Here is a 144179-nt window from a genome sequence, read left to right as displayed (position 1 = left end):
CTGAATGCAATAACAAAGTAAACCTAAGTACAAAACAACAAACCGTGACGCAGGAGGAACAAACACACTCACAAAATATAATCACCCACAAGGACAGGTGGGACAAACATCAACTTAAATATGATCTCCAATTAGAGACAACAACAACCGGCTGCCTCTAATTGGAGGTCATGCCAAACAAAACCCAATATAGAAATATACAACTAGAAATTGAACATAGACATACAAAAACCAGATAAACACCCCCTGACCACTCTACCATAGAAAATACCAACTTTCTATGGTCAGGACGTGACACATATGATGTGAAATGCATCATACCGGCTGAATTTCTTAATTATTAAAGTTATATACAGTAAGTGGCGACCCGTCATTCTGGGCACCTGTTTTGAGACGCACATTTTTAGCAAAACATTTTTTTGGGGGTGGTACTTACCTGTTTTGCATGTTATTTTGGCTAGAGGTCGACCGATTATGATTTTTCAACGCCGATGCTGATTAATCGGCCGATTTTTTTACATTTATTTGTAATAATTACAATTACAACAATACTGAATGAACACTTATTTTAACCTAATATAATACATCAATAAAATCAGTTTAGACTCAAATAAATAATGAAACATGTTCAATTCGGTTTAAATAATGCAAAAACAAAGTGTTGGAGAAGAAAGTAAAAGTGCAATATGTGCCATGTAAGAAAGCTAACATTTAAGTTCCTTGCTCAGAACATGAGAACATATGAAAGCTGGTGGTTCCTTTTAACATGAGTCTTCAATATTCCCAGGTAAGAAGTTTTAGGTTGTACTTATTATAGGAATTATAGGACTATTTCTCTCTATACGATTTGTATTTCATATACCTTTGACTATTGGATGTTCTTATAGGCACTTTAGTATTGCCAGTGTAACAGTATAGCTTCCGTCCCTCTCCTCGCTCCTACCTGGACTCGAACGAGGAACACATCGACAACAGCCACCCTCGAAGCAGCGTTACCCATGCAGAGCAAGGGGAACAACTACTCCAAGTCTCAGAGCGAGTGACGTTTGAAACGCTATTAGCGCGCACCCCGCTAACTAGCTAGCCATTTCACATCGGTTACACCAGCCTAATCTCGGGAGTTGATAGGCTTGAAGTCATAAACAGCGCAATGCTTGAAGCATTGCGAAGAGCTGCTTGCAAACGCACGAAAGTGCTGTTTGAATGAATGCTTACGAGCATGCTGGTGCCTACCATCGCTCAGTCAGACTGCTCTATCAAATCATAGACTTAATTATAACATAATAACACACAGAAATATGAGCCTTTGGTCATTAAAGTGGTCGAATCCGGAAACTATCATTTCGAACAGTTCTGTCGGTGCAAACCACACAACAGAAACAACTACCCACAAAACCCCAAAGGAAAACAGGCTGCCTAAGTATGATTCCTAATCAGAGACGACAATAGACAGCTGCCTCTGATTAGGAACCCTACTCGGCCCAAAACAAAGAAATACAAAAACATAGAAAAAGGAAAATAGAACGCCCACCCAATGTAACACCCTGGCCTAACCAAAATAAAGAACAAAAACCCCTCTCTATGGCCAGGGCGTTACAGCTGTCAATGAAGCGCAATTTGTGCCGCGGCCTAAACAACTGTGAACTCGGAACTGCGGAAACTTGGCTTCAGTTAGTTCAAGGCAACTGGGAATTCTGTAAAAAACTAGCTCTGACTGGGAAATACAGTGGCTTGCGAAAGTATTCACCCCCCTTGGCATTTTTCCTATTTGTTGCCTTACATCCTGGAATTAACATAAATGTTGGGGGGGTTTGTATCATTTGATTTACACAACATGCCTACGTCTTTCAAGATGCAAATACAGTGGCTTGCGAAAGTATTCACTCCCCTTGGCATTTTTCCTATTTTGTTGCCTTACGACCTGGAATTAAAATATATTTTTTTGGGGGGGGGGGGTTTGTATAATTTCATTTACACACCATGCCTACCACTTTCAAGATGCAATATATGTTTTATTGTGAAACAAACAAACTTGAGTGTGCATAACTATTCACCTTTTGCGGCAATTACAGCTGCAAGTCTTTTGGGGTATGTCTCTATAAGCTTGGCACATCTAGCCACTGGGATTTTTTCCCATTCTTCAAGGCAAAACTGCTCCAGCTCCTTCAAGTTGGATTGGTTCTGCTGGTGTACAGAAATATTTAAGTCATACCACAGATTCTCAATTGGATTGAGGTCTGGGCTTGACTAGGCCATTCCACGACATTTAAATGTTTCCCCTTAAATCACTCAAGTGTTGCTTTAGTAGTATGCTTAGTGTCATTTTTCTGCTGGAAGGTGAACCTCCGTCCTAGTCTCAAATCTCTGGAAGAATGAAACAGGTTTCCATCAAGACTTTCCCTGTCTTTAGCGCCATCCATCATTCCTTCAATTCTGACCAGTTTCCCAGTCCCTGCCAATGAAAAACATCCACAAAAGCATAATGCTGCCACCACCACGCTTCACTGTGGTGATGGTGTTCTCGGGGTGATGAGAGGTGTTAGGTTTGCGCCAGTCATAGCATTTTCCTTGATGGCCAAAAAGCTAAATTTTAGTCTCATCTGACCAGAGTACCTTCTTCCATATGTTTGGGGAGTCTCCCACATGCCTTTCGGCAAACACCAAACGTGTTTGCTTATTTATTTTTTTAGCAAAGGATTTTTCTTGGCTACTCTTCCGTAAAGCCCAGCTCTGTGGAGTGTACGCCTTAAAGTGGTCGAATGGACAGATACTCCAATCTCAGCTGTGGAGCTTTGCAGCTCCTTCAGGGTTATCTTTGGTCTCTTTGTTGCCTCTCTGATTAATGCCCTCCTTGACTGGTCCATGAGATTTAGTGAGCCGCCCTCTCATGGCAGGTTTGTTGTGGTGCCATATTTTTTCAATTTTTTAAATGGATTGAACAATGCTCCTTGAGATGTTCAATTATTATTTATTTTTTTATAACCCAACCCTGATCTGTACTTCTCCACAACTTTGTCCCTGACCTGTTTGGAGAGGTCCTTGGTCTTAGTGGTGTTGCAGACTCTGGGGCCTTTCAGAACAGGTGTACATGTATATATACTGAGATCATGTGACAGATCATGCGACACTTATATTGCACACAGGTGGCCTTTATTTAACTAATTATGTGACTTCTGATGGCAATTGGTTGCACCAGATCTTATTTAGGGGCTTCATAGCAAAGGGGGTGAATACATATACCCACCACTTTTTAAAAACATTTTTTACATTTTTTTATTCATTTTTTAAACAAGTAATTTTTTTAATTTCACTTCAATTTGGACAATTTTATATATGTCCATTACATGAAATCCAAATAAAAATAAATTTAAATTACAGGTTGTAATGCAACAAAATAGGAAAAACGCCAAGGGGAGATGAATACTTTCGCAAGGCACTGTATGTTTTGAACAGGCATCCAACTCGGAATTGTAAGTCAGGAACTCGGCCCTCTTACTAGAGCTACAGTACGACCTTAACCTCTCTGCGCGGTACACACTAGTCAACAGCCAGTGAAATAGCAGGGCGGCAAATTCAAAACAACAAAAATCTCATAATTCAAATTATATCCCATTTTAAAGATACACTTCTTGTTAATCCAACCACATTGTCCGATTTCAAAAAGGCTTTACGGCAAAAGCACAACATTAGATTATGTTAGGACAGCGCCGAGACAAGAAAAAACACAAAGCCATTTTCCAAGCAAGGAGAGGCGTCACAAAAAACAGAAATACAGCTAAAATGAATCACTAACCTTTGACGATCTTCATCAGATGACACTCCCAGGACTCAATGTTACACAATACATGTATGTTTTGTTCGATAAAGTTCATATTTATATCCAAAAAACCCATTTTACATTGGCACGTGATGTTCAGAAACGTTTTGCCTCCCAAAATTTCCGGTGAATGAGCACATCAATTTACAGAAATACTCATCATAAAAGTTGATAAAATTTACAACAGTTATTGAAATAATTATAGATACACTTCTCAAAATAGCTTTACGGCGAAAGCACATTGTTCTCAATTCTGAGTACAGAGCTCAGCCATCAAAGCAAGCTATACAGTTACCCACCAAGTTCTGGAGTCAACAAAACTCAGAAATAGTATTATAAATCTTCACTTACCTTTGCTGATCTTCGTCGGAATGCACTCCCAGGACTCCCACTTCCACAAGAAATGTTCGTTTTGTTCAATAAACTCCATATTTATGTCCAAATACTTCCTTTTGTTCGCGCGTTCAGATCACTATCCAAAGGAAAAATGTGCGAGCGCAAAACCAGAGACGAAAAGTCAAAAAGTTCCATTACCGTTTGTAGAAACATGTCAAACGATGTTTAAAATCAATCCTTAGGGTCTTTTTATCATAAATATTCGATAATATTCCAACCGGACAATAGCGTATTCATTACAGAGGAAAAAGAAGGTGACGGCACGCCTGCGTGACCACGCAGTAAACAACTCATTGTTCTTAGGCAGTCCACAGCTCTTATTCTCTCCCCAATAACAGTAGAAGCATGAAACATGGTTCTAAAGACTGTTGACATCTAGTGGAAGCCTTAGGAAGTGCAAAATGACCCCACAGACACTGTAGTTTGGAAAGGCAATCACTTGAAAAACTACAAACTACTTCCTGGTTGGATTTTCTCTCAGGGTTTTGCTTGCCATATGAGTTCTGTTATACTCACAGATATCATTCAAACAGTTTTAGAAACTTCAGAGTGTTTTCTATCCAAATCTATTAATAATATGCATATCCTACCTTCTGGGCCCGAGTAGCAGGCAGTTTAATTTGGGCATGTTATTCATCTGAATTTCCGAATACTGCCCCGTCACCAAGAAGTTAAGATCAATGACGTCATCATGATTTAACCTTAATTTCCCAGTTGTCTTGAAAGCATCAGAAATCCAGATAATGCAAGACTTTGATGAAAAAAAAATTGCCTCGAAGGTCCGCCGTGCCACCTTCCTGTTCAAGTGAGCACAGCAAAACAAGTTGAGTCCAAATATGTCTTGTATGCTGCTACATAAATTATGTAATATGCCAGGGAAATATCCTGTAGCTAAGAAAGTAATACTAAGTGTATGTTGTGTAGTAAACTGTTAGTAGCTGTGCCTCACCCTAATAATTTGGTCTATGTACCCCTCTTAATTTCGCCTACTTTTCTGACATGTAGCATATAACCTGTTTTTAGAGAAATGTAATCATCATATTTTGTATTAGCTGTCAGTGTCTGCTTATATGCCCGCTTTACTTATCCTACGGTACTGACTTGGTGTACAGGGAGAACACTGCAAGAACGGCCCATGTTCTGAATTCCATCACTGTACATTTCAAAAGTGGTAAACAAATAGTGAAATTGACTATGTCCGTCCTAGCTCGCTCATTAATGTCTTCATCGAAATTACGGATTGCATCTTATCCTCGTCGTCCCCTTATGCCATAGTTTGTACATCTCAATTGTCATTAGAAACCACATTTGTTTAACATATCAGCTATGTTTTTTTAAAGGCTGTAAATGAGGCTGAATTAGCTGTTTCGCTGCCAGACAAGGCTCCGCTGATAGCCAGGTGTAGCAGTGGTAAGATGTTGGGACTGCTGTTGGGACAGCTTTATGTAGGCCCAAACAGTTTGTGGGCACCGTTTGTCACCATTATAGTGCAATTAATGTATTGTTTAGTGTTGTGTTGTGTAGTGGCTTTGCTGGCATGCATCCCACAAGTATTAATTTTTTTGCCCCACCAAGATTTACATGCTAAAATCGCCATTGTGTACAGTTATATATTACAGTTATATATTATTATATTTTGAAAGTTATATACAGTGTTTTCATACCCCTTGACTTTTTCCACATTTTGTTGTGTTACAGCCTTAATTTAAACTTCTAAATAAAATTTTTATTTTGTGTGACAGACCTACACACACACAACACCCCATAATGCCCAAGTGGAATTATGTTTCGGGAAATTTGACAAATTAATTAAAATTAAAAGCTGAAACATCTTGAGTCAATAAGTATTCAAAAATGTTGTTATGGCAAGCCTAAATATGTTAAAGAGTAAAAATGTGCTTAACAAGTCACATAGTAAGTTGCATGGACTTACTCTGTGTGCAGTAATAGTGTTTAACATGATTTTTGAATGACTACCTCGTCTCTGTACCCCACACATACAATTATATGTAAGATCCCTCAGTCGAGCAGTGAATTTCAAGCACAGATTCAACCACAAAGACCAAGGAGGTGTTCCAAAGCCTCATAAAGAAGGGCACCAATTAGTAGATGGGTACAAATAAAAAAAACAGACAATGAATATCCCTTTGAGCATGGTGAAGTTATTAATTACACTTTGGATGGTGTATCAATACACCCAGTCACTACCAAGAAGAATAGAGCTAAGCACAGGCAAAATCCTAGAGGAAAACCTGGTTCAGTCTGCTATCCAACAGACACTGGGAGACAAATTCATCTTTCAGCAGGACAATAACCTAAAACACAAGTCCAAATATACAGTACATTGCTTACCAACAAAATATTGAATGTACCTGAGTGGCCTAGTTTCAATTTTGACTTAAATCGACTTGAAAATCTTGGACAAGCCTTGAAAATAGCTGTCTAGCAATGATCACCAACCAACTTGACAGAGCTTGAAGAATTTTAAAAAGAATAATGTGCAAATATGGTACAATCCAGGTGTGTAAAGCTCTTGGAGACTTACCCAGAAAGACTCACAGCTGTAATCTCTGCAAAAGGTGATTCTAACATGTATTGACTAAGAGTTGAGAATACTTATGTAAATGATATATTTTGAAAACATGTCGTTATTGGTTATTGTGTGTAGATGGGTGAAAAACTAATAAAATATACACGTTGAATTCAGGCTGTAACACAACAACATGTGGAATAAGTTGAGGGGTATTATTACATTCTGTGAAGGCACTGGATATTGAAAACATGATTCCTGACATACAAAACATTATGTTAACAATGGACTAATGAAACAAATACCCAAATATAGTTTTTGGGTGGAGTTTTCCTGTAACATGTCGATGTATCTCTCACTCCAGGCCAGGGTTACTTTCTGTTTGCTCACTGGCTGTAATGATGTGACTGAGCGAGGCCTAATGGTCAGTGAGTCAGTCAGGAGGCAGGGCCGGGTTGGCTAGCCTGATAGGGGGAGCTATACTACCCCGTTCCAGCACCAGGCTCTGTGGCTAGGTCCTGGGTGCTAGGGCACTAAGTGAGGGCCCAGGGCTCCCTAAGTGGGTACTAGTCAAGCTGTTGCCCATTTGATTTGGAATACCACAGCCCATTGGAGCACAGAGTTTGCAGCACCCCGCGGTGTTCTGTGATCCACAGCCAGGAATGACCAAATGCTCCGGTTCTGAAAATGATTGGAGTCAGCCGCTTGGCATCAGAAGAGCTCAGCAACACCAGCTACTGTTTAGTGTCATAATGCATCAACGTCTCTCTCACAAGACCCAACTTTGCAAACATGTTGGTCAACTATATAAGATAACTTCTTACAGCGAGAAATGTCAACTGAAAAAACAGGACATGTTCAGTATGTGGAACTAGGATTTGATGACATCAGAACTGTCCTCTAACTTAGGATCAGATATACACTGGGGGAAAAAGTGTATACAGTGGGGGAAAAAGTATTTGATCCCCTGCTGATTTTGTACGTTTGCCCACTGACAAAGAAAGGATCAGTCTATAATTTTAATGGTAGGTTTATTTGAACAGTGAGAGACAGAATAACAACAAAAATATCCAGAAAAACGCATGTCAAAAATGTTATAAATTGATTTGCATTTTGAGTTTGAGTTTATTTTATTTTTACAGGGACAGTGCACATTAATCAACGTTTCAGTAAAAGTGCCGGTTTTAGCCAGCCGGCTAATTTTCAACCGCAGTCCCTGGGCAGGTTATTAAAAACAATTACAATATAGACAATCATAGAACAGTGAGCACACGCAGAGTAACATAGGACAAGCAAGATGTAGCATACAGACAGAGCAACATAGGACAAGCAAGATGTAGCATACAGACAGAGCAACATAGAACAAAAAGCAACAAGACAAAATCCATAAAAACAACAAAGTGTTTCCACACCTCACAAGCTACAGACAACATGGAAAGCGGCAATACACAGCTAGGGATTATGTTCACAAATCTGATTGACCTTTAGCCATGTCTTCATGCATTTTGTGAAAGTGTGATATGTGGTGCAGTTATGTGTGTCTGATGGCAGTGTATTCCAGACATGGGACGCTCTCACAGAGAAAGCGGATTTACTAAAGGTGCTTTTCCTTAAGGGAACTATACAGTCACCTCTCATGGCAGACCTTGTGGATCTCCTGCCATATGTTTGGATTTTCTGTTTAACAAAAGTACTGAGTGGAGGGGGAGCTAGGCCATTTAGGATCTTGAATACAAGACATTGGTGTATTGCACCAGATTTTCCCAACTCAGGAGCTCATGCTTTCTGAGGATGTAACAGTGATGATGGCTATTGGGCTTCCTATCGAGCACTTTGAGAGCCTGTTTGTAGACAGACTGAATAGGTTTTAATGTTGTATAGCAAGCTTGGGTCCAACTAGTCAAGCAGTATGTTAAGTGGGGGAGTATCATCGATTTGAAGTACAGTCTTGCTACCTCTGTGGTCAAACAATTTCGTATAAATCGGAAATTAGCTAGGTTGAATTTGGTTATTTGAATTACCTTTTTCACATGCTTTTTAAAAGAGAGGTTGGAATCAAGTATGATTCCAAAGTACTTAAAATCAGATACCACCTGGAGCTTCTCCCCTGACACATAGACATCTGGCTCAGTAGCATCTGTTGCCCTCTTTGTGAAGAACATGCAAACAGTTTTTTTCACATTGAGATGCAAACACGAGTCACTGAGCCACTTTGTAACCTGGACCATTACAGTAGTGAGTTCTTGTGCAGCTTGTTGTTTGCTCTTTGCATGCACATATATCACTGCATCATCTGCATACATTTGAACTTCAGACCCAGTGCAGACGGAAGGCAGATCATTAATGTACAGGCTGAACAAGAGGGGCCCCAGTATTGACCCTTGGGGCACGCCCACATCATAGCTAAGAGTGGGCGACAGCTCATTGCTCACTCTGACGCACTGAGTTCTGCCTTCAAGGTATGATTTCATCCATCTCAAGGCATCGGGGGAAAAGTTGAACTTGGACAATTTTGTGATGAGGGAAATAAGTATTTGACCCCCTCTCAATCAGAAAGATTTCTCGCTCCCAGGTGTCTTTTATACAGGTAACGAGCTGAGATTAGGAGCACACTCTTAAAGGGAGTGCTCCTCACCGCAGCTTGTTACCTGTAAAAAAGACACCTGTCCACAGAAGCAATCAATCAATCAGATTCCAAACTCTCCACCATGGCCAAGACCAAAGAGCTCTCCAAGGAAGTCAGGGACAAGATTGTAGACCAACACAAGGCTGGAATGGGCTACAAGACCATCGCCAAGCAGCTTGGTGAGAAGGTGACAACATTTGATGCAATTTTTCACAAATGGAAGAAATACAATAGAACTGTCAATATCCCTCGACCTGGGGCTCCATGCAAGATCTCACCTTGTGGAGTTGCAATGATCATGAGAACGGTGAGGAATCAGCCCAGAACTACACAGGAGGATCTTGTCAATGATCTCAAGGCAGCTGGGACCATAGTCACCAAGAAAACAATTGGTAACACACTACGCCGTGAAGGACTGAAATCCTGCAGCGCCCGCAAGGTCCCCCTGCTTAAGAATACATATACAGGCCCGTCTGAAGTCTGCCAATGAACATCTGAATGACTCAGAGGACAACTGGTGAAAGTGTTGTGGTCAGAAGAGACCAAAATGGAGCTCTTTGACATCAACTCAACTCGCCGTGTTTGGAGGAGGAGGAATGCTGCCTATGACCCCAAGAACACCATCTCCACCGTGAAACATGGAGGTGGAAACATTATGCTTTGGGGGTGTTTTTCTGCTAAGGGGACAGGACAACTTCACCGCATCAAAGGGACGATGGACGGGGCCATGTACCGTCAAATCTTGGGTGAGAACCTCCTTCCTTCAGCCAGGGCATTGAAAATGTGTCGTGGATGGGTATTCCAGCATGACAATGACCCAAAACACATGGCCAAGGCAATAAAGGAGTGGCTCAAGAAGAAGCACATTAAGGTCCTGGAGTGGCCTAGCCAGTCTCCAGGACCTTAATCCCATAGAAAATCTGTGGAGGGAGCTGAAGGTGCGAGTTGCCAAACGTCAGCCTCGAAACCTTAATGACTTGGAGAAGATCTGCAAAGAGGAGTGGGACAAAATCCCTCCTGAGATGTGTGCAAACCTGGTGGCCAAATACAAGAAACGTCTGACCTCTGTGATTGCCAACAAGGGTTTTGCCACCAAGTACTAAGTCATGTTTTGCAGAGGGGTCAAATACTTATTTCCCTCATTAAAATGCAAATCATAACATTTTTGAGATGCGTTTTTCGGGATTAATTTGATGTTATTCTGTCTCTCACTGTTCAAATAAACCTACTATTAAAATTATAGACTGATCATTTCTTTGAAAGTGGGCAAACGTACAAAATCAGCAGGGGATCAAATACTTTTTCCGCCACTATAAAACATTAAGAACACCTGCTCTTTCTATGACATAGACTGACCAGGTGAAAATTACAATTCCTTATTGATGTCACTTGTTATATCCACTTCAGTCAGTGTAGATGAAGGGGAGGAGACAGGTTAAAGAAGGATTTTTAAGCCTTGAGACAATTGAGACATGGATTGTGTATGTGTGTCATTCAGAGGGTGAATTGGCAAGACAAAATATTTAAGTGCCTTTAAACAGGGTATGGTAGTAGTTGCCAGGCACACTGGTTTGTGTCAAGAACTGCAATGCTGCTGTTTTTTTTAACGCTCAGTAGTTTACCGTGTGTATGAAGAATGGTCCACCACCCATAGGGCATCCAGACAATTTGACACAACTGTGGGAAGCATTGAAGTCAACATGGGCCAGCATCCCTGTGGAACACTTTCGACACCTTGTAGAGTCCATGCCCCGACGATTTGAGGCTGTTCTGAGGGTAAAAAGAGGGCTGCAATTCAATATTAGAAAGCTGTTCCTAATGTTTTGTATACTCAGTGTATATATTATACAGACCTATATGTTTGAATGAGGAATAGAATCAGTGTTCAAAATGCACATTAGGCCTGATGTTCCTATACATCCCAAAATAGAGCAAATGAACAATGTGTGATAATAGAAGCTATTTAGCAGTGCTCAGTGCACAACAGACTGCATGTTCCCAAACAAATTCAATCACAAACTCACTCACTCATTCAATGACTTACCTAACTCTAAAAACTGTAAATACTTTTCACAACAACATACTCTATTGCAATTACATTGTATCTAGCAAAGGTATATGTTCATTTATTTAATTGTACTAGTTGCAATTCACTACTCTCATTCATGCATGTATATTTATGTCAAATGAGCTCTACAAAGAAATGCTGATGCTAAGAATAACAGTAGAAAGATGAATGCTGGTTTGGTGTGGCACTGCCAACTGGGGAATATACAGTATGTGGCATGCAAGGAATGTGGTCTAATGACACTGTTTACTCAGCTCAGGGAAGACTAAAGTATCAAAACACAGGCTATACAGTAAACCTTGTATGTTTTAACACATTTATTCAGGTGCTGGTGTGTCAATTGCACTCCATTCACACATATCCTTTAATCTAACACATCTCCCCTCCTCTCTGAGAGAGAAATTTCAAAAGCAACCGTCTGTAGCCTGGCGTTTGCTCTGTGCATTATCTCGCTCTCATCTTCGCTCCTCTCTGCTGGGGGCTGTCATCTCCGCTCCTCTCTGTCCTGGGGGCCCTCATCTCCGCTCCTATCCCTTTTCTCTATTTTTTTTTACCCTCCCTCCCTTTTTTCTTTAACTAAACTGGCTCTGGCTCCCTCCATCTGGTCCCTCTTCCTTCAGCAGCCCTGCACCTGTTCACACCTCCTCTCCTGTTGGACTGCATTGAACATTTCCTCCGCTGCCAGGGCTCTTTTGGCACAGGCAACCTCTCTGTCATTCAATCCATCTGTCAGAAGTGAACTTTGTTTACCGTCAGTTTCTGCTTTTCTTCATCAAGGAGCGGCAAAGCCCCCTCAAGGTCATGGGCAGAGTGAAATGTAGTCGCCACCAATTTAACAAAAACTCCCCTGATTCAGGACAGCTACAACCACAACCCACGGACGGAGTGTACATTCTTTTACAGAAAAATATTTCACTACTCTGCAAACTTAAAAAAACATTTTTTTCCGCTGTTGTAAAGTTAAACAAATCTGAACAGCTTAAAGGGAGAACGAATATCATTGTCTTCTAAGCAGAGAGATCGTTTCGGTATGGACATCTGTGGTCACAAAGAAACACATATGTCATAGTGTTGATGACCTCACGCATAAGTCTGTTTTTTTTTCTATTTTGATATCTGTAATTTACATTAATTCATTACCTCATCTAATGAAAATGCATTTAACCGTATATCCTTCATCATATGTTATTTATTTTCGTTAGGGTTAAGTTAGAAAATATACTGAACAAAAATATAAACGCAACATGCAACAATTTCAAAGATTTTACTGAGTTACAGTACATAAAAAAAATCTGTCAATTGAAATCAATTAATTATACCCTTATCTATGGATTTCACATGACTTGGAATATAGATATGCATCTGTTGGTTACAGATACCTTAAAAAAAGGTAGAGGTGTGGATCAGAAAACCAGTCAGTATCTGGTGTGACCCCCATTTGCCTCTTGCAGAGTGACACATCACCTTCACATCGAGTTGATTAAGCTGTTGATTGTGGCCTGTGGAATGTTGTCCCACTCCTCTTCAATGGCTATGTGAAGTTCCTGGATATTGGCGGGAACTGGAATACCCTTTCGTACACGTTGATCCAGAGCATCCCAAACATGCTTAATAGGTGACATGTCTGGTGAGTATGCAGGCCATGGAAGAACTGGGACATCAAAGAATTGTGTACAGTACCTTGCAACATGGGGCCGTGCATTATCATGCTGAAACATGAGTGATGGAGGCAGACGAATGGAACGACAATGGACCTCAGGATCTCTTCACGGTATCTATATGCATTAAAATTGCCATTGATAAAATGCAATTGTGTTCGTTGTCCATAGCTATGCTTGCCCATACCATAACCCCACTGCCACCATGGGGCACTCTGTTCACAACGTTGACATCAGCAAACTGCTCGTCCACATGACTCCATACACGTGGTCTGCGGTTGTGAGGTCGGTTGGACGTACTGATAAATTCTCTAAAACATAGTTGGAGGTGGCTTATGGAAGAGAAATTAACATTCAATTCTCTGGCAAAAGCTCTGGTGGACATTCTTGCATTCAGTATGCCAATTGCACGCTCCCTCAAAACTTGAGACATCTGCCGCATTGTGTTGTGTGACAAAACTGCACATTTTTAGAGTGGCCTTTTATTGTCCCCGGCACAAGGTGCACCTGAGTAAAGATCGGCTTCTTGATATGCCACACCTGTCAAGTGGATGAATTATCTTGGCAAAGGAAAAATGTTCACTAAAAGGGATGTAAACACATTTGTTCACAAAATATGAGAGAAATAAGCTTTTTGTGCGTATGGAAAATGTCTTGGATCTTTTATTTCAGCTCATGAAACATGGGACTAACACTTTAGATGTTGCGTTTATATATTTTTTCAGTGTATTAGGATTGCCATGTGGGTTATGTAAAACCACAACCAATGCCCTGTGGGTTATGTAAAACCACAACTAATGCCATGTAGGTTATGTAAAACCACAACTAATGCCATGTGGGTTATGTAAAACCACAACCAATGCCATGTAGGTTATGTAAAACCACAACTAATGCCATGTAGGTTATGTAAAACCACAACCAATGTCATGTAGGTTATGTAAAACCACAACTAATGACCTATGGGTTATGTAAAGCCACAACTGAAGCCCTATGGGTTATGTAAAACCACAACTATTGTACTCCATCTATACAAATATCAAATTTCATTCACTGAAATGGCACGACATGATTGGTACAATAGCCACATGTCATTATGAGTCAGAAATAAAATTAAGAAAAGAGAGAGAGGAAGCTAACCATAACCCTAAGCTAATGAGTGACAGATTGCAGCAGCAATACCTAAGACAGAAGTAATATAGAGTTTCTCTGTGAAACAAGCTTGTGACAACACCTGAACTGTGGCACACACCGTCATATGATGCCCTGTGGGGAGCCCAGCCAGGCCAGGAGAGAGAGGGAGAGATTGAAGGCAAGAGTGGTTCAGTCCCCCTGGATAAAAGCACCGGCCACTGGGCCACAGGACTGAGAGAGCCACTGATGCTGCCTGCCACAGACAGGCAGACAGACAGACAGACTGACAGAGAGACAGGCAGAGAGACAGACAGCAGTGCTATGTGTAGTCACAAAGACACACAGATGATACCTCTCGGACTCTGTCTTTCAAATACACACACACTCTCCGCTTTTCATCTTTCAACACCTTCTCTGTCTCTCACACACATGCACACACACACGCACGCGTATGCCCACACACACACACACACACACACACAGACACACACACACACACACACCAAAAACAGCAGGTGCACATACACATTCCAGCATACTTTGAGGCCATTGTGTGACATACTGACACTCTCACAGATCTGAAATGGCAGAATATATTTTATGAGGCATTTCAATCGTGGGGCTAGAGTCTAACCTTTAGACGCACACTAACAACAAAATAATTGAAGTAATTTAAATCATTTTACAAAATAAGTGTATACTAGCTGAATTCATACTAAATGTAGAAGGCTACAGTATATAAAAAGAGAGAATAGCTGCACCTGTAACAACCCAGCCTCTGTCTACCTGCACCACATGATAGAAGAAAGACCATGACCATGGAGGAAATGAATTAAAATGTGTGCCTGTATCTTGGGGAGAGAAGGAGGTAAGCAGGGATGGCAACCCAACTTCCAGAAACAGTAAGTAGGGCAGTTGGCCCGAGTGGGAACAGTTGCACCCAACAGAATTGCCTCCATTTTGCCTGAGGACACTCAGCGTTCTACTCTGTACCACCCGACAACATGGAGAGATAGAGAGATGGGACAGGGACTGTTGCCCTATCTACTGAGGAAGAGTGGTACTGTTCATTGATACTTTGTCACTAGAAAACTACAGAAGTTCGGTCAAAAGAAAGTCTGAGCCTGAATGGAGTTGACCTGCCACAAAATGGGTCCTGCAAATGTTTTTTAAATGTTGAATGAATTAAAGTAAGTATGGGTAAGTCAGCACCAATTTCAAGACATTGTGTGTTTATTACAATATATGTTTTCTAGATACATCCCACTCTGAAATGTAAGATAAGGTTGTGGTTTGTAATCAGCATCTTCAGTCCTTTAGATCGGCATTACCAGCTCAATTCTGAATGAACAGCTAATTATTCTGTGATTAAAAAAAACACTGTAAAAAAGCATTGTCAGCAAACCCCACAAAATACCATTATCAATATACCAATATACTCCACCTGCATTACTTGACTAGTGCATAACAAGTAAAACAACAGAAGGAACATTCAAATGTTAATCTATTTCTATGTGGTTATAGCACCTATATGCAGACCTGACTCAATATCTGATGTCCTCTGTACCTTCCTCGACAAGGTAAAAAAGAAACAAAGTAAGAGAAAGAGAGAGAAAGAGAGGGAGAAAGAGAGAGAGGGAGGACATTCTCTGGAGCAGGTTGGTATTTGTACCTTGCCACGTGAGAGGGCCAGGCTGGCCGAGGCGCTGAGGAACAGTGGCAGGGAGAGGGGCACCCAACAGAGAGGCGAGAAGACATGGCATGTTCTCATCCCAGGCCAATGCGCACACCACTGTCAACATCATGACACTCTGCAGTTCCCCTACACACTCCTGCCTGGCTGCCAGCCTTCCCAGCTGCCCTATCCATTACTGTCTGATTAGTTCTGCTAAGCAGCCCCTCCCCTGCCAGCCTTGACACCATCTGCTCCTGAACAAGATGGCTGCTGCCCAGCTCCCACTCAGTCCCCGCCCTCCTACCTGGCAGCACCGGCGCCTGCACTTACCCCAAAGTGTTAACACAGGTTCTCTCGGCTGGCAACGGGCACAGTGGACAGGATTTCATTGCTACTACTTTGACAAGATCGAGGCCTGTGAGCCACTGGCTCTTTTATCCTGCCTCTGATTGTGCAACCACCTCCCACTGACTTGGTTTGCAGCAGTTTGGTTCTCCACAGAAATCTCCCTTTGGCATCGAGCTGCACCTGTTCACTATTTAATTCATTTTCATATTCCCACCCTTTCAGGGCCTGTTTTCCCCTCTCCATACTAACAGAAGAGAGATAAAGAGAAATAGAGAGGAAGAGAGAAAAGAGAGAGGGTGAAAGAAAGAAAAAACAATGTGAGAGAGAGAGAAAAAAAAGAGAGAGAGGGCAGAGCAACATGTCATGTTTAATGGAATTCTGAGTTCAAATGCTAAACTTTTGATCACAGGCACAGTGGTGGGTCGCGGCTTTGTTTCTGTAGCCTAAATGGTTCCTGTTAATGTAGGGGTGGAAGGTCACACCAAGGAGAGATGGGGCTTCTCAGATAGTTCATAGTGTAGCCAAGGTGTCTGTGTCACATCAACTGGAAAATAAGATAACTGAATATCCTTCAATGTCTGTGTGGGTTCAAATCTCTGTATGGTATTATTCAAATCAAAATCCAGTGTCATGTGTCACATGCACCGAATACAAACCCTTAACCAACAATGCCGCTAACCACCCCCCGCTATTTTCAAAGTTCGGGTTTGGATTAGTTGGAAACTGCAAAGAAGATTTTAATCTATTCATAGACGTTAATGAACCATCAATACTGTATCCGTAATGTGGGAGATGAACGTGAATGAATTTGCAAAAGCAAATTGAATTGATTAATAAAATGATTCATCATACCTGGATAGGCTATCTGGGAATTAAACTTTAGGTATGTTCGACAACTTAACTTTTAAATTGAATGAGACAGTCACACCCTGATCTGTTTCACCTGTCTTTGTGATTGTCTCCACCCCCCTCCAGGTGTCACCCATCTCCCCATTATCACTTGTGTAATTATTCCTGTGTTTTCTGTTTGTCTGCCAGTTCGTCTTGTTTGTTCGAGTCAACCAGCGTTTTGTGTCTCAGCTCCTGTTTTTTCCCAGTCTCTCTTTTCCTGTCCTCCCGGTTTTGACCCTTACCTGTCCTGACTCTGAGCCCACCTGCCTGACCACTCTGCCTGTCCCTGACCCTGCCTGCCGATCTGTACCTCTGCCGCCCTCTGGATTACCGACCTCTGCCTACCCTGACCCTGAGCCTGCCTGCCTGCCGACCTGTACCCTTGCCCCCAGACTCTGGATTATCGACCCCTGCCTGCCTTGACCTGTTTTTTTGCCTGCCCCTGTTGGTACAATAAACATTGTTACTTCGACAGTCTGCATCTGGGTCTTACCTTGGTTCTGATAGTATGAACTGATCCAGCAGACCCGGACCAGCTGTGCAACACCATCTCCACCCAGGGAGCCACCATCGGTATGTACGAGTAATTGCTTCGTGGCCTTGTGGAGGGGGGTCCAAACATTGGCTAAACGCCATGACCGGGCGTTGGGGGCGTTGGACAGTTTGCTGGAGCAATTCCACAGGTTGTCTGGGAGGCATCCTACCACGGTGGTAACCCCACAGCCCCTCAGCGGCTAGCAGCGCTGTCTCATCGGTCACTCCACCTTCTCGGGAACCCCGCTTACCACCTCTGGAACGCTTCAGTGGAAAGCCAAGCACCTGTACCTGTTGGGCGTTCCTAGCTCAGTGTGCCCTCGTCTTCGAGCTTCAGCCCTCCTCCTTCCCCTCGGATCGCTCCAAGATAGCCTATCTCATCAGTCTGCATCTGGGTCTTACCTTGGTTCTGATAGAGACGATGATATCCAATCAATTGAGATTGGTTGGATTATCATAAACATTGCGTTGGGCTAAAGGTGCTATTTAAACTACTACTAAAACTCTACTACTGGTTTAGAGTACATTCACCATCAGGTTCACAAATCCCTAAGGCCGAAGCCACATGGGATTCCCGCGAAGGCGTGACTTCCGTCAGTACCTGGTAGTACCCAATGAGCTTTGCAAAATAACATTTTACTGATTAATCAATGTTAATGATAAATCAAACCTGTATAGGCTATTTGGGATTTAAACTTGAATTAACCTGGAAGCGTAGCTCTATCAAGGTTAATGTGGAAAAGTTTAAATTGTCTCATTTCATTGAAAGAACCTGAAAAGGTATGTTCAACAATTTAACTTATTAAATTGAATGAGACGATGATATCCAATCAATTGAGATTGGCTGGATATCATAATTAACCACTTGATATAAACGTGACACACGTTGGGTGTCACAAATAATTCTTGAAATAAAAGGGGGTCGCTGATCGCAGGAAGCTGAAGTCAAACGGAAGTACAAAGGGCGGGACTTCTGTCGCCCAAGACGGAGGAATTTCAAAGTGACACAGGAATGGTTGCTCTCCCTTTGTTAGCTTACATTTACGTCATTTAGCAGACGCTCTTATCCAGAGCGACTTACAAATTGGTGCATTCACCTTATGATATCCAGTGGAACAACCACTTTACAATAGCAAATCTATATCTTTTTTGGGGGGGAGGGTGGGGGGGGGGGGTTAGAAGGATTACTTAATCCTATCCCAGGTATTCCTTAAAGAGGTGGGGTTTCAGGTGTCTCCGGAAGGTGGTGATTGACTCATAAACTGTAGCATCTTGTGCAATCTAATCCTACTTTGTACACTTTCAAGCATAACATAGGATCCCTTTAAACAAGGGAATGGTTTTACTAATAATGTCTTACGATCAAACCCTTTTCGTCATTATTTTTGCGATGTTTTAACCGGAACGTTAAAAACAACGGAATACACAGTGGTCTCCTCACGCTACTGAAAACGACAGGGACAGAGAATTATTGCTTGGTCAAGCTAATATATCCTCAAATTTGAATCGGCTGGCCCTATGTCCTCGCTTGAGAAATGAATAATGACCGAGACACGGGAGACAGAAATAGCACCTTTGGCCCAATGCATCTATTTGTCAAATTTCTATAATTAGCTGGATCGTGTCCTAGCACTAAAAAGGTCATCTAACCCAACACTGACTATGTCAGAGAAACAAGATGGAGGGAGCCTCCTTGTATTGTTCAAACGTCAACAAATCCTGTCTACCAACTGTGGCTCAGTTGGTAGAGCATGGTGATTGCAACGCCAGGGTTGTGGGTTCGATTCCCACGGGGGGCCAGTACAGAAAAAAAATAAAAAATGTATGAAATTAAATGTATGTATGCATTCACTACTGTAAGTTGCTATGGATAAGAGCATCTGCTAAATGACTAAAATGTAATGTACAACTCCCATGTTGTATAATCTGGGTGCATAATACTTTCCAATTTTATATAGACTGAATCAAAGTAAATGCCTCATTCTATCTTAGACACCTAGCAAGGGGCACCATGTGTTGATCGAATGGGCCCTACCTAAATTATTAATTTAGGTTCATAAATTGCTTCAATTATTTATTTACTAACTAACTTAATCAATCAATCACAGAATTACATAATCAAACACAATTTGTTCATACATGGGTTACTACATGATAAAGAAAAAGCCCCATCGGACGAAACCGATATGACGGCTTGGTAGACAAAGGAAAGCGGGTGGGGACCGCTCAAGAGTGGGAGACTCATAGCTGATAACTACACTCATAGAAATTGCTAATACTTTGAATATGAACAACCGCTCATTCGAAAAGAAATTGCAATTTACATATTTACGAGTGTATGTCTTGTTGTCTCTCTCTGTGGTCACCTGTCCATCTGTTCTTTAAATACCCATGGACCATTCCCACATTCTCAAATATATAAATATTGGTTAATTATCAAAACTTTTGATTGTCCAAGTGTCTCTCTGTGTTCTACAGTTTACATTCCAAACTCGAACACTACAGAGCATAGAGGCAGCGTATTTTACGACTGCCATAAAACAGCCGACTTCCCGCTCTCCCCCCTCTACGGGAGAGAGCACACTGTAGAGCGGACCCACTGTAACCTGATCCTTCAGATCGTCACAGTAGAGTTATGACACTACACTGTTTGTATTCGGCCATATTCCCAGTCACCTTGCCATGGTTAAATGTGGATGTTCGCGCTTTCAGTTTTGCACGAATGCTGCCATCTATCCACGGTTTCTGATTTGGGTAGGTTTTAATAGTCACAGTGGGTACAATATCTCCTATATACTTCCTGATGAACTCAGTCACCGTATCCATGTATTCGTCAATGTTACTCTCAGAAGTTACCCAGAACATATTCCAGTCCACGTGATCAAAACGGTCTTGAAGCATGGATTCCTATTGGTCAGACAAGCGTTGAATAGACCTTAGCAGGGGTATTTCCTGTTTGAGTTTCTGCCTGTAAGAAAGGAGGAGCAAAATGTAGTCGTGATCAGATTTTCCAAAGGGAGGGTGCGGGAGGGCCTTGTTGGCATTTTGAAAAGTTGAGTAGCAGTGGTCAACTGTTTTACCAGCTCGAGTACTACAGTCAATGGGTTGGTAGAACTTCGGTAGTGTTTTCCTTAAATTTGCTTTGTTAAAATCTCCAGCTACAATAAATGCGGCTTCAGGATATCTGGTTTCCAGTTTGCATAAAGTCCAGTGTAGTTCTTTGAGGGCCGTCGGGGTATCGGCTTGATGGGGAATATACACGGCTGTGACTATAACCGAAGAGAATTCTCTTGGGAGGTAATATTGTTAGCATTTGATTGTGAGGTATTCTAGGTTGAGTGAAGAAAAGGATTCGAGTTTCTGTATGTTATCACAATCACACCATGAGTGGTTAACCATGAAACATACACCCTTGCCTTTCTTCTTCCCAGAGAGGTCTTTATGTCTGTCTGCGAGGTGTACTGAGAACCCAGATGGCTGAAAGGATGGGGACAGTATATCCCGAGAAACTCTGTTTCAGGGAAACATGGCTATGTTACAATCTCTGAAGTCTCTCTGGAAGGAGATACTCGCCCTGAGCTCATCTACTTTATTATCCAGAGACAGAACATCAGCGAATAATATACTCGGAAGTGGTGGATGGTGTGCACACCTCCTGAGTTGGACTAGAAGTCCACTCCGAATACCTCTTCTTTGTATGTGTCTCTGTGTGTGGAGTAAATTCCCCTCTGTTTGCACATGTGACATGCTGGTAGAAATGAGGTAAAACAGATTTAAGTTTGCCTGTATTAAAGTCCCCGGCTACTAGGAGCGCCCCTTCTGGATGAGCATTTTCTTGTTCGCTTATGGTCTTGTTGAGTGCGGTCTTAGTGTCAGCATCGGTTTGTGGTGGTAAATAGACGGCTACGAATAATACAGATGAGAACTTTGTTGGTAGATAGTGTGGTCTACAGCTTATCAACTTGCATACTTGTTTACGTGCTGCTGTGCGGTTTGTTGCTAACCTTCCTTTGCTACCTGACAACTTTACGGTTTTTACCGTTTACATATATATATATTTTTTTCCCCTCACTCAACTTTTACATTAAACTTTTTCACTCCGGACGCTTTATCTGGACATGGTTCGTCAGGACCTCCAACAGCCGAAGCTAAGTAGTAACATTAACATGATGCCTTCTAATTGAAGTCGCTGTACTCATAATATACAGGAGAACGATCGCCTTACGGCGAGGATAGCTGTGCTGCAAGCCCAGCTTCAGACGCAATCGTTAGGCAAGAGTAATTTCAGTGTAGGAAAGGATGAAACAGCGTCTGTGCCACCAGTAAGTACAGATAGTAGTATAAATCCCCTCGCACGGTCCCCGCAGCCGGACAACTTTCTCATGGCTTCTGGAGGGAAATGCTGTAGGAATGCTCAACCGGTGTCGCTCATTCAGCCGACAGAAACTTTCAACCGGTTCTCCCCATTAAACAGCGAGTCGGAGTCAGAGGCCGAGCCTTCTCTGGTCTCTACTCCTCCCGTTACGGGATCTGAGATGCCGAAGTCTCCCACCATTAGCTCTGACAAATTGAAAACCCTAGTCCATTACCCGCAGTATTAGACTTAAAACGAATCATCCAGCGATCATACACTGTTTACCAGGGGGCAGGGCTACCGACGTTAAGGCTAATCTGAAGATGGTGCTGGCTAAAGCTAAAACTGGCGAGTGTAGAGAGTATAGGGATATTGTTATTGTTATCCACGTCGGCACCAATGATGTTAGGATGAAACAGTCAGAGGTCACCAAGCACAACTTAACAACAGCGTGTAAATCAGCTAGAAAGATGTGTCGGCATCGAGTAATTGTCTCTGGCCCCTCCCAGTTAGGGGGAGTGATGAGCTCTACAGCAGAGTCTCACAACTCAATCGCTAGTTGAAAACTGTTTTCGGCCCCTCCCAAAAGATAGAATTTGTAGATAATTGGTCCTCTTTCTGGGACTCACCCACAAACAGGTCCAAGCCTGGCCTGTTGAGGAGTGACAGACTCCATCCTAGCTGGAGGGGTGCTCTGGCTGTTAGCCAGCCAGCCAGCTTAGTGGAGTCTGCCACTAGCACAGTCAGTGTAGTCAGCTCAGCTATCCCCATTGAGACAGTGTCTGTGCCTCGACCTAGGTTGGGCAAAACTAAACATGGCGGTGTTCGCCTTAGCAATCTCACTAGAAAAAATACCTCCTCCATTCCTGCCATTATCGAAAGAGATCGTGATACCTCACATCTCAAAATAGGGCTACTTAATGTTAGATCCCTCACTTCCAAGGCAGTTATAGTCAATGAACTAATCACTGAACATAATCTTGATGTGATTGGCCTGAATGAAACATGGCTTAAGCCTGATGAATGTACTATGTTAAATGAGACCTCACCTCCTGGTTACGCTAGGTTACGCTAGGGACCATATCGCCCGCGCATCCCGCAAAGGCGGAGGTGTTGCTAACATTTACAATAGCAAATTTCAATTTACAAAAAGAAAAACTGACGTTTCGTACTCACTGCCATTGTCATACTCTGTCAGAAGGAGCTGAACAGAGTGGGGGATTAGGAAAGATCCTCAGCAGTCAGAAGGAGCTGAACAGAGTAGGAGGATTAGGACAGATCCTCAGCTGTCAGAAGGAGCTGAACAGAGTGGGGGAATTAGGACAGATCCTCAGCAGTCAGAAGGAGCTGAACAGAGTGGGGGAATTAGGACAGATCCTCAGCAGTCAGAAGGAGCTGAACAGAGTGGGGGAATTAGGACAGATCCTCAGCAGTCAGAAGGAGCTGAACAGAGTGGGGGGATTAGGACAGATCCTCAGCAGTCAGAAGGAGCTGAACAGAGTGGGGGAATTAGGACAGATCCTCAGCAGTCAGAAGGAGCTGAACAGAGTGGGGGAATTAGGACAGATCCCCAGCTGTCAGAAGGAGCTGAACAGAGTGGGGGAATTGGGACAGATCCTCAGCAGTCAGAAGGAGCTGAACAGAGTGGGGGAATTAGGACAGATCCTCAGCTGTCAGAAGGAGCTGAACAGAGTGGGGGAATTGGGACAGATCCTCAGCAGTCAGAAGGAGCTGAACAGAGTGGGGGGATTAGGACAGATCCTCAGCAGTCAGAAGGAGCTGAACAGAGTGGGGGAATTAGGACAGATCCTCAGCAGTCAGAAGGAGCTGAACAGAGTGGGGGGATTAGGACAGATCCTCAGCAGTCAGAAGGAGCTGAACAGAGTGGGGGAATTAGGACAGATCCTCAGCTGTCAGAAGGAGCTGAACAGAGAGGAAATTAGGACAGATCCTCAGCAGTCAGAAGGAGCTGAACAGAGTGGGGGAATTAGGACAGATCCTCAGCAGTCAGAAGGAGCTGAACAGAGTGGGGGGATTAGGACAGATCCTCAGCAGTCAGAAGGAGTTGAACAGAGTGGGGGAATTAGGACAGATCCTCAGCTGTCAGAAGGAGCTGAACAGAGAGGAAATTAGGACAGATCCTCAGCAGTCAGAAGGAGCTGAACAGAGTGGGGGAATTAGGACAGATCCTCAGCAGTCAGAAGGATCTGAACAGAGTGGGGGGATTAGGACAGATCCTCAGCTGTCAGAAGGAGCTGAACAGAGTGGGGGATTAGGACAGATCCTCAGCTGTCAGAAGGATCTGAACAGAGTGGGGAAATTAGGACAGATCCTCAGCTGTCAGAAGGAGCTGAACAGAGTAGGAGGATTAGGACAGATCCACAGCAGTCAGAAGGAGCTGAACAGAGAGGAAATTAGGACAGATCCTTGGAATAAAGTCCAACTGTATGCAATCTTAGTGTCACATGATCTCAGAATATATACACCTGTTCTGAAAGGGATCAAGGTTGGGTTATAAAAAAATATCCGAAACTTTTAACATCCCACAGAGCACCATTAAAGCCATTATTACAAAATGGAAAGAATATGGCACCACAACATACCTGCCAAGAGAGGGCCGCCCACCTAAACTCATGGACCAGGCAAGGGGGGGCATTAATCAGAGAGGCAACAAAGAGACCAAAGATAACCCTGAAGGAGCTGCAAAGCTCCACAGCTCTGTCCATCAGACCACTTTAAGCCACACATTCCACAGAAATGGGCTTTACGGAAGAGTGGCCAGAAAAAAGCCATTGCTTAAAGAAAAAAAAAGCAAACATGTTTGGTGTTCGCCAAAAGGCATGTGGGATACTCCCCAAACATATGGAAGAAGGTACTCTGGTCAGATGAGACTAAAATGTTGCTTTTTGGCCATCAAGGAAATGCTATGTCTGGCGCAAACCCGACACCTCCCATCACCCCAAGAACACCATCACCACAGTGAAGCATGGTGGTGGTAGCATCATGCTGTGGGGATGTTTTTCATCGGCAGGGACTGGGAAACTGGTCAGAATTGAAGGAATGATGGATGCCGCTAAATACAGGGAAATTCTTGTGGGAAACCTGTTTCAGTCTTCCAGAGATTTGAGACTGGGACGGAGATTCACCTTACAGCAGGACAATGACCCTAATTATACTGCTGAAGCAACACTTGAGTGGTTTAAGGGGAAACATTTAAATGTCTTGGAATAGCCTAGTCAAAGCCCAGACCTCAATCTAATTGAGAATCTGTGGTATGACTTAAAGATTGCTGTACACCAGCGGAACCCATCCAACTTGAAGGAGCTGGAGCAGTTTTGTCTTGAAGAATGGGCAAAAATCCCAGTGGCTAGATGTGCCAAGCTTATAGAGACATACCCCAAGAGACTTGCAGCTGTAATTGCTGCAAAAGGTGGCTCTACAAAGTATTGACTTTGGTGGGGTGAATAGTTATGCATGCTATTTTCTGTTTTTTTTGTGTGATTTCTTGTTTGTTTCACAATAAAAAAATAGTTAGCATCTTCAAAGTGGTAGGCATGTCGTGTAAATCAAATGATACAAAAAATATATTTAAATTCCAGGTTGTAAGGCAACAAAATAGGAAAAATGCCAAGGGGCGGTGAATACTTTCGCTGCAATGGAAACAACTACTTCAAGGTCTCAGAGCAAGTGACGTCACCGATTGAAACGCTATTAGTGCGCACCCCGCTAACTAGCTAGCCATTTCACACCAGTCACACTGCAACACCATACAACCTCAGATATGCCAAGTTCTCCAATTTGAAAAAGGGAAAGGCATCCTCATGTTTTCAACATGACCAATAAGGATGAAACATAACTCAATCCCAAATGAGGATGAATCAAAAATCAATCCCAAATGAGGATGAATCATAAATCAATCCAAAATGAGGAAGAATCATAAATCAATCCCAAATAATAACAGAAATACTGAGGCAGAGATTGAGAGAGGCTGTCAATGTTTTACACAAACACCTGAGAACAGTCAACTTTCTAAAAGATTCCTTCATATCATCTGACACCAGCACACAATCAATACAAATATTGTGCCATTTTTTGTGTGACAGAGAGGACGATGGTAACTTTATAGTACTGTAAGTTGAGCAGTAATAAGAGACAGAACAGACCTAATTGGAGATCAATGCACAGTCTTCATTCAGTAAAGAATGATTGCGTTGGTTGTAATCAGTGCTTAATTTGTCAATTATTAGGGGCCCAATGAATCAATTCTTAGAATGTCAGGCACGTTTTCACTTTACGTTGTTTAGTGGGCAGGTGAATTACAGAGGAGGCAACTTGAATTAACTGATTGATTTTATTCAAATTTTTCATTTGCAAACAGTGAAAATTATTTTGTACGCCACGAGGTACCAGATCCTGGCAAATGGCTTCCGGAACGAAACAGTCCAAAAGTGAGAGGCGCCACAGGATCCTGTTCAAATTAAGCACTGGTTGTAATGATCTACCCTCAATAAACTCAACTGCCTCCTAGACCAACATAGAGCTTGACACTTCAAAATAACATTTTAAAATAGACAAGGCTTTGGTGCCACCCAGTGGCATTAAAATGCATTACAACAATGTTACTGAAATCACTCTCCTCAAGTTTTGAAAACTCTGTGAAAGTAGTGTGTACTGTGTCTGCAACTGCCAGTTCAACAGCTTAACCATTCCACCACCTGGAACCTCTTTAGGTGTTGACAGCAGTAAGGTGTCTCCAGTACCTTGCTGTTGGTGTCCTGCTCCTGTGATGTGAGTTTGCATTGGGTCTCGTCCAGGTGGGAGCTCTGGGAGCCCCTCTCTCTGTCCCCCCTGGCCAGTTGACTGACCAGCTCTGCTACCCTCTGGGACAAGCTGGCCACCTGTGAGTGGAGACACAAACAAATTGATCCAACTGAAATCCTACTGTCTTGAAGAACACTCCATCAATTTTAAATGGGTGAAATTGCATAGTTATTCTACATGGTATGTGGAGACATATATATGGTGGAAAATATGATAACTATGGCCTTTGGGATCTGAGGTCAATAATAATTTATTCAGAGGACAAAAGTAACTTTGTTTTACATATACATTATACACACAGTACATGGTACTTTTTTTGACAAAGTAGTTACATAGCAAAGATAGTTTTTAAATAATTTAATATTGCATCTTCATTATGTTCTATTCTTGGTGCTATTGGAATATGGCCACGAGTTGGTCTCTAGGCTACAAAGTTACACATCATTCAGGGCAAGTGTCACATATCAGTTTGCAAACAATGTAAAAAATGTAATATTGAGTTAATAAAGCCACATACAAGCATGGTCTCTTTTTTGCTTTCTTGAGTAAGGCAGCTCCAAAATGCAGGTGTTTCAGCCTAGATCAGTGCTTTCTGTGGTGGTGGGGCAGCCAGCAGAAGTACAGAGTGTGGGGGTTGGTAATGTTCTCTAGTTGCGCCGTGATTGGCTCAGTGTTCTGTCACTCATGGGGACTCTACGTCACCGCAAAGTCTACCAGCAGAGCTCGAAAATTCAAACTCATGGATGCTGCCATAGAGTAAATTAAATGTTTAAAAATATATATATTTAACCCCTCCACCACCCCCCCTCTTCGGAGGACAAATATCTTAGTTATTTTACAGCTTTTTTGCTTCATACACATACAATTTACATATCCATTTTACATACATGGTACTTTTATATAAAGCAGTCATATAACAATAATACATTACCAAACATAAGATTTTTAATCCCAACCCTCAGCCACTCTCAGCCCATCCCGCCTATCACTATAGACCACCCTCGTTTGGTTTCCATGTGCCATATATTTTTCAATTGTGCATTGATGTTTTACAACATTTCTGAACCTTTCTAATCGTATATATTATCCACAGATTGTGAGCTAAAGATGAAAACCTTTCCTACGAGTATTATTATATTATTTATTGACCGACTATGGCTTTCCAAATCGCCCAACACTGCTATTTGTAAGGTACATTTTAAGTGCATGTTGTGATTTTTTAACCATCCACGAACCTGTAACCAGGAACAAGCTACATAGGGACAATACCAGAATAACATTTACATTTACATTTAAGTCATTTAGCAGACGCTCTTATCAAGAGCGACTTACAAATTGGTGCATTCACCTTATGATATCGTCGCCAAACCCACTGGCTCCAGGTCATCTACAAGACCCTGCTAGGTAAAGTCCCCCCTTATCTCCGCTCACTGGTCACCATAGCAGCACCCACCTGTAGCACGCGCTCCAGCAGGTATATCTCTCTGGTCACCCCCAAAGCCAATTCCTCCTTTGGCCATCTCTCCTTCCAGTTCTCTGCTGCCAATGACTGGAACGAACTACAAAAATCTCTGAAACTGGAAACACTTATCTCCCTCACTAGCTTTAAGCACCAGCTGTCAGAGCAGCTCACAGATCACTGCACCTGTACATAGCCCATCTATAATTTAGCCCAAACAACTACCCCTTCCCCTACTGTATTTATTTATTTTGCTCCTTTGCACCACATTATTTCTACTTTGCACTTTCTTCTACTACAAATCTACCATTCTAGTGTTTTACTTGCTATATTGTATTTACTTTGCCACCATGGCCTTTTTGCCTTTACCTCCCTTATCTCACCTCATTTGCTCACATTGTATATAGACTTATTTTCCTACTGTATTATTGACTGTATATTTGTTTTACTCCATGTGTAACTCTGTGTTGTCGTATGTTGTCGAATTGCTGTGCTTTATCTTGGCCAGGTCGCAATTGTAAATGAGAACTTGTTCTCAACTTGCCTACCTGGTTAAATAAAGGTGAAATAAAAAATAAATAAATAAAATACTTTCATAATCTTAGCTAGCAAGCAAGCAATCATCATCATGAGTGAAGTTGACAATCTACTGGAAAATCCTTTTCAATCATCATCACCGATGACAACTGCTGAGACAGAGAGAAACTTTTCCACCCTTAAAAGGATAAAATCCTTCATAAGCAACTCCATGGCCCAGAAAAGGTTAAATGCATTGGCCATGCTGTCAATCGAGCATGACTTCTTCCAGAGAATGCCTACAAGGACAGCCGTGCCAACTTCCTGTTCAAGTCAACACAGCACAACAACTGTGAGTCCATAAATGTTTCTAGAACACTACATAAATGATGTAATATTCCAGGGAGATATGTATACTGTAGCTAAGAAAGTAATACTAAGTGTATGTTGTGTAGTAAGATGTTAGTAGCCCATGTGCCTCACCCTAAGAATGTGGTCCCTTTCCCCCCTTAAAACGTAGCCTACTGTTCTGACTTGGTGGTGCACATGTAGCCTATAGCCTGTTTTAGAGAAGTCTCATCTTCAAATACCTGCCCCCATTGTAAGAGCTTTCATTGTCTGCTTATGTGCCCCTGTTAATTTAGCCTACTGTTCGGACTTGGTTGTGCACATATAGCCTATAGCCAGTTTTAGATTAATGTAATCATCGAATATTGTAACAGCTTTCATTGCCTGCTTACCTGCCCCTATTGTAACTTTCATTGTCTGCTTATGCTTTTCTGCCCCCTTGGTGTACAGGGAGAATATTGTAAGAACGGCCCATGTACTAAATTATGTCAAGGTCTATTTCAGAAGTGTTGAACAAATAGGCGGCATTGAGGCTACATCGGGTTCAGCTAGCTCATGTCTTAATCTAAATTTCGGCTTGCCTCTTAACCACTTATCGTCATATATGCCATAGTTTGTACATCTGCATAGTTATAATGCTTATGTAGGTCTATCTCATTAGTATCTTATGAATAATTATAGGCAATGTTAGAATGATGCATAAAAAAAATCTCGCTGTGTGTTAGAATTAGCTCTGGTGCCTTTCTCCACGAAGAGGGTGGTAAGTTAAAGTTACAGACCCAACAACATTATATTATTGTATCCCCTCCTCGTAACCATGTTTGCCAGTGACAGTCTCTTCCAATTTCAATATTTTTGTTCATCAAAAAGTTCAGTAATAGACCCATGCAATTCCAGTTCATATTGCGAGGGTTGTTTCGTTTGCGCAATGTGATTTCAGTGCGTCTGTATATTGTCTATAAAAGTGGATCCTCGTGTTTGTATAGTCTTTCCTTTTTAGACCACATAGGCCTAATACAATACTTCAATGGTGGGCTAAGTGCTGAGTTTGGGTCTCGCTCTCTCTTTCTCTCTCTGTGGTGACATAAAGAAAAGTAAAGTTAAGGCCTCAACATCTTGCTGAATTTATCTGAACTAATATATATATGAATTTTAGTCGCTGTCCATTTCGAAATTGCTGAGCAAATAGGCCTACCTCATCGCAGCTCGTTTGGTTGCACTTGCTTATACTTAAGAGCTAAGTGTTAAATATATAAGAACAAACATTGTGAATTTACTGAACATGAATGCAATAATGTTTGTGTATGGTTGAAAAGTCCAAACTCATGTCGATATTCATTATAATTGAAGGAGAATGGGGTTCTTATCCAGTTACACAAATCCACAAGGACTCAGTAGAAAAAAGTAGAAACCAAGTCAGCCACTCTCGGGACAGCTTTATGTAGACCCTAAAAGTATGTGGCCACCGTTTGTCACCATTATAGTGCATGTAATGTATTGTTTAGAGTTGTGTAGTGGCTTCGCTGGCATGCATCAACAACAAAAAACATTGTTTGCCCCACCAAGATTGACATGCTAAAATAGCATCTGCGCAAACCATAAACCTGGGACGGCCCAAAATGAGTAGTCTTAGAATATCAGGCACGTTTTTACATTACGTTGTTTTGGGGGCAGGTGAATTACAGAGGCAACTTGAATTAACTGATTAATTTGATTCGAATTGTTTTATTCTGTATATTTGTATTAATCTTTTCACAGACATTCTGTAACTGTTTTAAACTCACCAATGGCCTCACCATGGTAACATCCCTGATCAGTTTAATTCCTGTCCTGCAGCTCAGTTCAGAATGATCTTTGAGGTGTCTGGGTGGTTTAATACATCATCCACAGCATCATTATTAACTTGACCATGCTTAAAGAGATATTCAATGTCTGCTTAGTTATTGTTAACCATCTATCAATCACTGCCCTTCTTTATGAGGCTTTCCAAAAGCTCCCTGGTTTTGTAGTTGAATCTGTGTTTGAAATTCAATACTTGACTGAGGGACCTTACATATGTTGTACCTATGGGGGACAGAGGAAGGGTTAGTCATGAAAAAATAATGTCAACCCCTATTATTCACACAGAGTAAGTCCATGTAACTTATTATGTGATTTGTTAAGACACATTTGACTCCTGAACTAATTTAGGCTTTCCTAAACAAAGGGGCAGAATAATTACGCAACATATATTACGCACTATATTTTAGTTATTTAATTTCTACTCATCTTAAAAAAAACATATATAAAAAACTCACTTTAACATTACAGAGAATTTTGTGCAGATAGTTGTCAAAAAATTACAATTAAACTAATTTTAATCCCACTTTGTAGAAGAAATCCAAGGGTACGAATACTTTTGCAAGGCACTCTAATCTATCAGGTACAGAGGGGTCCAAGCCATTAAAGTGTGTAGTTGAGGAGCCAGACCAGTAGATGCTGCTGTTGCTCAGTAATGCTCCATTAGTGAGTGGTTGTTTGACACCCTGGTCTTTTCCAGGTTGGCCTCCTCAGCCAGTTTGACCTGCTGGTAGGCAGCCCACTCCCACCAGCTCATCATGCTCTATGTGGGACACACACACTTTTCAATGTGGGCAAATAAAATATCTGTTGTAAGGATACTTGTTTTCTAACAATGTCACTTGTAGACATGCCATGCCCTGTCAAAGCCAGATGTATCATTTGTGATTGACATGGAGACTAAATTCTTGACAACCTTGCTAAAGGGGGGAATAAAATTGATTGCATTATGTCAGATGCAAACTGGATTGATTGAGATGACATCTCAATTTGAACAACCTTCCCTTGACATAGCTCAGACTCTTACCAGTCAACATGGGAATCAATAAAGTGTGATCAATGACAAAACCTTAGGCGTCAATGGGCAGGAAAAATGTCCCTTGGTAGTTTGCTGTTATGAGATGGAAGAAACCTTGAAGGAACCCAACTACTCTGATCAATAAAGAACAAAAGATCAGGAAACAAATGCATGATCACACTGACTTGGTGACTCTCTGGATGGCCTGGACGTTGTCGTGTGTCTCTGCCTGCACCACCTCGTTCTGGGCACACTTCAGACAGAGGCAGCCTATGCACTGCCATCACCTCCTAAAGTCACAGATGATCTTTCACCTCCTCACACTCCTGACTGCTGGCCAGGTCATTCCTGAATGGAATGATCAAAACAACATAAACAGGATGTATGAATAGAGGATGATGAAAATTGTCTGCTCTAGGCTGTTTACCTGGGAGGGAATACAATCATTTATTGCCATGACAACTTGAACAACAAATAATTGGGGCGTAGCTGTACTGAAAAGACATTTCAAACAGAAGTCAACTCCTGTTCCTCTTTGGCAGCTTTAGTCACCTCCATTCTTCCTCTCTCAGCTTCACGCTACACATCTAATCCAATTGGTTTCAGTACTGTTGAAATGTGGACTCAATTCCTATTCAAGGTCCTATATGTCATAATCCCCTCTTCCAGCTAAACTGGATTCAGCTTTTAGGCTGTGGCAGAGGTATGGCCTTACTACGTTTTTTTTACCTCTACATTGACGTCATCTTTGCCAATTTTGCCAACAAATGTTATCTAACCATTTAAGTTTATTTAGGTATTCCCAAATTCGCCAGTTTATTCGCACTCAAAGCCCCACCTTTCCAATTCTACCACCCGGATTGTGTTTGGAAGCCCTTTTGAGAACTCTTTCAACTAAAGGGAATCATATTTTTTAGATAATCATGTCTCTTGATAACCGATCACTTGGTAAAATCTGATCTGATAGGGAAAAGAAACTTGGTGGAGAGATCTCTGATTAAGTCTGGAATAATGCCTTACTGAGGGTAAATGGAAGCTCCTCTTGTGCCCGGCTCAGCCTTGTACAGTTGAAGGTACTTCACCGTATCCATCACAGTAAGGCCAGATTATCCCAATTCTACCCAAATATTGATGGTACATGTGACAGGTGTAAAAGCTCATTGGTGGACTTGACCCACACTGTATGTTCTGCTCCTGTCCCCGTCTGGCAGATTACTGGTCCACTACATTCATATTCATGTAAAAAAGGTATTTGTTTTTTATTTTTAATACATTTGCTAAAATTTCTAAAAAACAGTTTTTGCTTTGTCATTATGGGGTATTGTGTGTAGATTGATGAGGGGAAAAAATATTGAATCAATTAGGAAAAATGCAATAAATAAAAAAAAAATACAAAATTGAAGGATGATTATGAAGACTAAATACACAATGTAAACGTTTGAGGACAGGGTTTTGTTCTCTCTGGATTCCATTAGAGTGCCTTAAGTCAATACATATTCAAACACTTGGTTATGGCAAGCCTAAATAAGTTCAGGAGTAAAAAAAATTATAATTGCATAACAGTAAGTTGCATGCAGACAATGAATATCCCTTTGAGCATCTAAAATTGATTAAATAGTTGTTTATTCCTCATAAATCTACAGCACTATACCAGATGACAAAGCAAAAATAGGTTTTTAGAATTTTTTGCAAATGTATTAAAAATAAAGAACTGAAATATCGTAATCAGGGGAGAAGGGCCTTGGTCAGGGAGGTGACCAAGAACCCAATGCTGTCACGCCCTGGCCAGAGTGTTTTATTCTCTATTTTGGTTAGGCCAGGGTGTGACTAAGGTGGGCATTGTATGTCCTTTTTTCTATGTTTTGTATTTCTTTGTTTTGTCCTGGTATGGCTCTCAAACAGGGACAGCTGTACATCGTTGTCGCTGATTGGGAGCCATACTTAGGTAGCCTGTTTTCCTTTGGGTGGTGTGGGTGGTTAATTTTTGTTTTGTATTACTTACCTGACAGAACTGTTTGGCTGTTGTTATTGGTTTCTTTGTTTCAGTGTTCAGATCAAAATAAATACATGATGAGCACTAACCACGCTGTGCCTTGGTCTACTCCTTCAGACGGCCGTTACAAATGGTCACTTTGACAGAGCTCTAGCGTTTCTCTGTTGAAGATTTCCTCTGGCGAAGGTTCACCTTCCAACAGGACAACGACCCTAAGTACACAGCCAAGACAACGCAGGAGTGGCAAACGTCTGCAAATAAAGGTCACATAAAAACTTCTGCAAATAAAGCACACTATTTGGAGAATATTGACACCAAGGTTTTGTCTTTATCGTGTATGGTTCACAGATCAATGGGTTGTACAGGAAGCATGTATAGGTCTAAACGGGGCCTAAGATGGCCACTTTATTTATGATTTTCAAAATAATTGTGTTACAAATGTAAAAAGCATATCAAAAATCGTTCCTCCCAGTGAAGCTTCTCTGTGAGAATTGCCACATTTTACATTACATTTTAGTCATTTAGCAGACGCTCTTATCCAGAGCGACTTACAGTAGTGAATGCATACATTTCATAATTTTTTTCCCCCCCCACGTACTGGTCCCCCGTGGGAATCGAACCCACAACCCTGGCATTGCAAACACCACGCTCTACCAACTGAGCTACACAGGACCAATTGGATACCAAAAATAGTTTGGGTGTATCCTGGCATGGAATCACCCTGATCCATGATGCTTTGTGTCTTTTGCAGGGTTCTCCAATTCCAGTCCTGGAGAACTGCAAGAGGGGCGCAGGTTTTTGCTCCAGCCCATCCCTTACACATCTGATTAAAGTATTCAGCTAAGCATAGTCCTGAGTCTGGAGTATGAAAGTCCTCAATCTGGACTATGATAAATTAAATTAGCTAGGTGTGTTACTGCAGGGCTGGAATGAAAGCCTGCACACCCAAGTACCAGCTTCACTAGTACCAGCTTCACTTCTCCAGTAGTGCTGCCTGGTTGCATGCCTTCTGCATCTGAGCTGCTGGATGCTGCGGTTGGCTCTCTTTCGGGTCAAATCATCATGTTGAAAAGTTTACTGTGTAACAGATATGACTGTGTATTTGCACGGCTCAATAACAAACAAATTACATTGTATCTATATTTTCAGAAGACTGGCTAGAGAGTACATTTGGGAATGTTTTCTTATTTAGCCAGCTCTTGCAACACCTGAAGTAGCTAGGCCTATGGCTAATGTTAACCACAAATACAACAAAAAGCTAGCCAACGTTAGTTATAGCCCAAAATGTTCTGGCTAAACTCAACCCTCATCTTTAGCTAGCTAGCCTAACGTTACCTCTTCAGTTTATTTTGATACGCTCCCAACTCTTCTTCCTCCTAGGCTCAACAGAATCGAACTGTGGCTTCATGGATAACGTGTGAACGTATCTATATGTGTGTCCTTGATGTATTTAGCTATCTAAGTTACACATACAAAAACCTTACTACCACGTAGATATCAGCAGAGATTATGTATGTCTAGCTTCAACTCAGCTGTCAACCGTTGAATCAAGCAGCTTTCCAAATACTTTCCTGAACCAAGCAATGGGCCTTGGAACTTGTAGTTTTAGGTGATACTCAACTTTTGTTGAACTGTTTAAAATAAAAACTACAACCACAATATCGCGTTGGTAGGCCTATCAGATTGGTATGATCGCGAGATCAGTGTTCACAATCACATAAAATAGCTTTTATTCGGCCAAAACAATGTACACTAATACATATGTATCGGATTTATTAGCAGAATGTCACAAAATTGTTGAACATCTTTGTTTTTGATAGATGCATTTATTGTTATTGCCAATCAATCTGTAAAACACGCCCACCGGGTCGAGCTGGAACTGCAGACGCTGGCGACTCGTGGAGGATGTAGGAAACTGCTATTTGTAAGGAAAAGCGTTATTGCTGAGCAACTGAGAGAAGACCAACGTACATAGATAGATAGGCTACTCGGTCTGGGCACCGAGATCAGTGTACAGTTCCATTGGATATTGCAAGCCTCCACCATAAAAGCCAGCGAAATAGAGCAGTAAATAAAAGGTAAGTGAGAAATGCAAGATAATAAAACATTTTCCACAGCTGTATGATTGTCTTGGAGAGAATGCTGTATTGCTTCCAAGTAAACCAACTGTACAAGTGAATAAATAAATGCAGTTCTTGGAATTCCCACTCCACCTTTTCTGTTTTTAGGCCTGATTTCTGACAATGTAACTGGAACCATAATGCACTTGGCTACAACGTTTTCATTCCAGGGCATACTTGTGAATTATGAAAGAACAGGTGAAAGTCTTAAATTATACGACTCAAAATTCACAATGGGGCTGTGCAGAATTATTAGCATATAAAGGCTGATGTTTTATTGGCTAACGTTATGTAGAGAGAGAGAGAAACAGAGAGAGTAGTGAGACTGGTTAGGCTGGTGGCAGTGTATTGTCATGCTGCATGCATGGCCACTTCTCCAGCTTTTGTGGGCTTGCTGCATTGTTGCAAATCTCCCTTGCCATGTAATCGGCTACTGTGTATCTGAGAAGATAACGCTGACCTGTAGCTACTGTAGTGTTTGATTATTTGCTACATTTCCTTTAGTTGATACAATTTGATAGTCTAATGCTTGCCTTTAGCATTAGCCATCCAGGCTATGCTCAGGCTAGGCAGTACTGGACCGGTCGGGAATCGGAATGTCCTGTTGTCAGAGGATTTTTCTGCATATATGCCTTTCTTTTCGGTTAGTTGTTTTTTTCCAGAGATGAAGCCCTTGTGTGTTCTGTAGTGTGGGGGCTTTATTTTGAAGCCAGACAGCTTGCCTCAGTGACCTGGTTTACTTCACATCGGCTCTCTTTGTGTAATGTATAGGTTTTTTCACCACACAAGACTTCAACTTAAAAAGTGCTGCCAATGCATCTGAATAATTTGATATTTTTGGTTTAATTGGGAATGCATAGTCCTCTCCATGAGACAATCTCGAACCTCTTTCAAGACGTCACCTAATGTCGAACTCCCATGAATTAGATGGGTGTTTCGAATAGAGCTCTCTCTTTTTTTATCAGAAAAGCTCGAGATTCTGCTTTGTCCATTATGCTCATGAAAAGTGATAAACTAATGTGAATCAAGGCAGGCGGTGGTCTGTGAAATAATACTATATAAACATTTTATAAACACAGTAGTCAGACAAATTGATTGGCTTACAATAGCTAGAACCTTAAACCGATTTATTAAAGCTACACAGAACTTCTGGTACAGCTCCTGCATTAAACAGCCATTTATCTGTCTGAAACAGACTGGTATTCTTTGAGAGCGGGACAGTGTGAAACAGACTGGTATTCTTTGAGAGCGGGACAGTGTGAAACAGACTGGTATTCTTTGAGAGCGGGACAGTGTGAAACAGACTGGTATTCTTTGAGAGCGGGACAGTGTGAAACAGACTGGTATTCTTTGAGAGCTGGACAGTGTGAAACAGACTGGTATTCTTTGAGAGCGGGACAGTGTGAAACAGACTGGTATTCTTTGAGAGCGGGACAGTGTGAAACAGACTGGTATTCTTTGAGAGCGGGACAGTGTGAAACAGACTGGTATTCTTTGAGAGCGGGACAGTGTGAAACAGACTGGTATTCTTTGAGAGCGGGACAGTGTGAAACAGACTGGTATTCTTTGAGAGCGGGACAGTGTGAAACAGACTGGTATTCTTTGAGAGCGGGACAGTGTGAAACAGACTGGTATTCTTTGAGAGCGGGACAGTGACCATCTGATTTTGAAACGTTGTCTCCTCCTGCAGGAATTCAAGTGTTGGACCTGTGCCACTGATAATCATAGCCAGCACTCCTCCAACTGTAACCACTGGCTGTAGGCAGCTGTGTCCGACTCATTGGATGACTGGACAGGCAGCACACTGAAGTAGCCTACGCCTAAGTACTGACCCATTTTACCATGCTTTAGTTAGTGTACTTTAAATATAGTTCTGCATGAGTTTTACAGTATACTGTAAATTATTATCAAGGTCCCCATGCCACTTATGAAGCTCTTTTTAGAGTCTAGTGTGAATGACCTCCTGTTAACCTAAAGGTTGATTTCTTCAAGAATAACTTCATTTTTTTAAATGTTTGAGGACTTTGTTGTCCGGCCCTGCCATTGTTTCTTAACAGCCAAGAGGAAGCTTGGGAAATGAGTTCACTTTACTACAGCGACCCTCCTACTTCACTCTGCCATAGACACTGCCATAAGGCCAGTTCCCTTTTCAGTGTTGTTATAATAGTGTTGTTATAATAGTGTTGTTATACACACTAAGAATAGAACTGAAGCTTCCACCAGGTCTGTTTTACTAGAGGTTTATGGGTTAATTGCCTGAAAGAATTATGGGCTCTTGTTTTCAAGGAGAGGGATAATTAAGCAATAATGCCCAAGGGGGTGTGTTATATGGCCAATATCACGCCTAAGGGCTGTTCTTATGCACAACGCAACACGGAGTGCCTGGATACAGACCTTAGCCGTGGTATATTGGCCATATACCACAAACCCCGAGGTGCCTTATTGCTATTATAGACTGGTTACCAACGTAATTAGAGCAGTAAAAATAAATGCTTTGTCATACCGGTGGTATACGGTCTGATATACCACGGCTGTCAGCCAATCAGCATTCAGGGCTCAAACCACCCGTTTATAATTGTAGTTATACCATAGGTAGGTTAGTTGCATCTATTTCATCAGCCATGTTATAGAACAACAACGTCCACTTTTTCCACATGTAGAATAAGTGTCTCAAACTACATGCGATCAACTTCACATCCGTTTTGGGGTGTGACATTGGCCTATTATCTTTGCCAGTATGGATGGTATTTTTCCACGTGCCAGTCTCTGTTTCTGTGTGAGTGACATGGCTATTTTTATAGTCCAGTGAAAATAGGAAGGCCATCTCTTGACAACATTAGAGGTGGTGTCATGGTTAACTTGGCATGGCTAGTCAAGTGCTAATGTCAGTAGTAAGGCCAGAGCCGAGCAAGGTGGAGCTAATGTTTCAGCTTCACAGGCTGTGGTCAGTGTATTTACTGAATCAAACATTTGCTTTACTTGCTCTATAATAACCTGTATGAGCTTAACATACACTTTTCCGCTTATGCATCATGTTTTTCTAAAATAAAACATACATGTCTGGATGCTGTCTAGGTACTGTGTGGCTTCTGTCTATGTGCTGTCTATGTGCTGTCTGGGTGCTGTCTGGGTGCTGTCTGGGTGCTGTCTAGGTGCTGTCTCGTGATCTCTGGGTGCTGTCTGGGTGCTGTCTGGGTGCTGTCTGGGTGCTGTCTATGTGCTGTCTAGGTGATCTCTGGGTGCTGTCTATGTGCTGTCTGGGTGCAGTCTGGGTGCTGTCTACAAGGCAATGTTTTGTGAAGATAGTGGCTCTTTGAGTTAATTTGGTCAAACAGAGTTAGTCTGTAGAGCTTGTTTTCCATAGCCATTCTCCCTATAAGTTTTCCTGTCCCCATACTGCAGCACCCAGCAATACAGTTCACTAACAAATGGACTGTTAGCTATTGTTCAATTTTGCAGTCAGCCTATCTTAGCCTATCCCTGGGGCTTTTGAATGAAACAAAAATGGATGAGATTGCTTATCTCACCTAGACGTATCTCACCTAGACGTATCTCACCTAGACGTAACTCACCTAGACGTATCTCACCTAGACGTATCTCACCTAGACGTATCTCACCTAGACGTATCTCACCTAGACGTATCTCACCTAGACGTATCTCTCCTAGACGTATCTCTCCTAGACGTATCTCTCCTAGACGTATCTCACCTAGACGTATCTCACCTAGACAGCCATCTAAGTGCTGAGTCCTTTGTGATAGTTATTTTGTTCTGTCACCAAATAATAATTATTGCATTTGTGAATAAAGCCATGTTATTACGGGTCCATAGTCTAACTGAGATCATATAAGGATATGCTGATTAAAGGATGGCAATACAAATGCTATTCTATGTGAGCAGTAGGCATAGTGGCACATTGTGGTTAGGTAAGTGAGTGACACATCAATATGTTTTTCATGTATGAGCACAGGAAAAGTAGTCCATTCTGGTACAAACTTCAAAGTGAATTGTCTCCATACAGACAGTCAGCATGAGTCATACAGACAGTCAGCATGAAGCAGCAACACACCCCTGGGAATAAGCCATTGTACCCTCAATGTGTGCCCAGTAGTTTAGTTTGAAGTCTTCCTATTGCATAGTCACATTTCCCCCCAAATTACCAGACACTGGCCGTGTCTGAATACCCATACTTGCGACCTAAATAATAGGCCATTTGAGTACGCCCAAAAAAATTGTGTTATATACTATGTGACATTTTGAAAATCGAGTATACTTGAAATGCCCAGATGTCATACTGATTAAGGCTTTGACAACAGCTGATCAATTAGATAGGGGGATGAGCTCCCAAAATTGACCAATTAACGCAAAACAACACAATAGAGCATGACGCATTCTCATGATGCCAAAATAGAAAGTTTTAAGTATGTGCATTTTTAAAAATCTTGTATGGTTTAAATGCCAGGACGTTCTTATAATTTCAGCTCTTCATCTAGTAGGATTTGATGCATACTTTTCCACAATGCATTGGGAGAGGTGGGCTGCGAGTGATAGGCCCTAGTTCTCATCAAGTAGCCAAACAATAGAACTAGGCTACATAATTGGGAAGATGCCGAATAGCGATGGTGTTCAAATGTAGGCTAAGCCATTTTTGTATCGTCTCGAGTATTGTATCATAGGCTACATTTTAGAAAACAGAAGCCTTTTTAAAATGTATTTTTTACCCAAAGTGGATTTCTGTTTTCTCATTGAAAAGTGTTTCTTGTTCTCTTGGCCTTCGCCCGAGCTTTTAAACAAAATACTAAACCACCTTTTGATTTCTGAACGTGTCGGCACCGGGGACTTGGGATGTGGCTGCGTTAGAGTTATTGGGTTTCCCAAAAGCATTGTAGCACTAAGACCATGTTTTATCCTTTTAGTTTCAATGGAATTAAGATTATTTTAGTGCTACGATGCTTTTGGGAAAACCAGCCCAGGACTTTTGATTTGAACATATGGATTGTTTTAGTTTTGTAGGCTACCTATTTAATTATTACATTTATGGATCAAGCCTTAGCAGTCATTCTGATCTTGTTCCCAATGAACAGTGCTTTAGTTTATTATGTTGCTGTCCAGCGGTTCTGAATTTGCGACACACCTGAATGTCTACGTTTTTCTGTGCAATAGCCTTTTGATTTGAACATTTGTGTCACAGGGGTCGTGAAATGGAGACCGAGACGCAGCGTGGATAGTGCTCATTTTCAATGCTTTTAATGACGACACTTGACAAAACAAGAAAACGACCAACAACAGTCCCGTCAGGTACTAAGACTAAAACGGAAAACTACCCACATAACCCGAAGGAAAAACAGACTGCCTAAGTATAGCTTCCAATCAGAGACAACGATCGACACCTGCCTCTGATTGGAAACCATACCCGGCCAAAACATAGAAAACAAAACATAGAAATAGAAATCTAGAAAAGCCCACATAAACAGAAAACCCAAAACCACCCAAAACAACCACCTGTCACGCCCTGACCACTCTACTATGGAAAATGACCTCTTACAAGGGTCAGGACGTGACAATTTGAAACATTTTTTAAATAGGATAGATGGGATATATGGTCTACTACGGTATAGGTCCAATGTGATAGTCTGCCTATAACCAGCCTGAGTAGGCCTATAACTCCGTTGGGTCCAATGTGATAGTCTGCCTATAACCAGTTTAGAGAAATGTATTGAATTGAAAACAAACTATTATCAGGCTGGCCAATGCGATGCATGTCTGTTGAATTTGGAAAGATCCACCCGCACTTGACCCCGCCCCACCTACTCAGCCAGTCAGGAGCCTCTACTGCGTTGCGGTCGTGGCATGCTGCATACATTTTACTAAATGGTATATGCTAAATAGTGTGCAACAATGAGTACATAGTATGCTGTTTCAGTATGTAGTAAGCTAGTATTGGTATTCAGACACGGACAGTGTCTGCGCTATCTGTTGGTATTGTAATCAGGTCTAATATTAGCAAGGGATGTTGTCTGAGGCCATGGTGCCCTCAAGGAATGGATACACAAGATCAATTCATTGTGTGGTTATATAAAAGGTAGCCTGCTAGTGATGAGTAATCACTCCCATACCAAAAACATAAAGAGATTTCGATGGGATTGCTGTGCAGCCTAGCTGTACATAATTTAAAGAAAGAATCCTTGTGTTTGATCTTTCCTTTTGTGAAAAGTTAGATATATACCTCTGTGTTTGCTGGTCTGGCCTGGCCTTGTCTGGTATGGTCTGGTCTGGCCTGACTGTAAATAATAGTGCAGTCATCTGGGACCAGAATACTACTCTGTCTTATCCTGATTGATCCAGTCCTTTTTGTTGTTTATTGCCCTGGGCTGTTGTCTTGCCTCCCTATTCTTTCTGACTGTCGATGCAGCCATGTATCAAAGTAAAGGTCTCTCATTAGCTTTGGGCCTGCTGAAGCAAATAAGAAGATCAGGCAAGCCATTTCATTTATGAGGTTTTACAATCTAGTTCATTTTAGTTGACAGTAGGCCACATTTTACATGGCAGCCTTTACTGAAACACCTGCCTCAGCATCTTGGAAATATGTGGGAGTGCTTGCACAGATTGCCTATGCATTATTTTGTGTGTGTGTGTGTGTGTGTGTGTGTGTGTGTGTGTGTGTGTGTGTGTGTGTGTGTGTAACTGGCAGTGATAGGTGGTCTGAGTCAGTAGCCCTGGCCTATGATGGGATAACGAGGCTGAGGGACTGTTGCATCATGTGGCCATGGCGCTACTTGGAGGATCCATGGTCACAGGAGAGAAACTCATTAGAGACACCCGGAAGAGAATGCTCCATTCATATCTGTCACTTTCTCTCAGAGGGAGCCTGAAATTGTATTGGCTTAGAGAGGAGGGAAGGATTTTGAATGGCTGGAATGAGATCACTATACTACTTATACAATTTGTCATGTTGTATTTAGATAAAGTAATGCTATGGTTTAGAATGGGATTAGCCAAAGAGCTGATTATACTAGATTCGCTTGTGCTTTCTCCAATTTTTTTCTCCTTTAACAGCTAATCATACACATTGTGAAATCTTATGAGAGTACCTGGCTTAGTGGAAAATGAGCTTGTTTTGCCTTCAAGAGGCTACTGTTATTGCATGATAATCTGTTTAAAACACAGAGTAGTTTTTCAAATCACACATGCAGTGTAACAATCTAACTTCCTGTCCAAGAGGATTCAAAGATGAGCGAAGGCCATCCTCAGGAAGCATTGAGCTTACTTCCTGCTTCTCATGCATACCCCTCCTCACAAAGCATGCACAGTCAGCTCAGAACAATCCTGCTCTCTGACATGGGGGGGTGGTCTTTCTACCAGTCAAAACAATGAAGTCATCCCTTAAAGGTTCAATGCAGCTGTTTTTTTTAAATCAAATTATTTGTAACAATTAAGTACTTTACTAGCTAGGTTGCCATACAGTTGGTGACAGATTTTTCAATGTGAATATTCAAAAATCTTCATAAAAACAAAATGCACATTTTCCCACCAGAGATGTGTTTCCATCAAATTGACTTGTTGTGGATAAAAGGCTGTGCGTGATGATGTAGTGCACATAAGAATAACTTTGCGTTGAAATTCCCTTGAACTGAATACAAAAGTGAAATGGGTTTCCATCACATTTTCAACTCTAGTGATGATTTTGTCACAAAACATGTTGCGTTATATAAATGAGTCATTGCAGATGGCGCCGATAGACATGGCCGCCTTGTTTCAGGCTTCTAAGCAACTTTACAGTATTATTTGTAATGTTATTTCTCACATTATTAGCCCAGAATGTCCTTTGCATTATTACATACAGCTGGAAAGAAGTTTTGGATATCAGAGAGGCGGTAACTAACCAGCATTTTGACCAAGAATATGACTTTCCTGAATTGAATCCTAGGTTGGGTGAACAAAATTACTTGAGTTCCTATATGTTACCACAATCACTCCATGAGTAGTTAATCATGAAACGTACACCTCCGCCTTTCTTCCTCCCGGAGAATTCTTTATTCCTATCTACACAATGTATTGAAAACCCAGCTGGCTGCATGGACGAGGACAGTATATAAGGAGAGAGCCATGATTCCGTAAAACAGAGTATGTTACAGTCCCTGATATCTCTCTGGAAGGAGATCCTCGCCCTGAGCTCGTCAACTTTATTGTCCAGGGACTGAACATTAGCGAGTAATATATTCGGAAGCGGTGGATGGTGTGCACGCCTCCTGAGTCGGACTAAAAGTCCTCTCCAAATACCTCTTCTCCGCTGGCGGCATCTTGGAGCTGCCTCTGGGATAAGTTAAATTGCCTTGGAAGGTACAAACAAAGGATCCAATTCAGGAAGGAAGAAAGGCGGAGGTGTACGTTTCATGATTAACCTCTCTGGCGCATGTGGGACGAACTCGTCCCACCTACGTAACAGCCACTGAAATCCAGTGGCGCGATTTTTGAATCGTTAGAAATACTATTACTTCAATTTCTCAAACATGACTATTTTACAGCTATTTAAAGACAAGAATCTCGTTAATCTAACCCCACTGTCCGATTTCAAAAAGGCTTTACAACGAAAGCAAAACATTAGATTATGTCAGCAGAGTGCCCAGCCAGAAATAATCAGACACCCAATTTTCAAGCTAGCATATCATGTCACATAAACCCAAACCACAGCTAAATGCAGCACTAACCTTTTATGATCTTCATCAGATGACACACCTAGGACATTGTGTTATACAATACATGCATGTCTGTTCAATCAAGTTCATATTTATATCAAAAAACAGCTTTTTACATTAGCATGTGACGTTCAGAAAAAGCATAACCCCCGCAAACTTCCGGGGAATTTACTAACAGTTTGCTAAATTACTCACGATAAACGTTCACAAAAAGCATAACAATTATTTTAAGAATTATAGATACATTACTCCTCTATGCACTCGATATGTCCGATTTTAAAATAGCTTTTCGGATGAAGCACATTTTGCAATAATCTAAGTACATAGCCCGGCATCACAGGGCTAGCTATTTAGACACACACCCAGGTCAGCCTCCACCAAAATCACATTTCCTATAAGAAAAATGTTCTTACCTTGCTTGTTCTTCGTCAGAATACACTGCCAGGACTTCTACTTCAATAACAAATGTTGGTTTGGTCCCAAATAATCCATCGTTATATCCAAACAGCGACGTTTTGTTCGTGAGTTTTAGACACTATCAGAATGCTTCATCACGGTGTCGCGCATGGCGCATTGGCGTGACAAAAAATGTCTAAATATTCCATTACTGTACTTCGAAGCATGTCAACCGCTGTTTAAAACCAATTTTTATGCCATTTACCTCGTAGAATAGTGATAATATTCCGACCGGAATATGCATTGAGCCTAAACAGCCGAATAAAATTTCTCCTCAGGAGCGAATCGTGCACGCGCCTCATTCAAAGGTCCTCTGAGCCGCCACTTGCCAAAGCCGATAATGTGTTTCAGCCTGAGGCTGCCTCGTTAACCTTCAGTTATTTCCCGGGTTCTGAGAGCCTATCGGAGCCCTGGGAATTGTCACTTTACAGCTAAGATCCTTACTTTTCAATAAACAGATGCAAGACGCACGACTCCTTGTCAGACAGGGTACTTCCTGCTTGAAACCTTGTCAGGTTTTTGCCTGCCATAGGAGTTCTGTTATACTCACAGACACCATTCAAACAGTTTTAGAAAATTCAGAGTGTTTTCTATCCAAACCTGAACAATAATATGCATATTCTAGCTTCTGAGTTGGTGTAGGAGGCAGTTAAAAATGGGCACATATTTTTTCCAAAATTCTCAATACTGCCCCCTATCCCAAAAAAGTTAACTACTCATGGTGTGATTGTGGTAACATATAGGAACTCAAGTAATTTTGTTCACCCAACCTAGAATACTTCACAATCAAATGTCGACCGCATTACCTCCCTAGAGAATTTTATTTGGTTATTGTCACAGTGTATATTCCCCCTCACATATCCTGAGGCCGCATTTATTATAGCTGGGGACTTTAATAAAGCAAATCTGAGGAAAACGCTACTAAAGTACTATTAACCTGTTGGGGCTAGGGGGCAGTATTTGCACGGCCGGATAAAAACGTACCCGATTTAATCTGGTTACTACTCCTGACCAGTAACTAGAATATGCATATAATTGTTTGATTTGGATAGAAAACACCCTAAAGTTTCTAAAACTGTTTGAATGGTGTCTGTGAGTATAACAGAACTCATTTGGAAGGCCAAAACCTGAGAAGATTCCAAACAGGAAGCGCTCTCTCTGACCATTTCATGGCCTTCTTGATCATCTCTAACCAAAACAGGGGATCTCTAGCATGACGTGACATTTTCTAACGCTCCCATAGGCTCTCAGAAGGCGCCAGAAAGCTGAATCGTGGCTTTGCAGGCCCTGGCTGAAAAACATTAGCGCATTTTGTAAGTGGTCGATCTGAGAACAATGATACTGGAGGTGCGTGCCCGAGTCGACTCCATGTTTACTTTCTCTCTCTTTGAACGAAAACAACCACTCCCGGTCGGAATATTATCGCTTTTTTACGAGAAAAATGGCATAAAAATTGATTTTAAACAGCGGTTGACATGCTTCGAAGTACGGTAATGGAATATTTAGAATTTCTTTGTCACGAAACGCGTTGGGCGCGTAACCCTTATTTACCCTTCGGATAGTGTCTTGAACGCACGAACAAAACGCCGCTATTTGGATATAACTATGGATTATTTGGGACCAAACCAACATTTGTTATTGAAGTAGAAGTCCTGGGAGTGCATTCTGATGAAGAACAGCAAAGGTAATAACATTTTTTTAATAGTAAATCTGACTTTGGTGAGGGCTAAACTTGGTGGGTGTCTAAATAGCTAGCCCTGTGATGCCGGGCTATCTACTTAGAATATTGCAAAATGTGCTTTCACCGAAAAGCTATTTTAAAATCGGACATAGCGAGTGCATATAGGAGTTCTGTATCTATAATTCTTAAAATAATTGTTATGTTTTTTGTGAACGTTTATCGAGAGTAATTTAGTAAATTCACCGGAAGTGTTCGGTGGGAATGCTAGTCACATGCTAGTCACATGCTAATGTAAAAAGCTGTTTTTTGATATAAATATGAACTTGATTGAACAAAACATGCATATATTGTATAACATAATGTCCTAGGTGTGTCATCTGATGAAGATCATCAAAGGTTAGTGCTGCATTTAGCTGTGGTTTGGGTTTATGTGACATTATATGCTAGCTTGAAAAATGGGTGTCTGATTATTTCTGGCTGGGTACTCTGCTGACATAATCTAATGTTTTGCTTTCGTTGTAAAGCCTTTTTGAAATCGGACAGTGTGGTTAGATTAACAAGAGTCTTGTCTTTAAAATGGTGTAAAATAGTCATATGTTTGAGAAATTGAAGTAATAGCATTTCTAAGGTATTTGAATATCGCGCCACAGGATTACACTGGCTGTTGAGTAGGTGGGACGCACTGGCCCAGAGAGGTTAGGACACAAGCTACCCACCTAGCCCATAGAGGTTAATACATCACCTGCAGTACTCACACTCCCCCGACCTCACTTTGGCAAATCAGATCACGACTCCATTTTGCTCCTCCCTTCCTATAGGCAGAAACTCAAACAAAAATACACGTGTTAAGGTCTATTCAACGCTGGTCTAACCAATCAGAATCCATGCTTCAAGACTGTATTGAAAACGCGGACTGAGACATGTTCCAGGTTTCCTCTGAGAATAACATTGACGTATACACTGACACAGTGACTGAGTTCATCAGGAAGTGTATAGGGGATGTTGTTCCCACTGTGATGAATGAAACCTATCCTAACCAAAAACTGTGGATATATGGCAGCATTCACACAAAATTGAAAGCACCAACCATCGCATTTAACCACGGCAAGGTGACTGGCAATATGATTGAATACAAACAGGCCAGTTATGCCCTCCGTAAGGCAATCAAACAGGCAAAACGTCAGTATAGAGACAAAGTGGAGTCGCAATTCAATGGCTCAGACACAAGATGTATGTGGCAGGGACTCCAGACAATCACAGATTATAAAGGGAAAACCAGCCATGTCGCGGACCCCGATGTCTTGCTCCCGGACAAGCTAAACACCTTCCCCCGCTTTGAGGATAACACAGTGCCGCCGACACGGGCCGCTCCCGAGGACTGTGAGCTCTCGTTTTCTGTGGCCAACTTGAGTAAGACATTCAAATCAAATCAAAGTTTGTCACGTGCGCCGAATACAACAGACCTTACAGTGAAATGCTTACTTACAGGCTCTAACCAATAGTGCAAAAAAGGTGTTAGGTGAACAATAGGTAATCTAAAGAAATAAAACAACAGTAAAAAGACAGGCTATATACAGTAGCGAGGCTATAAAAGTAGCGAGGCTACATACAGACACCGGTTAGTCAGGCTGATTGAGGTAGTATGTACATGTAGATATGGTTAAAGTGACTATGCATATATGATAAACAGAGTAGCAGGTGCGTAAAAGAGGGGTTGGTCTGCATGTTAACCCTTGCAAGGCTGTCGGCCCAGGCACAATCCCTAGCCATGTCCTCAGAGAATGCGCAGACCAGCTGCCAGGAGTGTTTACGGACATATTCAATCTCTCCCTATCCCATTCTGCTGTCCCCACTTGCTGCAAGATGTCCACTATTGTTACTGTAACCTAGAAAGTGAAGGTATCTGAACTAAATTACTATCATCCTGTATCACTCACTTATGTCATCATGAAGTGCTTTGAGAGGCTAGTTAAGGATCATATCACCTCTACCTTACCTGACACTCTAGACCCACTGCAATCTGCATACCTCCACAATAGATCCACAGATAATGCAATCGCCATTGCTCTGCACAATGGCGATTGTCTGCACAGTGACACTTGTCCCATCAGGAGGAATACCTATGTAAGAATGCTGTTCATTGACTACAGCTCAGCCTTCAACACCATAGTATCCTCCAAGATCATCATTTATTTTGGGGCCCTGGGTCTGAACCCCGCCCTGTGCAACTGGGTCTTTGACTTCCTGATGGGCCTCCCCCAGGTGGTGAAGGTAGGCAACAACACCTCCACTACGCTGATCCTCAACACATTGGCCACACAAGGGTGCGTGCTCAGCCTCCTCCTGTACTCCCTGTTTACCCATGACTGCTTGGCCATGCACGCCTCCAACTCAGTCATCAAGTCTGCAGACTAAATAGTGGTAGGCCAGATTACCAACAATGACGAGACAGCCTACAGGGAGGAGGTGAGAGCCCTGGTAGAGTGGTGGCAGAAAAATAACCTCTCCCTCAATGTCAACAAAACAAAGGAGGTGATTGTGGATTTCAGGAGACAGCAGAGGGAGCACATACTCATCCACATTGACGGGCCCGCAGTGGAGAAGGTGAAACGCTTCAAGTACTTTGGCGTACAAATCCCTGATATTCTGAAATGGCTGAAGAAATTTGGCTTGGCCCCTAAGACCCTCACAAACCTTTACAGATGCACCATTGAGAGCATCCTGTCAGGCTGTATCACTGCCTGGTACGGCAACTGCACTGGCCTTCAGGACATCTACAGCACCCGGTGTCAAAGGAAGGCGAAGAAGATCATCAAGGACCTCAGCCACCCGAGCCACATTATTCTATAATGTAGAAAATAGTATTAAATAATATTTCTTAATTCCATTATTTAAATTTTAGATTTGCATTTATTGTTGTGAATCGTTAGATATTACTGAGCTGTTGGATCTAGGAACACAAGCATTTCGCTACACCCGCAATAACATCTGCTAAATATGTGTATTCGACCAATAAAATGTGATTTGATGTGCCCACTTTGGTCTTGGCACGTGTGCTCTAGTGAACAGATAGCCAGATACAGTGCTGCTATAGCCTACATGATGATTTTTTTATTTGTAAGTTGGCAGCCAAAACATCGATCATCATGTCACCAGAATAAGATCAATATTTATTGTACAGGAGCATCAAGCTCTTCACCGTACACTTTCAACACCATGTGAAGTTCATCATAACTTATTTCATCTGTAGCCTAATAAACTGCATGGTTTCCCGAGTCGTGGAAGGACCACAGAACACATCATCGTATGACTCCAAGTTTACTTCAATATGATGGTTATTATATCAATATTTGCATTTCCACCGCTTTTTCTCGCATAATTCATTAAGAAACAAAAAGATCCCACCTTGTCTAGCGTATTTTGTTTCCATCAGCCCTGTTGTGACATTTTTTAATCGAACATGTACTGTACTTTACTCGCATAAAAAGTTGGATGCAAACCTGGTTACTGTGATTGTTTTCAATTAATATGGTCAAAAAGAGCCAAAAATGGTTTCTTAGCGAAAAGCAAGAGTTTACCTAGGCCTGTCTGGGAGTGGTCTGAGTGGGGAGGGGAAAACTGAAAATTAGCTGTTATTAGCAGAGAGGTTTGGAACTCTCTTACTGGTCTATTAACTCATTTACCATATGGTGATGTCACCATGGAATGCCAAAACTCCCTCCCACAAAAACAGACTAAAATTTCAGCCGGTGTTTTCAAACAGCTCTTACACTAAAAGGGCATTATTATTATGTCACAAGTTCACAGTATTATTTCAAACTCATAGTGTAGAAATATACATAAGACACCAGAAAATCACATTTTTGACTGCACTGAATGTTTAAATCACAACAAGGATGTTACAGGATGATAAGAGGGCAGAGATGAGGATTGTGCAATAACGCAGCTGTTTTGAAATGTCATGAATATGTCTAACAATCGACAATCCGCACAGGACATTACAAACAAGATCAACATATTGTACAGTATCAGTGTCAGAGGTCTTGCACTGTAGAGGACTACTCTGCCAGAGATCCACCTGGCTTGCAGGCATGCCTCATGTCTCAGCCTTTGAAATATTCTCCCCCAAGATCCAACCACTTTAAGCCAATGGCAAATCAACATTGGCATGCATGCGGTGGGATGTGGGTTGTATGTAAATCAAATCAAATCAAATTTTTGGTTACATACAAATGGTTAGCAGATGTTATTGCAAGTGTAGCGAAATGCTTATGCTTTTAGATCCAACAGTGCAGCAGTATCTAATAGGTAGTATCTAACAATTCCACAACAAACCTAATACACACAATCTAGTAAAGGAATGGGATAAGAATATATAAGTATAAAATATATGGATGAGCAGTGACAGAGTGGCTAAGATGCAATAGATAGTGTAGGATACAGTATATACATACAGATGAAGTCAGCAGTTTACATATGCTTAGGTTGGAGTCATTAAAACTCGTTTTTCAACCACTCCACAAATTTATTGTTAACAAACTATAGTTTTGGCAAGTCGGTTAGGACATCTACTTTGTGCATGACAAGTAATTTTTCAAAAAAAATTTACAGAAAGATTATTTCACTTATAATTCACTGTATCACAATTCCAGTGGGTCAGAAGTTTACATACACTAACTTGACTGTGCCTCTAAACAGCTTGGAAAATTCCAGACAATGATGTCATGGCTTTAGAAGCTTCTGATAGGCTAATTGACATCATTTGAGTCAATTGGAGGTGTACCTGTGGATGTATTTCAAGACCTACCTTCAAACTCAGTGCCTCTTTGCTTGACATCATGGGAAAAATCTAAAGAAATCAGCCAATACCTCAGAAGAAAACCTCCACAAGTCTGGTTCATCCTTGGGAGCAATTTCCAAGTGCCTGAAGGTACCACGTTCATCTGTACAAACAATAGTACGCAAGTATAACCACCAGTATCTATATCCACAGTAAAACGAGTCCTATATCGACATAACCTGAAAGGCCGCTCAGCAAGGAAGACACCACTGCTCCAAAACCGCCATTAAAAAAAACAGCCTACTGTTTGCAACTGCACATGGGGACAAAGATCGTACTTTTTGGAGAAATGTCTTCTGGTCTGATGAAACAAAAATAGAACTGTTTGGCCATAATGACCATCGTTATGTTTGGAGGAAAAAATCCCAACCGTGAAGCACAGGGGTGGCAGCATCATGTTGTGGGGGTGCTTTGCTGGAGGAGGGACTGGTACACTTCACAAAAAGATGGCATCATGAGGTAGGCAAATTATGTGGATATATTGAAGCAACATCTCAAGACATCTGTCAGGGAGTTAAAGCTTGGTCGCAAATGGGTCTTCCAAATGGACAATGACCAAGCATACTTCCAAAGTTGTGGCAAAATGTCTTAAGGACAACAAAGTCAAGGTATTGGAGTGGCCATCACAAAGCCCTGACCTCAATCCTATAGAAAATTTGTGGGCAGAACTGAAAAAGTGTGTGCGAGCAAAGAGGCCTACAAACCTGACTCAGTTACACCAGCTCTGTCAGGAGGAATGGAACAAAATTCACCCAACTTATTGTGGGAAGCTTGTGGAAGGCTACCCAAAATGTTTCACCCAAGTTAAACAGTTTAAAGCCAATGCTACCAAATATTAATTGAGTGTATGTAAACTTCTGACCCACTGGGAATGTGATGAAAGAAATAAAAGCTGAAATAAATCTTTCTACTATTAATCTGACATTTCACATTCTTAAAATAAAGTGGTGATCCTAACTGACCAAAGCCAGGGAATTTTTACTAGGATTAAATGTCAGGAATTGTGAATAACTGAGTTTAAATGTATTTGGCTAAGGTGTATTTAAACTTCCGACTTTAACTGTAGGCAAGATAATTTCCTTTTGATTTTCTTGCCAAATGTAAAATGTTCCTGTTTTGATAAATTTAATAGAGTGAGTTAGGTCTGCTCTATACCAAATTAGCATACCCCCTGAGTCCCTTCCCTGTTTCACACCTGGTAGTTTGGTGGATGGGACTATCAGCTCTCTGTAACCTAGAGGGCAACCGGTGGATCCGTCTCCTTTACACCATGTTTCTTGTAGGATGACAATGTCTGTATTTCTGATTTCTTTGGTGAAGTCAAGGTTCCTGCACTTTACGCCAAAGGCAGATGACCTCAGTCCTTGGATTTTCCAGGATGATATAGTGAAGGCTTTGTGTTCCATAAAGTGTCCAATGTTGTTGGTCGTGTGGTTTGGCCTCAGACCAGTAAGTGTGAGCAGAGGCTGCTGAGCATCTGGTACATTGCCAATGGCTTGGGATAGTGTAAGAGTGGGGGTTGGGCCTGTTTGCCTGCTCACGGCCTGGGCGTATGTGTGAGTTCCATGTTGAGGCCCTCTTTGTGGGAGTGGGCGGCATGGGGTGGGCAGGAGGGGCATAGGTCTGATCTGAGGGGGCCTAAATGAGGTGTGGGCATGGTTGACTTGGGGGGTATTGATTGGTTGGAGTGGGGGTGTCTATTGATCTGTTGCTCCTGTGTGAAGTGTCGGGGCTGCATTTGAGAGCGATGTCTTTTAGGGTCCGGGCGAAGGTGGGCACTGCTGCCTGGTACAGGTGGACTTGGTTGTAAAGGCTGTTCAAGTCCAGGGTGGAGTGGTGGGCCAGGTAAACATTTGGTTTTGATGCACAGTCAAGGGAAATACTTGTGTTTACCCGCTGAATGGAAGCAGGGTGGAAGTAATTTTGTGGTAGCAAGGTGGAGATAACCACTTGTGCGTTGGGGAAAGTAGAATAAGCTTTTTCAATCAATCTCTCTCTCTCTCTCAGGATGACATATGGTTGGAGGTTGGAGTGAGTAGCGTAGCAGAGATGAGTCTCACATCATGGTTCCTGGTGAGCAGCGGGGGCACTCGTCACCGTCTGCCCCTGGAGATGATCTTTGTCGGCCGAGACGACTGCGAGCTCATGCTGCAGGTGAGCATGGCTCTAATTGATACAATACAACACGACATGTTACAGCATCACATGATACAGCACAACACAACCTTTTACAACATAACATTATACAACACAACATGATACAACACAACACAACACAGGAAAACATCATACAATACAACACAACATGACACAACACAACACAACATGATACAACACAACACAGCACAACATGATACAACACAACATGATATGACACACCATGACACAACACAACATGACACAACACAACATGACGCCACACAACATAATACTACACAACACAACATGATACAACACAACATGATACAACACAAAACAACATGATACAACAAAACATGACACAACACAACATGACACAACACAACATGATATAACACAACATGACACAACACAACATGACACAACACAACATGATACAACACAACATGATACAACACAACATGATACAACACAACATGATACAACACAACATGATACAACATGACACAAATCAACATAATACAACACAACATGACACAACACAACACAACATGTGTTATGGGATTGATTTGCACTTTTCGCACCAAAGTACGTTAATCTCTAGGAGACAGAATACGTCTCCTTCCTGAGCAGTATGACGGCTAAGTGGTCCCATGGTGTCTATACTTGCGTCATATTGCTTGTACAGATGAACGTGGTACCTTCAGGCGTTTGGAAATGACTCCCAAGGATGAACCAGACTTGTGGAGGTCTGCAATTTATTTCTGAGGTCTTGGCTGATTTCTTTTGATTTTACCATGATGTCAAGCAAAGAGGCACTGAGTTTGAAGGTAGGCCTTGAAATACATCCACAAGTACACTTCCAATTGACTCAAATGATGTCAATTAGCCTATCAGAAGCTTCTAAAGCCATGACATCATTGTCTGGAATTTTCCAAGCTGTTTAGAGGCATAGTCAACTTAGTGTATGTAAACTTCTGAGCCACTGGAATTGTGATACAGTGAGTTATAAGTGAAATAATCTGTCTGTAAACATTTGTTGGAAAAATGACTTGTGTCATGCAGAAATGTCCTAACCGACTTGCCAGTACTGTAGGTTGTTAACAAGAAATTTGTGGAGTGGTTGAAAAACGAATTTTGATGACTCCAACCAAAGCGTATGTAAACTTCCGACTTCAAGTGTATATGGGTCTATGTGTGTGTCTGTGTGTCTGTGTGTGTGTGTGTGTGTGTCCGCGCATATATGTGAGTGATAGAGTAAGTCTCATACAGAGATATTTCTAGAAAGTGGGGCAGATACATGTTGAGTTAGGTCCATCCAGACAGGAGGGCTCCATAGGAAGTAGAGTGGCTGCTGCATTGCCGAGTGTGGAGCAGAGAATGGGTGTGGTGTAGCTGTACCATTCCATATCATGGAACATCTTTAGGGCTTGATTCAATCTGTATCGTGGAAGATCCACGGTATTGCACGAGTGAAATTTAATGGCAAATCTGCCACGTTCACGGAAACTGTATTCATGGTAAATGCTACATATGTCATCTCGTTTGGGAAATTACTTTTAATTTTTAATCGCACTACAGTGTGGATTTTTAGTGCTACTGTTTGAATCTAGGCCTTAGACATAGGTTTCAAAGCAACAGCAATGGTAGTAAAACTAATTGTTAAACCTATTGCTTGTATGTCAACCCTTAAAATAGAATATATTAATATACTTTCCGTGCTCCTTGATGTCAACTCTGAATCCAACTAAATTACCCTTTCCAAGCCAGCTTAAGTAGTTGATTACTCACTGGTCAGGTTTCTGCCAGGCCCTGGCTCTGTATAACGAAGAGTACATTTATTTTCAAGGAACTGAGTTGCCTGTGTGTGGCAATAGCGACAGTGTTTCAGTCCTTAACTCTGAGACACTAGAAACCCTGGCTTCACAGACACTCTTGGAGACACTAATCAAGGAGTCCTTCTTCAACCTCCTCAACCCTCAGTTTGTCCCTGTCTACTAATGAGCCTATAATTAAGCAGCAGGTCATTAATACATCAGCACATCTCCAATAGGAGTTAGAAGGTACCATGTTAAATGGCTTCTAAAGAGCAAGCAGTTCAGAGTGCCAGCAAGATACTTCTTGCTGGCACTCTGCAGTTTTACTGCTGAAATCAGCAGGGTTGGAATGAAAGGAACAAGGAGGCTGTTTTTCAAACAGGGATCCTGTTTTGTAGTGTTTGTCTCTCTGATGACCTGGGGGAAAGAGAGGAGAAGACTGGGTACTTTGTTTAGTGTGAGCCTGCCAACGGAACATACGCCAAGAGGTCCGGGCCATGTGACTGTTTTTACTGGCCTCAGTCTTTTTGGTGTCACATGGGTATCTCAGTAATGTACGGGTTTAAGAGCCGTTACATGGATTCCCAACGCAAGGTTATCAGACTCAAATCTGGATCACTCCCAACTAGGCCACTTCTAGTCAGTAACAGTCAAATCTGGACCACTCCCAACTAGGCCACTTCTAGTCAGTAACAGTCAAATCTGGACCACTCCCACTAGGCCACTTCTAGTCAGTAACAGTCAAATCTGGACCACTCCCACTAGGCCACTTCTAGTCAGTAACAGTCAAATCTGGACCACTCCCACTAGGCCACTTCTAGTTGGTAACAGTCAAATCTGGACCACTCCCACTAGGCCACTTCTAGTCAGTAACAGTCAAATCTGGACCACTCCCAATAGGCCACTTCTAGTCAGTAACAGTCAAATCTGGACCACTCCCAATAGGCCACTTCTAGTCAGTAACAGTCAAATCTGGACCACTCCCACTAGGCCACTTCTAGTCAGTAACAGTCAAATCTGGACCACTCCCACTAGGCCACTTCTAGTCAGTAACAGTCAAATCTGGACCACTCCCACTAGGCCACTTCTAGTTGGTAACAGTCAAATCTGGACCACTCCCACTAGGCCACTTCTAGTCAGTAACAGTCAAATCTGGACCACTCCCACTAGGCCACTTCTAGTCAGTAACAGTCAAATCTGGACCACTCCCACTAGGCCACTTCTAGTCAGTAACAGTCAAATCTGGACCACTCCCACTAGGCCACTTCTAGTCAGTAACAGTCAAATCTGGACCACTCCCACTAGGCCACTTCTAGTCAGTAACAGTCAAATCTGGACCACTCCCAATAGGCCACTTCTAGTCAGTAACAGTCAAATGTGGACCACTCCCACTAGGCCACTTCTAGTCAGTAACAGTCAAATCTGGACCACTCCCACTAGGCCACTTCTAGTCAGTAACAGTCAAATCTGGACCACTCCCACTAGGCCACTTCTAGTCAGTAACAGTCAAATCTGGACCACTCCCACTAGGCCACTTCTAGTCAGTAACAGTCAAATCTGGACCACTCCCACTAGGCCACTTCTAGTCAGTAACAGTCAAATCTGGACCACTCCCACTAGGCCACTTCTAGTCAGTAACAGTCAAATGTGGATCACTCCCACTAGGCCACTTCTAGTTGGTAACAGTCAAATCTGGACCACTCCCACTAGGCCACTTCTAGTCAGTAACAGTCAAATGTGGATCACTCCCACTATGCCACAGTCAAATCAAAGGGCCATGTTTGTTTTTGAAATACATTTTTCCACGATGGCATTCATCTGTTTTGCTGTTTCTACAAAAGGCTCTGCTATCTACAGTAGACTTATGTTAGTGTAAACACTGTTTTATATTTCTACAATAGGCTCTGCTATCTACAGTAGACTTATGTTAGTGTAAACACTGTATTATATTTCTACAATAGGCTCTGCTATCTACAGTAGACTTATGTTAGTCTAAACACTGTGTTATATTTCTACAATAGGCTCTGCTATCTACAGTAGACTTATGTTAGTGTAAACACTGTTTTATATTTCTACAATAGGCTCTGCTATCTACAGTAGACTTATGTTAGTGTAAACACTGTGTTATATTTCTACAATAGGCTCTGCTATCTACAGTAGACTTATGTTAGTGTAAACACTGTATTATATTTCTACAATAGGCTCTGCTATCTACAGTAGACTTATGTTAGTCTAAACACTGTGTTATATTTCTACAATAGGCTCTGCTATCTACAGTAGACTTATGTTAGTCTAAACACTGTGTTATATTTCTACAATAGGCTCTGCTATCTACAGTAGACTTATGTTAGTGTAAACACTGTTTTATATTTCTACAATAGGCTCTGCTATCTACAGTAGACTTATGTTAGTGTAAACACTGTGTTATATTTCTACAATAGGATATGCTATCTACAGTAGACTTATGTTAGTGTAAACACTGTGTTATATTTCTACAATAGGCTCTGCTATCTACAGTAGACTTATGTTAGTGTAAACACTGTGTTATATTTCTACAATAGGATATGCTATCTACAGTAGACTTATGTTAGTGTAAACACTGTGTTATATTTCTACAATAGGATATGCTATCTACAGTAGACTTATGTTAGTGTAAACACTGTGTTATATTTGACACTTATATATGAGAAGTCATGTTCACCATGAAACGTAGTTACTTCAAATCTAGCACTGACATGCATACATGCTTTAGTAGAAGCTCCCTCTCTCTTCATTCTCCTTAATCACGTCTTCATGCTCTGAACAGAGAGAGAACATACAAGATTCCAGTAGCTCTCTGTGTGGATGCTGTAGTTCTCTATGTGGATGCTGTAGCTCTCTGTGTGGATGCTGTAGCTCTCTGTGTGGATGCTGTAGCTCTCTGTGTGGATGCTGTAGCTCTCTGTGTGGATGCTGTAGCTCTCTGTGTGGATGCTGTAGCTCTCTGTGTGGATGCTGTAGCTCTCTGTGTGGATGCTGTAGTTCTCTGTGTGGATGCTGTAGTTCGCTGTGTGGATGCTGTAGTATTCTATGTGGATGTCGTAGGTCTTTGTGTGGATGTCGTAGCTCTCTGTGGATGCTGTAGCTCTCTGTGTGGATGCTATAGTTTGCTATGTTGATGCTGTAGCTCTCTGTGTGGATGCTGTAGCTCTCTGTATGGATGCCGTAGCTCTGTGTGGATGCCGTAGCTCTTTGTGTGGATGCCGTAGCTCTTTGTGTGGATGCCGTAGCTCTTTGTGTGGATGCCGTAGCTCTTTGTGTGGATGCCGTAGCTCTCTGTGTGGATGCCGTAGCTCTCTGTGTGGATGCCGTAGCTCTCTGTGTGGATGCCGTAGCTCTCTGTGTGGATGCCGTAGCTCTCTGTGTGGATGCCGTAGCTCTCTGTGTGGATGCCGTAGCTCTCTGTGTGGATGCCGTAGCTCTCTGTGTGGATGCCGTAGCTCTCTGTGTGGATGCCGTAGCTCTTTGTGTGGATGCCGTAGCTCTCTGTGTGGATGCCGTAGCTCTCTGTGTGGATGCCGTAGCTCTCTGTGTGGATGCCGTAGCTCTTTGTGTGGATGCCGTAGCTCTTTGTGTGGATGCCGTAGCTCTTTGTGTGGATGCCGTAGCTCTTTGTGTGGATGCCGTAGCTCTCGGTGTGGATGCCGTAGCTCTCGGTGTGGATGCCGTAGCTCTCGGTGTGGATGCCGTAGCTCTCGGTGTGGATGCCGTAGCTCTCGGTGTGGATGCCGTAGCTCTCGGTGTGGATGCCGTAGCTCTCGGTGTGGATGCCGTAGCTCTCGGTGTGGATGCCGTAGCTCTCGGTGTGGATGCCGTAGCTCTCTGTGTGGATGCCGTAGCTCTCTGTGTGGATGCCGTAGCTCTCTATACTATCTCTCTTCCTCCCTCCACTTTCCCTACATGTTGTATCTGTCTTGGTGTCTGTGTTTGTGCTTCCACCTCTGTCTGTGAGAGAGTAAAACAGGGCCTAACTGCCTTATGAATGGAAATCTAATCTGACTTCAAAGCAGAATTGTGTGAACAATACCTGTGATTCCTCCTCCAAGCACTGACATATTCACAAGGTTGATGTTTAAACTATCATGCACACACTGTTATCATCATGTCAAAAACATTTCAAGTTCATCATTGATGTCAAGTTACCATTCAACAATGTGTAACACCATTACTGACTGTGACTGTTGGGTTTTTGTTTACAGTCGCGGAGTGTTGACAAGCAGCATGCGGTCATCAACTATGAGGTGACCAGCGATGAGCACAAAGTCAAGGACCTGGGCAGCCTGAACGGGGTGAGTAAAAGGGGAGGAGAAGACATGTAAAAGGGGAGGAGGTTGTGCTTCATCTTTAGGCCAATCTAATTTGCTCCAGCTTTGACTTGAGAGGAATTGACAGGGCTGAGATAATTACCTGAACTGTAAATGTGTGTCACATGGCATTAACAGAATGAATTCTCAAATGACATGCACCTTTATTCCACACCATGATCTTTTCACAGCAGAGTAAAACCATGTTGAAGTGCTCTTCCTGCCACATGGTGTGTGTGAGTCATGTGTTAGTTGTCCTATTTCTGCTGATGGCTCAGTGTGTAACTTACTCAGTGTGTAGGCTAACCCACTACCCTGGAACAATTGTGAAGCATTCTCTCAGGCAGGAAGCTGGAGTCATAAGCTCTTCCTCCTGAGTCATGCTTCAGGATTCCTCCCCCGTCGTTCGAGGGCCCATGGCGACAGGAAGTAGCACTACATCCCATGCTGGGCCAATCAGAGCCTGACTGCTGAATGCCCTGCACATCTTACTCATCTTTATGATGGATCTACATCCCATGCTGGGCCAATCAGAGCCTGTCTACTGAATGCCCTGCACATCTTACTCATCTTGAGGATATATTTTGAATCATACAAGAAGTCAACTGCGTATGTTCAATCTTTATGTCCAGGACTCTGTTTTGATAAATCCTGATAGCAACAACAGCTAGCCAACATTCATAACTGTATCTTCTAATTAGACACTGCAACCACCTCTCAGCTAACACTTCTATTACCCAATGTAACCCTTCTTCTCTTTTAGAGTGACTTTAAACTGGACGTGTGACTATAAAAAAAAAGTGACAGATTTTTATTTCTATGCTCTCCATGAAGGACCCAGGTAGAAAAAAGTACCTCTTGTCCCTTTCATCAAGTTCTGTCACACTATTTAGAGGTCAGACAGAGACAGGCACAGAGTCAGGAAACTTAATCGGTGTCAGTGATGATGGGAAATGCTTGGTCAGTGAGGCCAGAGCTGCCAATGTTTTCCTGGCCCCGCTCTGCACCCATCATCTGACATACCTTCCATAAACAGACCCCATCAGCTGATTCAATGTCTCTGGCTGCAGTGTGGGACAGTTTTCACATCACCTGATTATTTAAGGTGCTGCCTTTCCTTTTATAATGGCACTATGGCTGGTTCTTATGGGGAGTTGGAGAGATCTGCAAGAAAGACAGAAATCACATTTACTTACGATTTTTACAGTCCCGATGTAAATCAACCCTAATCCAATTTCTCGCCATCACCTTTTGCCTGCAGGTTTGTGGTGATTTGTAACTGAGAATGAAAGGTAATATATTCTGGTTTAAATGTAGCCTGAAATGAAGTTTGCAGAGAACAGTATCCCTAAATTCATTACGTAACTCAAGTCTGAGCCACAAGGGTTTTAAGCAATGAGAACTGGGCTGGCACGCCTGGCACTGGAGAGAGGCGGAGGGCAGTGAATTTGTTATGTGCTATTTATAATGTGCTCCAAGTCCTTACAAACAGGTTTTCCCTCTTTTCTCTCCACACAGACATTTGTGAATGATGTCCGAATCCAGGAGCAGATGTATATCACTTTAAAGATTGACGACAAGCTGAGGTTTGGATATGATATCCTTTCAATCATTCAGTCCTTAACATTTTAATGACACAACATTATTGTAATCTAAACAGACATGAGGCATCTGTTCACTTCATTGCTCTCGTCCACTGATCATTTGTCAAGCTGTATAATCTGCAAATGTCAGACTGTCATCCACTGACTGTTGTATGTATAATGAAGTGACTGTAGATGCAAACAGTGTGAAAGTGTATTCCCTTAACCTGTTTCACATATCAACCTGTTCACGGTGGTGCGTGGGGAGATGACTGTCCCAGACGAGGCTCTTCAGGTAGAACACTACACAGTACATACAACCCTTTACATATTGTACTGGGATGGAATGTACACTACCATTCAAAAGTTTGGTGTCACTTATAAATGTCCTTGTTTTTGAAAGAAAAGCAATTTTTTTGTCCATAAAAATAACATCAAATTGATCAGAAATACAGTGTAGACATTGTTAGTGTTTTAACTGACTATTGTAGCTGGAAACAACATATTGTTTATGTAATATCTACATAGGCGTACAGAGGCCCATAATCAGCAACCATCACTCCTGTGTTCCAATAGCATGTTGTGTTAGCTAATCCAAGTTTATCATTTAAAAGGCTAATTGATCATTAGAAAACCCTTTTGCAATTATGTTAGCACAGCTGAAAACTGTTGTGCAGATTAAAGAAGCAATAAAACTGGCCTTCTTTAGACTAGTTGAGTATCTGGAGCATCAGCATTTGTTGATTCGATTACAGCCTCAAAATGGCCAGAAGCAAATACCTTTCTTCTGAAACTCGTCAGTCTATTCTTGTTCCGAGAATTGAAGGCTATTCCATGCGAGAATTTACCATAAAACTGAAGATCTCGTCCAAAGCTGTGTACTACTCCCTTCACAGAACAGCTCAAACTGGCTCTAACCAGAATAGAAAGAGGAGTGGGAGGCCCCGGTGCACAACTGAGCAAGAGGACAAATACATTAGAGTGTCTAGTTTGAGAAACGGACACCTCACAAGTCCTCAACTGGCAGCTTCATTAAATAGTACCCACAAAACACCAGTCTCAACGTCAACAGTGAAGAGGCGACTCCAGGATGCTGGCCTTCTAGGCAGAGTTGCAAAGACAAAGCCATATCTGACTGCCCAATAAAAATAAAAGATGAAGATGGGCAAAAAAACACAGACACTGGACAGAGGAAGATTGGAAAAAAAGTGTTATGGACAGACTAATCTAAGTTTGAGGTGTTCGGATCACAAAGAAGAACATTCGCGAGAAACAGAAAAATTATACGATTCTGGAAGAGTGCTTGAAGCCATCTGTCAGGTATGGTGGAGGCAAGATGATGGTCTAGGGGCGCTTTGGTGGTGGTAAAATGGGAGATTTGTACAGGGTAGAAGGGATCTTGAAGAAGGAAGGCTGTCACTCCATTTTGCAACACCATGACATACCCTGTGGACGGCGCTTTATTGGAGCCATTTTCCTCCTACAACAGGACAATGACCCGAAGCACAGCTCCAAACTACGCAATAACTATTTAGGGAAGAAGCAGTCTGGTATTTTGTCTATAATGGAGTGGCCAGCACAGTCACCGGATCTCAACCCTATTGAGCTGTTATGGGAGCAGCTTGTTGGAGGTGCTTCAGGAAGCATGAGGTGAAATGTCTTCAGATTACCCCAACAAATTGACAACTAGAATGCCAAAGGTCTGCAAGGCTGTAATTGCTGCAAATGGAGGATTCTTTGGCGAAAGCAAAGTTTGAAGGACACAATTATTATGTCTTGATTATATTTCCTATTCATTTTGCAACTCATTTCATTGTATGTTTTCATGGATAACAAGCACATTTCAAAGTGACTCCAACTTTTGAACGGTAGTGTATGTAACCTTCTCCCAATTTGTAACACATCAGAATGTGGAAAAAGTCAAGGGGTGTGAATACTATTTGAAGGCGCTGTATATCAGAATATCTATGTTGTACTCAATATCAGGGCTATCTGGGGTGCTAATTTCTGCTAAATATGAAATAGCAATGGTTATACCATAGTATAACAAAGTGTCTGTAAGTACAGGGTCTTCAGAAAGGATTCACACGCCTCGATTTTTTTCAAAATGTTGTTGTGTTACAGCCTGAATTTAAAATTGATTAAATTTAGATTTTTGGTCACTGGCCTACAGACAATACTCTATAATGTCAAAGTGGAAGTGGAACTGTCTTTTGACGTTTTTACAAATTACCGTAATATCCGGACTATTAAGCGCACCTGAATATAAGCCTCACCCACTGAATTTAATTTCTTTTTTTTTTAACATAAATAAGCCCCACATGTCTATAAGCCACAGGTGCCTACCAGTACATTGAAACAAATGAACTTTACACAGACTTTAACGAAACATGGCTTGTAACAAAAATAAATAGGCTTTAACGAAACACGGCTTGTAATAAAACATTTGCAGTAAGCTTTAGTTGTCTTTTTGCACTGAGTCAATTCCTCACGCTGCTGTTTCCAACGTCTTCTCATCGACTCATTAAGACCAAGCTGCCGTGCAGCAGCTCTATTTCCTTTTCCAACAGCCAGATCAATCGCCTTCAACTTGAAAGCTGCATCATATGCATTTCTCCATGTCTTTGCCATGATGAGGGTGACAAAATGACTACCGTAATCAGAATGATGGGAAGTTTGAGAGCGCTCGATTTAATCTAAACAGTAAACAAAAAAGTTGTTTGACCTTAATCCGTTCGGCAATTTCATTGGTCTAATGAAAGCTTCATGCCGCCCAAAAATCTGAGCACGTCACAGAATGTGTTTTTTTGGAGGAAAAACAATTGAAAGCGGAAAAATCCATATATTAGCTGCGTCATTGTTTAAGCCGCAAGGTTCAAAGCGTGGGAAAAAAGTTGCGGCTTATAGTCCGGAATTTACGGTAATAAAAAATGAAAAGCTGAATGGTCTTGAGTCAATAAGTATTCAACCCCTTTGTTAAGGCAAGCCTAAATAGGTTCAGGAGTAAACATGTGTTTAACAAGTCACATAAAAAGTTGCATGGACTCATTCTGTGTGCAATAGTAGTGTTTAACATGATTTTTGAATGACTACCTCATCTCTGTACCCCAGGGAGATTTTCCAATGCCTCACAAAGAAGGGGACCTATTGATGGGTAAAACATTATTAATTACATGGTGAAGTTATTAATTACACTTTGGATGGTGTATCAATATACCCAGTCACTACAAAGATACAGGCGTTCTTCCTAACTCAGTTGCCGGAGAGGAAGGAAACTGCTCAGGGATTTAACCATGAGAACAATGGTGACTTTAAAACAGCAACAGAGTTTAATAGCTGTGATAGGAGAAAACGGAAAATATTCCATAACATGCATCTGTTTGCAACAAGGCACTAAAGTAATACTGCACAGAATGTGGCAAAGCAATTCCCATTTTGTCCTGAATAAAAAATATTATGTTTAGGGCAAATCCAATACAGAATATTACTGACTACCACTCTTCAAATTCCAAGCATAGAGTGGCTGCATCATGTTAAGGGTATGCTTGTAATCCTTAAGGACTGGGGAGTTTTTCAGGATAAAAAAAACAAACGTAATGGAGCTAAGCACAAGCAAAATCCTAGACGAAAACCTGGTTCAGTCTGCTTTTCACCAGACTCTGGGAGATGAATTCACCCTTCAGCAGAACAATAACCTAAAACACAAGGACAAAACTAAACTTGGGTTCACTTACCAAGAAGACATTGAATGTTTTTGAATGGCAGAGTTACAGTTTTAAGTCTATTTGAAAATCTATGGCAATACCTGAAAATGGTTGTCTAGCAATGATCAACAACCAATTTCACAGAGCTTGAAGAATTTTGAGAAGAATAATGGGCAAATGTTGCACAATCCAGGTGTGGAAAGCTCTTAGAGACTTACCCAGAAAGCTCACAGCTGTAATCACTGCCAAAGGTGCTGCTACAAAGTATTGACTCAGGGGTGTGAGTACTTATGAGATATTTCATTTTCAATACATTTGCCAAAAAAATCTAAAAACATGTTTTCACTTTGTCATTATAGGGTATTGTGTGAAGATGGATGAGAAAAAAAATTCAATTTTGAATACAGGCTGTAACATAACAAAATGTGGAATAAGTCAAGGGGTATGCATACCTTCTGAAGGCACTGTAGGTTCATGAGATTTTATCTTGCCCCATGCAAATATAACTTTAAGCTGTGTGTGTCAGCATTAGATGAAAGATGATATTTTTGGGTCTGACGGTGTTCCACTCTGTTTCTCCATCGCTCCATCCCTTCCTCCCTCCATCAGCATGAGAAGTTCACCAGCCAGCTCCAGCTGACTAAGAAGCCCTCCAACGGTGAGCCCACCAAGTCATCTGCCAAGTCCCCTGCTAAGACCCCCAGACCAGCCGAGACCAAGGCAGCTGAGGGGACCACCATGGAGCCATCGGCCAAACCTGCTGATTCACACCAGGGAGATGACAAGATGGCAGGTGAGAGCAGGAAGCACATATAAGAGATTACATTTATGTTGTACGGTATGACCCAGTCATTTCAGGGAAATAATGAATGGAATATTTCAGTTTTGATTTTCAATCATGACACAATATTTGGAAATAAGCAATATCTGCATCCAAGTTGTGACTAGATTCATAATTCCATTTTATAACGATAGCATTTTAGAATCAGTATTCTGAATGAGTAAGCAATGAATGTCCTGATCCTACCATAGATTGGACAGTGATACACATGTATGGACTACCAGTCATCTAAAAGACTAATAAACCTGTCACTGCCTGTCTCTTATGGAGACTTGTCTGTTTATCTATTGACTGTAATAAAAGAGCGAGGGTTTAGGGCGCGTGTTTAAATAACACATTGTCATTAAAACATCACACTAATCTGAGCTACTGTCCTGTACCACTGGGGTGTCTTATCTGATTAGCCAGCCCAGCATGCTCCAGTTCCCACTATCAGTAGCCACTGGGCAAAGACGTCAATTAAACGTCTATTTCGCGTTGGTTCAACGCATAAACAACATTGATTCAACCAGTGTGTGCCCAGTGGGAAAGTGCTATATTTATCTACAGGACGCAGCAGAGTGGCTGCAGCTGCTCCTATCTCCCTGTGCAGTAGACAGGGAGAATGTCTCCTACACTTGCATCGTTTACGCACTATCGTCAAGTCACTCAGCTGGAGGGAGAGTTTATGCTGGTGTTGGTGTGGATAGCAGTTTAGTATCTCTTACAGTAGATGGTACAGCTGTGGGAGTTGAATAGCTACTGTATTACAGATGGCACAAGACTTTAACAGGGGAACCATGGCTTTTGGATTGTGATATACACTACATGGTTCATTGTCATTACATTAGGAATCACAGTGTTCTTTTGCTATGCATTGGGGTGGCAGGTAGCCTAGCGGTTAAGAGTGTTGGGCCAGTAACTGAAATGTTGCTCAGGGTCTTCTCCATGATGTTTTTAACAATCTGGTGCTGCTGAGTACAGCGTGGGGGGCAGTGCCTTAGAGATTTTTGTGTTTTTGAACACTTGTAACTGCCATTTCCTGCAATCTATAGGAAAAAAATTGCTTAAATTCTAACATATAAAGTGGTGCAGCCAGGCTACAAGGTGGTGCAGTTCCCTCTTACATTCTTTGGGGAAAACCCAAGTCGCTGGTTCGAATCCCTGAGCCGACTAGGTGAAAAAATCGGTCGATGTGCCCTTGAGCAAAACACTTAACCCTAATTTCTCCAGTAAGTCGCTCGGGATAAAAGCATCTGCTAAATGACTAACATTTAAGGGAACATACAAACGGTTTGGTCCCTATGGATTGAGTTGTTTTTCTGATAAATGAGAGGATGTCCTTAATTTTTTACTTTAGCCATGGCCATAGTCCCTAGACCAGGGATCATCAACGAGATTCAGCCGCTGGCTGATTTTATTGAGCGGATGGTCAGGGGACTGAAACATAATTACAGAACATTTGAAGACTGCAATTTGACTGCAAGAAGCCAAAACAGATATAATATTTTACAAACACATACAGTTGAAGTCAGAAGTTTACATACACCTTAGCCAAATACATTTATACTCAGTTTTTCACAATTCCTGACATTTAATCCAAGTAAATATTCCCTGTCTTAGGTCAGTTAGGATCACCACTTTATTTTAAGAATGTGAAATGTCAGAATAATAGTAGAGAGAATAATTTATTTCAGCTTTTATTTCTTTCATCACATTCCCAGTGGGTCAAAAGTTTACATACACTCAATTAGTATTTGGTAGCATTGCCTTTAAATTGTTTAACTTGTGTCAAACATTTCAGGCAGCCTTCTACAAGCTTCCCACAATAAGTTGGGTGAATTTTGGCCCATTCTTCCTGACAGAGCTGGTGTGACTGAGTCAGGTTTGTAGGCCTCCTTGCTCACACACTCTTTCAGTTCTGCCCACAAATGTTCTACAGGATTGAGGTCAGGGCTTTGTGATAGCCACTCCAATACCTTGACTTTGTTGTCCTTAAGCCATTTTACCACAACTTTGGAAGTAAGCTTGGGATCATTGTCCATTTGGAAGACCCATTTGCAACCAAGCTTTAACTTCCTGCCTGATGTCTTGAGATGTTGCTTGAATATATCCACATAATTGTCCTGCCCCATGATGCCATCTATTTTGTGAATTGCACCAGTCCCTCCTCCAGCAAAGCACCCCCACAACATGATGCTGCCACCCCTGTGCTTCACGGTTGGGATGGTGTTCTTCGGCTTGCAAGCCTCCCTCCTTTTCCTCCAAACATAATGATGGTCATTATGGCCAAACAGTTCTATTTTTGTTTCATCAGACCAGAGGACATTTCGCCAAAAAGTACGATCTTTGTCCCCATGTGCAGTTGCAAACCGTAGTCTGGCTTTTTTTATGGCGGTTTTGGAGCAGTGGCTTCTTCCTTGTTGAGCGGCCTTTCAGGTTAAGTCGATATAGGACTCCTTTTACTGTGGATATAGATAATTTTGTACCCGTTTCCTCCAGCATCTTCACAAGGTCATTTGCTGTTGTTCTGGGATTCATTTGCACTTTGCGCACAAAAGTACGTTCATCTCTAGGAGACAGAATGTGCCTCCTTCCTGAGCGGTATGACGGCTGCGTGGTCCCATGGTGTTTATACTTGCGTACCATTGTTTGTACAGATGAACATGGTACCTTCAGGCATTTGGGAATTGCTCCCAAGGATGAACCAGACTTGTGGAGGTCTACAATGTTTTTTCTGAGGTCTTGGCTGATTTCTTTTGATTTTCCCATGATGTCAAGCAAAGAGGCACTGAGTTTGAAGGTAGGCCTTGAAATACATCCACAGGTACACCTCCAATTGACTCAAATTATGTCAATTAGCCTACCAGAAGCTTCTAAAGCCATGACATCATTTTCTGGAATTTTCCAAGTTGTTTAAAGGCACAGTCCACTTAGTGTATGTACACTTCTGACCCACTGGAATTGTGATACAGTGAATTATAAGTGAAATAATCTGTCTGTAAACAATTGTTGGAAAAATGACTTGTGTCATGAACAAAGTAGATATCCTAACTGACTTGCCAAAATTATAGTTTGTTAACAAGAAATTTGTGGAGTGGTTGAAAAACGAGTTTTAATGACTCCAACCTAAGTGTATGTAAACTTCCGACTTCAACTGTAGCTTACATTTATATACGATCATGTGTTTCTTTATTATGCATGGGAATAGTCTGGAACAGATTTCCAAAATTAAAATAACTTGGGAGCTGATTTCCAGGTGTTTTTTCAGTAGTTTATGTCCAACAATGAAAATTATTTCTAAAAATAATATAGTACCAGTCAAAAGTTTGGACACACCTGCTCATTCCAGGGATTTTCTTTCTTTTTTCTATTTTCTAAATTGTAGAATAATATTGCAGATATCAAAACTATGAAATAACACATTCGGAATCATGTAGTAACCAAAAAAGTGTGAAACAAATCAAAATATATTTTATATTTGAGATTCTTCAGTGTAGCCACCCTTTGCCTTGAAAACAGCTTTGCACACTCTTGGCATTCTCTCAACCAGCTTCATGGGGTAGTCACCAGAAATGCATTTCAATTAACAGGTGTGCTTGGTTAAAAGTCAATTTGTGGAATTCCTTTTCTTTGTAATGTGTTTGAGCCAAACAGTTGTGTTGTGACAAGGTAGGGGTGTTATACAGAAGACAGCCCTATTTGGTTAAAGACCAAGGCAAGAAGAGCTCAAATAACCAAAGATAAATGATATCCATATTTTAAGACATGAAGGTCAGTCAATCTGGAAAATTTCAAAAACCTTGAAAGTTTCTTTAAGTGCAGTTGATAAAACCATCAAGTGCTATGATGAAACTGGGTCTGATTAGGACCACCACATGAAAGGAAGACCCAGAGTTACCTCTGCTGCACAGTATAAGTTAATTGTAGTTAACTGCACATCAGATTGCAGCCCAAAAAATGCTTCACAGAGTTCAAGTAACAGAGACATCTCAACATCAACTGTTCAGAGGAGAGTGTGTGAATCAGGCCTTTATGGTCGAATTGCTGCAAATAAACCACTACTAAAGGACACCGATAAGAAGAAGAGACTTGCTTGGGCCAAGAAACACGAGTAATGGACATTGGACTGGTGGAAATCTGGCGCTGGAGAGGAAGGCTGATGTTTTACCGATTGTGGTTTTTTGTTTGTTTATTTGCGTTGTTTGTGACTTATTTTTTTACTTATTTTGTACATGATGTTGCACCTACCGTCTCTTGTGACTGACAATAACTTATGGACATCAGGACTCTGACTCTCCTTTTTTCCTTTAACGAGTATAACGAGCCCGACGTGAACAATATACTGCTTTCTCGGGAACAGGCCCAGATCCCCGTGATTTGCGTGAAGAGGAGGCAGAGAAAAAGGAGCCAAAGGACGGGCTGCCTTCTGAGAATTCGTAGGTGATCGAATAAACCTCCACTTACTTCCATTCTGTTTGCAAACGTGCAATCTTTGGAGAATAAAATAGATATTAAACTACCAACAGGACATTCAAAACTGTGATATCTTATGTTTCAGGAAATTGTGGCTGAACGACGACACTATCAACATACAGCTGGCTGGTTATACGCTGTACTGGCAGGATAGCACATTGGCGTCTGGTAAGACAAGGGGCGGCGGACTATCTATTTTTGTAAACAACAGCTGGTGCACGATATCTTAAGGAAGTCTCAAGCTATTGCTCGCCTGAGGTAGAGTATCTCATGATAAGCTGTAGACCACACTATCTACCTAGAGAGTTTTCATCTGTAGTTTTCATAACTTTTTACATATCACCACAGACTGAGGCTGGCACTAAGACAGCATTGAATGAGCTGTTTTCCGCCATAAGCAAACAAGAAAACTCTTACGCAGAGGCGGCACTCCTAGTAACCGGGGACTTCAAACTTAAATCCGTTTTACCAAATTTCTATCAGCATGTTAAATATACAACGAGGGGGAAAACAACTGTGGACCACCTTTACTCCACACACAGAGACGCATACAAAGCTCTCCCATGCCCTCCATTTGGCAAATCTGACCATAATTGTATCCTCCTGATTCCTGCTTACAAGCAAAATTAAAGCAAGAAGCACCAGTGACTAGATCAATAAAAAAGTTGTCAGATAAAGCAGATGCTAAGCTACAGGAATGTTTTGCTAGCACAGACTGGAATATGTTCCGGGATTCCTCCGATAGCATTGAGGAGTACACCACATCAGTCACTGACTTCATCAATAAGTGCATCGATAGCGTCGTCCCCACAGAGACCGTATGTACATACCCCAACCAGAAGTCATGGATTACAGGCAACATCCGCACTGAGCTAAAGGCTAGAGCTGCCACTTTCAAGGAGCAGGACTCTAACCCGGAAGCTTATTAGAAATCCCGTTATGCCCTCCGACGAACCATCAAACAGGCAAAGCGTAAATACAGGACTAAGATCGAATCGTACTACACCGGTTCTGGCACTCGTCGGATGTGGCAGGGCTTGCAAACCGTTACAGACTACAAAGGGAAGCACAGCCGAGAGCTGCCCAGTGACATGAGCCTACCAGATGAGCTAAACTACTTCTATGCTCGCTTCGAGGCAAATAACACTTAAACATGCATGAGAGCACTAGCTGTTCCGGAAGACTGTGTGATCACGCACTCCGCAACCGATGTGAGTAATACCTTTCAACAGGTCAACATTCACAAGGCCGCGGGGCCAGACAAATTACCAGGACGTGTACTCCGAACATGCGCTGACCAACTGGCAAGTGTCTTCACTGACATTTTCAACCTCTACCTGTCTGATTCTGTAATACAACATGTTGTAAGCAGACCACTATAGTGCCTGTGCCCAAGAACACTAAGGTAACCTGCCTAAATGACTACTGACCCATAGCACTCACGTGTGTAGCCATGGAGTGCTTTGAAAGGCTGGTCATGGCTTACATCAACACCATTATCCCAGAAACCCTAGACCCACTCCAATTTGCATACCGCCCAAACAGATTCACAGATGATGCAATCTCTATTGCACTCCACACTGCCCTTTCCTACCTGGACAAAAGGAACACCTATGTGAGAATTCTATTCGTTGACTACAGCTCAGCGTTCAACACCATAGTGCCCACAAAGCTCATCAATAAGCTAAGGACCCTGGGACTAAACACCTCCCTTTGCAACTGGATCCTGGACTTCCTGACGAGCCATCCCCAGGTGGTAAGGGTAGGTAACAACAGATCTGCCACGCTGATCCTCAACATAGGGGCCCCTCAGGGGTGCGTGCTCAGTCCCCTCCTGTACTCCCTGTTCAATCATGACTGCACGGTCAGGCACGACTCCAACACCATCATTAAGTTTGCCGATGACACAACAGGGGTAGGCCTGATCAACGACAATGACGAGACAACCTATAGGGAGGAGGTCAGAGACCTGGCTGTGTGGTGCCAGGACAACAGCCTCTCCCTCAACGTGATCAAGACAAAGGAGATGATTGTGGACTACAGGATAAAGACACCGCTGCTAGTCTCTGTTGATATCATCTATTCATAGTCACTTTAATAACTCTACCTACATGTACATATTACCTCAACTAAGCGGCGCCCCCACACATTGACTCTGTACTGGTACCCCGCTGTATATAGTCTTGCTTGTGTTATTTTACTGCTGCTCTTTAATTGCTTGTTACTTTTATTTCTTATTCTTACCAGTATTTTTTTTAACTGCATTGTTGGTTATGGGCTCGTAAGTAAACATTTCACTGTCAGGTCTACACCTGTTGTATTCGGCGCATTGACTAATGAAATTTGATTCAATTTGATTTGAAATCTGTCCTTGAGTCCAAATTGGAGATTTTTGGTCCCAACTGCCGTGTCTTTGTGAGAGTAAGTGAACGGATGATCTCTGCATGTATGGTTCCCACCATGAAGCATGGAGGAGGAGGTGTGATGGTGTGGGGGTGCTTTGCTGGTGACACTGTCAGTGATTTATAAAAAATTAAAGGCACACTTAACCAGCATGGCTACCACAGCATTCTGCAGCGATATGTCATCCCATCTGGTTTGCGCTTAGTGGGACTATCATTTGTTTTTAGACAGGACAATGACCCAACACACCTCCAGGCTGTGTAAGGGCTATTTGACCAAGAAGGAGAGCGATGGAGTGCTGCATCAGATGACCTGGCCTCCACAATCACCCGACCCCAACCAAATTGAGATGGTTTGGGATGAATTGGACCGCAGAGTGAAGCAACCAATAAGTGTTCAGAATATGTGGGAACTCCTTCAAGACTGTTGGAAAACCATTCCTCATGCTGGTTGAGAAAATGCCAAGAGTGTGCAAAGCTGTCATCAAGGCAAAGGGTGGCTACTTTGAAGAATCTCAAATATAACATATATTTTGATTTGTTTAACACTGTTTTGGTTACTACATGATTCCATCTGTGTTTTTTCATAGTTTTGATGTATTCACTATTATTCTACTAAGTGGAAAATAGTAAAAATGAAGAAAAACCCTTGAATGAGTAGGTGTGTCTAAACTTTTGAGTGGTACTGCATATATACATTATATTTTTTGCCCAGAAACTTAAACCACCCGCGGTCCGCCAGTTAAGGAACCCTGGTCTATAGTATCAGGATCAAAACAACAGATGTTCTAACACTGTCATATGGGGCATCAGGCTTAACACATAAGTCCAATGTACCAACATTACATTTAACCCGGCTTGCCACCCATTATGTGTTTAATTACAGCATCTGCAGTGGGGGCCTTCAGCAGAGGGCCTGTAATGATAGGGAGAGCCACATCCACCCATATGTCTCCTTTATTACTCGACAACCATTAAAAAATAGGAGGCGGGAAGCGTTTACATGTGTTCCTCCTTGTCGGCTTCTCTGCCACCTGGATACTGAAGCCTGCTAATTGTCCTTTTAATGCTAATGTATTATTCACAGACAGGCAGTTACCGTATGTTCCCTTTCCTCTCTGCAGTCAGACAGTCACCATATGTTCCCTTTCCTCTCTGCAGTCAGACAGTCACCGTATGATTCCTTTCCTCTCTGCAGTCAGACAGTCACCGTATGATTCCTTTCCTCTCTGCAGTCAGACAGTCACCGTATGATTCCTTTCCTCTCTGCAGTCAGACAGTCACCGTATGTTTCCTTTCCTCTCTGCAGTCAGACAGTCACCGTATGTTCCCTTTCCTCTCTGCAGTCAGTCACCGTATGTTGCCTTTCCTCTCTGCAGTCAGACAGTCACCGTATGTTTCCTTTCCTCTCTGCAGTCAGACAGTCACCGTATGTTTCCTTTCCTCTCTGCAGTCAGACAGTCACCGTATGTTTCCTTTCCTCTCTGCAGTCAGACAGTCACCGTATGTTGCCTTTCCTCTCTGCAGTCAGACAGTCACCGTATGTTTCCTTTCCTCTCTGCAGCACACCACCATAGGTTAACTGGAGATTGTATGCAGGCAGGCAAAACTCCTCACCAATCTTGCAGCATTTATAGGCTCATCACTAATCTTGTAGCAATAATAGGAATTTATATGCATTTTGAGCACAGTCCTCTGTGAATGCACACTGCAATTAGTGCATTCTTTGGGTTTTGTTCATATGCAAAGTCAGTGCTTGCTTACACTGCAGCCCGAAGTGAATATTGGGTTCCATTTTGCTATTGTGACATTGTTGGCAGTAAATGGGCCTACACATTGTGTCCCAGACCTGGCTTCAACTAACAAATACTATTTTCATGGTCTGTAAAGTCACACCCATATAAAAAACCCAGCTGGATTCAGCTGGATGAAGTCAAAGTGGGGAGAGGAGAAGGTAGTTAGAAGGTCAGGCCTTTGGCAGCTGGGAGAGGAGAAGGTAGTTAGAAGATCAGGCCTTTCGCAGCTGGGAGAGGAGAAGGTAGTTAGAAAATCAAGCCTTTGGCAGTGGGGAGAGGAGAAGGTAGTTAGATAATGGAGCAGAGGTTTGGTGTTGATGGGTTTGTCCCTCGTTTTTCTGCTGATTGGGTAATGTAGGTTAGGGGACGGCTAAAGCCAAACCACTGCTCCAAGTCCCATCATCAAGGACAGATGAATTAAAAGACACGGTGCAGCTGCTCAGGAACAGTCACAGTAACTACTGGCCAGTTACTGTATCAATTGACTTAATTCATTTATTTTGTCAAACACCCCTTGATGAATGTCATACATTAAATCTAAATTGTGTGAAACCTCTTGTGTTTATGTTATAGGGGACATAGCAGCATCGCACCGGGGAACACCTCTGTATGGACAGCCATCTTGGTGGGGGGATGGGGACGCAGACGACGAGAATTCCTTCAAGCAGGAGACCAAGATGTATGGGAAGAAGCATGACAGCTCTGCAGCAGGTAAGAACCAACTTGACCTCATCATATCTCAAGTATAATATTATATGTTTCAAATGTTGGCAAGATGATCAGATGCATGCACATGTTTCAGTACATTAGATGAGCTACTCTAGGACATGATTAAATGTACAGTACATTAGATGAGCTACTCTAGGACATGATTCAATGTACAGTACATTAGATGAGCTACTCTAGGACATGATCAAATATTAATTGGCACTCTTTCATGAACACAAATGACAATTAAATGACATTCCTGATGGCTTGAGGTCAAATTAACATGAACTATCTTTTTCCGTGGGATCTCTTTTTCTGAACTGGCAGATGTTCCTGGTTGATTATTGTCCTCTATGTAATGTGTGTTCTGAAGTAATACTGTTGTTCTAACAGAACTATATGCCAAGTTGGAACATAAAGAATACTTTCTGTAAGTAGTGAGATGGTGGCTTCATGTTAATTCCCAGGCTCATCCAGTCTTTGTGTATTGAGGGTAATGGCCATGTGACTCAGTACACTGTGTGGATATGCATGGTGTGTGTTTGTGTTGGTCCAGAGGATCCCATTAAGTTGTGCTGGGCAGGAGTAACAGGATTAAAGATTAGGCCAGGCTTGGTGGCGGCAGGACACCCAATGGGTGCTGGGGTGGAGTGGGGGAAGGCCGTCCAGACCTCTTCACGACTGTCTTGGTGTGTGTGCACCATGATAGTTCGTTAGCGATGTGGATACCAAGGAACATGAAACTCTCCACCCTCTTCACTACAGCCCCGTCAATGTTAATGGGGGTCTGTTCGGACCTTCTTTTCCTGTAGTCCATGATCAGCTCCTTTGTCTTGCTCACATTGAGGGAGAGGTTGTTGTCCTGGCACCACATGGCCAGGTCTCTGACCTACTCCCTATAGGCTGTCTCATCGTTGTCTGTGTTCAGGCCTACCGCTGTTGTGTCATCGGCAAACTTAATGATGGTGTTGGAGTTGTGTTTGGCCACGCAGTCGTGGGTCAACAGGGAGTACCCGTGTGGCTCAGTTGGTAGAGCATGGTGTTTGCAACGCCAGGGTTGTGGGTTCGTTTCCCATGGGGGACCAGTACGAAAAAAAAGAAAAATGTATGAAATGTATGCATTCACTACTGTAAGTCACTACTGTAAGAGCATCTGCTAGATGACTAAAATGTAAAAATGAGTACAGGAGGGGACTAAGCATGCACCCTTGAGGGGCCCCAGTATTGAGGATAAATGTGGCAGATGTGTTGTTGCCTATCCTCACCACCTGAGGGTGACCCGTCAGGAAGTCCAGGATCCAGTTGCAGAGGGCGGTGTTTAGTCCCAGGGTCCTTAGATTATTGATGAGCTTTGTGGGAACTATGGTGTTTAACATTGAGCTGTAGTCAGTGAACAGCATTCTCACATAGGTGTTCCTTTTGTCCAGGTGGGAAAGGACAGTGTGGAGTGCGATTGAGATTGCATCATCTGTTGGGGAGGTATGCAAATTAGGGTGGGTCTAGGGTTTCCAGGATGATGGTGTTGATGTGAGCCATGACCAGCCTTTCAAACACTTCATGGCTACCGACATGAGTGCTACGGCGTTGTAGTCATTTAGGCAGGTTACCTTCGCTTTCTTGGGCACAGGGACTATGGTGGTCTGCTTGGAACATGTAGGTATTACAGACTCGGTCCGGGAGAGGTTGAAAATGTCAGTAAAGAGGTTGATTAATAAGGGTAAAACAGTTAAACGTCCTACCAGACTACTTAGGTTTATACTGTTGTTATGTGGTTACTGTCATAAATATATATTAACATGGGTGTTAGTAATGCTCTGTCATAAATATGCATTAACATGGTTGTTGTTAGTAATGCTCTGTCATAAATATGTATTAATATGGGTGTTGTTAGTAATGCTCTGTCATAAATATGTATTAATATGGGTGTTGTTAGTAATGCTCTGTCATAAATATGTATTAACATGGGTGTTGTTAGTAATGCTCTGTCATAAATATGCATTAACATGGTTGTTGTTAGTAATGCGCTGTCATAAATATGTATTAATATGGGTGTTGTTAGTAATGCTCTGTCATAAATATGTATTAATATGGGTGTTGTTAGTAATGCTCTGTCATAAATATGTATTAACATGGGTGTTATGTGGTTACTGTCATAAATATGTATTAATATGGGTGTTAGTAATGCTCTGTCATAAATATGTATTCACATGGGTGTTAGTAATGCTCTGTCATAAATATGCATTAATATGGGTGTTGTTAGTAATGCTCTGTCATAAATATGTATTAACATGGGTGTTGTTGGTAATGCTCTGTCATAAATATGTATTAACATGGGTGTTGTTATGTGGTTACTGTCATAAATATGTATTAATATGGGTGTTAGTAATGCTCTGTCATAAATATGTATTCACATGGGTGTTAGTAATGCTCTGTCATAAATATGCATTAACATGGTTGTTGTTAGTAATGCTCTGTCATAAATATGTACTAATATCGGTGTTATGTGGTTACTGTCATAAATATGTATTAATATGGGTGTTAGTAATGCTCTGTCATAAATATGCATTAATATGGGTGTTGTTAGTAATGCTCTGTCATAAATATGTATTAACATGGTTGTTGATAGTAATGCTCTGTCATAAATATGTATTAACATGGGTGTTGTTGGTAATGCTCTGTCATAAATATGTATTAATATGGGTGTTGTTAGTAATGCTCTGTCATAAATATGTATTAACATTGGTGTTGTTAGTAATGCTCTGTCATAAATATGTATTAATATGGGTGTTGTTAGTAATGCTCTGTCATAAATATGTATTAACATGGGTGTTGTTGGTAATGCTCTGTCATAAATATGTATTAACATGGGTGTTGTTATGTGGTTACTGTCATAAATATGTACTTAAATGGGTGTTAGTAATGCTCTGTCATAAATATGTATTCACATGGGTGTTAGTAATGCTCTGTCATAAATATGTATTCACATGGGTGTTGTTAGTAATGCTCTGTCATAAATATGCATTAACATGGTTGTTGTTAGTAATGCTCTGTCATAAATATGTACTAATATCGGTGTTGTTATGTGGTTACTGTCATAAATATGTATTAATATGGGTGTTAGTAATGCTCTGTCATAAATATGTATTAACATGGGTGTTGTTAGTAATGCTCTGTCATAAATATGCATTAACATGGTTGTTGTTAGTAATGCTCTGTCATAAATATGTATTAACATGGGTGTTGTTAGTAATGCTCTGTCATAAATATGTATTAACATGGGTGTTGTTAGTAATGCTCTGTCATAAATATGTATTAACATGGGTGTTGTTAGTAATGCTCTGTCATAAATATGTATTAACATGGGTGTTGTTAGTAATGCTCTGTCATAAATATGTATTAACATGGGTGTTGTTAGTAATGCTCTGTCATAAATATGTATTAACATGGGTGTTGTTAGTAATGCTCTGTCATAAATATGTATTAACATGGGTGTTAGTAATGCCCTGTCATAAATATGTATTAACATGGGTGTTGTTAGTAATGCTCTGTCATAAATATGTATTAACATGGGTGTTGTTAGTAATGCTCTGTCATAAATATGTATTAACATGGGTGATGTTAGTAATGCTCTGTCATAAATATGTATTAACATGGGTGATGTTAGTAATGCTCTGTCATAAATATGTATTAACATGGGTGTTGTTAGTAATGCTCTGTCATAAATATGTATTAATATGGGTGATGTTAGTTATTCTGTGTGTAAGTCTCATGTACTCTAATGACCCATGGGGATACTTGGCCTATCCACATGGGATACTTGAGTAGACTCATGAGTTCATAGACCTACTGGTAAAATGCACCTGAGGGGGTTCTTCAGGGGTACTTCAGAGCAACATTCAGTTGGTGGTATAGTAAGTGAAAAGGGTTGGGAACAACTGCTCTAATGTACAGTGTTCCTGTTAAATGAATGACCACCATGACCCTCAGTACTTTACAGTTGAGTCACATGATTCATCATGAAATCCTTAGAGGAAGGGTTGTAGTATTTATTTAAAAAGGGAGGTTCTAAGCTTAACTTGTGGTGGTCTTGTTTGTGGAAGCAGTGGGTATTTGTTGGATGCTTGGATAGGATGAAACCTGAAAGCACAGCCTTATTTGCCACCAGACCTGTTGGTGACTATAATCTCGGACCTGATGCGAGGGGTGTCAGTTTGAATATAGTTCTCTAAATGGACAACGTTATGTCTCATTTCACACATTTCACACATTTTTTACTTTGTTGAAAGCCACAGTTATTTGCAGTCATGCTTTCAGGAGCTTATCTGTTTTCAAAGAGATTCAAACAGTACTTACTTTCAAGTTGAATTGAAAGATATAACGTTCGAGAAAGATTTGGCCTTATAGGGGGATCCTAAATCCCAGTAGGTATTATGCTTTGAATATTGTTCCCTTACTCCATAAGAGAGGAAATCTACAAAACTAACTTCTATTTTCCAAGTTAGTTTGTCATAGGTATAAACTAGATGGTCTAAATATGCCATAATGCCTTGCCACATAATCAAATGAAGTTACACAATCGTTAAGTAAGTGACATTATTAAGTAAGTGACACTACATGGCTTTGTGCCTGTCTGCCTGGGCCCCTGTACAGCCTGACCTGTTTTGCCACCAATGCTCCTTATAGGACACATCACTGCACTCTACACTCCTCTGTAAACTGGTCATCTCGGTATACTCGTCGCAAGACCCACTGGTTGATGCTTATTTGTAAAACCCTCTTAGGCCTCACTCCCCACTATCTGAGATATCTACTGCAGCCCTCATCCTCCACATACAACACCCGTTCTGCCAGTCACATTTTATTAAATGTCCCCAAAGCACACACATCCCTGGGTCGCTCGTCTTTTCAGTTCGCTGCAGCTAGAGACTGGAACGAGCTGCAAAAAAACACTCAAACTGGACCGTTTTATCTCCATCTCTTCTTACTGACAGTTGTGGCTGCTTCGCATGATGTATTGTTGTCTCTACCTTCTTGCGTTTGTACTATTGTCTGTGCCCAATCATGTTTGTACCATGTTTTGTGCTGCTACCATGTTGTGCTGCTGCCATGTTGTGCTGCTACCATGTTGTATTGCTGCCATGTTGTTGTCGTGTTGTGTTGTGTTGCTACCATGCTGTGTTGTTGTCTTAGGTCTCTCTTTATGTAGTGTGGTAGTGTCTCTCTTGTCGTGATGTGTGTTTTGTCCTGTATTTTTAAATCCCTGACAGTGTTGTCCTGTATTCTTTTGCCTTTTGGTAGGTCGTCATTATAAATAAGAATTTGTTGTTTATTAACTAGTTAAATAAAGGTTACATAAATAAATAGAGGGCTGTGTTCTGCCAGGGCCTCAGACACTGATTCAGACTAATGGTGAGACTCAGAACAGACACAGCTGAGCGGCCCATTTGGGGCCCGTGACTTCTGACATCTAGATACTGATCCCCAGTGTTCTCCTCTCTGTGAACCTACAGACGGCAGAGAGCCTAAGAGGAGTGGGAGGCCTATGGAGGATGGTCTGGGTCCTGAGCCCAGCTACTTTGAGATCCCCACCAAGGAGTCTCAGATGGCTGAGGACAGCATTCATGAGATCCCTACCAAAGACACTGAGGGGGCTGCTGCTACCACCGCCAGCAGCGCTCAGGGCCACGCCTCACCTCACGCCTTCACCATCGAGTTTGATGACACCTCCCCTGGCAAGGTCACGATCAAGGACCATGTGTCCAAACTGACTCCTGACCACCGGCCCCGGCCTAAGAAGGCCCCCCAGCCGGGAAGCAAGGACCTCAGCACCCTACAGGCCGCCATGATGGCCTCTGAGAGCAAGGTGGCTGATTGGCTGGCCCACAATGACCCCCCCACGGTGCGCAGTGAGTCCACAGAGGAGGACAGCAAGAGCATCAAGAGTGATGTCCCAGTCCACTTCCACAGGCTCAAAGGTAAGGGCCATATCCTGCCTGCCTGTCTTTCTTTCAAATGCACTTATTTCCTCCCTATAGCCACACCACAGTATCCTCTACTAACTGTTGTACATCTGGCCTTGCTAACCTCACAATGTAGCTGATCTGATCAACGTGTTTTACTGCTAAAAGCCATGAGTGTTTGAGTTATTTTGGGAGGTTTTTTGCAAGATCCTGTAAAATGCATCCTCTTAATAAAGCTCATCCCTTTCTCGCTAAAAACAGAGCCAAAATGTTGTATTTTTTTATCTTATCATCTAAAGTAAGACTAGTGTTTACCTCGAAACGCCTAGAATAGCGGCTCTTCTGATGCAGTAATGACCGTTAACCATCAACCAGACTTCAATTACTCATACCTGGTCATGTAACCCACTGAATGGCCCATACCTGTCATTGTTCTCAGGCTGGTCATGTAACCTATTGTATGGCCCATACCTGTCATTGTTCTCAGGCTGGTCATGTAACCTATTGTATGGGCCAGACATGTCATTGTTCTCAGGCTGGTCATGTAACCTACTGTATGGGCCAGACCTGTCATTGTTCTTAGGCTGGTCATGTAACCTACTGTATGGGCCAGACCTGTCATTGTTCTCAGGCTGGTCATGTAACCTACTCTATGGGCCAGACCTGTCATTGTTCTCAGGCTGGTCATGTAACCTACTGTATGGGCCAGACCTGTCATTGTTCTCAGGCTGGTCATGTAACCTACTGTATGGGCCAGACCTGTCATTGTTCTCAGGCTGGTCATGTAACCTACTGTATGGCCCAGACCTGTCATTGTTCTCAGGCTGGTCATGTAACCTGCTGCATGGCCCAGACCTGTCATTGTTCTCAGGCTGGTCATGTAACCTACTGTATGGCCCATACCTGTCATTGTTCTCAGGCTGGTCATGTAACCTACTGTATGGCCCATACCTGTCATTGTTCTCAGGCTGGTCATGTAACCTACTGTATGGCCCATACCGGTCATTGTTCTCAGGCTGGTCATGTAACCTACTGTATGGGCCAGACCTGTCATTGTTCTCAGGCTGGTCATGTAACCTACTGTATGGCCCATACCTGTCATTGTTCTCAGGCTGGTCATGTAACCTACTGTATGGCCCATACCTGTCAATGTCCTCAGGCTGGTCATTGTTAATATAATTTGTTCTTAACTGACTTGCCTACTTAAATAAAGGTTATATATTTATGTATTTATTTATTTTTAAATATGGCCCATACCTATCATTGTTCTCAGGCTTTTCACGTAATCTACTGTATGCTGTGTGAATTGGAGCAGGAGATCCTTGCCTAGCCTTGGTTCAGATCTTTCCGACGTTAAAGAATTACTTCCACTTTTCTAATGCCTGTAGCTACAGTCTCACTCCAAGCTGCAGTACAGCAGGCAGTCAGACAGGAGAGAAGGCAGGAAATGCCATGGCGTGTTGATTCCTCCTGTAGGCAGTCAGACAAGAGAGAGGGCAGGAAATGCCATGGCGTGTTGACTCCTCCTGTAGGCAGTCAGACAAGAGAGAGGGCAGGAAATGCCATGGCGTGTTGACTCCTCCTGTAGGCAGTCAGGCAGGAGAGAGGGCAGGAAATACCATGGAGTGTTGACTCCTCCTGTAGGCAGTCAGACAAGAGAGAGGGCAGGAAATGCCATGGCGTGTTTACTCCTCCTGTAGGCAGTCAGACAGGAGAGAAGGCAAGAAATGCCATGGCGTGTTTACTCTTCCTGTAGGCAGTCAGACAGGAGAGAGGGTAGGAAATGCCATGGCGTGTTGACTCCTCCTGTAGGCAGTCAGACAGGAGAGAGGGCAGGAAATGCCATGGCGTGTTTATTCCTCCTGTAGCCTGATCTGGCTTTCATCCTGCTAGAAGGCTTTACACGCTACTCATCTGAATGGCTTACCTAGCTGTATGATTCCTCTTCTCAAGGAGACTCTGCGCAGACAAAATTCACTGTGAAGCCATATCATCTCCATGATGATATGATGTAACTCTATAAAGGTCCCTTGTATTAAATAGTGTCTGTTTATGTAATTGTATAAGGTCCCCACCCTGAGGCAAATAAAGTCGAACCCTGCTTTATACTGTATATCAGTGACAGAGACACACCCCTATGACTCTATGTACAACCTCCCACTCTGATTCTAATGATTCTTCATTCTTAAATCTCTCAGTCTTCCATTTACAGTAATACGAGAGAGACTAGGCATGGCTTTGTTAATGGCAGTCCGAATTGTCTGCTTCCTCAGGATTAGTCCCCAGCACTTCTAAATCCCCCAGCCATCTCCCAGCTCTGACACCCATTGACTGAGCTTAGCATGGATGGCACAGTAGGCAACCTGCCTTTTTGCCTGCCTCCTCCATTCTCCATTCTCCCCTAAGTCACTCATTTTCTGCTGTACACCAAGGAGCCAAGCCACATCCATCCCATCACCTTAATGATTCATCCACCTAGTGCTTTAGTTGTGCTTTCTCTTTGTTTCATATTTGAATTGGAGCCTGGACACTATCTCTGTCTGCATCTTCATGACCATGTCTGGGCCTTTTGTAGGACGCTGTTTGACAGGACTCAGGAGAGAGTGTGGGCTGGGCGCTAGCTACTCTGTGGAGCTGGCTAATTAAATGGCTGCTAATTTCTGGTGTACGATAGCTGTGTCTGGGGGTGGGGTGCAGACAGAGTGGTTTAAATTGAGATTTATGAAGCACATAGCACATGTGAAGTCAGAGGCTGAGCTGCTGAGTGCTACAGTGCATACAATGTTTGGCTGCTGTACTTTGAGGCGTTTCTCCTGTACTCGGTTTTTGGGGTGTATTCTGAAGCTGTACCTTCCAGAGGCTATTGTGAGAGTAGCTGTGGGATCGAGGGGAGGAAGAAACAGGGGTTGGTGTTGAGGTTGGAGTTCTCGTGCTGCAGGCGGTCAGGACTGGGAGCTTTGGAGGTGTGCGTGTTTGTGTGAGGCGTGCTCAGTGGTGCTCAGTGCAGTCATCAGCCCCAGGGACAGAGAGCTGTGTGTGCGGTTAAGCGTGAGGACGGGAAAGCAAGACGATCCTGAAGCTGCTGAGTATTAATATTCATGTTCTCAGGTGGGTCTCAGAAATATAATGGATGGAGAGGGGGCTGGTAGGTGCATGGGGAAAGCCTTTTACACTGCAGAGTAAGGGTTAACTCTGTTGTTTGTGACGTAAATGAACAGGTTAATATCTGTTACGTTTTGGTGGTTTTAGTCTCTGTTAACCTGTAGAAGGTTAACAGTACCATCCCTGTTTATGTTGTGAATGTTGTGTGTTTTAAAACTGTGTGATGGAGATTTGACATTTGTCTGTGTGTTAGAGTGTTTGCGCTGCTGTGCTGTGTACTATGGTTAATTGTTGTTTTGTTGGCTGTTGTTTTGTCTGCAAATTGTATATAGTATGTATAAGCTGGAAGTAGAAGCCTAAGTGTTGTTGTCCATTAGTTTACTATAATTAGGGGAGGGGTGGTAGTGTTAGGGGAAAATAATAAAGAAATATCTATATATATTTTTATATTTAGTGCATTTGGAAAATTTTCAAATCCTTTGACTTTTTCCACATTTTGTTACGTTACAGCCTTATTCTAAAATGAATAAAATAAAATAAATCATCAATCTACACACAATACCCCATAATGATGAAGCGAAAACAGGTTTTTAGAAATATTTGCTAATCTATTAAAAATAAAAACAGAAATACCTTATTTACGTAAGTATTCAGGCCCCTTGCTCTGAGACTCAAAATTTATCTCAGGTGCATCCTGTTTCCATTGATCATTGACCAAGCCATGAAGTCGAAGGAATTGTCCATAGAGCTCCGAGACAGGATTTTCTCAAGGCACAGATCTGGGGAAGGGTACCAAAACATTGAAGGTCCCCAAGAACACAGTGGCCTCCATCATTCTTCAATAGAAGAAGTTTGGAACCACCAAGACTCTTCCTAGAGTTGGCCGCCCAGCCAAACTGAGTAATCGGAGGAGAAGGGCCTTGTTCAGGAAGGTGACCAAGAACCCGATGGTCACTCTGACAGAGCTCCAGAGTTCCTTTGTGGAGATGGGAGAACCTTCCAGAAGAACAACCATCTATGCAACACTGCACCAATCAGGCCTTTATGGTACAGTGGCCAGATGGAAGCCACTCCTCAGTAAAAGGCATATGACAGCAAGGTTCTCTGGTCTGATGAAACCAAGATTGAACTCCTTGGCCTGAATGCCAAGTGTCACGTCTGGAGGAAACCAGGCACCATCCCTACGGTGAAGCATGGCGGTGGCAGCATCATGCTGTAGGGATGAACGGAGGGAAAGATGAATGGAGCAAAGTACAGAGGAATCCTGCTCCAGGGTGCTCAGGACCTCAGACTGGGGTGAAGGATCACCTTCCAACAGGACAGCAACCCTAAGCACACAGCCAAGACAACGCATGGGTGGCTTCAGGACAAGTCTCTAAATGTCCTTGAGTGGCACAGCTAGAGCCCAGACTTGAACCCTTCATCTCTGCCAAATGTGATTCAACAAAGTACTGAGTAAAGGGTCTGAATACTTATATTAATGTAATATTTCAGTTTTTAATACATTTGAACACATTTTTAAAAATACTGTTTTTTCTTTGTCATTATGGGGTATTTTGTGTGGATTGATGAGTTAACCGTGTTGATTGTGTCTGTACTGTATATTAGAGTTCACCGTTTTGATTGTCTCTGCACTGTGTAGTAGAGTTAACTGTGTTGATTGTGTCTGTACTGTGTAGTTAACTGTGTTGATTTTCTCTATACTGTGTAGTAGAGTTAACTGTGTTGATTGTCTCTGTACTGTGTAGTAGAGTTATTTGTGTTGATTGTCTCCATACTGTATAGTACAGTTAACTGTGTTGATTTTCTCTATACTGTTTACTAGCGTAAACTGTGCTTTTTGTCGCTGTACTGTGTAGTAGAGTTAACTGTGTTGATTTTCTCTATACTGTTTACTGGAGTAAACTGTGTTTTTTGTCTCTGTACTGTGTAGTAGAGAGAACTGTGTTGATTGTACTGTGTAGTAGATTTAACTGTTTAGTTTTTGCTTGATGTGTCTGTGTGCTGTGTGTGATGAGGTGGAGTGGAGGAGATGCAGTCTGACTCATGTGGGGCCGGCGGGGTTGGGGCCGGGGCCAGCCAGCTCTAGTCACTCAGAGACATGCAGCGCTGTGAGGCTCCTAACAGATTGTTTGTCTGCTGCTGCATGAAAGGCCTCTGTTTCCAGAGTAGCCTGGTGATATTCTGTCTCTGAACCCACCACTGTCACGTCTGACTGCATGCTACTTCCTGAGCCCCCGCTTTCCCTCCCTCCTCCCTTCCTGCTCCTGCTCCACCCTCCAACCCCCTCCTCTCACCCCCTCTGCCCACAGGGAGGCAGGGCTAGTAGTACTGTGGCTGGGTAAAGTCTGGAGACATTAGATTCCATCATAGAGGACTATCTGTCCTTCTGTCTTTCTCTCTCTAGATCATGATTAGCAGTTGAAAGGTCAGAGGTTAGATGTTATAGGTTGTGTGTTTCCTGTAAGTGCAGTAACTCAGGTCTGTGCTCTCCTCCTGTCTTGGTTCTCCCAGGCAGCAAGCATGAGGACGGTACCCAGAGTGACTCTGAGAACGGGATTGGCCTGCGCTTCGGCAGCCGGAGGCTGGCTCTGGAGGAGAGGCTGAGGTCGGCGCAGGGAGGACAGGGAGGTCAGTGGGGTCGGACTACCGGCAACAGGACTACCTTCATGATCGAATTCTACAATGATGACAACCCCCGCAAGCGACGCTCCTACTCCTTCTCCCAGACTGCACCGCTGCTTGGGGGTGTGGCCAGGGAGGCTCTTTGCCCCACCCCCCCCTCCCACTCTAAGGCCCCTTCCACCATGACCACAGACTTCAGTAAGGCCCCATTATCAGCGGCCCTGATAGCGGGAGCCCCCACTGCCGCCCGAGTTCTGATGAAGCAGAGGTCTGAGGACCACAGCATAGGGAGGAGCTCGGTCAGTACAGGCCACCAGACCACTGAGCCCAGCCCCAGTGAGGAAGGTCTGAGGAACCCTCGGTCCCAGAGGGACAAGGAGCAGGAGGATGACCAGAGCGATAAGGGAACCTACACCATCGAGTTGGAGAACCGCAACCCTGAGGAGGAGGAGGCCAGGCGCATGATAGACAAGGTATGGTCAGCTTTCTGATGTATATTCACACTCAGCTCAAGGATTTATCATTGTTGGTTGGGTTGCTGTGAAAATCATAAGGAATACATATGTCATTTTATTTGTATATTATCTGAATTGCATGTAGGAAAGCTGACTTGGTTTGAAAGTAAGAATGACCAAGTTCTCGGTGTCTTGAATTAACGTAATTTAATTAACTTTATTGAACGGGGCATTCAAAGGGCATGCTATTTTTCTATAGTTTTCTGAAATATCAGCCATAAATAACGTCCACTAAGCATGCTGAGCTTTTGAGCTGTAATGATCTGTCACATTGATTTATTACATTGCTATTTTCCGAATGAAAAGCATTTGACTGTGTCCTCTAGTCCTCTGTGACCCATGGGTAAAGGGAAATTGGATTTCATTTTGTAATGTATTTTATTTCCAACAATGTGGTCATTACAAGACTATTTAAAATATTTACCTTGTACAATATGTAATCTAAAATTCCTTTCAAACTTTGGTGCACTGAAGTTCTTGATCAGGCACTTTCATTAATACTCTAATTTTCAATAGTATAGAAATAAAGAAATGTCACAGTTAGTATTAGGAAATGGTACATCTCGCCCTGAGATGGAGGTCTATTTCCCTCAAGTCTCTCTGTTCTTATTAGGATTAGCTCATATGAACAGCCATACACATTAAGAGAGTGGGCTATCATACACTCTTAGAAAAAAGGTGCTATCTAGAACCTTAAAGGGTTCTTCAGCTGTCCCCGTAGGAGAACCTTTTGAAGAACCCTTTTTGGTTCCAGGTAGAACCCTAATAGTTCCAGGTAGAACCCAAAAGGGTTCCATGTAGAACCCTTTCCACAGAGGGTTCTACATGGAACCAATAAGGGCTATCGTACAATCAAAGAACTCTTTTGGAACCCATTTTTCTAAGAGTGTAGTGTGTATAACTTGGCTGGCACAATCCAGCGTAACAGCTGCCATCATAAAAAAACACTATTAAAACCACATAAGACTCATAAATCCCTTAAAGGAATAATCCACTCAAAAACAATATTTTAGTATTTTTTTCATTAGTTCACTGTTCATACAGTCCCAAAATGTTTTGCATGTCAGCAGTCAAGTTGTCAAGATATATGACTTTCAAAAAGTAAATTATAACTTGCCACATCATCACGCATTTTTCATCATATGATGCATTTTGTGTCATCATGATTATGTGGCAAGTTGCAATTAGCTTTTTGAAAGTCCAATATCTTGAAAACTTGATTGCTGACATGCAAAACATTTTGGGACTGTACCCCTTTGAAGAACCCTGTTGTGTTACATGTAGAACCCTTTCCACAGAGGGTGCTACATAAAACCCATGAGGGTTCTACCTGGAATCAAAAGGGGGGACAGCCAAAGAACCCTTTTGGAAGCCTTTTTTCTAAGAGTGTAGTGCTCAGTCTGATCACAGCATGCCATGTTACATACCGCTATAGAGCAAATCTAACAGGCTCCAAATGGCATTTTGAGGCTCACCATCGAGCTCTCTCCATTATTTGCTCATGTAACAGCTGCCTGCGTACTTTCTCATGCTGAATGAAAAGATTTCTAGAAGGCAGAGTCTCGGAAGTAGAGGAGAGTTTACTGTTGGGACGTGGTTTAAGATTACCCCAAATAAACTCGGTTTAAACATGTTGCCCTGATATGTACTTTTTTCACTCATTAAACATGTATATGGGACATAAAATATGATATTTGGGGCATGGATGAAGAGGGGAGTGGGTTGGGGGGGGCATTGGTGGCAGGTAGCCTGGGGTGGCAGGTAGCCTAGTGGTTAGAGCGTTGGGCCACTAACCGAAAGGTTGCTAGATCGAATCCCCGAGCTGACAAGGTAAAGGTGTCGTTCTGCCCCTGAACAAGGCAGTTAACCCACTGTTCCTAGGCCGTCATTGTAAATAAGAGGTTGTTCTTAACTGACTTGCCTAGTTAAATAAAAACATTGGTTGTGAGTTTTATTCAGAGCATAGACTGGGTCGTCTTCTCTAAACTAGAAGTGTGATTATGGTAATTCCTAGAATTAGCTGACACACTAATTGGCACACTGCTCTCTGTTTTTTTTTACATGGCTGTAATGTGTGTTCTTTCTAGTGCTGTTACCATGGCACTGGCCTTGTGTGGATGTATGGGGCAGTGCTTTAATTGTCTCTGGCCCTCATGTTGGTCCAATATCAGCCACCTTTGTCTATTGAGTAGAGTAGACTACAGTGAAAAGTCATGTAGCTCTCTATTACCTTGATACTCAGGTGTTCGGGGTGGAGCAGAACCAGGATCTGTCTGTCTCAGGACCAGTAGAACTACAACAAGGAAGAGGGGGGAAGGAGAAGAAGGAGAGGAAGACCATAGAGATGGGAGAAACGGTGAAACCAAGCTGCCTTCCATCCGAGGTAAAACACCTCTTCCATAGAGACAAAAAGGATTGCACCCAATCGCTCACGGCTTTTAGTCATCATAGCCTGCCAACACCTGATAGCATCTATCTCATTCAGTGATGTGATGCTTGAGAAATGTATCCATCACTAACATTCATTATTATGGCCCTGACATACTTGGGTTGAGTCACTCGCTGTCTCTTTCCCTGACGCTCAGACTCCTTCTCATGGACGGGACAGCCTCTGAAAACTGTTGAGTGTTAATATGCCAAAATATAATTTCTTTTCCAGTGGAACTCCTATTGTTTTTGTTTTCCGAGGAGAGTGATGCACAAACCACCCACTGCACACACACTGGTTGAATCAACATTGTTTCCGCGTAATTTCAATGAAATTGCATTGTTGATTAAGGGCTTGTAGGTAAGCATTTCACGGTAAGGTCTTCACCTCTTGCATTCGGCGCATGTGACAAATAGTTGAATTTGATTTGAATAGACGTTGAATTGATGTCTGTGCCCAGTGGGCAGGAATGAGAGGCAGAGATCACAAAAAGTTAACAATGCTAGTGCTGATTTCCTCATGACAGAGCAAAAATATAAACACAACATGCAACAATTTCCAAGATTTTACTGAGTTCCAGTTCATAGAAGGAAATCAGTCAATGTAAATACATTCATTAGGCCCTAATCTATGGATTTCACATGACTGGGCAGGGGCGCAGACATTTTTTAAACATTTTATTTCACCTTTATTTAACCAGGTAGGCCATTTGAGAACAAGTTCTCATTTACAACTGCGGCCTGACCAAGATAAAGCAAAGCAGTGCGACACAAACAACAACAACAGTTACACATGGAATAAACAAACATACAGTCAATAAAACAATAGAAAGTCTATATACAGTCTGTGCAAATGAGGTAAGATTACGGAGATAAGGCAATAAATAGGCCGTTGTGGCAAAGGAATTACAATTTAGCAATAAACACTGGAGTGATAGATGTGCAGAAGATGAATGTGCAAATAGAGATACTGGGGTGCAAAGGATCAAGAAAACAAACAAAAAAATAAAATAACAATATGGGGATGAGGTAGTTGGGTGGGCTATTTACAGATGGGCTATGTACAGGTGCAATGATCTGTAAGCTGCTCTGACAGCTAATGCTTAAAGTTAGTGAGGTAGATATGAGTCTCCAGCTTCAGTGATTTTTGCAATTCGTTCCAGTCATTGGCAGCAGAGTGAGCTGAGATAAGGCGGGGCTTTACCTAGCAAAGACTTATAGATGACCTGGAGCCAGTGGGTTTGGCGATGAATATGAAGCGAGGGCCAGCCAAAGAGAGCATACAGGTCGCAGTGGTGGGAGGTATATGGGGCTTTGGTGACAAAACTGATGGTGCTGCGATAGACTGCATCCAATTTTCTGAGTAGAGTGTTGGAGGCTATTTTGTAAATGACATCGCCAATGTCAAGGATCGGTAGGATAGTCAGTTTTACGAGGGTATGTTTGGCAGCATGAGTGAAGGATGCAAAATAAGGATACAAAAGGATGCAAAATAAGAAGCCAATTCAATATTTAATTTTGGAGATGCTTAATGTGAGTCTGGAAGGAGCGTTTACAGTCTAACCAGACACCTAGGTATTTGTAGTTGTCCACATATTCTAAGTCAGAACTGTCCAGAGTAGTGATGCTAGACGGGCGGGCAGGTGCGGGCAGCGATCGGTTGAAGAGCATGCATTTAGTTTTACTTGCATTTAAGAGCAGTTGGAGGCCACGGAAGGAGAGTTGTATGGCATTGAAGCTCGTCTGGAGGTTAGTTAACACAGTGTCAAAAGAAGGGCCAGATGTATACAGAATGGTGTCTTCTGCGTAGAGGTGGATCAGAAAATCGCCAGCAGCAAGAGCGACTTCATTGATGTATACAGTGAAAAGAGTCGGCCCGAGAATTGAACCCTGCGACACCCCCATAGAGACTGCCAGAGGTCCAGGCAACAGGCCCTCCGATTTGACACACTGAACTCTATCTGAGAAGTAGTTGGTGAACCAGGCGAGTCAGTCATTTGAGAAACCAAGGCTGTTGAGTCTGCTGATAAGAATGTGGGGATTAACAGAGTCGAAAGCCTTGGCCAGGTCGATGAATACAGCTGCACAGTATTGTATTTTATGGATGGTGATTATGATATCGTTTAGGACCTTGAGCGTGGCTGAGGTGCACCCATGACCAGCTCGGAAAACAGATTGCAAAGCGGAGAATGTACGGTGGGATTCGAAATGGTCGGTGATCTGTTTGTTAACTTGGCTTTCGAAGGCCTTTGAAAGGCAGGGTAGGATAGATATAGGTCTGTAACAGTTTGGGTCTAAGGTGTCTCCCCCTTTGAAGAGGGGGATGACCGCGGCAGCTTTCCAATCTTGAGGGATCTCAGACGATACAAAATATCAAATTAAAAGAGAGGTTGAACAGGCTAGTAATAGGGGTTGCAACAGTTGCGGTGGATAATTTTAGAAAGGGAGGGTCCAGATTGTCTAGCCCAGTTAATTTGTAGGGGTCCAGATTTTGCAGCTGTTTCAGAACATCAGCTATCTGGATTTGGGTGAATGAGAAATGGGGGAGGCTTGGGCAAGTTGCTGTGGGAGGTGCAGAGCTGTTGACCGGGGTAGGGGTAGCCAGGTGGAAAGCTTGGCCAGCCGTAGAAAATGCTTACTGAAATTCTCAATTATCGTGGATTTATTTGTGGTGACAGTGTTTCCTAGCCTCAGTGCAGTGGACAGCTGGGAGGAGGTGCTCTTATTCTCCATGAACTTTACAGTGTCCCAGAACTTTTGGGAGTTTGTGCTACAGGATGCACATTTCTGTTTGAAAAAGCTAGCCTTTGCTTTCCTAACTGCCTGTGTATATTAGTTCCTAACTTCCCTGAAAATGTGCATATCGCGGGGGCTATTCGATGCTAATGCAGTACGCCACAGGATGTTTTTGTGCTGGTCAAGAGCAGTCAGGTCTGGAGTGAACCAAGGGCTACATCTGTTCCTTGTTCTACATGTTTTAAATCGGCCATGCTTATTTAAGATGGTGAGGAAAGCACTTTTAAAGAATAACCAGGCATCCTCTACTGACGGAATGAGGTCAATATCCTTCCAGGATACCCGTTCCAGGTCGATTAGAAAGGCCTGCTCGCTGAAGTGTTTTAAGGAGTGTTTGACATTGAGGAGGGGTGGTCGGTTGACCACGGACCCATTACGGACGCAGGCAATGAGGCAGTCATCGCTGAGATCCTGGTTGAAGACAGCAGACTGGAGAGAAACCTAGGCATTGAGTGACAACGAGAGAGGTTTTGTCTCTAGAGACACCATTTAAACCAGGTGAGGTCACCGCATGTGTTGGAGGTGGAACAAAATGCTAGCTAAGGCATATTGAGCAGGGCTGGAGGCTCTACAGTGAAATAAGACAATAATGACTAACCAAAACAGAAATGGGCAATGTTGACATTAGGGAGAGGCATGTGTAGCCGAGTGATCATAGTGTCCAGTGTGTAGCTAAGCGAGCTGGAGACACGGCGATTCAGACAGCTAGCGGGCCGGGGCTAGCAGGCTAGCAGAAGGGCCTTAGAGGGACGTCGCGACGGAAGAGTCTGTTGAAGCCCTCTCGGACGGTTATGTCGGCAGACCAGTCGTGATGGGTCGGCAGGGCTCCGTGTAGGCAGTAAAAGGGTCCAGGCCAATTGGCAAAATAGGTTTTGTAGCCAAAGAAATTGACTGATGGACCTCTTCAGCAAGCCGGGAGATGGGTCTAGCACGAGGCTAGCTCCAGGCTAACTGGTGCTTGCTTCTGGACAGAGATGTTAGCCAGGAGTAGCTACTCGGATAGCAGCTAGCTAGCTGCGATGATCCAGGTGAAAAGGTTCAGAGCTTGCGGTAGGAATCCGGAGATGTGGAGATGTGGTAGAAAAAAAGCAGTCCGATATGCTCTGGGTTGAATCGCACTGTGCAGACTGGCAGGAGTTGACCGGGCTGAGGTTACTAGCTAGTAGCGTGAATTATTGTGTGGATTATAATGAATGGACATTTTTGTAGGCCTTGATACAGTTTTAGTTGGTGCAAATGAAGTCATACATTTTAAAGTGGAAATTACAAACTTTAGAATCCTTTTTAAAATGTGAATAACCTACACAAAATGTCCTGCAACAACAGGGTGATCAAATTAATTTCATCTTCATCTAAATATAGGAAAGCAAGAGCTCCAGATTGCATTAAGATTACTCTATTGGAAGGGGAGAAGTGGAGTAGTTGTGTGTCAGCCAGGCACACCCCGCTTCCTTGTTATTCACAGAGTAGGCCACTCAGTCTGTGACCTAGTTCATAGAGAGATGAGAAATGATGCTCTGTCCCCTCCAGGCAACTTCCATACAAGCCACAAAGGGAGACAGTATATAGTCCACAGTAGTCTAGTATGGTCTACAATAGTCTAGTATAGGCTACAACAGTCTAGTATAGTCAACAATAGTCAAGTATAATCTACAATAGTCTAGTATAGTCCACAACAATCTAGTGTAGTCTACAATATTCTGGGATAGTCTACAACAGTTTAGGATAGTCCACAATAGTCTAGTATAGTCTACAATCGTCTATCTGATGTATATTGGGATCCATTTGCGGTCGGTGCCGGGTTTTTTTTAATGACATTTTTTTATGAACATATTTCTATTACAGCATATTGGATGACTGTCATTCATATTGCATATTGGATGACTGTCATCCATTCACCCAGTTAAATGTAACATCGATAGGTTTAGGCTACTACATGATGCTCAAATTTTCCCTATACCCATCATGAGGTTGCTGCAACCTAGCCTATGGATGAAGGTTTACGACATACAGTTGAAGTCGGAAGTTTACATACACTTAGGTTGGAGTCATTAAAACTCGTTTTTCAACCACTCCACACATTTCTTGTGAACAAACTATAGTTTTGGCAAGTCGGTTAGGACATCTACTTTGTGCATGACACAAGTAATTTTTCCAACAATTGTTTACAGACAGATTATTTCACTTATAATTCACTGTATCACAATTCCAGTGGGTCAGAAGTTTACATACACTAAGTGGACTGTGCCTTTAAACAGCTTGGAAAATTCCAGAAAATTATGTCATGGCTTTAGAAGCTTCTGATAGGCTAATTGACATAATTTGAGTCAATTGGAGGTGTACCTGTGGATGTATTTCAAGGCCTACATTCAAACTCAGTGCCTCTTTGCTTGACATCATGGGATAATCAAAAGAAATCAGCCAAGACCTTGGAAAAACAATTGTGGACCTCCACAAGTCTGGTTCATCCTTGGGAGCAATTTCCAAATGCCTGAAGGTACCACGTTCATCTGTTCAAACAATAGTACACAAGTATAAACACCATGGGACCACTTAGCCGTCATACCGCTCAGGAAGGAGACGTGTTCTGTCTCCTAGAGATGAACGTACTTTGGTGCGAAAAGTGCAAATCAATCCCATAACAACAGCAAAGGACCTTGTGAAGATGCTGGTCGGAAACAGGTACAAAAGTATCTATATCCACAGTAAAACGAGTCCTATATCGACATAACCTGAAAGGCCGCTCAGCAAGGAAGAAGCCACTGCTCCAAAACCACCAAAAAAAAGACTACAGTTTGCAACTGCACATGGGGACAAAGATTGTACTTTTTGGAGAAATGTCCTCTGTTCTGATGAAACAAAAATAGAACTGTTTGGCCATAATGACCATCATTATGTTTGGAGGAAAAAGGGGAACACTTGCAAGCCAAAGAACACCATCCCAACAGTGAAGCCGGGGGGTGGCAGCATCATGCTGTGGGGGTGCTTTGCTGCAGGAGGGACTGGCATACTTCACTAAATAGTTGGCATCATGAAGAAGGAAAATATGTGGATATATTGAAGCAACATCTCAAGACATCAGTCAGGAAGTTAAAGCTTGGTCGTAAATGGGTCTTCCAAATGGACAATGACCCCAAGCATACTTCCAAAGTTGTGGCAAAATGGCTTAAGGACAACAAAGTCAAGGTATTGGCATGGCCATCACAAAGCCCTGACCTCAATCTTATAGAAAGTTTGAATGGGCCAAAATTCAACCAACTTTTTGTGGGAAGCTTGTGGAAGACTACCCGAAACATTTGACAAAAGTTAAACAAGTTTAAAGGCAATGCTACCAAATAATAATTGAGTTTATGTAAACTTCTGACCCACTGGGAATGTGATGAAAGAAATAAAAGCTGAAATAAATCATTGTCTCTACTATTATTCTGACATTTCACATTCTTAAAATAAAGTGGTGATCCTAACTGACCTAAGAGAGGGTATTTTTACTAGGATTAAATGTCAGGAATTGTGAAAAACTGAGAATGTTTTTGGCTAAGGTGTATGTAAACTTCCGACTTTAACTGTAGGTACACACAGGTCGAGAGAAAGATTTGAGGTGACAGACAGTGACACATGGATAGACAGTGACACATTCAATACCGCCTTGCACACTCTTACATGCATCTAGCTGATCTAGGGTGTAATCAATACTTGAAAATGACAGTTTCTATTGGACAAGTTCAGTTATGTTTAACCCGTTTTGTTCCGTTAGCTTCCGTTTAAGAAAAGATTTTCAACGGAATCAGCAGAATGAATATAGCCCTGATCACATGCAAATAGTTAACTTTCATAACCACATACAAACAGATCATTTTATTCCTTCTCGCATCTACGTGCTCTCCTTCACTCACCTTTTCCTTCACTTGCGGACTTCAGTGCACAACACTTCAGCAGTCTGTGACCAGGCAAAAAAAAACTTTCCAAGGCAAACCTTCATATCATTGATGCTACACACAGCCTACATCGTTTTCACCATATTAGCTAAAGTAATGTCATAGTCAGCATAGCTAATAGAACTAACGTGTTAGTAAACCCGCTACAAACATGCAGTACAGTGTACAGTCAGCAAGCAGTTTAGCAGTTACACTTGCGGGCTCAGGTGGCAATAAATTAGTAAAACCAAAAGCTTACTTTGACTTGGAAGAGGTCCAGTGTTGGATAGTCATAGCCAGCTAGCGAACATAGCATTTGCTGAAAGTGAGTGAAAAAATTACGAAATATAGCTCTCTCTCTCTTGCTCCTTCATGTTTGAAGAATTGAATTTGTTCAAATTTGTTCAACCATTGTCTTTCTCCATCTTTGAGTCAACTACTCACCACATTTTATGCACTGCAGTGCTAGCTACCTGTAGCTTATGCTTTCAGTACTATATTAATTCTCTGATCCTTTGATTGGGTGGACAACATGTCAGTTCATGCTGCAAGAGCTCTGATAGGTTGGAGGATGTCCTCCGGAAGTTGTTACTGTGTATGTCTATGGAAGGGGGTGAGAACCATGAACCTACTAGGTTTTGCATTGAAGTCATTGTACCCAGAGGAGAACGGAAGCTAGCTGTCCTCCGGCGACACCATGGTGCTACCCTACATAGTGTAATGAGGCAGCCTGGCCTCATCACCACTTTAACAGGTCTTATTTCATGAAGTTAACATTTTCTAAAATGCTTATAGGTATATTCATGTGTGTTTTAGATAAAGTGCACTAGTCCATTTCCATGAATAGCTATCTACCATTTTAGGTGTTCCTGACCTTAATTGTTTGCTTACCAGTTAGTTTGTCAGGTTTAAGCCTGTCACGCCCGGACCTGAGAGAGAGGGTTTATTTCTCTATGTGGTTAGGTCAGGGTGTGGGGTGGGCATTCTGTGCTGTATTTCTTTGTGTTGGGCCGAGTATGGTTCCTAACCAGAGGCAGCTGTCTATCATTCTCTCTGATTAGGAACCATACTTAGGCAGCCTGTTTTTCCTTTGGGTTTTCCGGGTAGTTGTTTTCGTTTAGTTGTAAGTACCTGACGGAACTGTCTGCTGTAATTTTTTGTTTAATTTGTAAAGTGTTCATTTCTTTCATTAAACTCAAGATGAACATATTCCACGCTGCACATTGGTCTACTCATTCTGACGCTCGTGACAAAGCCAGGTGTGGTAGGTTAGATAATTAGCATGTAGTTCACCCATGCATCCATTCTCCCTCAGTAGTATTTCTACCGTAATTTCCGGACTATAAGCCGCAACTTTTTTCCCACGCTTTGAACTTCGCGGCTTAAACAATGACGCGGCTAATATATGGATTTTTCCCACTTTCAAATATTTTTTCTCCAAAAAAACACATTCTGTGACGTGCTCAGTTTTTTGCCGGCATGAAGCTTTCATTAGACCAATGAAATTGCCGAACGGGTTAAGGTCAAACAACTTTTTTGTTTACTGTTTAGATTAAATCGAGCGCTCTCAAACTTCCCATCATTCTGATTACGGTAGTCATTTTGTCACCCTCATCATGGCAAAGACACGGATAAATGCATATGATGCAGCTTTCAAGTTGAAGGCGATTGATCTGGCTGTTGGAAAAGGACATAGAGCTGCTGCACGGGAGCTTGGTCTTAATGAGTCGATGATAAGATGTTGGAAACAGCAGCGTGAGGAATTGACTCAGTGCAAAAAGACAACTAAAGCTACTGCTATTTTTTTTTTTATTACAAGCCGTGTTTCGTTAAAGCCTATTTATTTTTGTTACAAGCCGTGTTTCGTTAAAGCCTATTTATTTTTGTTACAAGTCGTGTTTCGTTAAAGCCTGTGTAAAGTTAATTTGTTTCAATGTACCAGTAGGCACCTGCGGCTTATAGACATGTGCAGCTTATTTATGTTCAAAAAAATAATAATTTTTAATTCAGTGGGTGCGGCTTATATTCAGGTGCGCTCAATAGTCCGGAAATTACGGTAATCATGTTTAATTTGATTTAGCTCTCTCTTTTAAACTAAAGTGGACATGACTAAATATGGTAATTTAAACTAATTAATGCAATCAACTTAAATAATTTTTTCCATAGTGCTACCTGGTCTAATTTAACAAGTAAAGTTCTTCAAATGAAATGCTCATTCTCATTGGTTAATAAGTTTTGGCGGGGTTGAGGAGTGAAGGGATACATGCTGTCCTTTTCTCTCAGCTCAGGGTTGAACACCATTTTATAATGTGCTCCATAGCAGTTTGTTTGTTGCAGCCTGTATGTACAGGCAGTTGATTTAGGCTGTTCTGGTAGACTCTCTAGTCCCAGTAATGAGAGTTGCTCTGTTTAGAGCTGGAAAAGGGGTAATCCCTAGTTATACTGTTTAGCATTTAAGCCCAGTCTAAGCTGAAGTAGGAACCTTATTAAGGGGCTGAGCTTTAGACTCGCCGTAATTTTTGAGATTTCGTATCCTGAATGTTGCTGCTATGGACAACTGTGTGAGACAAGCCATTTATTCTAAAATCCTGCATCTGTAATAAATTCAAGTATTGTTTTTGTACAATCATGGGTCTTTATTCCCACCTATCACCTCCCTTGGCTACTCTGGGGTCCGCTATTCTACACCATGCTTGGTTTAAAATATGAATCAGCTAATACGTAATGAGTATGATAACTCTTCAGGCTCATCACTTAAACATAAGACCATTCAGAGGTGAATGAATAGCAGCAGAGTTGTCTTCTGTGTCCTCCGCTACATGTGAGTACTTCCTCCAGCTCTAGGTGGCCAGTAGCAGGGATCCGGTTGATTTAGTAGGTTAACTGTAGTCTTTTCCCACAACCACTGTTTCTCTAAATGGAGTGGAATGCCACGAGTCTGACGAAACTAGGCTAACTGTGTCTGCGCTCTCTTCTCTCCTGTCAGAGTATGTCTGAGGACCCAGTGGCAGTGGGCAGTAGTCGCTGGGTGTCTCAGTGGGCCAGTCCAGCTGCTAACCACACGAGAACCGACCCAGAGGGGTCTGGTGCTGAGTCACCTGCCTTCGTCCATCAGCAGAGAGGTACAGTAGGGCTCCTATATTTACCAAAATCAGGCTAATGTCAATCTGCATCTGTCTTAGCTAAGGTGTATTTTCATCACATAATGGCACTAAATTACTATGGTTGAGTTGGGTGCGATATTTATTTAATTTGATTAAGAAATGTAGCTTTACTATTATTATTTTTTTCTTCCAGAAGCGGATGCCTTTGAGTCGGGCATTTCCATTCGAAGTACCAGCTCTGCCACCTCCAGTCTCACCGAGCGTAAACGCAGGACCCTCCCCCAGCTTCCCATCGACGACCCCCGGGCCAAGCCAGGGAAGAGCTTGTGCGGCCTGGGCCTGCATCGCTCAGAGATCGGGGAGAAACAGGACACGGAGCCCCAGGAGAAGGAGAGGCAGGTGGAGCATGAAGGAGACGGGGCGTGTTTTACCTCCATAGAGGAGGGGGATATGATGAACCAGACCAAGGCTCCACTACAGACCTCCTCCAAGCCCTCTCTCAGACCCATGAGCAGCAGTGAGAAGAGGTCCGAGGAGAGGAGGAGGCGGGCAGAGGATAGGATTCAGCACCACAGCAAAGGAGGAGGGGACAGGGGGGAGAAGTCAGGGGGCAAGCCTCTGGTCCGTCAGGGCAGCTTCACCATTGAGAAGCCCAGTGGTGTGGTACCCATCGAGCTGATCCCTCGGATCAAAGGTGATGCCGGTGTCCTGGGCCGCGAGCATAGCGAGCGCAGTGACTCTGTGGGCAGCATGGACACAGCCACCCTGCTGAAGGACACAGTGGCTGTCATGGCCTTCCTGGAGGCCAAGCTGAGGGATGAGAACAAGCTGGACAGAGCCAACCGGGCAGGCTTTTTCTCCCCTGAGTCAGACGTGGACACGGCCAGCACCTACAACCAGGCGGCAGGGGAGGGAGAGAAGAAACCGGCTCACCAGAAACGGCGCTCCCTCAGCAGCCTGTACAAGGAGAAGAGCAATCTGAGCTCAACCTCCAAAACCGCTGCCAGCACCAACGCCCGCGAGCGCTTGGAGAGAAAGACCAAGACCAGAACTGATCCCAGCCGGCTAGATGCTCGCCGCTCCGTCCAGTCTGCCCCGTCGCGGGCACGCCAACCCTCCCAGGATCTCACAGATGATGACCAGACCTCGTCCTTCCCCATCTCCGACATCCTATCCTCTGACCAGGAGAGTTTGCATAGTCGCACGTACAGCCGCAGCCACTTCACCTCTATGGATGACCTGCTACATTCCAAACTGGAGGCCAAATCCAGCTGCAAGACCAGCTCCACTAAGTCTAGTAAGACTCTCCAGGCCGCCACAGCTTCCTCCCTGGGGAAACAGGCCTCTCTGCCCCAGCCTCGGCCTACCAGAACCTCCCTGCTCCGCCGGGCCCGGCTGGGGGACACATCCGACACGGACCAGGCCGATGCAGACAGGATGTCTGTGGCCTCCGAGGTGTCCACCACCAGTTCCACGTCCAAGCCTCCATCGGGTCGGAAAGGGCCCTCGCGGCTAGACATGCTGGCCCAGCCCAGGAGGACGCGGCTGGGCTCCATCTCGGCCCGTAGTGACTCAGAGTGTACAGTAGGCCGGAGCAGCACCTCCTCCCCTCGCCTGTCTGCAGAGACCATACTGCGCCTGGGCCTCCGCTCCTCCACCCCCACCGACAACAAATTGGCTCCTCGCATGAGGGCCAACAGTGTGTCCAAGCTGACCGAGGCCAAGTCCAGAATCAGCTCCTCCATCCACAGCACTCCCTCAGGTGAGATCATGTTCTCATCTCTGATAGGTTCACTCAGAAAATGAAGGACAGATCGAAACACTCAGTCTTTTATTATTTAATGTAAACTGTTAAAGAGCAAGTCAAATGTGTTTTTTCATCCCGTTGTTTCCAAATCCCCCACACTGTCCATCCCACCGTACCTTCTCGGCTATGCAATCTGGTTTCCGATCTGGTCACGGGTGCACATCTGCCACATTCAAGGTCCTAAATGATATCATACCCACCATCGATAACAGACATTACTGTGCAGCTGTATTCATCGACCAGGCCAAGGCTTTCTCTGTCAATCCCCACATTCTTATCGGCAGACTCAACGGCCTTGGTTTCTCAAATGACTGCCTCGCCTGGTTCACCAACTACTTCTCAGACAGAGTTCAGTGAGTCAAATCGGAGGGCCTGTTGTCCGGACATCTGGCAGTCTCTATGGGGGTTAAAAAACATGAGCTGGTGCACACCCAGAATAATAGTTTGTGTGGAGGTGCTGACTAACGGCGAATAAACTATAAACTATCAAAATAAAGAAAGTCGCACACTCATGTATAATCTCCCAGCAATTTAATGGGTATTTATCAATGTTTCGGCATCACTGTGCCTTCCTCGGGGTAATTTCATGAATACTTGAACCAGGTTATGTAGACACACAGTGCAAGCACCTGGTTCAAGTATTCATGACATTACCCTGAGGAAGGCACAGTGATGCCGAAACGTTGGTAAATACCCATTACATTTCTGGGAGATTGTTCCTCTTATACATCATTGTGATTCTTGGATAGCCTTGCCCTTTTTCCGGTCCTGTCGTTGTCAGTGTTTGTCCTTGTCCATGTGTGTGTTGTGGTCAGTGTTTATCCTTGTCCATGTGTGTGTTGTGGTCAGTGTTTGTCCTTGTCCGTGTGTGTGTTGTGGTCAGTGTTTGTCCTTGTCCATGTGTGTGTTGTGGTCAGTGTTTGTGTGTTGTGGTCAGTGTTTGTGTGTTGTGGTCAGTGTTTGTCCTTGTCCATGTGTGTGTTGTGGTCAGTGTGTGTGTTGTGGTCAGTGTTTGTCCTTGTCCATGTGTGTGTTGTGGTCAGTGTTTGTGTGTCGTCAGTGTTTGTCCTTGTCCATGTGTGTGTTGTGGTCAGTGTGTGTGTGTTGTGGTCAGTGTTTGTCCTTATCCGTGTGTGTTGTGGTCAGTGTTTGTGTGTCATTGTCAGTGTTTGTCCTTGTCCATGTGTGTGTTGTGGTCAGTGTTTGTGTGTTGTGGTCAGTGTTTGTCCTTGTCCGTGTGTGTGTGTTGTGGTCAGTGTTTGTGTGTTGTGGTCAGTGTGTGTCCTTGTCCATGTGTGTGTTGTGGTCAGTGTTTGTGTGTGGTGGTGGTGGTGGTGGTTGGTGGTGTGTGTGTGTGTGTGGTGGTTGGTGTGTGTGTGTGGTGTGGGTGGTGTTTAGTGTGTGTGTGTGGGTGGTGTTTAGTGTGTGTGTGTGGGTGGTGTTTAGTGTGTGTGTGTGGGTGGTGTTTAGTGTGTGTGTGTGTGGGTGGGTGGTGTTTAGTGTGTGTGTGTGTGGGTGGTGTTTAGTGTGTGTGTGTGTGTGAGTGGTGTTTAGTGTGTGTGTGAGTGGTGTTTAGTGTGTGTGTGAGTGGTGTTTAGTGTATGTGTGGGTGGGTGGTGTTTAGTGTGTGGGTGGTGTTTAGTGTGTGTGTGTGTGGGTGGTGTTTAGTGTGTGTGTGTGTGTGTGTGTGTGTGGGTGGTGTTTAGTGTGTGTGTGTGTTGTGGTGGTGTTTAGTGTGGGTGTGTGTGTGTGGTGGCGTTTAGTGTGTGTGGTGTTGTGGTGTTTAGTGTGTTTTGTGGTGGTGTTTAGTGTGTGTGTGTGTGTGTGTGTGTGTGTGTGTGTGTGTGGTGGTGTTTAGTGTGTGTGTGTGGTGGTGGTTAGTGTGTGTGTGTGTGTGGTGGTGTTTAGATTTTAATAATAGCTGCTTGATAAGCTGAACCAGGTTAGTTACAACTGGGGTTGGAGAAAAAACCTACAGGAGGGTAGCTCTCCAGGAACAGGGTTGGGGAGCCCCGGTGTAAAACTACAGGAGGGTGGCTCTCCAGGAGCAGGGTTGGGGAGCCCTGGTGTAAACCTACAGGAGGGTGGCTCTCCAGGAGCAGGGTTGGGGAGCCCTGGTGTAAACCTACAGGAGGGTGGCTCTCCAGGAACAGGGTTGGGGAGCCCCGGTGTAAAACTACAAGAGGGTGGCTCTCCAGGAGCAGGGTTGGGGAGCCCTGGTGTAAACCTACAGGGGGGTAGCTTTCCAGGAGCAGGGTTGGGGAGCCCCGGTTTAAACCTACAGGAGGGTAGCTTTCCAGGAGCAGGGTTGGGGAGCCCCGGTTTAAACCTACAGGAGGGTAGCTTTCCAGGAGCAGGGTTGGGGTGCCCCGGTTTAAACCTACAGGAGGGTAGCTTTCCAGGAGCAGGGTTGGGGAGCCCCGGTGTAAACCTACAGGAGGGTAGCTTTCCAGGAGCAGGGTTGGGGAGCCCCGGTTTAAACCTACAGGAGGGTGGCTTTCCAGGAGCAGGGTTGGGGAGCCCCGGTTTAAACCTACAGGAGGGTAGCTTTCCAGGAGCAGGGTTGGGGAGCCCCGGTGTAAACCTACAGGAGGGTAGCTTTCCAGGAATAGGGTTGGGGAGCCCTGGTCTAAATCCTATGGCCACAAGTTTCAAATTGGCTAGAAGTGACATTGTTATCAGCCAAAGCTGACTGATCTTTTAGTGTATCTTAATTGGTGATACAGAGCCAAACAGATTAAGACAATTGCCACTGAGGAAACCTAACCTCATTGCTGATGCAAGACATAAGCAATGTTGTGATTAGCACTGGGCTCTGTTGTTTAGGGGCTGTACTCCCTCTAGTGGAAATGGTTTTTTAAGACATTGCCATAGCATATTAGAACTTGTCATGTAGTTAAGATGTTACTACAGTGAATCCAATTGATATATTTGAAATCTAGAGAGAGCATTTGGTCAACACTGTACATTACACATTTTGCGCAGATGTGACATTGTGAGAAGCAATAGCTTAACTTGTCTTCCAAGATGTCCATACCTTCTTGTTTGATGCTTGGGTGATGGGGCGCCATCGTTGGATGCTTTTGTTGTGTGTCAGCTGATGGGAATCAGTCTGCCTTTTTAGCTGGTGTTTATCATTGTTCCTAATAATGACATTATTAACACAAGCTCGTCAAATGATAGCCTTTCATTCTAGATACAGCCTCAAAATTGCTTCAATTACATTATTTTCATCGTTATGTAAATAGAAAACTTTAAACTGAAACAAGAGGCTTAGATTCTATCAGATCCACACCCTTCAACTGAAACGACAGGTTTAGATTCTATCAGATCCACACCCTTCAACTGAAACGACAGGTTTAGATTCTATCAGATCCACACCCTTCAACTGAAACGACAGGTTTAGATTCTATCAGATCCACACCCTTCAACTGAAACAAGAGGCTTAGATTCTATCAGATCCACACCCTTCAACTGAAACAAGAGGCTTAGATTCTATCAGATCCACACCCTTCAACTGAAACGACAGGTTTAGATTCTATCAGTTCCACACCCTTCAACTGAAACGACAGGTTTAGATTCTATCAGATCCACACCCTTCAACTGAAACGACAGGTTTAGATTCTATCAGATCCACACCCTTCAACTGAAACAAGAGGTTCAGATTCTACCAGATCCACGCTAGCCGACATCCGCATCGCGGTTGTTCTGGTGGTGTTGGAGGTGGAACTGTGTTAGAGCTATCAAATCCACACGCAGCTCCTGGTATTATACCTAAAGCGGACATTGCCATTGGCTGCATGGAGTCACATTAATAGAAATCCCATGCAGCCTCGTTTACAAGTTTGAACACTAGAATGTGAGATGTAATCCACACCTCCATTAGGCTGATAGAACCTCTCATGATTTCAGCATCATTATTTCTATATATCCTACACTTTCTCCTTCTGAACTTCTAACGGGAGTGGGATGGGTGTGGCCTCCTGACAATGGTCGCAAGAGCAGCTGCTCACTGATTTGACAGCTCCAACACAGTTATGCTTCCGACACGCCAAAACATCAAAACATCAGCTATGCAGGTGTCAGCTATCCCCGGAGTCTACTGACTCATCGCTGCGTCAATCTAAGTAACGTAATATAAAAAATCCCCATAAAAATGGGTCTTCTTGTGAAAATGTCTGTAGTGTCTGAATGGTTTAGCCTACAAAACTATTACGGACACGATGGTGTTCTCCGTTTTGCTCTACGACCCTCACAAGTGTCACGGGACTTGTCTGAAAGGAGTTTTTTTTACAACAAAAATAAGGGGTGAAATATGTGTCCCAAAAAAGATTTCCTGCGCTTTCTTCTATCTCCTAGATATAGGACAGACATTTCAAAATGAATGTGTTATTCAATGTGTTTCTATGGGCTATGGTAGTAAAGGCCAATTTAAACATTTTATCAAATAAGTACAAACAAAATAAGTATTTTGATACCTAACGGGGTCCTAAAATTTCAAATGAAATCGCTAAATGATCCATGGTATGACCATATTAAAACAATTCTATATGTTAGCTTAATACACCCCACCCCATGACTTAGACTTTTTTTAAGGCTTGATCCACCATGACCTCACCTTCTAAAAGAGCAGTAGTCACTGGAAACAGGAAACGGACACATTGAAGCACTGGATTCAGGCCTACATAGGATTAAAAGACTCACTATTATAGTGTATTTGAATAGTGACCAGCTAGAGGAACAGAGCAAGTGGTATACCTTCACTGATTATGTGGTACTGTGTACCTTCACTGATTACGTGCAACTTAGAGCCACATCCATCTCCACCAGCCTCACATCAGGCTATCTTGTCATGATTTGTGTAGAGATCTTTATGTGCCACTGTTAAAACCACATCTATCTTGTCATGATTTGTGTAGAGATCAGAGTTACAGAAGTCTGCTTGGCTTGCTTTAAGATAGAATGCTTTAGACAATGTGAGCATCCGCTGCTTTTTGAATGACTGAAATACCCTCAAATACAGTTATCAAGAGATAATTGTGTTGTATCTTTCTCCCTGACCTTAGCCTCTAACAGGTGGAGACGATTGCCCCCAGAGTATGGATCCACCTCCGAGGAGGAGTTTGGCTCCAACAGAACCTTCCCCAAACCCGGGCGCCCCCTGCGCCCACACCCAGTCCTGAGGGGTACCAGACTGGGGGGCTCCACCAGCAGCCTTAACTCTGGTCAGGTTGGCCCTGGAGGCGTGGTCCTCAAACACCGCATGAAAGAACAACAGGAGGAGTACGTCAAGGACTGGACCGCTCACAGCGAGGAGATTGCCAGGTACTCATCTACTGAAGCTTATACACACGACGGCATGTGTACACAAACACACACACACACACACACACACACACACACACACACACACACACACACACACACACACACACACACAAGGAAGCTCAGTTGAGTTTATATGCCTCATGGACATGGCACAGGTGGTAAATATGATCTGGAGATAGGGCATCCCCAGGAATAGGTTAGTGTTTTCACTCTCATTAAACAATTGTGATCTTTAGTTAGTCCACTCTAACTGAGGTGCTCTGTTTTGTCAAGCTGTAATAAATGGTTCCCGACTCAGCAGGGACTTTCACATAGTATGATGGTCATGAGATAGAACCATCCCACTGGGCAAAAACTGGTTGAATCAACGTTGTTTCCACAAAAAAATGTAAGTGGAAAACTGATTGGATTTGGATCAGGGAGACTGAACTGGGCAGACAGCAGTGAGAAAAGGACAGATTCATACTGCCTCAGAGCAAGCACAAGGAATTTCTTACAAAAGAAGGGGCCTGCATCAGACAAGGAGATTGAAAGTAATGGAAGATAACGTTATGTTATCACAAGCATCTCTTAGTGTAAACATTTTTTAGTTCAGGTTCCCTGCATACAATGCTTGTGTAGGATATTGTCGTTTACAAGTGAATATTGTCAATTCACTTCGGCCTCTAGATGGAGGTTAGACAATTTTACATCTTTAGAATGGTTCTATCTGCTGTGTCAATTGATTATACAGTAGGCTAAATGCTTTTTGTTGAGGCTGACTTACAGAAGTTCCTCAATGTCTAATGAGTAGTCTTAGGTAATACTGTATCATTGTGAGATATCTGTGTGTGTACTGATTTAGAGAAGTGTTCCAGCAGCCTGTGTGGTTATTTCCCTGTGTGCGTAGGATCAGTCAAGACCTGACCAAGGACCTGGCCATCCTCGCCCGGGAGATCCACGATGTGGCCGGAGAGATCGACTCAGTCAGCTCCTCTGGCACGGCTCCCAGCACCACGGTCAGCACCGCCGCCACCACACCCGGCTCCACCATTGACACCCAGGAGGGCACGCAGGAGGGCTTGCAAAAGGTGTTTGACTTCTTCCTTCCTTCTACTGCTAATGCTCAACATACTGTTTCAGCATCACTTTGGCTTTGATCAGCTGCAGAAGTTGTGGACTGTGAACTGGCGTTTTGCTGTGATCAGCTGCAGGAGGTGTGGACTGTGAACTGGCATTATGCTTTGATCTGCTGCAGAAGGTGTGGACTGTGAACTGGCATTATGCTTTGATCTGCTGCAGAAGGTGTGGACTGTGAACTGGCGTTATGCTTTGAGAAGCTGCAGAAGGTGTGGACTGTGAACTGGCGTTTTGCTTTGAGAAGCTGCAGGTGTGGACTATGAACTAGCATTATGCTTTGATCTGCAGAAGGTGTCGACTGTGATCTGGCGTTTTGCTGTGGTCAGCTGCAGGAGGTGTGGACTGTGAACTGGCATTATGCTTTGATCTGCTGCAGAAGGTGGGACTGTGAACTGGCATTATGCTTTGATCTGCTGCAGAAGGTGTGGACTGTGAACTGGCATTATGCTTTGATCTGCTGCAGAAGGTGGGACTGTGAACTGGCATTATGCTTTGATCTGCAGAAGATGTGGACTGTGAACAGGCATTATGCTTTGATCTGCTGCAGTTGGGGGGACTGTGAACTGGCGTTATGCTTTGATCTGCTGCAGAAGGTGTGGACTGTGAACTGGCAGTATGCTTTGATCTGCTGCAGAAGGTGTAGACTGTGAACTGGCATTATGCTTTGAGCTTTCCTCTATCCCATTTTGAGTATGCTATATACTGTTCAGATATAACTAAAGTGTGTATATTAAAATGTTATTAACAAGCTTTCATTGACCTTTCTCTGCTAACTTCTTTAATACCTAATTAATCTAACTCATATTATGATAATCTGTAGCATAGTGATAGTATACATTAATACCGAGTAGATACAGTATAACATGCTCCAGTCGTGGTTAAGTTGTGGAAACCACAGCATCATACAGATGCCACATGTAACTGACCCTCATCACTTCCTCTTCCCCTCATAGCTGATTGACTGTGTGTTTGACGAGAGCCTCAACTTCAGGAAAATCCCTCCTGTGGTGCAGAACAAGGCCCCTGAGATAAACGGACGCGCTGTGGCGCACCGCCCCCGGGCCCCAGACAGCCTGGACTGCGTCCTCCAGAGACGCACATGGAACAGAGATGAGGCGGTGTTGGACAGTCTGCTGCTCACATCTGTCTCTCAGCTGTCAGCCCAAATCAGACAGTCTGTTGACAAAACAGCAGGAAAAATACGGTAACAATCAAGCTCTTTATGTTGTTTATCTCTATATCTGACATTCACAAGAGATCAAGGAGATGTTAGCAAAGCAAGTCTTAGCTCTATGAACTATGATTTTCCAGAATATTGTTCAAAGACAAGGACAGGAATTGGGATGAGATTGAGAGCAAACTCCGATCTGACAGCGACATACCACTCCTCAAAACCTCCAACAAGGTAAGGAAAAAACAGGTTGTACATGTATTTTTTCATTATTGTTTAAAAAAAAAATGCATCATAACAAAGCAACTTTTATAAGGAAGATACTTTTATTCCTCTCTAATGCCACGACTTCCTCTTACCTCTCTTGGAATAGGACATCTCCTCTATCGTCTTGGAGCTGAAGAGAGTGGAGAAGCAGCTACAAGGTGTGAGAGCGCGGCAGACCACCGCTAAGAGGAATGTGCATTGCAAATAGATTCAGACTTATACACACATTAGTTTCACTTCATGCATTCCACCTGCTTCAACATATATGATCAAAACCAAACAAAAGCTCATCTTTTTCAACCATTCTGTATTTCTCATACAGTGATAAATGTTATGGTGGATCCTGAAGGCACCCTGGATGCCCTGAGCAGCCTTGACCTGACCAGCCCCCTTACACCCATGCCCTCTCCTGGTTCTCAGGGGCCCCAGAAGACCCTCCCAGGCCCTGCAGCCAAGGGCTACACCGCCTCCTCGGCACCCACTAAGGGGTCAGGGTCTGTGTCAACCAGAGACCTGGGAAGCCTGCACTTCAACCGCATCCGCCCCAGTGGAGAAGAGGGTGACATCACTAAGAAGTGAAGAGGTTCCCACCCTCTGCGATGCTTCGTATATAGAACACCTGCCTCAAAGAACAATTTCTCCTCTTTCGGGAATATTTCAGGATGAACATCCACCACCCTATAACCAGTAACCTACCAAAGCTAACAGTAAAGAGTTTTTTTATGTGAGCCAAGTTTTCAAATGTGAAATAAGTGTACAGTGGAGCAAACTCAAAATGTTACTTATTGTATTTTGAATGGTAATTTGTCTGTTTTGCTGGTAATCTGTTTTCTATCTATTTTCTGCACACATTTGTCTAAAATACAGAATTTCAGCTTCTCTGAGCAATTCTGTACCCAGAGAATCTTATACATTATTATGGTGAAATGCAATTCACATGAAAAAAATGTTTTTACTGTTTGAAACGATTTAAGACTGTTACAGTACCATGTTAAACTATGTTACAGTACAGTGATGCTTGTATGTAGTCTAAACGAATCATTTTTGGAACACAACACAAACGGACCTCCGTTGGCTCCGTTTGCGTAGACTGTGTAGAGCCCTTAAGCCTGGTCCTTGACCTGAATTCCATATTTCATATGATTTGCATTACTTGATCTTTTTCCTGTTACGACTATGCAGTATCTTTGTAAACTGGAAGTGAAAACGAAAATGTGACGTTGACCAGATCTTTTTCATCTTGGACTGTTCTGAATCCCTCCTCTTTACTGTAGTACTTTATACAGTAACATGAGTCCATAATCGTTTACAAGATGTACACCCAGAATGGCCTTTGTTGGAGAGAGCTGGTTGGTCTTCTACCAAAAGGACCTCTGTTTGTTTAGTGTTGATTTACAAGGACTTTAAATTGGTCTTTAAAATTGTATGAAACAACATGACTACAACAAAGTTACCGTCAAAGCTTCATTAGCAGTAACCACTGTCATTAAAGAAAGAAGTTACTGTCAAAGTTGCATTAGCTATAACCACTGTCATTACTACATATATGAATGATGATCATAAGACTTCTATAGCAAGCCTTTTACTGACATTGAATCGCTCACTATTCTACATTTCCATAAGGGAGGATGTTTTCATGTACTCAAACAGTATGTGTGTATAGACTTGACATCCTCACTGCGTTTGCTGCTTCTCTTTAGTTCCCTTTTGGAGGGTTAGCCTGACCATTTTACAAGCCTTTCATGTAAAGTTATGTGTCGTAGTATAAAATGTATTCAAGATAGTGCAACAGTATTTAGATACTTAAGCAATAGTGAAGTTAGGTACCAGAAGACATGCTCCATCTTTTCTGCTTCATAGACAGACTTTGATGTCACTAAGTGCCCATTTTGAATATTAAAATGGCATAATGTTTTTTAAAGATGAGGAATCATCAAGAGTGGGCTGAAATTGTATAATTTGTCAAATGTGTCAAAAGCTCTTCAAGTGTCACCGTGAGTGGTTTTACGAATTCAAAAGGACAAAACCAAAAACCTAAATAGAACAGCTGATATCAGAATGAGATGCCTCTGTACCTATCCTCTGCACACCATCATGTTTGTCAGTATATTACATTAAAAAAGAAAGTGGTGGGAATAATGAAATGCTCGGTATACTTTTTTTGTTAATTTGAAAGTTTACACATCTTATCAGTGTTTTACTTTTCTGTTTCGTATAAACCACCATTTTATTTATTTTGTTAATTCAATGTATTTTATTGTTGCAATTCATGTTTTTTGTTATGTTACTTTTTTTCAATGAAATAAAAAGTTTAGATTCTTCCCTTATTTACATTGATTTTTGCTGTAGAAACAAGACAGGTTGGTATTCAATGAGTTATAGTTTGCACACCTATTTCATGGTGACTCATGTGTTTTCATACTGAGCAGTTTTTAGACTGGTTTGTTTGCTCACCTTAACACTGATGATGGTTTGATACCTAAACATTTGTATTTTCTTTTTCACCTTTCATTTATGCACTTTTCTGCTCAATGCACTTTTTGGGAATAATCATATTGTCCAAATCAATCATCTCTATTTTTGCAACCTCCGTTTTGGATTTGTCCACAAAGTGTGAGGGGTCTCCATCTCTCCTAGTAATCTTGTTGTGTAACCTATACACCTGTAACATAAACTATTTGATATAAGGACATTTAAATAGCGCAGACAGCCATCCATAATTGCTCTGCCTTACAATTTTCCTGACTTTTTAAAATGTAAAATTTCCTTTAGGAATGTACCAGATTAAAAGCAAAAGTTGTCACAAATATAAATACTTAAGTAAAGTACAGATACCCCTAAAACTAGCCTACTTAAAGGAATACTCCAAAAACTGAATTTTGGTATTTGTTTCATTAGTCCATTGTTGACATAGTTCCAAAATGTTTTGCTTGTCAGCAATCAAGTTTTCAAGATATGTAACTTTCAAAATACCGAAATCATACAGAAATCTTCCCCATAAGGTATTTTGAAAGTTACATATCTTAAAAACGTGATTGCTGACAAGCAAAACATTTTGGAACTTGCTGACTTCCAAGACTTGTGAGCTACTGCCTGCGATTTAGCAAAGCAGGGGTAACATTGCACTCTTGGAAGACTCAGGTTTGTAAATAATTCTCAGCGGTTAGCTTCGTCCACGACTGCCTCGTGAACTATAATCCTGACGCTGTGTTTTAACTTTTAATAACATCAATAATCATCGCATGCGATATGGCTTTCGAAACATATGGCCCTTATCTTTCATCAGCGAGAAAGAATCCTTTTAAAAAAAGTAATATTTAACTGTAGCAGTTAGAGATCCATACAGCTATGGTGCCTCCATCCTACTAAACTACACTGTAGCAGTTACAGATCCATACAGCTATAGGGGCATCCATCCTACTAAACTACACTGTAGCAGTAACAGATCCATACAGCTATAGGGGCATCCATCCTACTAAACTACACTGTAGCAGTTAGAGATCCATACAGCTATAGGGCCATCCATCCTACTAAACTACACTGTAGCAGTAACAGATCCATACAGCTATAGGGGCATCCATCCTACTAAACTACACTGTAGCAGTTAGAGATCCATACAGCTATAGGGGCATCCATCCTACTAAACTACACTGTAGCAGTAACAGATCCATACAGCTATAGGGGCATCCATCCTACTAAACTACACTGTAGCAGTTACAGATCCATACAGCTATAGGGGCATCCATCCTACTAAACTACACTGTAGCAGTTAGAGATCCATACAGCTATAGGGGCATCCATCCTATTAAACTACACTGTAGCAGTAACAGATCCATACAGCTATAGGGGCATCCATCCTACTAAACTACACTGTAGCAGTTAGAGATCCATACAGCTATAGGGGCATCCATCCTACTAAACTACACTGTAGCAGTTAGAGATCCATACAGCTATAGGGGCATCCATCCTACTAAACTACACTGTAGCAGTAACAGATCCATACAGCTATAGGGGCATCCATCCTACTAAACTACACTGTAGCAGTTAGAGATCCATACAGCTATAGGGGCATCCATCCTACTAAACTACACTGTAGCAGTTAGAGATCCATACAGCTATAGGGGCATCCATCCTACTAAACTACACTGTAGCAGTTAGAGATCCATACAGCTATAGGGGCATCCATCCTACTAAACTACACTGTAGCAGTTAGAGATCCATACAGCTATAGGGGCATCCATCCTACTAAACTACACTGTAGCAGTAACAGATCCATACAGCTATGGAGCCTCCATGCGACCAAACTACACTTTCCCAGTTACACTTAGACGCAGGTGTTCATAACATGCTCGATAGCTAATTAGCACCGGTGGTCGTCTCTTGTCATCCTTTTTTTCTGCAGATCTGGCTGTGTGGGAACACATAATCCCTATCAAGGTGTCTCCATTTTTAACTGTGAATAGATTTTGTATTTCTCGCTGAATGAAAGATAAGGTCCTTATGATTCTAAAACTGTACATCCATCACCAAAAAGTACAGAATTACTGTGGCTCATCCTGTAAATGATTATGTTTTTCATCTAACGTTAGTCTCTGACTCTTGAAACTGCCTTTCCCACAAACCCTTTGGGCAAAGTGCTATATTCCATCATCGAACTGCGACGTTGCCCAGCGCAACGTTTACCGATCTGAGGCGACTGACATTTAAACGTTAAGCTAGACTTTCATATTTTCAAACAACGGGGCAATCAAACTCAAGTCTTTATATTTAATTTAAAGGTAGTCAATGCCAAAGATAAGGTAAGATCTTGTTTGCCACTTTGGTCTTCCAATTTTGCATGTTTTTCTAAACTAACGTTAGCTAACTAGCTAGTAGCAGCAGAGGACCGTCCTTTTTAGCAAACCATTTAACCACAGCTAAACGGGGGTTAGCTAGTTACCAGTATATTTGATATAATGTTACGCTAGCTAATGTTAGCTAGCCACTCAGCTATTAACAACGTTGTTATGGGCGACAACAAACTATCAGAATGAACAAATAAGGTTACATCGTAACTTTTGTCTAGTAGTGACACGCTATGGGAGTTGGCCTCTGCGGAGGTTCAGAGTCGGGAGGACGGGAAAGGAGGGGAGGAGGATGGCGGAGTTGATCCAGTGTCACTCAACGAGAGAACCGTGTTCTTCATTGGGAATAAAGCAGGGGTAAGCTGTAGCCATCTTTATGACTGTGTGTCTGGAGAAACTAGCTAACAGTCCTCCTAATAGTGAGATCCGGGTTCTCTAAGTCTGGTCCTGGAGAGCTAATGGGTGTGAAGGCTTTTGTTCCAGCACAGCAGTAACTTACAAATCAATTTTATGTGTCACATACACATGATTAGCAGATGTTAATGCGAGTGTAGCGAAATGCTTGTGCTTCTAGTTCCAACAGTGCAGTAATACCTAACAATTCCCCAACAACTACCTAATACACACAAATCTGAAGGGGTGAATGAGAATATGTACATGTAAGTATATGGATGAGCGATGGCCGAGCGGCATAGGCAAGGTGCAATAGATGGTATGAATTACAGTATATGCATGTGATATGAGTAATGTACGATATGTAAACATTATTAAAGTGGCAATATTTACAGTGCATTGTATAAAGTGACTAGTGATCCATTTCTTAAAGTGGCCAGTGATTGGGTCTCAATGTAGGCAGCAGCCTCTCTGAGTTAGTGATTGCTGTTTAGCAGTCTGATGGCCTTGAGAGAGGCCCGGCGTTCGATGCACTGACCTCGCCTTCTGGATGGTAGCGGTGTGAACAGGCAGTGGCTCGGGTGGTTGATATCCTTGATAATCATATTTCCCCCCCCCCCCTCTTAGGGTAAAACTACAATTTTGCTCCGGTGCCTCGACAGGTGAGTTTATTCTCAGTACCACTGATGTATTTTTATAGTAAGATACTAGCATAGCTGTCTCTATTACTGTGAGTTATATGTTGTTCTCTTCTAGGGATGAACCTCCTAAACCAACTCTAGCGTTGGAGTACACCTTTGGTAGACGGGCGCGAGGACACAACACGGTATGACACCGCTTTCATTTGTACAATTCCAGGGTGTGTGATTATCAGTCTGACCTGTTGTTCTCCTCCTCCAGCCCAAAGACATAGCTCACCTGTGGGAGCTGGGTGGAGGTACCTCCCTATCAGACCTGGTTCAGATCCCCATCACTGCTCAGAATGTCAGGTCAGTCCCAGTCCCACTACCTAAACGGCTTCTTAAATGAGTAGTTCATCACATGCCCTCTTCTCTAAAGCCACTCTGCAGAGACATTGTGCTGATGAAAGTAAAGAGGTCTATGTGTGGTTTCTCAGGTCTCTGTCTGTGGTGCTGGTTCTGGACCTGTCCAAGCCCAATGCTCTATGGGGAACCATGGAGAGGCTGCTTCAGACAACACGGACCCAGGTGGAGAAAGCTTGCTCCAAGCAACAAAGGACAGTAGAGTCCAAAGCTGGGTCCAAGCAGCAGGCCCAGAACAGACCCCCAATGGTTCTCCCTAAAGACCACCCGGTAAGACAACAACTTTTTCTAGTAGAAAGAGGAGGAAGGGAAGCGCTACTAAGGTACATAATAGTAAATGTTGGTAGACAGAAGGTGCTCTTTGGTAAAAGGGTTGAGTTGGTCTTCAAAAAGAAAGGAGGACCAAGGCACTCTTCATATAATTGATTAAAATGCCTTTATTAGTATGGCATGTTCAATAGAAACAATGTTTTTAAAAAACCGACGCGTTTCGGCTGCATGGCCTTCATCAAGGTGTACAAAGAAATAATACAATGTTCTCTGTTTAACAGCTTTTCCAATTAACCCTAATTAGAAGGGGGAGTGGTTAAAATTGATTGGACACACCTAGTAAGCAATAGTATACACACTTTAAAGTGAAATGCTGTAGCTATGTTATCATAAAAATGTAACTCCAAACTAGAAGTATCAGAACACTTAGAAAGGTAGTTCTAACCTTAAATATGTCTGGGCGAAGTGTCAAGAATAAGAAAGCAATACATTCCAAATTACACTAGAACACAGCAAAACATGAACAACAAAAGTCTAAACATAGCTGAGGGCAATTGAGCAAAGATATCCACTAGATGGGTTGTGATGGGTACATTTGCTGTCATCTAGTGGATATCTTTGCTCAATTGCCCTCAGCTATGTTTAGACTTTTGTTGTTCATGTTTTGCTGTGTTCTAGTGTACTATGGAATGTATTGCTTTCTTATTCTTGACACTTCGCCCAGACATATTTAAGGTTAGAACTACCTTTCTAAGTGTTCTGATACTTCTAGTTTGGAGTTACATTTTTATGATAACATAGCTACAGCATTTCACTTTAAAGTGTGTATACTATTGCTTACTAGGTGTGTCCAATCAATTTTAACCACTCCCCCTTCTAATTAGGGTTAATTGGAAAAGCTGTTAAACAGAGAACATTGTATTATTTCTTTGTACACCCTGATGAAGACCATGCAGCCGAAACGCGTCGGTTTTTTAAAAACATTGTTTCTATTGAACATGCCATACTAATAAAGGCATTTTAATCAATTATATGAAGAGTGCCTTGGTCCTCCTTTCTTTTTGAAGAACTTTTTCTAGTAGTTATGATAAAAAAAAAAGCACAGCATTATTAATGTAAAAGGAGTCTTTGCTACATAGGCTATTAACTCTGAGTCTCCCAACAGGACAGAGAGCTGATCAACCCCTTCCCTGTTCCACTGCTGATTATTGGCAGCAAGTTTGATATATTTCAGGTGGGATATGTTTTCTACTCATCTGAGAGGTATTGATAAGTACACTACGGTCAAAAGTTTTAGAACACCTACTCATTCTAGGGTTTTTCTTTATTTTGACTATTTTCTACATTGTAGAATAATAGTGAGACATCAAAACTATGATATAACACATATGGAATCATGTTGTAACCAAAAAAAGTGTCAAGCAAATAATATATTTTGTATTTGAGATTTTTCAAATAGCCACCCTTTGCCTTTTTTATATTTATTTAACTAGGCAAGTCAGTTAAGAACAAATTCTTATTTTCAATGACGGCCTAGGAACAGTGGGTTAACTGCCTTGTTCAGGGGCAGAGCGACAAATTTTTACCTTGTCAGCTCGGTGATTCGATCTTGCAACCTTTCGGTTACTAGTCCAACGCTCTAACCGCTAGGCTACCTGCCTTGATGACAGCATTGCACACTCTTGGCATTCTCTCAACCAGCTTCATGAGGTAGTCACCTGGAATGCATTTCAATTAACAGGTGCGCCATCCTAAAAGTTAATTTGTGGAATTTATTTCCTTCTTAATGCATTTGAGCCAATCAGTTGTGTTGGGACAAGGTAGGGGGGGTATAGAGAAGATAGCCCTATTTGGTAAAAGACCAAGTACATATTATGGCAAGAACAGCTCAAATAAGCAAAGAAAATGACAGTCCATCATTACTTTAAGACATGAAGGTCAGTCAATACAGAAAATGTCAAGAACTTTTACATTTCTTCAAGTGCAGTCGCAAAAACCATCAAGCGCTATGATGAAACTGTCTCTCATGAGGACCACCACAGGAAAGGAAGACACAGTTACCTCTGCTGCAGAGGATAAGTTCATTAGAGTCACCAGCCTCAGAAATTGCAGTCCAAATAAATGCTTCACAGAGTTCAAGTAAGACGCATCTCAACATCAACTGTTCAGAGGAGAATGTGAATCAGGCCTTCATGGTCGAATTTCTGCAAAGAAACCACTACTAAAGGACACCAATAAGAAGAAGAGACTTGCTTGGGCCAAGAAACACGAGCAATGGACAATAGACTGGTGGAAATGTGTCCTTTGGTCTGGAGTCCAAATTGTAGATTTTTGGTTCCAAACGCCGTGTAAAGACACGACGCGGTGTGGGGGAACGGATGATCTCTGCATGTGTATTTCCCACCATAAAGCATGGAGGAGGAGCTGTGATGGTGTGGGGGTGCTTTGCTGGTGACTTATGTGATTTATTTAGAATTCAAGGCACACTTAACCAGCATGGCTACCACAGCATTCTGCAGCAATACGCCATCCCATCTGGTTTTGGCTTAGTAGGACTATCATTTGTTTTTCAACAGGACAATGACCCAACACACCTCCAGGCTGTGTAAGGGCTATTTTACCAAGAAGGGGAGTGATGGAGTGCTGCATCAGATGACCTGGCCTCCACAATCCGCCGACCTCAACCAAATTGAGATGGTTTGAGATGAGTTGGACCGCAGAGTGAGGGAAAAGCAGCCAACAAGTGCTCAGCATATGTGGAAACTCCTTCAAGACTGTTGGAAAAGCATTCCAGGTGAAGCTAGTTGAGAGAATGCCAAGAGTGTGCAAAGCTGTCATCAAGGCAAAGGTTGGCTATTTGAAGAATCTCATATAAAATATATTTTGATTTGTTTAACACTTTTTATGTTACTACATGATTCCATATGTGATATTTCATAGTTTTGATGTCTTCAATATTATTCTACAATGTAGAAAAGAGTAAAAATTTAAGAAAAAACGTTGAATAAGTAGGTGTTCTAAAACTTTTGACCGGTAGTGTATATTCACCCTGAAGAATGTAGTTGTTGGATTTGTGTTTACAATTGTTGGCTATTTCTATTGATTTCTGGTTTTCTGGAAAAGTTGTCCGTATTTGACGGATAAATACCTTTTCTTTGTAGGACTTTGACTCTGAGAAGAGGAAAGTGATCTGCAAGACCCTTCGGTTTATTTCTCATTACTACGCAGCTTCTTTAATTGTAAGAACCATAGGCCTAATAGTCATAATCACAGTTGCCAATGTGCCTATGCATATCAGTATTTCACTGTAGGCTATATCAAACAAGTATCTCAAATGCTATGTATGAGTGATGGTATCGTTTCATTACACAAGATGTTCTATTCTTTCTGCCTTTCCATCTGTCCATCCTTTCACCTGTCTATTCTCTACCTCACCATCTGTCCATCCTTTCACCTGTCTATTCTCTACCTCACCATCTGTCCATCCTTTCACCTGTCTATTCTCTACCTCACCATCTGTCCATCCTTTCACCTGTCTATTCTCTACCTCACCATCTGTCCATCCTTTCACCTGTCTATTCTCTACCTCACCATCTGTCCATCCTTTCACCTGTCTATTCTCTACCTCACCATCTGTCCATCCTTTCACCTGTCTATTCTCTACCTCACCATCTGTCCATCCTTTCACCTGTCTATTCTCTTCCTCACCATCTGTCCATCCTTTCACCTGTCGATTCTCTACCTCACCATCTGTCCATCCTTTCACCTGTCTATTCTCTACCTCACCATCTGTCCATCCTTTCACCTGTCTATTCTCTACCTCACCATCTGTCCATCCTTTCACCTGTCTATTCTCTACCTCACCATCTGTCCATCCTTTCACCTGTCTATTCTCTACCTCACCATCTGTCCATCCTTTCACCTGTCGATTCTCTACCTCACCATCTGTCCATCCTTTCACCTGTCTATTCTCTACCTCACCATCTGTCCATCCTTTCACCTGTCTATTCTCTACCTCACCATCTGTCCATCCTTTCACCTGTCTATTCTCTACCTCACCATCTGTCCATCCTTTCACCTGTCTATTCTCTACCTCACCATCTGTCCATCCTTTCACCTGTCTATTCTCTACCTCACCATCTGTCCATCCTTTCACCTGTCTATTCTCTACCTCACCATCTGTCCATCCTTTCACCTGTCTATTCTCTACCTCACCATCTGTCCATCCTTTCACCTGTCTATTCTCTACCTCACCATCTGTCCATCCTTTCACCTGTCTATTCTCTACCTCACCATCTGTCCATCCTTTCACCTGTCTATTCTCTACCTCACCATCTGTCCATCCTTTCACCTGTCTATTCTCTACCTCACCATCTGTCCATCCTTTCACCTGTCTATTCTCTACCTCACCATCTGTCCATCCTTTCACCTGTCTATTCTCTACCTCACCATCTGTCCATCCTTTCACCTGTCTATTCTCTACCTCACCATCTGTCCATCCTTTCACCTGTCTATTCTCTACCTCACCATCTGTCCATCCTTTCACCTGTCTACCTCACCATCTGTCCATCCTTTCACCTGTCTATTCTCTACCTCACCATCTGTCCATCCTTTCACCTGTCTATTCTCTACCTCACCATCTGTCCATCCTTTCACCTGTCTATTCTCTACCTCACCATCTGTCCATCCTTTCACCTGTCTATTCTCTACCTCACCATCTGTCCATCCTTTCACCTGTCTATTCTCTACCTCACCATCTGTCTATCCTTTCACCTGTCTATTCTCTACCTCACCATCTGTCTATCCTTTCACCTGTCTATTCTCTACCTCACCATCTGTCCATCCTTTCACCTGTCTATTCTCTACCTCACCATCTGTCCATCCTTTCACCTGTCTATTCTCTACCTCACCATCTGTCCATCCTTTCACCTGTCTATTCTCTACCTCACCATCTGTCCATCCTTTCACCTGTCTATTCTCTACCTCACCATCTGTCCATCCTTTCACCTGTCTATTCTCTACCTCACCATCTGTCCATCCTTTCACCTGTCGATTCTCTACCTCACCATCTGTCCATCCTTTCACCTGTCGATTCTCTACCTCACCATCTGTCCATCCTTTCACCTGTCGATTCTCTACCTCACCATCTGTCCATCCTTTCACCTGTCGATTCTCTACCTCACCATCTGTCCATCCTTTCACCTGTCGATTCTCTACCTCACCATCTGTCCATCCTTTCACCTGTCGATTCTCTACCTCACCATCTGTCCATCCTTTCACCTGTCTATTCTCTACCTCACCATCTGTCCATCCTTTCACCTGTCTATTCTCTACCTCACCATCTGTCCATCCTTTCACCTGTCTATTCTCTACCTCACCATCTGTCCATCCTTTCACCTGTCTATTCTCTACCTCACCATCTGTCCATCCTTTCACCTGTAGTTTACCAGCAGCAAGTCTGAGAGCTTGATGTCCAAAACTAAGAGCTTATTCACACAACTAGGATTCGGGACAGAGAAAGGGTAAGAGCTGTTGTACCCTCCATCTGTTTATGCCACAGTTAGTCAATGCCAGTTTGACAGTGCCGCAATTTGTCATCATTTGAGAGCACTAGACTTAGGCCCAGTATAATTAATGTCCACTGTCATTCAACATTAACACAGATGTACATGTTTCCTCCTATACTGACAGGAAATCTATGTCCTCTGACCTCAGTAAACCTCTAATCATTCCAGCTGGGATGGACTCCCTCAGCCAGATAGGCGAGTTGTGTTTAGCACCCCCTTGTGGTAACAATTATTACGGCAGTGTTAAAGTGCCCTACTGTTTATCATACTGATACTGTGTATGTTATTGTAACATGACACAGTTGATGTCACTCTACTTTCCAGGTTCTCCCCCAACCACAGATGTGGACATTGGGACTCTTCATGCTAAAAACCCTCTAGATCTGTGGAAGAAAGTGTTTGAGGTCGTTTTCCCTCCTGAGGTAATTCCTGCATACGGACAAATACACTCTCATTCACACATACAGGTTAATATATGTGTGTGTGTGATACTGATCCATTACTCGTGTCTTCCACCAGAACACCAGTGACCACCACAGAGAGCTGAAGGACCCAGCCAAGGACCCCCAGTATAGTGAGCCCCAGATTGACTCCATGAGGGCCCAGAAAGACACGGTATGAACCCTGTCTTAACTCCAATGTTTCTGATCTGATTGGTCAAAAGAAAAAGTGGGGAAAAAAATCAGAATTGGGCTGCCTGTGTAAACGTAACCCTAGGGTTAGAAGAGTTGGCTACAGCACACACTGTATGAGTCCATGGAGATTGTCAAGATTATCATGTATTTCTAATCTAGCTCAACCATCTCTACTTGTCTTCTAGTAAGCCCAGTTACACTGCATTGCCCCGTAATAACCCTGAACTAAAGTAACCTCTGGTGTGTATCTGTCTGTAGCCAAGAGTCCAGATGATGTTTTATTGTCACTGAATCAGATAGCACTCCCATTGGACAGGGATCATGTGATGGGTGGAGTCAGCCAATAGGAGTTGAGAGGCTGGGTTACTGAATCCATGCCAATATACAGAATGTGGATACTAAAGACTCAAACATGTGCCTTGATAGATGAGTCTAGGAACCCAGACAGGGCCATTAGGTGGAACTTGCTTCAGATGCAACCTTTATAGATGGGTTTTTATGAGGTCAGATTCAGTTCCGGGTCACGCTGAGTTTCATATGTTTTTACCAGCAATATTGATTGACTCTGTCATATACAGCATGTCAGATGTATCACCTAACTGAATCAGTCAGCTGAACCCTGAGCTCAGCATCCAGAACAGCTTTCTGTTATACAGCTTACATTGTTTGACAGTCGTCTTGCATGGTATCCTGACATGGTTTTAACACTATAGGATTCTATAGGATAGATAAACCATGTAGAATGAACCCCAAACACTCATGATAACATTGTGCCTTCTGTCTTTTCTACAGGAACTGGATCAGTACAAGAGAAACGTGTCCAAGTCTTGGAAAGGCCTGGAACTGGAGACCTAACTTAATGGACTCATCACCTCTCTCAGCCAATGAGATCAAAAGAACAGAATGTTCTAAAGCACAGACGGATTTCAGCCATGGCAAACACCTGTCCAGTCACTCAATAAACCGTACAGACTTCAGCCATAGCAGACTCCTGTACAGTCATTTAATAAACCCAGAGAACTGCTCACATTATCATATACTGAAGAACATTTCATATCGATTGTTTTGGATTCATACAGCTGAAGTCGGAAGTTTACATACACCTTAGCCAAATACATTTAAACTCAGTTTTTCACAATTCGTGACATTTAATCAAAGTAAAAATTCCCTGTCTTAGGTCAGTTAGGATCACCACTTTATTTTAAGAATGTGGCATGTCAGAATAATAGTAGAGAGAATTATTTATCTCAACTTTTATTTCTTTCATCACATTCCCAGTTGGTCAGAAGTTTACATACTCAATTAGTATTTGGTAGCATTGCCTTTAAATTGTTTAACTTGGGTCAAACATTTCGGGTAGCCTTCCACAAGCTTCTCACAATAAGTTAGGTGAATTTTGGCCTATTCCTCCTGACAGAGCTGGTGTAACTGAGTCAGCTTTGTAGGCCTCCTTGCTTGCACTTGCTTTTTCAGTTCTGCCCACAGATTTTCTATAGGATTGAGGTCAGGGCTTTGTGATGGCCACTCCAATACCTTGACTTTGTTGTCCTTAAGCCATTTTGCCACAACTTTGGAAGTATGCTTGGGGTCATTGTCCATTTGGAAGACCCATTTGCGACCAAGCTGTAACTTCCTGACTGATGTCTTGATGTTGCTTCAATATATCCACATACAGGGAAGACCCAGCAGAAACAACAAGATAAGTCACACAGAGCTACAGCGTTCAGCATGCCAGTGAAGGCCACGCCTCCATGGCTTGGTAGATGATTCCAATCCGGTCCTGTACCGCTCCCTTGGAAATGTATTCATCTAGCTTCGTGACAAAGAAGGCCACAAGCAGGCCATAGATGAGGTTCTGGGACAGACGCATCAGGACACATCCAGTCCTGAGACAGGTTCCTCAGTCCTAAAGAAAGAGAAAGCGAGAGGTTAGACGGGGACTGAGCCAAACAGTAAATCAGGAGGTACCATCACGCTACCACATCATAGGCCACTATACCCTCAGAAATGAACCATATTTATTTCCCTTCATAATCAATAGCAGTACAGCAGACACCATAGGTTGAGATCTGTTAGCAAGCCAAGTGTGACAGAGTAGTTTGACCTCTGACCTGAGAAGCACAGCCAGTTTGGCCAGGCTGCTGTGCGACTATTTGCTCTTGAGTTTGTCTGTCATCTAGCAGCTCTGCTTAATCTGTCCCAGCATGCTCCTTTAGATCTCTGAGTCCTGATAGGACGAGGTGATCTTGTGCATGTAGCTGTAGGTGGTGGCCTTTCTCACTGCAGCGCGTGTCCACTGACTTCAGATCCACTGTAGATGGTGGCCTCTCTCACTGCAGCACGTGTCCGCTGATGTCAGATCCACTGTAGGTGGTGGCCTTCCTCACTGCAGCGCGTGTCCACTGATGTCAGATCCATTGTAGGTGGTGGCCTTCCTCATTGCAGCGCGTGTCTGCTGACGTCAGATTCATTGTAGGTCAATCCATAGGACAGACCAGGAGGGAGGGTCAATAGAGGGATAGGGGCGGTACATGAATACATTGTGTGAAGTTAATATATTACTGTACCATAGATATCAAAGGGGTTCTACTATTCTGGACACTTGTAGCCAAAGGTCGTGAAAAGGTTCATCTCCCCATTGTCACAGGCCGGCTCATAGCCTGTGGCAAAAATGAGGGGACATGAACAACAGGTATAGGCCAATCAAAAGGTTCTTTATTGTAAACAAAAACTATTACCTTTAAACAAAGGAAAAAGGAATGAGGTGTGGACATGTCATAATGTAGGGTGTATGTAAGGTACATGGATCTGTGTGTGGGAACATGACTGAGTGGAAACTAAATAAACCTACAAAGGAACAAACAAAACAGGATCATACCTGAGAGAGAGAGAGAGAGAGAATATATTGCATTAACAGACTATTCTCATGGATGAAAACAGTCTGAAGATTGACATAACCACTGAACATACGGACATAACACTAAGTAGCTTCATTCTCGTTCCCTCACCCTGAAAAGCGTGGCTGGTGAATGGTCACTATGAAGATGCGGTCCCTTCTGGCCAGCTCAGCCAGTAAAAAAACAATATGATTGGCCGTCATGCTGTCGGGGCTCGTGGTTGGCTCGTCCATAAGGATGACCTCTGTAACGACATCACATGTCGCAAAGTCACACATCAGGGAATATCTAACATAGAAAAAACACATCAAATCCAAATTAATTTGTATAAATGTTAAAACAAAGTTGAACTTTGGCAAAGTCCCTCTCTATGGGACAACTCTTTAAGATAAGTGTGTTCTTTTCCGTTAATTTCTCCAATTAGCACAATTAAAAGATTGCCTCTTTGTAAAGGATGAGTGAAATTAACAGATACATTAATTGTGTGATGATTTATAAATTTCCTGGTTGATTGGCGAGGCAGCGGACAGGAACCCTTCATTAATGTGGCCCAGTGTTTGGGAGGAGAGTGGTCCGTCTAATCCGAATGAGGCCTAAGACCCCTCACCCTCCTGGGTGTTCACAGGCCCTGATAAACTCCACCTGGGACCCCCCACAGGATTCACTCAGCTTAATCCTGAGTGTATGATAACCCTGCCTTTCATTAGCCCCCCATCCTCCATCTCTCCCTCTCTCTCCCTCCCTCTGTCCATTCCTCTCTGTTTCTAGTCTATTATTAGACACAAGTCTCATTGTTATTGGTTGAACTTTGTGGGGACTTTTGAGGATCAACGTTTTCCTCCGCTCAAGGTGAAATACTCTTGTCCTAACAATGAACAGTATAATCCATGATGTTGAAAATTTGTATTCTTTGTTTTGCAAAACAGCCTGTATTTGTCTTCACATATTTTGGTCATGTATGGTATAGCTAGCTATGTGTTTGTTTAAGGAACCTTTTCATGCATGCCTCCTGAAATTTTGCACAGACAATGACCAAAGAGCTTCTTTGTCCTCACTAGGGTACTGAAGCAACTGCATGGCAATGGACACCCTCCTCCTCTCTCCCACAGAAATCCCTGCGAAGGTGCATCCTCCGATCACACTGTGGGTCACGTGGCCTAGACTCAGCTTCGCCATTACCTGCAGGCCAAGAGGTCAGGTGTCAACAACTTATCACAGTTGACACCATAATCACTTGAAAAAATCTAGTGTATCTTTTTTAATGTGTGTCTGTTGTATGCCAGCCCTGGACTAGAGGTAATCTCTAGTCTGTATCTGTTGTATGCCAGCCCTGGTCTAGAGGTCATCTCTAGTCGGTTTCTGTTGTAAGCCAGCCCTGTTCTAGAGGTCTATTCTGTATCTGTTGTATGCCAGCCCTGTTCTAGAGGTCTATCTGTTTCTGTTGTAAGCCAGCCCTGGTCTAGAAGTCATCTCTAGTCTGTACCTGTTGTAAACCAGCCCTGGTCTAGAAGTCATCTCTAGTCTGTACCTGTTGTAAGCCAGCCCTGGTCTAGAGGTCATCTCTAGTCTGTACCTGTTGTAGGCCAGCCCTGGTCTAGAAGTCATCTCTAGTCTGTACCTGTTGTAGGCCAGCCCTGGTCTAGAAGTCATCTCTAGTCTGTACCTGTTGTAGGCCAGCCCTGGTCTAGAAGTCATCTCTAGTCTGTACCTGTTGTAGGCCAGCCCTGGTCTAGAAGTCATCTCTAGTCTGTACCTGTTGTAGGCCAGCCCTGGTCTAGAAGTCATCTCTAGTCTGTACCTGTTGTAGGCCAGCCCTGGTCTAGAAGTCATCTCTAGTCTGTACCTGTTGTAGGCCAGCCCTGGTCTAGAAGTCATCTCTAGTCTGTACCTGTTGTAGGCCAGCCCTGGTCTAGAAGTCATCTCTAGTCTGTACCTGTTGTAGGCCAGCCCTGGTCTAGAAGTCATCTCTAGTCTGTACCTGTTGTAGGCCAGCCCTGGTCTAGAAGTCATCTCTAGACTGTACCTGTTGTAGGCCAGCCCTGGTCTAGAAGTCATCTCTAGTCTGTACCTGTTGTAGGCCAGCCCTGGTCTAGAAGTCATCTCTAGTCTGTACCTGTTGTAGGCCAGCCCTGGTCTAGAAGTCATCTCTAGTCTGTACCTGTTGTAGGCCAGCCCTGGTCTAGAAGTCATCTCTAGTCTGTACCTGTTGTAGGCCAGCCCTGGTCTAGAAGTCATCTCTAGTCTGTACCTGTTGTAGGCCAGCCCTGGTCTAGAGGTTATCTCTAGTCTGTACGATTCACACCTTCTTGTGGATGACATCTGCTGACTGTCATCTGTGTATATCTCCTCCACTGTCAGGTAACTTAGCATGGTATCATTCTACAGAGGGAAGACAGAAAGACAGAGTCTCATCCACTGTCAGGAAACTCAGCAGGTTGTCACTCTACGGAGGGAAGACAGAAAGCCAGAGTCTCCACTATCAGGTAACTCAGCAGGTTGCCACTCTACAGAGGGAAGATAGAAAGCCAGGGATAAAGAGAGAAAACTGTTGTCTTGATTAAAGAAGCAATAAAACTGGCCTTCTTTAGACTGGTTGAGTATGTGGAGCATCAGCATTTGTGGGTTCGATTACAGGCTCAAAATGGCCAGAAACAAAATGGTTTTCTAATGATCAATTAGTCTTTAAAATATGAACTTGGATTAGCTAACACAATGTGCCATTGGAACACAGGAGTGATGGTTGCTGTTAATGGGCCTCTGTACGCCTATGTAGATATTCCATGAGAAATCTGCCATTTCCAGCTACAATAGACATTTACAACATTAACAATGTCTACACTGATCAATTTGATGTTATTTTAATGGTGTATGTATATATAAATATCAGTTGTCCATGAAGTGTGTATGCATACAGTGAGGGAAAAAAGTATTTGATCCCCTGCTGATTTTGTACGTTTGCCCACTTACAAAGAAATGATCAGTCTATAATTTTAATGGTAGGTTGATTTGAACAGTGAGAGACAGAATAACAACAAAGAAATTCAGAAAAACGCATGTCAAAAATGTCATAAAATTATTGCCATTTTAATGAGGGAAAAAAGTGTTTGACCCCTCTGCAAAACATGACTTTGAACTTGGTGGCAAAACCCTTGTTTGCAATCAGAGGTCAGACTTTCTTGTAGTTGGCCACCAGGTTTACACACCTCTCAGGAGGGATTTTGTCCCACTCCTCTTTGCAGATCTTCTCTAAGTCATTAAGGTTTCGAGGCTGACGTTTGGCAACTCGAACCTTCAGCTCCCTCCACAGATTTTCTATGGGATTAAGGTCTTGAGACTGGCTAGGCCACTCCAGGACCTTAATGTGCTTCTTCTTGAGCCACTCCTTTGTTGCCTTGGCCGTGTGTTTTGGGTCATTGTCATGCTGGAATACCCATCCACGACACATTTTCAATGCCCTGGCTGAGGGAAGGAGGTTCTCACCCAAGATTTTACTGTACATGGCCCCGTCCATTGTCCCTTTGATGCGGTGAAGTTGTCCTGTCCCCTTAGCAGAAAAACACCCCCAAAGCATAATGTTTCCACCTCCATGTTTGACGGTGGGTATGGTGTTCTTGGGGTCATAGGCAGCATTCCTCCTCCTCCAAACACGGCGAGTTGAGTTGATGCCAAAGAGCTCCATTTTGGTCTCATCTGACCACAACAATTTCACCCAGTTGTCTTCTGAATCATTCAGATGTTCATTGGCAAACTTCAGACGGGCATGTATATGTGCTTTCTTGAGCAGGGGAACCTTGCAGGCGCTGCAAGATTTCAGTCCTGTGTTACCAATTGTTTTCTTGGTGACTATGGTCCCAGCAGCCTTGAGATCATTGACAAGATCCTCCCGTGTAGTTCTGGGCTGATTCCTCACCGTTCTCATGATCATTGCAACTCCTCGAGGTGAGATCTTGTATGGAGCACCAGGCCGAGGGTGATTGACAGTTCTTTTGTGTTTCTTCCATTTGCGAATAATCGCACCAACTGTTGTCACCTTCTCACCAAGCTGCTTGGCGATGGTCTTGTAGCCCATTCCAGCCTGTGTAGGTCTACAATCTTGTCCCTGACATCCTTGGAGAGCTCTTTGGTCTTGGCCATGGTGGAGAGTTTGGAATCTGATTGATTGATTGCTTCTGTGGACAGGTGTCTTTTATACAGGTAACAAGGTGAGATTAGGAGCACTCCCTTTAAGAGTGTGCTCCTAATCTCAGCTCGTTTTCTGTATAAAAGACACCTGGGAGCCAGAAATCTTTCTGATTGAGAGGGGGTGAAATACTTATTTCACTCATTAAAATGCAAATCAATTTCTAACATTTTTGACATGTGTTTTTCAGGATTTTTTGTTGTTGTTATTCTTTCTCTCACTGTTCAAATAAACCTACCATTAAAATTATAGACTGATAATTTCTTTGTCAGTGGGCAAACATACAAAATCAGCAGGGGATCAAATACTTTTTTCCCCTCACTGTATATATTAGTAGTCAATATATTGTGTATATACAGTGGGGAGAACAAGTATTTGATACACTGCCGATTTTGTAGGTTTTCCTACTTACAAAGCATGTAGAGGTCTGTTATTTTTATCATAGGTACACTTCAACTGTGAGAGACGGAATCTAAAACAAAAATCCAGAAATTCACATTGTATGATTTTTAAGTAATTAATTTACATTTTATTGCATGACATAAGTATTTGATCACCTACCAACCAGCAATAATTCCGGCTCTTACAGACCTGTTAGTTTTTCTTTAAGAAGCCCTCCTGTTCTCCACTCATTACCTGTATTAACTGCACCTGTTTGAACTCGTTACCTGTATAAAAGACACCTGTCCACACACTCAATCAAACAGACTCCAACTTCTCCACAATGGCAAAGACCAGAGAACTGTGTAAGGACATCAGGGATAAAATTGTAGACCTGCACAAGGCTGGGATGGGCTACTGGACAATAGGCAAGCAGCTTGGTGAGAAGGCAACTAACAGGTCTGTGAGAGCCGGAATTCTTACTGGAGTGGCTAACTGAAATCAATGGCGCCAATTGAACAGACTTTTTTGGATAGAAAGGACTTTATCTAACAAAACAAACATTCATTGTATAGCTGGGACCCTTGGGATTGCAAACAGAGGAAGATATTCAAAGGTAAGTGTTAAGGGATTTATGTTTGAATGTAATGATTAAATAATTCTACCCTGAGACTTAACTATTAGGGATATGGTCTATATAGCATGTAGAATGAGTAACTAAAGGGATAAACATAAGTATAACGATGTTGGACTAGGATAAGAGAATAATTTGTGTCTGTGTGTTTAAGTGAACTGAGGGTTTAAGATATGAGAGGGAGTCCCCCTCAAGGTTTCCCTAACCTCAGAGGACTGAAACTGTCGGCTGGGTAAGGATCTACCGTGTTAAGAGATCTTACATCTAGACCTTCCGCTAGCGGAACACCGCTCCAATATCCAATGATGGGGCGTGGCGTGAATTACAAATTCCTCAAATCCAAAAACTTCAATTTTTAAAACATATGACTATTTTACACCATTTTAAAGACAAGACTTTCCTTTATCTAACCACACTGTCCGATTTCAAAAAGGCTTTACAACAAAAGCAAAACATTAGATTATGTCAGGAGAGTACCCAGCCAGAAATAATCAGACACCCATTTTTCAAGCTAGCATATAATGTCACAAAAACCAAAACCACAGCTAAATGCAGCACTAACCTTTGATGATCTTCATCAGATGACACTCCTAGGACATTATGTTATACAATACATGCATGTTTTGTTCAATCAAGTTCATATTTATATCAAAAACCAGCTTTTTACATTAGCATGTGATGTTCAGAACTAGCATTCCCACCGAACACTTCCGGTGAATTTACTAAATTACTCACGATAAACGTTCACAAAAAACAAATTATTTTAAGAATTATAGATACAGAACTACTTTTTGCAATCGCGGTGTCCGATTTTTTTTGTATTTATTTGATTAATTGTTTTTTTTTTTTTTTTTTTTTTTTTTTTTAAATAGCTTTTCGGTGAAAGCACATTTTGCAATATTCTGAGTAGATAGCCCGGCCATCACAGGCTAGCTATTTTGACACCCACCAAGTTTGGTACTCACCAAACTCAGATTTACTATAAGAAAAATTGGATTACCTTTGCTGTTCTTCGTCAGAATGCACTCCCAGGACTTCTACTTCAACAACAAATGTTGGTTTGATTCCAAATAATCCATAGTTATGTCCAAATAGCGGTGTTTTGTTCGTGCGTTCAAGACACTATCCGAAGGGTGACGCGCCGGCGCATATCGTGACAAAACATTTCAAAATATTCCATTACCGTACTTCGAAGCATGTCAAACGCTGTTTAAAATCCATTTTTATGCAATTTCTCGTAAAATAGCGATAATATTTCGCCCGGGAGACGTCGTTTTCGTTCAAAGACTGAAAATGTAAAATGGACTCTTCACGTGCATGCGCACGCCCGTTTCATTGTTCTCAGATCGATCACTATCCAAATGCGCTACTGTTTTTCAGCCAGAGACTGGAGAGTCATCATTCAACGTTCTGGCGCCTTCTGAGAGCCTATGGGAGCCTTAGAAAGTGTCATGTTACAGCAGAGATCCTCTGTTTTCAATAAAGAGGCTAAAGAAGGCCAAGAAATGGTCAGAGGGCACTTCATGTTTGGAATCTTCTCAGGTTTTGGCCTGCCATATGAGTTATGTTATACTCACAGACACCATTCAAACAGTTTTAGAAACTTTAGGGTGTTCTTTGTCAGAATGCACTCCCAGGACTGCTACTTCCACAAGAAATGTTTTTGTTCGAAATAATCCATAGTTATGTCCAAATACCTCCGTTTTGTTCGTGCATTCAGGTCACTATCCAAAGGGTAATGCGCGAGCGCATTTCGAGTCACAAAAAGTCAAAATGTTCCATTACCGTACTTAGAAGCATGTCAAAAGCTGTTTAAAATAATTTTTTATGGTATTTTTTTACGTAAAATTTCGATAATATTCCAACCGGACAATAGTGTATTCATTCAAGGAGGAAAAGAAAACACAGCGTGTTCGCGGGAACGCACATATCCAATCTCTTTGTCCTCAGGCAGACCACTCAGTAACTGAGCTCCTATACTCTGCCCAGAGACAGAAGGCTCAATCCACTTTCTGAAGGCTTTAGACAGCCATTGGAAGCCTTAGAAAGTGCAATGTAACAGCACAGATACTGTAGTTTCGAAAGGGACTAGAAAAAAACTACATTTCTCAGATCCTACACTTCCTGGTTGAATTTTCCTCAGGTTTTTGCCTGCCATACGAGTTCTGTTATACACAGACACCATTCAAACAGTTTTAGAAACTAATAATATGCATATTCTCGTTTCTGGGCAAGAGTAGTAACCAGTTTAAAATCGGGTACATTTTTTCATCCGGCCGTGAAAATAATTCCCCCTATCCATATCAGGTTAACATTGAGAACATAATTCTCATAACAGTAAGTGATTATTTTAACGCTATTTGTGATTTTTGTGAAGCCGGTGCTGGTTGAAAAGGTATTTTGATGTGGGGCGCTGTCTTCAGATAATCGTATGGTATGCTTTCGCCATATAGCATTTTTGAAATCTGACAACGTGGTTGGATTAACAAAAATGTCAGCTTTTAATTGATGTAAGACACTCGTATGTTTAATATTTAGATTTTCTTATTTTGAAATGGGCGCTCTGCATTTTCACCGGATGTTGACTCAGGTGGACCACTAGCGATCCCTAAGAGATTATAACAAACTATAGTTTTGGAAAGTCGGTTAGGACATCTACTTTGTGCATGACACAAGTAATTTTTCCAACAATTGTTTACAGACAGATTATTTCACTGTATCACAATTCCAGTGGGTCAGAAGTTTACATACACTAAGTTGACTGTGCCTTTAAACAGCTTGGAAAATAACAGAAAATGGTGTCATGGCTTTAGAAGCTTCTGATAAGCTAACTGACATCATTTGAACCAATTGGAGGTGTACCTGTGGGTGTATTTCAAGGCCTACCTTCAAACTCAGTGCCTCTTTGCTTGATATCATGGGAAAATCAAAAGAAATCAGCCAAGACCTTAGAAAAATCATTGTAGACCTCCACAAGTCTGGTTCATCCTTGGGAGCAATTCCCAAAAGCCTGAAGGTACCACATTCATCTGTATAAACAATAGTATGCAAGTATAAACACCATGGGACCACGCAGCCGTCATAACGCTCAGGAAGGAGACGTGTTCTGTGTCCTAGAGATGAATGTACTTTGGTGCGAAAAGTGCAAATCAATCCCAGAACAACAGCAAAGGACTTTGTGAAGATGCTGGAGGAAACGGGTACAAAAGTATCTATATCCACAGTAAAACGAGTCCTATATTGACATAACCTGAAAGGCTGCTCAGCAAGGAAGAAGCCACTGCTCCAAAACTGCCATTAAAAAAGGCAGACTACGGTTTGCAACTGCACATGGGAACAAAGATCATACTTTTTGGAGAAATGTCCTCTGGTCTGATGAAACAAAAATAGAACTGTTTGGCCATAATGACCATCATTATGTTTTGGAGGAAAAAGGGGGAGGCTTGCAAGCCGAAGAACACCATCCCAACCATGAAGAACGGGGGTGGCAGCATCATGTTGTGGGAGTGCTTTGCTGCAGGAGGGACTGGTGCACTTCACAAAATAGATGGCATCATGAGGTAGGAAAATTATGTGGATATATATTGAAGCAACATCTAAAGACATCAGTCAGGAAGTTAAAGCTTGGTCGCAAATGGGTCTTCCAAATGAACAATGACCCCAAGCATACTTCCAAAGTTGTGGCAAAATGGCTTAAGGACAACAAAGTCAAGGTAATTGGAGTGGCCATCACAAAGCCCTGATCTCAAACCCATCCAAAATTTGTGGGCAGACCTGAAAAAGCATGTGCGAGCAAGGAGGCCTACAAAGCTGACTCAGTTACACCAGCTCTGTCAGGAGGAATAGGCCAAAATTCACCTAACTTATTGTGGGAAGCTTGTAGAAGGCTGCCTGAAATGTTTGACACAAGTTAAACAATTTAAAGGCAATGCTACCAAATACTAATTGAGTGTATGTAAACTTCTGACCAACTGGAAATGTGATTGAAGAAATAAAAGCTGAAACAAATCATTCTCTCTACTATTATTCTGACATTTCACATTCTTAAAATAAAGTGGTGATCCTAACTGACGAAAGACAGGGAATTTTTACTAGGATTGAATGTCAGGAATTGTGAAACTGAGTTTAAATGTATTTGGCTAAGGTGTATGTAAACTTCTGACTTCAACTGTAAATGTGATAATTCAGTTTGGGGTCTGAATAATTTCTGAATGCACTGTATATCTTCCTTCTCTGGTCAGCTCTTTGTGTCCATCCATATTTCTATATCTTCTGTCTCTGGTCAGCTCTGAGGCCATCCTGTATTGGGGGATGATGTCATTGCGGAGCTATGTCTGCGGCCATGTGCTCACACCCAGATTGGTAATAACTATGTGAGAGGAGTGTCTGGGGGAGAGAGGAGGAGGGTCAGCATCGCTGTGCAGCTGCTCTGGACCCCTGGTGGGAGCTGGAGTGAGGGATTGCAAAAAAATGTATATAGCAATAGGACTTAATTTATATGAGTTGATATCCCCCATGTGGATTATATTTTTTTCCCCTCAGCACTGTAATTAATATTGGTTCCTTTATGCAATGTTACTGTACTACTTCAGTTTATCATTGTATCCAGAGCCCTGTATTGAACACAGTAAAAGGCACTAGCAGGTATTCTGATCCTAGACGAGACCACGTCGGGGCTGGACAGCTTCATGGCCCATAACCTGGTGAACACTCTGTCCCGGCTGGCCCGAGGGAACTGACTGGTACAGCGGTCTGTCCACCAGCCATGCTCGGACATCTTCCAGCTCTTTGACCTGGTGGTGCTCCTCTCCTCTGGCTCAGCTATCTACTGTGGGCTGCTAAAGACATGGTACCAAACTTCACAGCCCTGGGTTACCCCTGCCCCCCGCTACTGCAACCCCTCTGACTTCTATGGTAGGTTGGGGGAATGGATATACTGTATGTTAGTGGCAGAAAGGGGAAACTGTGAAGTCAGAGTGTATTAATGTGTGTGTGTGTGTGTGTGTGTGTGTGTGTGTGTGTGTGTGTGTGTCTCTGATCATGTCTGTGTCTATCCCCTCAGTGGATCTGAGCCCTGAGAGAATGTGTCTGAAGAGGACTAGGGTGCTGTCAGCCCAGTTTGTGGCACAGGTATGAGGGACAGGTGAAGAGCCAAGCACAACCCTGGAGGCTGTCACGAGATGAGTGCCTAAAAAAAGTTGTATTTCTAAAACCTTCTCAGAGATGTTATTTTTCTTCTTCAATGTGCTCTTTTCAATGCATTGTATTAAACCTCTTCTGCCTTTACATCATTGTAACGACCAAGTAATTATGTTTGTCTGTCCGCCACACATCAGTCCACGCCTCAGGAGGAAGTGATCACTATATCCAAATACAGGGACAGGCCGACTACACCAGTTCACCATCAGCTAAGATGATGATGCACTGGGGACACTCTGTCTCAGTTCCCTGGGAAATCTCCCACTCGCACCACTTCTCCCCTCGCACCACTTCTCCCCTCGCACCACTTCTCCCCTCGCACCACTCCTCCCCTCGCACCACTTCTCCCCTCGCACCACTTCTCCCCTCGCACCACTTCTCCCCTCGCACCACTTCTCCCCTCGCACCACTTCTCCCCTCGCACCACTTCTCCCCTCGCACCACTTCTCCCCTCGCACCACTTCTCCCCTCGCACCACTTCTCCCCTCGCACCACTTCTCCCCTCGCACCACTTCTCCCCTCGCACCACTTCTCCCCTCGCACCACTTCTCCCCTCGCACCACTTCTCCCCTCGCACCACTTCTCCCCTCGCACCACTTCTCCCCTCGCACCACTTCTCCCCTCGCACCACTTCTCCCCTCGCACCACTTCTCCCCTCGCACCACTTCTCCCCTCGCACCACTTCTCCCCTCGCACCACTTCTCCCCTCGCACCACTTCTCCCCTCGCACCACTTCTCCCCTCGCACCACTTCTCCCCTCGCACCACTTCTCCCCTCGCACCACTTCTCCCCTCGCACCACTTCTCCCCTCGCACCACTTCTCCCCTCGCACCACTTCCTCCCCTCGCACCACTTCTCCCCTCGCACCACTTCTCCCCTCGCACCACTTCTCCCCTCGCACCACTTCTCCCCTCGCACCACTTCTCCCCTCGCACCACTTCTCCCCTCGCACCACTTCTCCCCTCGCACCACTTCTCCCCTCGCACCACTTCTCCCCTCGCACCACTTCTCCCCTCGCACCACTTCTCCCCTCGCACCACTTCTCCCCTCGCACCACTTCTCCCCTCGCACCACTTCTCCCCTCGCACCACTTCTCCCCTCGCACCACTTCTCCCCTCGCACCACTTCTCCCCTCGCACCACTTCTCCCCTCGCACCACTCCTCCCCTCGCACCACTCCTCCCTCGCACCACTTCTCCCCTCGCACCACTTCTCCCCTCGCACCACTTCTCCCCTCGCACCACTTCTCCCCAAGCCAGTGGTTGTCAAAATGTTACTTTCCACATGAACCATTAGGGGTCAGTATAGCTCAATGCTTGACTTACCTCAGTGAGGATTTTATACTGTTGTTTAAAAACACTTCACAGTGACAAAAGCAATGTAGCCACATGCTATGTAAACTGTGGTCCAGTGAAAACAGGTGTTAGTGAGAATATCAGTTAATGTGATACAGAAACGTAAAGCAAGCATTTCCCTGTTAGTCTACACCTGTTGTTTTACGAAGCATGTGACAAATAACATTTGATTTAAATGTGTGTTTCTGCTTCACCCAGGTCCTGGGGGAGCTTCCGGAGCACTGTCTGTTCACATTGGTCTACGGCCTGCCCATCTGTTGGCTGGCTGGCATGAACCAGGCCCCAGACGGCTTCCTGCACAACTTCCTGCTGGATTGGCTCATGGTGTACTGCAGCATGGCTGTTTGTGGCTGCAGCCCTGCCCTGCGGACTTCAGCCTTCATGGGCAACGCTCTGTTCACTGTGTTCTACCTCACTGGATGCTTCATCATCAGCCTGAAGAACATGTGGTGAGGTGAGAGAGGAGAACAAGTCTCTGCTGTAGTCTTCATACGTTGGGCGCATTCTAGGCCTTTTTTTGCCATACGATTCTGTGGTGCAACATGCAATACTAGCAATCTCAATCCCTCAGACATGACAGTTTCCATGAGAATGACAGTATGTGACCCTTGACTCGAATGATGTCAATTAGCCTATCAGATGCTTCTAAAGCCACAACATAATTTTTTGGAATTTTCCAAGCTGTTTAAAGGCAGTCAACTTAGTGTATGTAAACTTCTGACCCACTGGAATTGTGATAGTGAATTATAAGTTAAATAATCTGTCTGTAAACAATTGTTGGAAAAATTACCTGTGTCATGCGCAAAGTAGATGTCCTAACCGACTTGCCAAAACTATAGTTTGTTAACAAGAAATTTGTGGAGTGGTTGAAAAACAAGTTAATGACTCCAACCTAAGTGTATGTAAACTTCCGACTTCAACTGTATATTGTTTAGCAGACACTTTTATCCAAAGCAACTTAGTCATGCGTGCTTTCACTTTTTACAAATGAGTGGTCCTAGGAATGGAACCCACCATCCTAACGTTATAACAACACGCTCTACCACCCGAGGACCAACCATGAAGTATAATGATATCTTTGACCTTTGTGTTTGTCCAGGTAGTGGAAGCTATGGATATGAACCAGTACCCTCTACTCCTGCTACCTGGTTCACATTGCTGTTGTGGTGTGTTTCATGCTGTTCTAATTTATCAAGCAGAAGTCCAGCCAGGACTGGTGAAACCGTGGTTACGGAAACAGTCTGTTGTCGCATTCTTAAGACTGTAAACGAACCAATGCTCTTGTTGGAGTACCACCCTCTGCTGCTGGATGGCAGCAAAGTACTATATTGTGTGAATTAGTTTAAATTACAGACTTATTTTTTTCTTGGCAAAAGATTACAGCGCCACTCTGACAGATATCCATCAACAACTTTTGCTTGTTCCATTTTCAATCTCTTTCTCTCCTTATTTGTGTTTCTACAGCTCCTAATCTTTTTCTTAATGTATAAATGTAAGGGAATTAAAGCATAGCAATGTGTGTGCCAGTAAAGGGTATCGTGAAAAGCTTCTGAAAGGTTTTAGTAAGTCACACTCAGAAAAAGGGTTGGTGTTGAATATGGAAAGATTGTAAGTTTTGCGCTGGTGCAAAATCCTGATAATTTTTGGGACAAAATTAATAAAAGATTAAATCAACTGAAGTAATAAAACAACCAGGTATGGTTGAGTGTGACAAGATGTTTCTACAGCTTCTACAAAACTAAAACAAAAGGACAGATGGTCTTATTTCTCTACTGCGGTGCTCGGCTGAGATCCCTTACACTTCTCTTTCAGCTTGTCTGCATAAAACTTAAACGTCTCCTGGAAAGAGAGTGAGTCAAAAAGAAAGCGTTACCTGATAGCAATATAATATGGTAATAACATATCCTTAACAAAAATATGATGCAACATGCAAGAATGTCCCAAATTTTACTGAGTTACAGTTTATAGAAGGAAATCAGTCAATTGAAATAAATTGATTAGGTCCTAATTTATGGATTTCACATGACTGGGCCTTGGAGGGCATAGGCCCACCCACTTGGCGGCCAGGCCCACCCACTCAGAATTAGTTGTTCCCCACTAAAGGGCTTTATTACAGACAGAAATACTCCTCAGCACATGTTGCGTTTATAATTTGGATCAGTGTAGTAATATAATATGGTAATTTAGCAGACAGTTCATTGACATATATTCAGTATATGCAATACTAGTGAACAACCACAGCCAAAGTCAGTACTGTGGAGATGTGTGTGTGTGTGTGTGCATATCGCAGGCGTATCCAGGGCACACGGCTCCCCTGGGTCTAACTCAGAATTCTCCATCCAATCACAGGCTCTCGTTTCATCTCCAAATCCTGACTAATACACAAATAAGGGATTTACACATTACCTCCCCTCCCTCTAGTCTGCCTAATTAAACCCTGCATTCAGGCTGAGAAGTGAGGCTTTTTTGGGAAGGTGAGTGCTTTCAGGAGATTAACGTTGCTGTACCATTGTACATTCCCATATTAACCATGTAATTAAAGTCGATAAATAGCCGTAGCTGTGTTGGCGAGAGGGGCCCTACGCGGGCCGCGCCTCAAATCTCCCCTTATCTGCTCTCTCAGGAGACTGCTTTGTACTCCTGCTAGAACAGCAGTATGAGAACAGGAGAGTGGAAGAGGGCGTAGGGGAGGGGGGCACTACCTGAGATTGGTTTGTTGAAACTTTAAAGGTGATTTGAGAGCTCTGAAGGCAGGAGGAGAAGGTGGGGGGGGGGGGGGGGTTGATGTTTGACATCCCCTCCTCTCTCCCCTAGTGTGGCTGTACCTTTCCGACAGGTAGTGATTAATGCTTTGATCCTGTGATTTGTTCTCTCTGTATCTCTGTGGTTAGGAGGTTCAGGTTGACACTACACCCCCCTAGGGGCCAAAGCATTGACAGAGAGCTTACTCTGCAGGTGTGTGTGTGTGTGTGTGTGTGTGTGTGATGTAAACAACTCAAGTGGTTTACCTAGTCAATGAGAGAACTCCTAGAGTGCAGAAATCGCTACCTCTCTTATGCAGTAACTACTAAATCACTCCCTCTCTTACCATGCAGTAACTACTAAATCACTACCTCTTACCATGCAGTAACTACTAAATCACTCCCTCTCTCTTACCATGCAGTAACTACTAAATCACTACCTCTTACCATGCAGTAACTACTAAATCACTACCTCTCTTACCATGCAGTAACTACTAAATCACTACCTCTCTTACCATGCAGTAACTACTAAATCACTCCCTCTCTTACCATGCAGTAACTACTAAATCACTACCTCTCTTACCATGCAGTAACTACTAAATCACTACCTCTCTTACCATGCAGTAACTACTAAATCACTACCTCTTACCATGCAGTAACTACTAAATCACTCCCTCTCTTACCATGCAGTAACTACTAAATCACTCCCTCTCTTATCATGCAGTAACTACTAAATCACTACCTCTCTTACCATGCAGTAACTACTAAATCACTCCCTCTCTTACCATGCAGTAACTACTAAATCACTCCCTCTCTTACCACGCAGTAACTACTAAATCACTCCCTCTCTTACCACGCAGTAACTACTAAATCACTCCCTCTCTTACCACGCAGTAACTACTAAATCACTCCCTCTCTTATCACGCAGTAACTACTAAATCACTACCTCTCTTACCACGCAGTAACTACTAAATCACTACCTCTCTTACCACGCAGTAACTACTAAATCACTCCCTCTCTTACCATGCAGTAACTACTAAATCACTCCCTCTCTTACCATGCAGTAACTACTAAATCACTCCCTCTCTTACCATGCAGTAACTACTAAATCACTCCCTCTCTTACCATGCAGTAACTACTAAATCACTCCCTCTCTTACCATGCAGTAACTACTAAATCACTCCCTCTCTTACCATGCAGTAACTACTAAATCACTCCCTCTCTTACCATGCAGTAACTACTAAATCACTACCTCTCTTACCATGCAGTAACTACTAAATCACTACCTCTTACCAGCTTATTACAACATAATAGTACACAACTCACTGACATCCTTCTGTGCCAAAATGTTCCCGAACGGAGCAGAATGGGGCAGAACAGATCAGAATGGAGTAGAACTGAGCAGCCCGGAACAGAGCAGAATGGAGCAAAATTCTGAATTGAGGCTCTCGGAGCAGGCAGACTGTTGGTTCTGATTACACCCAGTGCTCCCACTGAGACACACACACACTGTGGCAGACATTAGGTCACCAGTGGAAAAGATGCCAACCCCAGTTAGGGCTGGGGTGTGTGTGGCCCGGTATACTACATGTGTGTGTTGTAGTTCTGTAGCCCAGTAGACAACACCAGCCATCAGCACTTGGACAGTCTTGTGACATTGCAGTCAGGTTTGGATCTTCTTTCCAACAACCAAATTATATTCCAAGTCTAACACCATTGAGGTGGCAAGCAGAGTGTGTGTGTGTGTGTGTGTGTGTGTGTGTGTGTGTGTGAAATGGCTAGTTACAGTGAGGGGGGAAAAAAGTATTTGATCCCCTGCTGACTTTGTACATTTGCCGACTTACAAAGAAATGATCTGTCTATAATTTTAAAGATAGAATAACAACAAAAAAATCCAGAAAAACGCATGTCAAAATTTTTATAAATTGATTTGCATTTTAATGAGGGAAATAACTATTTGACCCCTCTGCAAAACATGACTTAGTACTTGGTGGCAAAACCCTTGTTGGCAATCACAGAGGTCAGACGTTTCTTGTAGTTGGCCACCAGGTTTGCACACATCTCAGGAGGGATTTTGTCCCACTCCTCTTTGCAGATCTTCTCCGTCATTAAGGTTTCGAGGCTGACGTTTGGCAACTCGAACCTTCAGCTCCCTCCACAGATTTTCTATGGGATTAAGGTCTGGAGACTGGCTAGGCCACTCCAGGACCTTAATGTGCTTCTTCTTGAGCCACTCCTTTGTTGCCTTGGCCATGTGTTTTGGGTCATTGTCATGCTGGAATACCCATCCACGACACATTTTCAATGCCCTGGCTGAGGGAAGGAGGTTCTCACCCAAGATTTGACGGTACATGGCCCCGTCCATCGTCCCTTTGATGCGGTGAAGTTGTCCTGTCCCCTTAGCAGAAAAACACCCCCAAAGCATAATGTTTCCACCTCCATGTTTGACGGTGGGGGTGGTGTTCTTGGGGTCATAGGCAGCATTCTTCCTCCTCCAAACACTGCGAGTTGAGTTGATGCCAAAGAGCTCCATTTTGGTCTCATCTGACCACAACAATTTCACCCAGTTGTCCTCTGAATCATTCAGATGTTCATTGGTAAACCTCAGACGGGCATGTATATGTATTCTTGAGCAGGGGGACCTTGCGGGTGCTGCAGGATTTCAGTCCTTCACGGCGTAGTGTTACCAATTGTTTTCTTGGTGACTATGGTCCCAGCTGCCTTGAGATCATTGGCAAGATCCTCCTGTGTAGTTCTGGGCTGATTCCTCACCGTTCTCATGATCATTGCAACTCCTCGAGGTGAGAATCTTGCATGGAGCCCCAGGCCAAGGGAGATTGACAGTTCTTTTGTGTTTCTTCCATTTGCGAATAATCGCACCAACTGTTGTCACCTTCTCACCAAGCTGCTTGGCGATGGTCTTGTAGCCCATTCCAGCCTTGTGTAGGTCTACAATCTTGTCCCTGACATCCTTGGAGAGCTCTTTGGTCTTGGCCATGGTGGAGAGTTTGGAATCTGATTGATTGCTTCTGTGGACAGGTGTCTTTTATACAGGTAACAAGCTGAGATTAGGCGCACTCCCTTTAAGAGTGTGCTCCTAATCTCAGCTCGTTACCTGTATAAAAGACACCTGGGAGCCAGAAATCTTTCTGATTGAGAGGGGGTCAAATACTTATTTCCCTCATTAAAATGCAAATCAATTTATACAATTTGACATGCGTTTTTCAGGATTTTGTTGTTATTCTGTCTCTCAGGGTTCAAATAAACCTACCATTAAAATTATAGACTGATAATTTCTTTGTCAGTGGGCAAACGTACAAAATCGGCAGGGAATCAAATACTTTTTCCCTCACTGTAGTTAGCGGTGGTGCGCGCTAATAGCGTTTCAATCGGGTGACGTCACTCGCTCTGCGACCTGAAGTAATTGCTCTGCAAGGGCAGTGGCTTTTGTGGCGCGATGGGTAACGATGCTTCATGGGTGTCAGTTTTTGGTGTGTGCAGAGGGTCCCTGGTTCAAGCCCAGGTTGGGGCAAGGAGAGGGACGGAAGCTTTTCTGTTGCATTGATGCTGTTGACCTGGGTCACTGGTTGCTGCGGAAAAGGAGGTCAAAAGGGGGGTGAGTGTAACCGATGTGAAATGGCTAGTTAGTTAGCGGTGGTGCTCGCTAATAACGTTTCAATCGGGTGACGTCACTCGCTCTGAGACCTGAAGTAGTTGTTCCCCTTGCTCTGCAAGGGCCGTGGCTTTTGTGGCGCTATGGGTAACGATGCTTCGTGGGTGTCAGTTGTTGACGTGTGCAGAGCCCATGTTGAGGAGAGGGATGGAAGCTAAACTGTTACATGTTTACTCACGAGTGGCTCGGTAAAGGGGACAGTCTCCTGCTTACCTGTACAGCACAGCAAGTCTCTTCAGACACAGCTCATCAGCTTTCACTCCCCACGTACACCCAGCTGTGGATGTCAGGTTGTTGTTCACAGCTGGGTGTGTATGTGGGTGTGAGATCAAAAAGAGTAGGGGGAGAGAGAAAGGAAAACCTCCAGAAAGTAGAGTAGAGTAACAGCAGAAGACAGAAAGAGGAGAAAAGTGTTATTGTACCACTGTTACCTCTGACCTCTTCTTAACCACCAGGAGAACAGTGCTAATGAAATAGTCATGCTCCCTGTGAGGCAGGCAGATAGAATAGATAGATCAGATATATCAGCAGGCCTGAAGAACTTCAGCATGTCGCATTTCGCACGCATCGCTGGCTGAAGCAGAACCACTCATTATTGGACACGTGTTCCTGGTCTCCTAAAACACCTCTCA

The 144179-nt window shown here is 42.8% G+C and overlaps 2 protein-coding genes across 6 annotated transcripts; both read left to right on the top strand.

The window, feature by feature from the left end:
* The first annotated feature begins 35761 nt into the window (after nt 1–35761).
* LOC115152834 (centrosomal protein of 170 kDa) lies at nt 35762–112063 on the top strand. Of its 4 annotated transcripts, XM_029697692.1 has the most exons (19): nt 35762–36100; nt 37833–37966; nt 53821–53967; nt 60008–60097; nt 61631–61709; nt 61932–61990; nt 66009–66192; nt 75467–75604; nt 81112–81576; nt 87178–87761; nt 90046–90186; nt 99927–100062; nt 100238–101806; nt 106918–107176; nt 108069–108249; nt 109252–109502; nt 109610–109703; nt 109843–109894; nt 110059–112063. In XM_029697692.1, the coding sequence occupies exons 3-19, from the start codon at nt 53863–53865 to the stop codon at nt 110313–110315; spliced, it is 4644 nt and encodes a 1547-aa protein (XP_029553552.1). In that variant the 5' UTR covers nt 35762–36100; nt 37833–37966; nt 53821–53862; the 3' UTR covers nt 110316–112063. The 4 variants fall into 4 exon arrangements, with proteins under 4 accessions (XP_029553552.1, XP_029553553.1, XP_029553554.1 ...); XM_029697693.1 differs by lacking the exon at nt 37833–37966 and having other exon boundaries at nt 110157–110309; XM_029697691.1 differs by lacking the exon at nt 37833–37966 and having other exon boundaries at nt 35763–36100.
* Nucleotides 112064–114376: 2313 nt separating this feature from the next.
* dync2li1 (dynein, cytoplasmic 2, light intermediate chain 1) lies at nt 114377–123471 on the top strand. Of its 2 annotated transcripts, none has more exons than XM_029697690.1 (13): nt 114377–114535; nt 114805–114937; nt 115601–115635; nt 115730–115799; nt 115874–115962; nt 116091–116286; nt 117452–117520; nt 119448–119525; nt 121729–121808; nt 121978–122048; nt 122178–122275; nt 122373–122468; nt 123281–123471. In XM_029697690.1, the coding sequence occupies exons 1-13, from the start codon at nt 114522–114524 to the stop codon at nt 123341–123343; spliced, it is 1092 nt and encodes a 363-aa protein (XP_029553550.1). In that variant the 5' UTR covers nt 114377–114521; the 3' UTR covers nt 123344–123471. The 2 variants fall into 2 exon arrangements, with proteins under 2 accessions (XP_029553550.1, XP_029553549.1); XM_029697689.1 differs by having other exon boundaries at nt 114383–114535; nt 114802–114937.
* The last annotated feature ends 20708 nt before the right edge of the window (nt 123472–144179 follow it).

The sequence above is a fragment of the Salmo trutta genome, chromosome 18, assembly GCF_901001165.1.
Source record: "Salmo trutta chromosome 18, fSalTru1.1, whole genome shotgun sequence".
Lineage (NCBI taxonomy): Eukaryota > Metazoa > Chordata > Actinopteri > Salmoniformes > Salmonidae > Salmo > Salmo trutta.
Note: the sequence above shows the minus strand (reverse complement) of the source record. Positions and strands in the feature narration are given on the sequence as shown.

Bases quoted from the DNA above. Each gene is read 5' to 3' on its own strand.
- LOC115152834 (XM_029697692.1), top strand. From the start codon at position 53,863: ATGAGTCTCACATCATGGTTCCTGGTGAGCAGCGGGGGCACTCGTCAC. The intron at 61,710-61,931 runs ATATCCTTTCAA...AACCTGTTTCAC, and splicing joins CAAGCTGAGGTTTGGATATG to ATATCAACCTGTTCACGGTG. The intron at 109,704-109,842 runs GTAAGGAAAAAA...CTCTTGGAATAG, and splicing joins TCCTCAAAACCTCCAACAAG to GACATCTCCTCTATCGTCTT.
- dync2li1 (XM_029697689.1), top strand. The intron at 114,938-115,600 runs GTAAGCTGTAGC...CCCCCCTCTTAG, and splicing joins TCATTGGGAATAAAGCAGGG to GGTAAAACTACAATTTTGCT. The intron at 121,809-121,977 runs GTAAGAGCTGTT...CTATACTGACAG, and splicing joins GGATTCGGGACAGAGAAAGG to GAAATCTATGTCCTCTGACC.